Source organism: Phocoena sinus, chromosome 5, assembly GCF_008692025.1.
Source record: "Phocoena sinus isolate mPhoSin1 chromosome 5, mPhoSin1.pri, whole genome shotgun sequence".
In the NCBI taxonomy this organism is placed as follows: Eukaryota; Metazoa; Chordata; class Mammalia; order Artiodactyla; family Phocoenidae; genus Phocoena; species Phocoena sinus.
The window spans coordinates 92435323-92575583 of NC_045767.1; the positions used below are offsets into that span (position 1 = coordinate 92435323).

A 140261-nucleotide genomic window follows, 5' to 3' on the forward strand; every position below is an offset into this window, starting at 1 on the left:
AACCAAGATTACTCTACCCAGCAAGGATCTCATTCAGATTTGATGGAGAAATTAAAACCTTTACAGACAAGCAAAAGCTGAGAGAGTTCAGCACCACCAAACCAGCTTTACAACAACTGCTAAAGGAACTTTTCTAGGCAAGAAACACAAGAGAAGGAAAAGACCTACAATAACGAACCCAAAACAATTAAGAAAATGGGAATAGGAACATACATATCAATAATTACCTTAAATGTAAATGGACTAAATGATCCCACCAAAAGACACAGATTGGCTGAATGGATACAAAAACAAGACCCATATATTTGCTGTCTACAAGAGACCCACTTCAGACATAGAGACACATACAGACTGAAAGTAAGGGGATGGAAAAAGATATTTCATGCAAATGGAAACCAAAAGAAAGCTGGAGTAGCAATTCTCATATCAGACAAAATAGACTTTAAAATAAAGACTATTACAAGAGACAAAGAAGGACATTACAGAATGATCAAGGGATCGATCCAAGAAGAAGTTATAACAATTGTAAATATTTATGCACCCAACATAGGAGCACCTCAATACATAAGGCAAATACTAACAGCCATAAAAGGGGAAATCAACAGTAACACATTCATAGTAGGGGACTTTAACACCCCACTTTCACCAATGGACAGATCATCCAAAATGAAAATAAATAAGGAAACATAAGCTTTAAATGATACATTAAACAAGATGGACTTAATTGATATTTATAGGACATTCCATCAAAAAACAACAGAATACACATTTTTCTCAAGTGCTCATGGAACATTCTCCAGGATAGATCATATCTTGGGTCACAAATCAAGCCTTGGTAAATTTAAGAAAATTGAAATTGTATCAAGTATCTTTTCTGACCACAACGCCATGAGACTAGATATCAATTACAGGAAAGGATCTGTAAAAAATACAAACACATGGAGGCTAAACAATACACTACTTAATAACGAAGTGATCACTGAAGAAATCAAAGAGGAAATAAAAAATTACCTAGAAACAAATGACAAGGGAGACACGAAAACCCAAAATCTATGGGATGCAGAAAAGCAGTTCTAAGAGGGAAGTTTATAGCAATACAATCCTACCTTAAGAAACAGGAAACATCTCGTATAAACAACGTAACCTTGCACCTAAAGCCATTAGAGAAAGAACAAAAAACTCCCAAAGTTAGCAGAAGGAAAGAAATCATAAAAATCAGATCAGAAATAAATGAAAAAGAGATGAAGGAAACGATAGCAAAGATCAATAAAACTAAAAGCTGGTTCTTTGAGAAGATAAACAAAATTGATATACCATTAGCCAGACTCATCAAGAAAGAGAGGGAGAGGACTCAAATCAACAGAATTAGAAATGAAAAAGGAGAAGTAACAACTGACACTGCAGAAATACAAAAGATCATGAGAGATTACTACAAGCAACTCTATGCCAATAAAATGGACAACCTGGAAGAAATGGACAAATTCTTAGAAATGCACAACCTGCCAAGACTGAATCAGGAAGAAATAGAAAATATGAACAGACCAATCACAAGCACTGAAATTGAAACTGTGATTAAAAATCTTCCAACAAACAAAAGCCCAGGACCAGATGGCTTCACAGATGAATAGAGAAGAGCTAACACCTATCTTTCTCAAACTCTTCCAAAATATAGCAGAGGGAAGAACACTCCCAAACTCATTCTACAAGGCCACCATCACCCTGATACCAAAACCAGACAAGGATGTCACAAAGAAAGAAAACTACAGGCCAATAACACTGATGAACATAGATGCAAAAATCCTCAACAAAATACTAGCAAACAGAATCCAACAGCATATTAAAAAGATCATACACCATGATCAAGTGGGGTTTATTCCAGGAATGCAAGGATTCTTCAATATACGCAAATCTATCAATGTGATAAACCATATTAACAAACGGAAGGAGAAAAACCATATGATCATCTCAATAGATGCAGAGAAAGCTTTCAACAAAATTCAACACCCATTTATGATAAAATCCCTTCAGAATGTAGGCATAGAGGGAACTTTCCTCAACATAATAAAGGCCATATATGACAAACCCACAGCCAACATCATCCTCAATCGTGAAAAACTGAAAGCTTTCCACTAAGATCAGGAACAGGGCAAGGTTGCCTACTCTCACCACTCTTATTCAACATAGTTTTGGAAGTTTTAGCCACAGCCATCAGAGGACAAAAGGAAATAAAAGGAATCCAAATCAGAAAAGTATAAGTAAAGCTGTCACTGTTTGCAGATGACATGATACCATACATAGAGAATCCTAAAGATGGTACCAGAAAACTACTAGAGCTAATCAATGGATTTGGTAAAGTAGCAGGATACAAAATTAATGCACAGAAATCTATGGCATTCATATACACTAATGATGAAAAATCTGAAAGTGAAATCAAGAAAACACTCCCATTTACCACTGCAACAAAAAGAATAAAATATCTAGGAATAAACCTACCTAAGGAGACAAAAGACCTGTATGCAGAAAATTATAAGACACTGATGAAAAAAATTAAAGATGATACAAATAGATGGAGAGATATGCCATGTTCTTGGATTGGAAGAATCAACATTGTGAAAATGACTCTACTACCCAAAGCAATCTACAAATTCAATGCAATCCCTATCAAACTACCACTGGCATTTTTCACAGAACTATAACAAAAAATTTCACAATTTGTATGGAAACACAAAAGACCCCGAATAGCCAAAGCAATCCTGAGAACACAAAACGGAGCTGGAGGAATCAGGCTGCCTGACTTCAGACTATACTACAAAGCTACAGTAATCAAGACAGTACGGTACTGGCACAAAAACAGAAAGATCAATGGAACAGGATAGAAAGCCCAGAGATAAACCCACACACATATGGTCACCTTATCTTTGATAAAGGAGGAAGGAATGTACAGTGGAGAAAGGACAGCCTCTTCAATAAGTGGTGCTGGGAAAACTGGACAGATACATGTAAAAGTATGAGATTAGATCACTCCCTAACACCATACACAAAAATAAGCTCAAAATGGATTAAAGACCTAAATGTAAGGCCAGAAACTATCAAACTCTTAGAGGAAAACATAGGCAGGACACTCTATGACATAAATCACAGCAAGATCCTTTTTGACTCACCTCCTAGAGAAATGGAAATAAAACCAAAAATAAACAAATGGGACCTAATGAAACTTAAAAGCTTTTGCACAGCAAAGGAAACCATAAACAGGAGCAAAATACAACCCTCAGAATGGGAGAAAATATTTGCAAATGAAGCAACTGACAAAGGATTAATCTCCAAAATTTATAAGCAGCTCATGCAGCTCAGTAACAAAAAAACAAACAACCCAATACAAAAATGGGCAGAAGACCTAAATAGACATTTCTCCAAAGAAGATATGCAGACTGCCAACAAACACATGAAAGAATGCTCAACATCATTAATCATTAGAGAAATGCAAATCAAAACTACAATGAGATATCATCTCACACCAGTCAAAATGGCCATCATAAAAAAATCTAGAAATAATAAATACTGGAGAGAGTGTGGAGAAAAGGGACCCCTCTTGCACTGTTGGTGGGAATGTAAATTGATACAGCCACTATGGAGAACTGTATGGAGGTTTCTTTTTTTTTTTAATTTTTTTTTTTTTTTTTTTTTTTTTTTTTGCGGTACGCGGGCCTCTCACTGTTGTGGCCCCTCCCGTTGCGGAGCACAGGCTCCGGACGCACAGGCACAGCGGCCATGGCTCACGGGCCCGGCCGCTCCGCGGCATGTGGGATCCTCCCGGACCGGGGCACGAACCCGCGTCCCCTGCATCGGCAGGCGGACTCTCAACCACCACGCCACCAGGGAAGCCCCGGAGGTTTCTTTAAAATCTACAAATAGAACTACCATATGACCCAGCAATCCCACTACTGGGCATATACCCTGAGAAAACCATAATTCAAAAAGAGTCATGTACCAAAATGTTCATTGCAGCTCTATTTACAATAGCCCAGAGATGGAAACAACCTAAGTGTCCATCATCAGATGAATGGATAAAGAAGATGTGGCACATATATACAATGAAATATTACTCAGCCATAAAAAGAAACAACACTGAGCTATTTGTAATGAGGTGGATAGACCTAGGGCCTGTCATACAGAGTGAAGTAAGTCACAAAGAGAAAGACAAATACCATATGCTAACACATATGTATGGAATTTAAGAAAAAAAAAATGTCATCAAGAACCTAGGGGTAAGACCGGAATAAAGACACAGACCTACTAGAGAATGGACTTGAGGATATGGGGAGGGGGAAGGGTAAGCTGTGACAAAGCGAGAGAGAGGCATGGACATATATACACTACCAAACGTAAGGTAGACAGCTAGTGGGAAGCAGGCGCATAGCACAGGGAGATCAGCTCGGTGCTTTGTGACCGCCTGGAGGGGTGAGATAGGGAGGGTGGGAGGAAGGGAGACGCAAGAGGGAAGAGATATGGGAACATATGTATATGTATAACTGATTCACTTTGTTATAAAGCAGAAACTAACACACCATTGTAAAGCAGTTATACTCCAATAAAGATGTTAAAAAAAAAACTTTAAAAGTCACTAAAATAGATGCAAATTTTATATAACCCATTCCAAATGAATTTGGGGCTTTTCAGAACTGTCTCTTTTTCTTTTCATACATTTCAACATTTAGCCTTGAAAAACTAAAGACTCTTCTAACGCTGGTGAAAAGTCTTTGCAAAATAAGTAGCAAATATTTTCAATTCCCCCAGAAGCTGCCAGAAAAGCATAGAATATTCTGCATCATAAAAACTGACCTGACAACTTTAATTATAACAAAGATTTGTAAGACATCCAGACTTCAGAAACTGTTGTTGTATCCTGAGGAAATAGTTCCTCATCTCTAAGAGGCTTATAAAGCTGATTGGTTGTTTTATAATGTGTTGCCCTGGTGATAATATTTAAAATGGCATCTTAAAGATATAAATACTTGTTGACTTTCTTTGTTAAGCCAGAAAGGGATCATTGGCACTTAACATGCCTAGAGAAAAGAGAAAACAAGTAAAATGACTTTTACGTTTCCATTTTATGCAGAATTTGATTGAAAGTCTCATGTTATTTAAATAAATGACTAACACTTGGGTTAAACAGAAAATTAGAAGCTACTTAGAACTAAATGACAATGAAAGTACCATATATTAAAATTTGTGAGATGCACCTAAATAATACTTAGAGGGAAATTAATGTCTTTGAATATATTGATAGAAGGTTAAAAACAAATTAACTATTTCTCTTCTTCTTCCTCTTCCTTTCTTTTCCATTTTTTTTTCCTGCTTTCCTTTCCTGAACAATTCAGTCCTAAACGTATTAGATGAGCCCACTTCTAAGAGATGTAGACATCCACACCTCAGAATGAGGAGAGGGTAAGGCATGGCAGCCCAGAGCATGGAGTTGGTATCTTCGGAAGATAAGAAGGACAAGAAGCTTCTTAGCCAGGCAGGATAAGAGGTCACCTCCACCTTGAGGCACAGGGAGTCAGAGCCCCAGCAGGGTGAGCAGGGCATCCCCATGGAAGAGCAGCCTTGCACAGGAGATTAGAATAATGGGTACAGTGATGAGGGCATCACACAGGGGTGGGCATGATAGCAGAGATGAGAAATTGATTGCATAAGGAGGATTAGTCAAATAAGTAAATAAAGGGTGTCCCTGAGGTCTTCATGCAATTTTAAACTTTAATAACTTCAGAACCATAAATTCTACAAACTTATAAAAAATTAATTTGAATGTTTAAGTATTTTAAATTCTTCTATGCTTATCTCAGTTTGTATATTTTGAATAAATATTTAATTTAAAATTTTCTTTTCAGTCTCTCTGATTGAAGATGGCAAATAACCAAAATGGGATAAAGATAAAATATATTATTTAAAATTCACACCAAAAATATGTGTAAAAGAAAGTTAAACAATTAAAATTTCAAATGAGGATATAAAGGAAAGAATCTAGATTGTATCTGTGATGTTGGACTGCAAATGAAAATACTGGTGCAAAATCATGGTCTTCAATTTATAAAAAAAGAAATTAATAGATGGGTTAGAAAGATATCCCGTGTTCATGGACAGGAACACCTAATATTGTTAAAATGACCATACTACCCAAAGTAATCTACAGATTTAATGCAATCCCTATTAAAATACTCATGACATTTTTCAAAGATCTATAACAAATAATCCTAGAAAATTAGAATAATTTATATGGAACCACAAAAGACCCAGAATTTCCAAAGCAATCTTGGGAAAAAAGAAGCTAGAGGTATCATGCTCCATGACTTCAGACTATACTACAAAGCTACAGTAATCAAAACAGCATGGTACTGACACAAAAACAGACACATAGATCAATGGAACAGAACAGAGAGCCCAGAAGTAAACCCATGCACATATGGTCAATTAATCTACAACAAAGGAGGCAAGAATATACAATGATGAACAGACAGTCTCTTCAATAAATGGTGCTGGGAAAACTAGACAGCCACATGCAAATGAATGAAATTAGAACATTTTCTCACATCACATACAAAAATAAACTCAAAATGGATTAAAGACCTAAATGTAAGACCGAATACTATAAAATTCCTAGAGGAGAACACAGGCAGAACACTCTTTGCCATAAATTGCAGCAATATTTTTTTGGATCTGTCTCCTAGAGTGATGGAAATAAAAATAAAAATAAACAAATGGGACCTAATTAAACTTAAAAGTTTTGCACAGCAAAGGAAACCATCAACAAAAGATGGTTTTAAAATAGGTAGTTACATTAAATGTGTAAATATAGTCAAAAATGTTTAAGGGAAAAAAATACATACACAAGTACATATACACACAATACAACTTATAAATTCCCAGAATTTTATTACACTTTTTCTTCATTTACAATATTAGATAATCTTAAAATTATATTTGTATATGATACAAGGGTCAAATCTTACTTTCTTCTAAATTTCTTCTAGTTTAATATTTATTAAATAATCCTAACTTCTCCAAACATAATAAAATACCAGTTTCATGCATTTTAAATTCTCTTATACACTAAGATCTATTTCTGTATTCTCTATTTGACCCATTTATCTATTTGTCTATTCTTATGCTACTGCCATATTGTTTTGACTTGAGTGGCTTCATAGTACACTCTAACATCTGATAAGAGAGTCCCTCCTGTGCTAGTCTATGTTTTCAAACTTTTATTGATTATTATTAGGCACCTAGTCTTACTCCTAAATTTTAAGATAATTTTACCCAGTCCCAAAGAGTTTTTTTAAAATGTCATTGGTATTCTAATCTAAATTTCATCAGTTTATATTAATCTAGGGAAGATTGACATTTTTATTACATTTCCTTCTCATTTAAAAACATTGTCTTAACCATTTGTTCAAATCCTGTTTTAGGTCATACAAGAAGATTTTATAATTTTCTTCATAGTATTCCTGTGCTTTTCCTTTACAACTTATTTCGAAGTACTTTGTAGTTTTTGTAACTTATGTATAAATGCTATTTTTTGTATTTCCCTTACTCAGTGCTTATTGTTAAAATAGAGGAAATGACCAATTCTTGTATAAGAATCTTGTAGCAGGGCTTCCTTGGTGGTGCAGTGGTTGAGAGTCCGCTTGCCGATGCAGGGGACACGGGTTCGTGCCCCGGTCTGGGAGGATCCCACATGCCGTGGGGCGGCTGGGCCCGTGAGCCATGGCCGCTGAGCCTGCGCGCCCGGAGCCTGTGCTCCGCCATGGGAGAGGCCACAACAGTGAGAGGCCCACGTACCGCAAAATAAATAAAGACAACTTTAAAAAAAAAGAATCTTGTAGCAATCACCTAACCAAGTTTTCTTATTAATTCTTGTGTGGTTTTATTTACTGTTGTCTTGGGTTTTCTAAATGTAAAATCATATCATCAGCAAAAAGTGATTGTTTTCACTCTTGTTTTCTAATATTTATATCAATTACTGTATTTTATTGTCTCACTACATCACAAGTACCTCCCAATCAGTTTTAATTATAATGGTGAGAGAGGACATACCCAACTGGTTCCAAATTTTAATAGAAATAGTTGTTATAATTTGATTTTAGGATTGTCAGGTTTTGGTGTATTGTTTTTATTTTAATTAATTCTGTAGTAAAACTGGAAATAACCAGTCACAATGGTAATTAGTGTGTAAACAAAGACACAGGACTACAGGTGAGAGTCAACCATCAAGTTAGGCTGCATTCATCCCCTTGACCTTCAGTCTAGACAGTGTACAGTTTCCTACTGTTAGGCAAAACTAAGGTCTCATAGCATCTCATATCACAGTAATTAGCAGAATGTCATGAGCATTTTGTAGCATAAAAGAGTTTGGTGGTTAGCTAAAAAAGGATAACTTGTCTGGCTAACTAGTTCTCTGGAAATTTATGTGGTTACCTGGCCAGCTGTTTGCAATCAGCTGGTTAGCAAGTTCAGAATACTTGTATTTTATCATAAAGGTAAGAAAGCTTAATTTTTAAAATAATGGTTGTCAGCTAAAATGTACTGCCCCAAAGAATTCCCTTGTTTCCATTTTACTTCTAGTTTAATTGGGAATGAAAGTTAACTTTTATTGAAAACTTCCGTATCTATTAAAATGATTACATGAGTTGCTGATATAATAAAGTATGTTGTCAGATTTCTTACTATTGATTAGCCTTAAATTCCTAAAATAAAAATATTTGATCAAAATGTATTATTCTTTTGACTCATTACCAGATTATTTTTGCTAATATTTTATTTGTAATTTTTGCATCTATATTCATAAAAGAGATTTGTCTGTATTTGTCTATATTTTTTCCTACCTTTCTCAGGTTTCAGTATTATAGTTATGATGATTTCATGAAATCATTTGGAGAGATACATGTCTTTTTACGTGGCCTGGAATCACTTGAAAAACAATGGAATTATTCATTCTTTAAAGATTAGATAATTGCTATGAAACTATCTGTGCCTGGGTCTTTTCAATAGATCTTGAATCATCTTTTCATTCTCATCAATAGTTTCCATTTCTTCTTTTTTCAATTTTGATTGTTGATATTTTTCTGGGAAATAAACATTCCCTCTAGTTTTTCAAATTTGTCATAATGAAACTGCATGATCATGAGTTAAAACAGAGAAATAAAATGAGAGCCAGCCTCAGAAACCCAGCAGCTTCTCTCTTAGTTGTAAAGACTGTTCCTCGCCATCATCAATCTGAGTTCCTACACAGCCTTCAGTTGCTGCTCAGACATAAGCAAGTTTCTCTCAGCCACTTACTGGCCATGTGACCCTCTGTTATGACATCGGATCAAGCCACTCTAATCTCATCTCTGGACTGTAACAGCCTCTTAACTGGTCCCCTGAGACTTGCCCCACTACTGTCTACCCTCCAGACAACCATTAGAATATTCTTTAATAGTATAAATTAGATGAACTATCATACTTAAAACTTTCCAAAGTTTCCCACTGAACAAGAAAAACTATCTGCACTTCTTAATACAGCATTGAAATCCCTACATGAAATGGCCACCCTTCAAACTCTTCATATACATCTCACTCTACTCATACCCCAGCCACCATGGTCCAACCGCTCTGTCCTTTTTCTCTCTCCTTGAAGATGCCAAACTTGCTTCCTTCTCAGGTCCTTTGCATCTGCTGTTCCTTGTGCTTGGAATACATTTCCTCCTTTCTATTTGTCAGTTCTTACCTCAAATGTTACCACCTCAGAAAGGCCTGATCTGACCTCCCTAGCTAGAACAACCATCCCCAAACCCAGGCACTCTCTTTGACAATATTCTCTTTTATCTTCTTCATAACACATATCACTACCTATTTCTGTGTTTATTACCTGTCTTCCCCCACTGGAATATAAGCACCCTAAAGGTAGGGACCCCATTTGACTGCTATATCCTTAGTGCCTAGAACAGTGCTTGCCCATAGTGAATATTCAATAAATATGTGTGACTAATCTCCTGTTACTTTCTGGATAAAATCCAAACTTATTATGGCAATCAAGTGCTACATCATGTGACCTGGCTAATGTCTTCAGACTCATCTCTTGCTTCTCCACTATGAAGTAGTGCTGGTCTGATAAAAGAGTAATTCTAAGTAACTCTAAATGTATCAAAGCTTCACATAAAATCTTTACCACAACCCAAATACCAGGAAGGATGGAAGAAAGGAAGAAAGGAAAGCAGAAGGAAGGAAGGAAGAAAAGGAAGAAGGAAGGAAGGAAGAGAGGGAGGGAGAACAGGAAAAGGAAGGAAGGAAGGAAGAAAAGGGGGAAAGGAAACACAGTTGCCATGTGGTGGGCATGTGTCAGGGTGGGTGAAGGATACAAAAGCATCAAAGTAAAGAGCTTTGCTTCTTATAGAGGAGAATTCAAATAAAGTAGAATAAAGGACAGGGTAAGTTTCTACTGCACATGGAAAATTATGATGCCTGACACATGATGTTATACGTGTTACAAGCAAGAAAAGTGTTCATAGACACTGATGATTTGCTCTGAGAACGTTACATATACATTTTAGTTCTCCAACTAGAAATTTGGTTTTTCCCAAAGACAAGAACCACCTTTCCTCCTTTCTTCCTTCCTTCATTTTGGTGGAGACCCCAAAGCCTTGAGTGCAGCATTCCACGTGTAGTGGAAAATCAATAAGTGCTTACTGAACAGTTAAAGGAATGGATGCATGCCTACGGTTCATGGGGTTGAAAGTGAGTGAGAGGTGGGTTAGTGGATGGCAAGGAAAAGTTGATGCCTCCTTCTGCAAAGTCAAGAGTATCTCCATGGAGGTCGTCCATGGACCCAACCCAAAGCCAGAGTCAGAACCAAGAGTCACGCTTCAGCCACAGAGGAAAAGGCAATGGAAAATCCTTCCTGACAAGAACAAATATGACACCCAAAGTACTTATCCTTGTAAAGAAAAGGAAACCTGTATCTGGCCCTCTAACTGGAGCCACTGCATGCTTTCAGGGCAGAGAGAGAATTTTCAAGCACCAGAGCAGAAAACACTTAACAAAATGATGGGCTGAGTACAATTATCTCCTCTCCCCTCCTACTCCACTGCAGGCAGGAAAATGGCTACCAGGGTCAAGTGTAAGTGTAAGGTGGCCCTGAACAGAAGCTGGAGGGGACCTGCCTGTTTCAACACAGTCTATGGAGAAGCATTTCCAGAGCATCTGACAAATGATGCTAAGTGTCTGGGAACAGCAGGCTGAAGAGGAGAGGCTGCCCATCAGTTCCTGATCTGCTTTAGCATCTGAGTAGCACTTTCTTTTGGGCATGTCAACAGCACTTGTCTCCCTGTAGATGAGTAGCAAGTATGGATGTTTCAAAAGCAAAACATATTCTCAGTTTTAAAGTGAGAGGGGAGGAAAGATAAAGTTCTTTCTTTAAAAATAGGGAAGAACTCATTCTGTTTGTGATCAACTATGTGTGGTCGGTCTAAAGGGTTTCCCTTGAGAGAGATGGTCCTGTCCCCAAACCAATATATTTCATTTCACTGAGGACACCCACACTCAGGGAAGGAAGATGGAGGTGCAGGTGCTAACACCATGCCTACGCACAAGATACCAGAAATATAAAATGAAATGGATTTTGAGAAGGAAACAGCCAAGTTCCAAGATGGCAGTGATGTTGCCAAAACTGAATTCTTTGTCATAAAATCAATTTAATGGGTTGCAACCAGTATCCCTTCCTTCTTTTTAATGATAAGGTAAACATACATAACGCTTACTAAGTATCAGTGTTTGAAGCACTTTGTGAATATTAACTCATTTAATCCTTGTACCATCCCTAGGTGGGTACTTTATGCCTCTATTTTATAGATGATGAAACTGAGGCATAAAGAAGCTACATGGCTTGCCCAGAGTCACGCAGCAAAACCAGGATTTAAAATACAGAGACTGGGATAAAATATTTGCAACTGAAGCAACTGACAAGGGATTAACTTCCAAAACATGCAAACAGCTCATGCAGCTCTGTATCAAAAAAACAAACAACCCAGTCAAAAACTGGGCAGAAAATCTAAATAGACATTTCCCCAAAGAAAGCATACAGATGGGCAAAAAGCACATGAAAAGATGCTCAACATCACTAATCATTAGAGAAATGCAAATCAAAACCACAATGAGGTATCACCTCACAACGGTCAGAAAGGCCATCATCAGTCTACAAACATCAAAAAGTCTATAAACAGGCTTCCCTGGTGGTGCAGTGGTTGAGAGTCCGCCTGCCGATGAAGGGGACACGGGTTCGTGCCCCGGTCTGGGAAGATCCCACATGCTGCAGAGCAGCTGGGCCCGTGAGCCATGGCTGCTGGGCCTGCACGTCTGGAGCCTGTGCTCCGCAACGGGAGAGGCCACAACAGTGAGAGGCCCGCGTACCGCCAAAAAAAAAAAAAAAAAAAAAAAAAAGTCTACAAACAATAAATGCTTAAGAGCGTGTGAAGAAAAGGGAACCCTCCTACACTGTTGGTGGGAATGTAAATTGGTACAACCACTATGGAGAAGTATGGAGGTTCCTTAAAAACCTAAAAATAGACCTACCATAGGATCCAGCAATCACACTCCTGGGCATATATCCAGAGAAAACCATAGTTCGAAAAGATACATGCACCCCAATGTTCATGGCAGCACTATTTACAATAGCCAAGACATGGAAGCAACCTAAATGTCCATCAACAGATGAATGGGTAAAGAAAATGTGGTATATATACAATGGAATATTACTCAGCCATTAAAAAAAACAAAAAACAAAATAATGCCATTTTCAGCAACATGGATGGACCTAGAGATTATCATACTAAGTGAAGTAAGTCAGACCAAGAAAGACAAATATCATATGATATCACTTATATGTGGAATCTAAAAAAAAAAAAGATACAAACGAACTTATTTACAAAACAGAAACAGACTGACGGACTTTGAAAACAAATTTATGGTTACCAAAGGGGAAACGTGAGGGGAAGGGATAAATTAGGAGTTTGGGATTAACAAATACACACTACTATATATAAAATAGGTAATCAACAAGGACCTACTGTATTGCACAGGGAACTCTACTCAATATTCAGTAATAACCTATATGGGAAAATCTGAAAAAGAATGGATATATGTATATGGATAAATGAATCACTTTGCTGTACCCCGAAACTAACACAACATTGTAAATCAATTATACTCTAATATAAAACTTCAAAACAAAATAAATAAAATAAAATACAAAGACTGCCTCCAGAGACCTGGCTATTAACCAAGCCATTCTGACTCTCATGGTTATGACCTGCAAATAACTACCCCAGAACCAAAGGTCTTTAAATAAAAACTACATTGTTAATATTCATTATGGAAAATATCAAATATATAGAAAATCAGAGAAAACAGTATAATGAACTCCCTCATAACCCACAGCTTAGCTCCAACAATTATCAAATCATGGCCAATCTTGTTTTATCTAGAGCCTTATCCCCCAATAATGGATTATTTTGAAGGCAATCCCAGGCATCATATAATCTGGAAGCATTTTGGAGTGCAGTGTTGGCAGATCTTTTTCAATAACAGTTTTATTGAGATATAACTCACATAATCATAAAATTTACCCATTTAAATGTACATTTCAATGGTTTTTAGTAGATTCACAAAGTTGCACAATTACAATCAATTTTAGAACATTTTTATCACTCCAAAAAGAAGTTCCATAACCACTAATAGTCACTGCCCATCCCTCACTTCCCCAGCCCCTGACAATCACCAATCTACTTTCTATCTCTATGGATTTGTCTATTCTGGACATTTCATACTAATGGAATCATACTATATGTGGTCCTTTGTGATTGGCTTCTTCCACCTAGCTTAATGTTTTCAAAGTTCATCCATGTTGTAGCATGTATCAGTACTTCATTATCCTTCGTGGTTGCATAATATTCCATTATATGGATATACCACATTTTGTTTATCCATTCATCAGTTGATAGACATTTAGGCTGTTTCCACTTTTTGGCTAATATGTGTAAAGCTACTATGAACATTCATGTAAAAGTTTTTGTGTGAACATATGTTTTCAGTTCTCTTAGGTACACATCCAGGAGTAAAATTGCTGGGTAGTATGGTAGCTCTTAGTTTAACTTTTTCAGGAACTGCCAGTCTGTTTTCCAAAGCAGTGGCACCATATCACGTTCCCACCATCAATGTATGAGGATTCCAATTTCTTCACATACTCACCAACACTTGTTATGTCTTTTTGATCATAGCCATCCTAGCGGGTGTGAAGTAGTTCCTCATTGTGGTTTTGATTCTCATTTCCCTGATGGCTTATGATGTTGAGAATCTTGTTATATGGCTGGCAGATTGAAACCAGCAGATTCTCAGATTCTCACTTTAGGATTCTTTTTGGAACACCTCTTTTAATTCTAAAATGTTTGTTCTCTCTTCTACCAAGAGAATGTTCATACAGTTTGGTATCCTATTTTCTGCTTCTTTCAACCCTGTTCCCCATACTTCCAGCTATTCCAAACTTAGTCTCTAGCTAGAGACTCCATAAAGAGCTACTTTCTAAAGTAGTCCCTCCATGTTTTATTTCCTTCATAGTATTTATCACTGTCTAAAATAATTGTATTTACTTGTTTATTGTCTGTTTTCCCATACACACTCTGAAACACAGTCATCCCTTGGTATCCACAGGGGTTGGTTCCAGGACCACCACCACCCCCATTCTGGCCCCATGGATACCAAAATTCATGGGTACTCAAGTCCTTTATATAATATGGCATAGCATTTGCATATAACCTACACACATCCTCTCACATACTTCAAATTATCTCTAGATTATTTGTAATAACTAATGCAATGCAAATGCTACATAAATAGCCATAAATACGATGTAAATGCTCTGTCAACAGTTGCCAGTATGCAGCAAATTCAACTTTGCTTTTTGGGACTTTCTGGAATTTTTTTCCCAAATATTTTTGATCTGTGGTTGGTTTAATCCACAGATGCAGAACCCATGGATACAGAGGGTAGACTGTAATTAGCCCCATAAGAGGAAGAGACTGTGTCTATTTGTTTGCCACTGTATCCGAGTGCCTAGAATAGAGACATAGCAGAAATTCAATAGATATTTGGTGACTGAGTGAATAGTCAGATTGTGGAGTTCTTATTTGATTTTGTTATGCTACATTGCACATAACCTTTCATAGCTTTTTGAAATAAACTGCATTTCCTAAGGATGGTCTCTGAAATACAGAAGAGTGAAATACATCTTCGTCACACATTTACAAAAGGAAAGATATCAGCAACACTCTAAATGCTTAGTATCTGTAACTTGAAATACTGTGCAAGACTTTTAAATGTTTACAGAAAGATTGTACTACTACAAGCACGTTTGCTCTATTACATGAAAAAGAGCAGGATACAAATATGTATGACACTATGATTATAAATAGGGCTCTTTTTTAATGCTTAGAGATGAGATTGTGAGGAAATAAACCAAAATGTTTGCAGCATTTTCTCTGGGTGATATAATTCAAGGCCACTGTTTTTCTCTCTTCCTCTTTCTACTTTTGCATATTTTCTATCATGAACATGTGTTACTATAACCTGCATAGAAATCTCACCATTAAAAAAGGAGGCATTTTTACTGATTTTTATATGAATTTGAAGCAATAGTTTACAAAATGAAAAAATCAAGCCAGAGATGTTATTTACATTACCAAACGGATGAGGGGAGTTTTCTCCTTATAGTAATCTTTTATCTTTATAGTAATGTTCAGGCTAATAAACAAAAGCTGAATAATAAAATAACCTTAAATCCCTAATAAAGTACTGGATATAAGACAATGTTTGTCATTGACTGTCAGTCACTATGTGTATCCTAATGGAAAAACACAACGTACAAATAGTCTTGACAAAAATTTAATTTAAATCTGATCAAGCTTCTAGATTAAATAAAACAGACTAAATAAAGCCTATTAAAGGAAATTTTATTTTTACCTTTTTAATCAGAACTTAAAATTCATATGTAGATTGCATATTTCTATGGCAGTACTAATATTATTGATATTATTCAGATTCTGATTTAAACACAGAAGTTGATATATAGAGAGATATATAGATATAATTGTTTATTTCTTCATTGCTTTAGGTGTGATAATAATATTGTGGTTATGTTTTTTTATCTTTTAGAGGTCTATCTGAAATATGTAAGGGTAATATATTATGACCGAGATGTGCTTCAAGATAATATGAAGGGGGGAAGTGAGTAAGTAAGGGTATAAATAAAGTTGGCCATGTGTTGATCATGTTGAAACTGGGCAATGAATATGGGGTTCACTGTATTAGTTGCTACACTTTTGCATGTTTTATATTTTCAATGATAAAAAGTTAGACGGAGGGTGGAGGAGGCTACAACCAGGCCTACTGTTAAGAAGAGCAGGATAGTAAGTAGTCTGCCACGTCACAGAACCCTGACCAGTCACGCTTCATTACAGACTCCCCTATCACCTACCCCATCCTCCCTTCTCCATCCTTTTTCTATGCTCACGCTCCTTTCCGTTGTTTAGCTTTTACTCTGGAAATTCAGCCTTGACTTAACTCTCTCATACCAGACCCTCTGGCTGATAGACCTTAACTTGATATTTCAGTTACTATTGCTGGGTAACAAATCATCCCAAAACTTGGTGGGCTAAAACAACAAAAATCATTTTCTTATCTCTCATGGTTCTGGGGGTTGACTAGGTTGAGCTGTGCTGTTCTCACTCACAGCCTGTCACATAGTTACAATCAGAAGGTTTCCTCACTCTTAAATCTGGCAATCAATGCTGGCTGTTGGTTGGGATGTCAGCTGAGGCTGTCAGCCAGAACACCTACCGGTGGGATCTCCATGTGACCTGGGCTTCCACATAGCATGGTGGTGAGGTACCAAGAGCTGGCATCCCAGTAATATCCCAGGTAGCAAATCTATCACCTTTATAACCTAGTTTAGGAAACATCACTTCAACCACAGTCACTAGCCACACACATTCAATGGGAGAAAAGTAGGTCCCATGTCTTGATGAGAGGAGTGTCAATGTCACATTGCAAGATGAGCCTGTGGAATGAAGATCTTGTTGCAGCCATCTTAGAATACTCAATCTGTCATATTTTGGGTCCCCCTTGGCATGCACATTAGTTTCTCTGGTTCTGACCAGTTCCCAATGATCAGCAAGCCAAACAGCACTTTTCATCTTAGAGCTATCATCCATCTGGCCCTCTCAGCTTGCAGATTCCCCTTGGCACCAAAATGTACATTCCAGCACTGGTGCTGCCAGCTACCCAGACTTCTACCTCCACCCCTGACTGCTCACCATTCCTCCTCCCTCCTCTCTTGCCCATTCCAAAACGTATAAGGACATAGCAGCTGATTACACTGGCCATATACTCTTGAAAATACTCTACCTTTACAAACCTGGCCCAAGGAATACAAATAGGCAGATATGAAATACTGTGGTAACAGACACGCTTAATTAAATTGTACAACTGTCCAAAGACTGTGCATTCTTTATGTTGGCTTGTGTCATTATTATACAGTAGACAATAAAAGTTCTCAATGTCAGTATCCTGGGAAAGTTCTTACTTTTAAGTACCAGGTAGAAAAAAAAATCATTCTGTACAAAACATTCATGTCACCAGAAACGTTGTGGCACCCTCTGCTGTCAGGAAACAAAGTTTAAGGTACTCTGGGTTCATTTTCCCTGCAGGATTCTCCAGCATCCTCATACCATATGCTGCCAATCATCTTATCCAGATGGAAAAGCATAAATCAGAAAGCGGAGGAAAACCATGGGGCTTAATTTGGGCAAGATAGCAAAGGTAAAGAATGAAAATCCAATCAGCGTATGTAGCTGAACGGTAATAAGTAGGAAAGGGAAAAGGGAGCCAGGTAGAAAATCTCAAGAGGTAGCAGATATCAAAGACATCATAATATAGCAATCTCTGTCTAAACTCTTTATGTAAGTAAGGTTAATCTCCACAAATAACCCATGAAACACAGAAAGGTTAAACAAGTTGCTCAGGGTCACATAGCAAGTAAATGGCAGAGCCGGGATACAAATCCCAGCCTTCTGTCTCCATAGTCTGTGTCCTTAACCACTCTGCTCTACTGCCTAAGAAATAAATATGACTACTGGGGGTAGGGGGTATGGGGACTGTTACTCCTTTAAATGTAACAAGAATTATTATTAGATATTATTGCTCTTATCTAAAAGAAAACTGTCAGGAAAATTACTTGCCCCAAGCTAAGCAGAGAAATTAGGAAGTAATCCAAGTCCCCCATGCACAATAAAACCATTCTGAAGTTTAGAAGATTCTTTCCCTCCTAAATTTAGCAACAATTTTGTTCTTTTGAGAAATCAAAATGTATTACAATGACCCCAAAAGTAATGTCTCTCATCACAACCTCACTAAAATCCATCAGCTGCTTTTACAAAGAGAATGGATTCCCCCTATAACAAGTTCAAGGTCTATACAACCAGACTGATTCATCCACCAACCAACCAATCAGCTGAGCAGAGTCACTCTGAGAGTTCCAAATCAAAGACTGGTTCACTTGCCAAGGGAGAGCAGAAAAATACCTCTCCTCATAAAGGACAAGGCAACCAGCTCCTGTCCTCCTCAGTGGAAAAATGAGTCTAACGGGTCTGGGGCAGAGTCAGAGGGATGTCCAAGGGGTTAGAGAGCTCTGGGCTGCAAGCTGAATGGAAAGGACCACATTCCTGGTGCTAGAAGAACCTCATGGCTGTGAGGCCCTCCAGGCAGAGCAAGGAGCAAGGCCCAATCCACTTGAGGCCATTTGTCCCTGGGCAGACTCCCAAGCCCTCTGCAGCCAGAACTCAGGTGATAACGGTAGGGCCCAGACTCAGTTCCAGTCACTGGAGACTTGGGGATATTGCTACAGTTCACTGGGAGCACATTCTGGAGATCACCTCAATACTGCAAACAAGAAGGATATGAGCCTTGATGTCAAGGGCCCAGTACACACACGCACTATTTTTAGTGCTTTAGACTTTATCTTATTTAAACCTCACCACACAAACCCTATGAGGCTGTCACTACCACCCTTATTTCACAAAGAGTAGTATGTCTGGGAAGTTAAGAACTGACCAAGGTCACATGCCAGTATGTGTTAGATTAGATTGACAGAATTTGAACTTCTGTCTCTCTGCTTTCCAAGTCCAAGCCATTTCTATTATATCAGGCTGCTCACAACAACATACAATTCATGACATTGGGCAACTCAGAGTTGTTTCTGGCCCTTCCCCCCAAATTTTAGACTAGCCTAAGAGTCCAAATGTTTGGATATACAAATATACCTAGATTGCAATGCTCGCTATGACATTGGGAAGTACAGCTTAGACAAGATACTTCTTCTATTTACTCCTCCATGTTTCCCATCTTTCTCCCATATTCCTCATGTCTCCCTTCTCCCAACCTAGATCATCTCTCTTGGTCTGTATGTCTTGGGTTGGTGTTTATCAAAGGGGACAACACTATTTATTCCGGCCTCCAATGCATGTGCATTATACAGAGCCTCAGAGGAGATAATGGTGCAGAAAATAACACGAAACTTGCCCTTTGCAGGGCTTCACAGAAAGCTTGGGCAAGTAAATTGAAGTTTGCTGGGCTTCAGTTTGATCAAGCAAAACCAGAGTGGGCTGCACTATATGGTCTTCCAGGTCTAAAGTCTATGATTCCATTATTTTTTTAAAAATCTGTTAATCTTCACAATGAAATAGCTGCAAATACATCAACTCACAAAGAAAAAGGTCAAAAGGAGATAGATTAATTCTAATAAATACTGCTCTTTGCCTAGAATATCAACATGATTTAATTTTTTTGAAAAGTGCCCAGACTTACTCCAGTCAGCACTGCTTCACCCTCAAGATGACAGACTGGCTTTGCCTGCTGTCACAGCCCACCATCCCTGGAGGTCAGGCCAAATTTAGAGTCTATAACAGGAAGAGGTTATTTATCTCATCCTCTACAAGTTTCATTTGGCCCACAGGGTCTGACCAGATTCAGATTACCTTCCATCCAGTGGATGCCAGGACAACAGGGCTTCTCCATATTCTTTCCTCAGGTAATCAATCCTGCCCTCTTTGGAAGTATTAAGAAAGCCTCCATCCTTCTCCCCATGGCTTCCCCATTCACCCTACCCCATCAGAGGGAGTTACCTGATAGTGGTGAGATTTGGGAGTCATTGCACATGCATGGTGAGATTTGGGAAAAGCCACTGCACATGCGTGGTCTAAGCCCTTTATTGGCTCTAGCCTTGCCCCCGGCAGCTGCAGTGTTTAGGACTCACTGGTCCCCTCCTCAGGGCAGAGACCCCCCTATGGAGTAAAGCCTGCCACCAGTGACTGTGTAGGTAAATTCAACTTAGAATAAGGAAGAGAAAACTCAATTTGGCCTTGGTTCCAAGCCTCAATCTCCTTTCCAGCTTTAGCAGCAATATCTCACTCCCATATTTACTTTCCAATTGATTCAGAACTTGATTCAGAACTCTGGAGGCATGTAACTCTAATACTTCAAGGGAATACTTTAAGAGAAGGCACAGATCATATTAAGTTCAATATCAGGCAATGTACAATTTGCTCTAAAGGAAATTAGAATTCAACAAGGAGATTAAAGTATAAATAATCTAAGCAATGCAGACTGTAACAAATGCCAATCAGAGATTTCAAGTAAATGCTGTTGTGATGCCCAGGGGGAGGTGGTGAGAAGGGGGCGGGGGACAACAGTGCAGGGCAATTGTGGATGGGTGTCCAAAAGAAATCTTCTTGATATTGTGACCAGACCGGGGGAGAATGTCCAGAACTGTCTTTTCAAGGTTCTCCAGGCTCAGGCAGGCTCAGTTCCTCAGGGTCCCCAGCACGTAAGAGGATGGGGAGCAATGGCTGAAATCACAGCAGCCCGTAAAGAGGCTAAAGGAATGTTTATCCTACTTAGATCATTCTGAATTCTGACTCTAGAAAAATAGAATATGCAACATGGTAATAAGGACAGAGTGAAAACGGGACAGAATAGTTGAAAGCAGGTGGGTGATTAAGGGAAGCTTTGACTCCAATTTGAGTATCATATTGTTTGCCTCTGGGGGAGCGGGGGGAGTGAAACCAGCCTGATGCTTTGATCCTGATCAGAGGTTTACAAGAGTAGATGTTTGACATGCCTAAGCAACAAAATCTGGACAAGGACAATCCTTAATGAACTGGGGAATGGCAAGCATTACACCAGGGACCCTGTGTATCACCTATCACAGAGTGGGCCTGTTAGTTTCCATCCACAGGAATTTAAGCTTAACTGCTTATTCTAAAATAGAGAACACGTAAGTCACAGGCTTACAAACCTCCCAAAGACTATAATTTTGTGGTCCCTGTGTGGCAGAACCAAGCCAAAAAGTTGTCCTGAAGAGGCTATTTCTAAAGGGCTCACAACTTACTGAGCCACTTGAGTCTGTTAGAAACCAGCAAAAGCACTCCTGGAACATTATCAGCCACATACCCACCTCTCCTATGCCAGAAACAACTTGAGGTCATTTACTGTGTTACTCATTTTTTTAATAATCCAGCTCTAGATATTGTGCCTGGCACACACTTGGTGCAAAGTAAATGCCTGGTAAATGCGATAAATGAGTAGATGAACCTATCAATCAGATTCCAGCATGACTTGATTCCTGTCTTCTAGTTTGAGAAAGATGTGATCCCACCATACTTCAATCAATATATCCTAGTACTAACCACTTTGTCTTTTCCAAGAAGTTTTGCACATACATGTACACACACAAACTTGTATCAAATTCTTACATACAGTTACACTTGGAAACTTTTTTTTTTTTAATGTCAATAGAAATTCAACAAATTCTTATGAACTAGGTGTTGGAAGAGATGAAAAGCTCCGTCACTATCCTCAGAAAGCAATACAGGCTTTTCTCACCCCCAAAGCCCATGGGGTTAGTGTCTGCCACAGCCCACCTTGCTTACCTCCACCTCGCCTGCCCTCTGCAACGCAGCTGGGCTTTCAGTAGCTTTAGCTGTACCCCTACCCCAGCTTTGTCCTTGAGAAGCTTCATATACATATTTTCTCATATACAATGCTGAAATGAGAAGGGGAAAGACAAAAATTGAATGATAATAAAGGAAATGCTAAATCCTTTTAAGGCTCATACAGTGTGCTATAGTTTAGAAAAAGGAGAGGTTAAAAAAGAGTTTTGGATGCTAATCAGCAGTCATGCAGAAGGCAAACTCTGAGCTGGACTAGCAAGAGGCAGGCCTCTGACAACTACATTTTTCGGAGAATGATCATTCCTGAAGGAACCACGTGTGCAAAGGCAAAGAGCAAAAATGCAAAGAGCAAAAATCCAAAGGTGTGTTTAAGAAATATATGTAAATGAAAAATGAACAATAAAACTGAAAAGATAAAACTAGAACAATAGAGAGGGCAGACAGCAGAAGCAAGAACTACAATCCAGCAGCCTGTGGAACAAAAACCACACAGAAAGATAGACAAGATGAAAAGGCAGACGGCTATGTACCAAATGAAGGAACAAGATAAAACCCCAAAAAAACAACTAAATGAAGAGGAGATAGGCAACATTCCAGAAAAAGGATTCAGAATGATAGTGAAAAACAGAATAAAGAAAAAAGAATGAAAAGAAATGAAGACAGCCTAAGAGACCTCTGGGACAACATTAAACGCAACAACGTTCACATTATAGGGGTCCCAGAAGGAGAAGAGACAAAGAAGGACCAGAGAAAATATTTGAAGAGATTATAGACGAAAACTTCCCTAAAATGGGAAAGGAAACAGCCACCCAAGTCCACGAAGCACATCAAGTCCCATACAGGATAAACACAAGGAGAAACATGCCAAGCCACATAGTAATCAAATTGGCAAAAATTAAAGACAAAGAAAAATTATTGAAAGCAGCAAGGGAAAAACGACAAATAACATACAAGGGAACTCCAATAAGGTTAACAGCTGATTTCTCAGCAGAAACTCTACAAACCAGAAGGGAGTGGCATGATATACTTTAAGTGATGAAAAGGAAGAACCTACAACCAAGATTACTCTACCTGGCAAGGATCTCATTCAAATTCGATGGAGAAATCAAAAGATTTACAGACAAGCAAAAGCTAAGAGAATTCAGCACCACCAAACCAGCTCTACAACAACTGCTAAAGGAACTTCTCTAAGTGGGAAACACAAGAGAAGAAAAGGACCTACAAAAACAAACACAAAACAATTAAGAAAATAGTCATAGGAACATACATATCGATAATCACCTTAAATGTGAATGGACCAAGTGCTCCAAACAAAAGGCACACGCTTGCTGAATGGATACAAAAACAAGACCCATATATATACTGTCTACAAGAGAGCCACTTCAGACCTAGGGACACATACAGACTGAAAGTGAGGGGTTGGAAAAAGATATTCCATGCAAATGGAAATCACAAGAAACCTGGAGTAGCAATACTCATATCAGATAAAATAGACTTTAAAATAAAGAATGTTACAAGAGACAAGGAAGGACACTACATAATGATCAAGGGATCAATCCAAGAAGAAGATATAACAATTATAAATATAAATGCACCCAACATAGAAGCACCTCAATACATAAGGCATTTGCTAACAGCTCTAAAAGTGGAAATCGACAGTAACACAATAATAGTGGGGGACTTTAACACCTCACTTACACCAATGGACAGATCATCCAAACAGAAAGTTAATAAGGAAACATAAGCTTTAAATGACACAATAGACCAGACAGATTTAATTGATATTTATAGGACATTCCATCCAAAAAAACAGATTACACTTTCTTCTCAAGTGTGCACAGAACATTCACCAGGATAGTTCACATCTTGACTCACAAATCAAGCCTCAGTAAATTTAAGAAAATTGAAATCGTATCAAGCATCTTTTCTGACCACAATGCTATGAGATTAGAAATGAATTACACAGAAAAAAACATAAAGAACACAAACACATGGAGGCTAAACAATGTTACTAAATAACCAAGAGATCACTGAAGAAATCAAAGAGGAAATCAAAAAATACCTAGAGACAAATGACAATGCAAACACGACGATCCAAAATCTACTGAACCAGGAAGCAATAGAATACATGAACAGACCAATCACAAGTAATGAAACTGAAACTGTGACTAAAATCTTCCAACAGGGCTTCTCTGGTGGCGCGGTGGTTGAGAGTCTGCCTGCCGATGCAGGGGACACAGGTTCGTGCCCTGGTCCAGGAAGATTCCACATGCCTCGGAGCAGCTGGGCCCATGAGCCATGGCCGCTGAGCCTGCGCATCTGGAGCCTGTGCTCCGCAACGGGAGAGGCCACAACAGTGAGAGGCCCGTGAACTGCAAAAAAAAAAAAAAAAAATCTTCCAACAAACAAAAGTCCAGGACCGGATGGCTTCACAGGTGAATTCTATCAAACATTTACAAGAGAGCAAACACCCATCCTTCTCAAACTCTTCCAAAAAATTGCGGAGGAAGGAACACTCCCAAACTCATTGTATAAGGCCACCATCACCCTGATAACAAACCAGACAGAGATATTATAAAAAAAGAAAATTACAGACCAATATCACTGATGAATACAGATGCAAAAATCCTCAACAAAATACTAGCAGACAGAATCCAACAACACATTAAAAGGATCATACACCATGATCGAGTGGGATTTATCCCAGGGATACAAGAATTCTTCAATATACGCAAATCAATCAATGTTGATACACCATATTAACAAACTGAAGAATAAAAACCATATGATCATCTCCATAGATGCAGAAAAAGCTTTTGACAAAACTCAAAACCCATTTATGATAAAAACTCTCCAGAAAGTGGGCACAGAGGGAACCTACCTCAACATCATAAAGGGCATATACGGCAAACTCACAGCAAACATCATTCTCAATGGTGAAAAACTGAAAGCATTTCCTCTAAGATCAGGAACAAGACAAGGATGTCCACTCTCACCACTATTATTCAACACAGTTCTGGAAGTCCTAGCCATGGCAATCAGAGAGGAAAAAGAAATAAAAGGAATACAAATTGGAAAAGAAGATGTAAAACTGTCACTGTTGCAGATGACACGATACTATACATAGAGAATCCTAAAGATGCCCCCAGAAAACTACTAGAGCTAATCAATGAATTTCGTAAAGTTGCAGGATACAAAATTAATGCACAGAAATCTCTTGCATTCCTATACACTGATGATGAAAAATCTGAAAGAGAAATTAAGGAAACACTCCCATTTACCACTGCAACAAAAAGAATAAAATACCTAGGAATAGGGCTTCCCTGGTGGCGCAGTGGTTGAGAGTCCGCCTGCCGATGCAGGGGACGCGGGTTCGTGCCCCGGTCTGGGAGGATCCCGCGTGCCGCGGAGCGGCTGGGCCCGTGAGCCGTGGCCGCTGAGCCTGCGCGTCCGGAGCCTGTCCTCCGCAACGGGAGAGGCCACAACAGTGAGAGGCCCGCGTAACGCATAAAAAAAAAAAAAAAAAAAAAAAAAAAAAAAAAAAAAAATACCTAGGAATAAACCTACCTAGGGAGACAAAAGACCTTTATGCAGAAAAGTATAAGACACTGATGAAAGAAATTAAAGATGATATCAACAGATGGAGAGATATACCATATTCCTGGATTGGAAGAATCAACATTGTGAAAATGACTATACTACCCAAAGCAATCTACAGATTCAATGCAATCCCTATCAAACTACCCATGACGTTTTTTACGGACTAGCACAAAAACCTTAAAATTTGTATGGAGACACAAAAGACCCCGAATAGCCAAAGCAGACTTGAGGGAAAAAAACGGAGCTGGAGGAATCAGACTCCCTGACTTCAGACTATACTACAAAGCTACAGTAATCAAGACAATATGGTACTGGCACAAAAACAGAAACATAGATCAATGGAACAAGATAGAAAGCCCCAAGATAAACCCACGCACCTATGGTCAACTAATCTATGACAAAGGAGGCAAGGATATACAATGGAGAAAAGACAGTCTCTTCAATAAGGGGTGCTGGGAAAACTGGACAGCTACATGTAAAAGAATGAAATTAGAACACTCCCTAACACCATACACAAAAATAAACTCAAAATGGATTAAAGACCTAAATGTAAGACCAGACACTATAAAACTCTTAGAGGAAAACACAGGAAGAACACTCTTTGACATAAATCACAGCAAGATCTTTTTTGTTCCACCTCCTAGAGTAATGGAAATAAAAACAAAAATAAACAAATGGGACCTAATGAAACTTCAAAGCTTTTGCACAGCAAAGGAAACCATAAACAAGGCAAAAAGACAGCCCTCAGAATGGGAGAAAATATTTGCTAACGAATCAACGGACAAAGGATTAATCTCCAAAATATATAAACAGCTCATGCAGGTCAATATTAAAGAAACAAACAACCCAATTCAAAAATGGGCTGAAGACCTAAATAGACATTTCTCCAAAGAAGACATACAGATGGCCCAGAAGCACACGAAAAGCTGCTCAACATCACTAATTATTAGAGAAATGCAAATCAAAACTACAATGAGGTATACAAGAATGGCATACCATTCAGAATGGGCATCATCAGAAAATCTACAAACAACAAATGCTGGAGAGGGTGTGGAGAAAAGGGAACCCTCTTGCACTGCTGGTGGGAATGTAAATTGATACAGCCACTATGGAGAACAGTATGGAGGTCCCTTAAAACACTAAAAATGGAACTACCATATGATCCAGCAATCCCACTACTGGGCAAATACCCAGAAAAAACCATAATTCAAGAAGACACATGCACCCCAATGTTCATTGCAATACTATTTACAATGGCCAGGTCATGGAAGCAACCTAAATGCCCATCGACAGACGAATGGATAAAGAAGATGTGGTACATATATGCAATGGAATATTACTCAGCAATAAAAGCGAACGAAACTGGGTCATTTGTTGAGACGTGGTTGGATCTAGAGACTGTCAGAGTGAAGTAAGTCAGAAAGAGGAAAACAAATACCATATATTAACGCATATATGTGGAAACTAGAAAATGGTAGAGATGAACCAGTTTGCAGGGCAGAAATTGAGACACAGACATAGAGAACAAACGTATGGACACCGAGGGGGGAAAGCCACGGAGCGTGGGGATGGTGGTGTGAGGAATTGGGCGATTGGGATTGACATGTGTACACTGATGTGTATAAAATTGATCACTAATAAGAACCTGCTGTATAAAAAAATAAAATGCTAACTGAATTAATAAAGATTATCAAAAAAAAAAACTGGAACAATACTGTAAGGACGTCAATGTGTGGAATCTGGGCTTAATCAAATATACGGTAGGGAACCTGTACATTATTTTGACTAAAATTATAACAAGTAAGTTTAGGAAAAGTAATCTGGCAAGATGGACGTGAGGGAGACAGAAAGTGAAATCAGATGGAAGACAACCAAGTAGGTATGAAACTATTATGGGAATGAAAACGGATGTGTAAGGACAAATTACAAAAGCAGACCTGCCTAAAGGTGGCATGTAATACAAAGGATTAACTGGACAAGCACAAGGGGAGAAAATCGACATGAAAATGACAATAAGAAATAAGTCCACTTAGTAAGAAATAAATTCAGTGAAATAATACAAATGGCAAAAACTGTCAGAGAACTTAGAGATGATTAAAGAAATGGCACAGACTTTTGAACATCCATTTCAAGTTAATTAATTCACTTCAAATTAATGTATTCACTACTGAACACCTACAGGTGTCAAGCACGTATAAGATAGGATGTTGGCTCCTTACTACTCACATTTGTTGTGATTCATGACCAAAATTGTTTTAATTAAAAGAAAATTAAATATGTGTACAATAAGAAAATAGGTTTTAGTGGAAAAAAACCAAGAATGAGTTTAAAAATCTATGACACCATAAACATACTACTACTTCAAACATGAGATAAAGTCAATATCATACACAACTCCACAATCTGGTTAAGAAGACTCTAGAAACTACAAGAGGTAAAAAGTGAACAACTTGATATACACACTTCATTAATGATAAAAGGGGCCAACAGGCTTCCATGCATCAAGAAATTCATAAACACATTGTATTACTGGTTTTCACACTGTAGGTACACTGTACATACAAATTCTGTGGCAAGGCAATCTGACTTATTTTAGGGACAGACAATTCTGCTCTACCTTATTTCAGGGACAGACAATTCTACCATACCACCATACCAAAGATCAGACTAAGCATTTAACATTCCTAAGCTTTTTTAAAAGTCTCTATGAACAAGAAAAGAACGAAGTTATCCATTAAAAAATATTAACAGTAGTCATCTCTGAAAGATGAGGTTTTTTTAACTTTCTTTTCCTATCTCTTTCCTACAATAAAGATATTTTTGAATTAGGACAAGCCAAAACAATTTTTAAGGTTTTCCATTTTAAGTATTATGTATTGAATGCTAAGGAACTTCTCACTGTGAATGACAACTGTTGAAGGATTTTAAGCATAGAATTGACATGTCATGGACAAACCCTTGAAGAAACCCTTGGTACATAAACTTCAAGGGCATTTGAAAACTGCTTCAAGCACATGACTGATATCATAAACACAAGCACATGATATGATAAACAAGCTTTTACATTACCAATTCTGCATTATTTTGGACAGATTTGCATCCTGAATTGAAGATGTAACTAATCAGATTTAGAGATAAAAGAAGGCAACTAAAAATGGAAGGTCTATCAAATCACAAGCTCCTCCGTGACAGATGACTTAGCTATCAAGGGTAGTTTAGCAAAATGGAAGTTTGAGTTAAAGGCAGCATGGTATAGTGGGTTTGGGGTCATAGACCTGGATCTGATTCCCAGCTCCAATACTGAGTGCCTGTCACTAACTCAAGCTCATTTAACCTCTGAACTTCAGCCTTCTCATCTATGAAATGACAGCACCTACCCTACAGAATTATGGTAGTGATTAATGCTAATCACTAAACCTGGCAAACAGTAGATGCTCAAATCAGAACTTTGTTACTATTACAATACTCACTCCTACTCAAAGAGCCAATGATTCTGATTAAAAGCAACAGTATGATTTAAATCAGTTTAGCAGGATTAGATAACAGAAATAAAAAGTAATACAACTGGAAAACTAGTCTTTCCTTATCTGTATACTGACTGGTAATACCTAGCAAAATATCCCATTCCTTCCCCAAATCAAGATCAGCACAAGTGCTCTGCCCAGGCGGAGGAAACAGACAAAGGGAGAGAACACAAGAGCAGAACATGGAAGACAGGAAGACAGGATACAATAAAGAAGATCTGGGCCCAAAACTGGAAATCAATACTGCTGCCTTGACTTCCCTGCCAGCCCAGTGGTCAAGATTCTGTGCTTCCACTGCAGGGCGTGCAGGTTCGATCCCTGGTCGGGGAACTAAGATTCCCGCAGGCCACAAAGAGTTGCCAAAACAGACAAACAAATATTGCTATCTTTGTCCAGGTAGAGATTTCAACAAAGAAATAAATGTACCAGAAATGTGAGGATTTTTAGTTAAAAGCCTATCTTCCTTATTCACAGGAGATTCAACTAACTCAAAGCTGGAAACATAATTGGTCTTTAATAAATACCTGTCGACTGATATGTACACATTTTACGTCCTAACCTAAAGCTTTTTATAAACAGACTAAGTTGGATACTGGGATACTGCTGTAAAAAAGTTCAGGTCATCAAACATTTTTGTGTACCATGTTCCTGAATTAAGAGGTATATTTAATTCCATCACGAGTCCCTGAAAAAGTTACATTTCATGTCCCTTCTACTCATCCATACCTACTTTCAAGCATTTAGAGAAGAAAGAACCCACCCGATTCACAACAAAGACAACCACTGCATACATAAAGAAAAACAAGGAAAAAGCTAGTCAAGTGTGAAGAACACTAAAATGTAACACCATGAAGGCAGGGACTTTGGTCTGTATTGTTCACTGTTATCTCTATAGCATCTAGAACCATAGCCAGCACATAACAGTTGCTCACTAAATAACTGCTGACTGAATGAATAAATTATTCTTTGAAAAAATAATTCCGGACAACCAAAACGATTATTTTCAATGTTGATGGCTTTCTTAAGGCTTAGAAGAGTTCTATTATTTTACCTTTTTCCCAATTACTCTTATAGAAGAATACTTCAAAATAAAGAAAAGAGGATTGCTCTGAGCCAAAAATAGATAGCCTTGGAAAAAAACTTTCTATAAAATACTGTTTCAATATAGTTTTATTAGCAGTTATTACATCATAATTCACATTTACAGGATCCAAAGGACCGTCTTAGAAAATTCTAAAGTATATGTAATTAGATTTTAACAGTAAGATAGAACACATTCTCATAGCACACCCCTTAAAAAGTCAAGAATAATACTGAGAATTAAGTACAGTTCTATCAAGAACTAGAAATGAATTCTGTGTGCATAGTGTCACTTAAAACAAAGTTCCGTGTAAGTATAATACATCTATGGATGTGAATTTCAGTGGCAAACATTAACTTCCAAACAACTGACAACAAAGGAATTTCCAATCAAAACACAAGCATGGTGGCTGTCATTCAACGTAGAGCTGTGATAATTCTACAAAGAGACCCTGAATTCTTAAGTCCTGTAATATGATTTTACCCTGTGACACTAAAACAAAACACATCAACTCTAATGCACAGATTCTGACGCACCATGATAAAAAGATAGCCTTTTTCTATATCAGAAAATGCTCAGTTGTCCAGTGCAGTATAGGCTGGTCATTGCTGATCTACTGAAATTCTACATCCTCCAGACTGAGCAGTATTGTAGGACTCACAAAAATTACATTTCATGCCTAATATATGGAACTGGACTGTAGATTTTCCATTGCAATCATGGCAGAGAATCTGAAAAGAGATGAATTAAAATTAAGTATACTGAACCTTATAGATAGAAAGTGGCACTGTCTGCTCAAAACAATTCCTCGAAAATCATACTAAAGATATGAAAACATACATATGTTAAGTCTAAACGTTTCCGTAAATAGAAATACCTTTTATTTGTTCACTAAAATCTCTAATAAGAGATTAGCTGTGAATTTAGAAAATGAAAATGTGGATTTGAGCTAAGAAGTCTTATTTTAAAATAGTTCCCAAATAGTATAAATAGTAGTAGCACAAAAATTAACATAGGCATCATAATCAGATCAACACCTATACTAATTCAAAAACAACACACAATTTCATTATTTTTCATTGACACTTAGAATATTATCTTAGTTAACAAAACAAATTTTTACATACTTATAATATTTTTGCTTATTCTTTAATATGCTAAGTTCCTAGCCTTCCATGCCTCAAAAATGAATTAAAGTCCAAAAGAATACTTTCTAAAGTTGAACAAAGAAAAGCTTTTGGCTCGTCCCTAAAATGACAATAAGATGCCACTTAGGAATTAATCTCTTCTAGTACTGAGATCCTGAAAAATAAAAAAGGTGTTAACCTGAAAAAAGATCAATAAATTACTATGTGAGAAAAGCATTAGCTTTAGAAGAGCCACACCATAATAAGTAGAAAACATCCAAATTTTCTCTAAATTATAATTTGGAAAGTAATTCTTTTAAGAATATGATCTAAATGTAGAAAGTAGATTACTCGTTGCCTAGAGCTAGAGGATTAAGGAATGACTGCTAATGGCTACGGGGTTTCCTTTTGGGGTGATGAAAATATTCTAAATTTGATGGTGGTTATGTTTGCACAACTCCAAGAATACACTAAAAAGCACTGAACTGGATATTTTAAATGGATGAGTTGTATGATATGTGAATTATATCTCAATAAGGCTGTTACTTTAAAAAATTATCTAAATAGGACATAGCACATTATTATAGCCTCTAATAAAACATGACACAACTATCAGTATTACAAAAGTGATCTTTCATTGATCTTACTAACAATTCAATTATCCACATGAATTATGAAATGCTCCAGTGTGAATAAAACAGAAAATAATTTTTATCTGTCTTTGTTAAGTGGTTTTTATCTTTTTGTGTATAAGTATTTGAAATGAAGATGTTTTGAAAATTCATATGTCAAAAAATTATTAAAGCACCAGAAAGCTATGTACTTTCCAATTCTAACCTGTAACTGAATGTACTATACTGAGACTAGATAGCAGCACATCTCAATTAATGGAGAAAAGATGATCATTCTCCACAAGGCAAAAGGCACAGAAATACCTCTTATATTTTAGAATACAGGCTAAGACCAAATAAAGTCTTAGACTAAAAAGGGTAATAAACATTAAAAACCAAGAAGTAATCTTAAAAAAAAAATCAGTAAACATGTTTGCCTGAAATAAAATTTAAAATAATTAAAATTAAAACATAATTAAAATAAAACATCAAACCAGTAATCCACCTCTACTCAGTTACATTACCAACTGACTCTGTTAAGTAATATGTAAATTATTCAGAATAAAGTTTTTGCCTGCCATCTAGTGTTGGAAAGAATTTCACAAAGATATTCTTGGATTTTTTTTCCTGGCCTTTTGAGTTCAGAGTAACTAAAATTTAAAGATTATTCTGTTCTTCCCATTAATCATCACATTGGCATGTATGCCCAAATAGTATTTTTTAGACAGATCTGAGCAAAAGGGCAAAAATAAACATGAACATCAACAAGGAACCTGAAAAGTTTTTTTAAGCATTGATTCTACTCACATCCACAGTCATGTTCTGATATTCTGATGGCATAGGAGTCTGTGCTACCTCATCATCCAGGTGTCTCCAGTAACTACTCATATCTAAAGCAGAGCGCATACATAATGGACACCTGTAGCCTCTAGGAGAGATAAAAGAGTTATTTCCCAAACATTAAATGGGGAGTATATCAACTCAGGTGTACAAGAAGATGCATGCTAACTGGTACATAAACCATCTAAGATAGATATTATTTTATATTTCAAGATCATCTTACAAATCTGGAAACTTTCATAATGTTAAAGTTTTCAATTAAATCCTGTGCCATAGGGTGTTTTTTAAACCTAATTCTTTTTCCTCAGTTCTCTAAAATGAAGAGGAATTACTCAATATTCTCTGTAGAATATACTCAATATATTTTAAAAACCAATTAAACTGCTTTTTAGCTAAACAGCCTCAATTTCTTAACCTATTCAAGCAAAGGAGAGATTGTATTCCTTAAAAGTTATTCAGATCGTATTATTTCCTTTCTAAAAATTCTGAAAAAGTTCCCTTCTATCTGGCTCTTAAAGTTTCTACTCATTAATTTGCAAGACCAAAATACATTTACACAGTCTCCTCTTTCCTAACTATTTGCATCTCACTTTAGCATCCTTTCCCCACAACAAAATCAGCATTAGATAAATCTAGTTAGCAGCTTTTTTTGGCAGGTCATTATACTGGGCCGATAAAACAACTAAGAATTTTGAGCAACATGCCTCAGTATTTTTATTTTTTACAACGCTATGACTGCCTCTGGTAGAGAACTGAGCTCCCCAACAAGTACAGCCAGAAAATGAGAGTTATCTGTCTCAAGTTGCGGGATGAGATAAGGCATAACAGAAACAAAAGGACAAAGGTATAGTCCTATGCCCCCACCATGCTTTTTGCTCAATTTAACACTACACATCTACCCAACCCATCTCGAGAGAAATATCTACCATGTCCAATATGGTGCAAGTAACTGCAAGGTTTGCCCATTTCCCCCTCCCCTCAAAAAAACAAAAAAAAAGGAAAGAAAAGAAAACAGAGGTCTTACAATTACAGTTTTTTTAAATCCCATGAAACACTCACTCTTTCAACATTTCTTCATAACACGTTCTGAAAAATATAACATTATTTTAATAAAGCAAAAAGTACCTCCACTATTTCCAAACATTTTTTAGGAAAAAAACCAAAGTTACTTTACCTGTGTAAAAGATGTCCACATGGCAAGACACGAGCAACAATACGGGATGTGTGAATGTCCTGTAAAAGGAAATAAATGTTAGTGCTTAACTACATGAAGACAATATAAATACCCAGTATTTTAAATTCAAGAGGGGATATTTCCAAAACAAAAAGTATTTTAAGCTTACCTCCAAACATATTGGACAATTCTGCCGGGAAACATTTTCAATACACTGTTCAAAAGCAAAACTAAAATTACCAAAGCTTAACTAGATGGAAATGATATAACCATAGTATTAATAATAAAAACAAAGGAAACCATACCAACTTATTAAAGATAATAATGAACATTAATACACGTTTCTTATATGTCAGACAAAAATTGAACAGTTAACTCTCAGAACTATGAATATGTCTTAATTATTCAAATTATCTTCATTTTATAAATAATAACATTTCATATTACAGAGATTGTACTACATGCCATATGCCAAGTTCATTACCTGTATTACCTCAATTAATTCCCACAACACTAAATCAAACAGGTACAATTATTACCCCATTTTACAGATGATGTATTTGAGGCCTAGAGAAGCTAAAGAACTCCCAAAATTATATGGTAGCAAGAGGTGGAAATATATTTGAGCTCCAACACGGTGCCCACAGGGCCAGAGTTCTTAACTGGACAAGACAGTGTCTGATTAGGTGTGAGGAGGTAAGAGAAATAGCACCAAGCCATGGATGATGCCCAGGTTTTTTAACTAAGCACCTGATAGATGATACGCCATTTACTAATATAAACAATAAAAAATAACTGAGAAACAAAATAAAAATACCACAAGAGAAAATGAGTATACAGTTTTCTAAAGACAACACAGCAAGCATATCTTGCTATCACCCTAAACTCAAGTCGGTAAAACCAAACCCAATCTTTTATCTCCTACAAATTCACAGTCTATTAATCAACTACTTTAAGCCAGCACTAAAAACCTTGGATGTCATCTTTATTCAGCCCCATTGTTTCTTCCTTATACTCGTCACAATATCCCCTATGTTCATTATTCATCTCACCACCTCAGTATTTTAGGCCAGTTATTATCTAGTATCTATTTTTAAAACACCCTCGTTAGTCTCTCCATTCTCTAAATTCTTGGATAGAATCTGTACTATAAACGATAGTTTATTAGATTTTCTCCTAAGTAATGAAAAATAATTTTTAACAGGCCTAGGATCATGACACAAAATTTCTACATCCAAATGAAAAATATGTGTCTAATTATGAAAGGAATACTGAATTTTCTTGGAATGCTGTGTTAACAAAAGGTTACACTGCTCTGTATTTCTCCTGTACCACATTTTTTTTTTTTTTTTTTTTTGCGGTACGCGGGCCTCTCACCACTGTGGCCTCTCCCATTGCGGAGCACAGGCTCCGGACGTGCAGGCTCAGCGCCCATGGCTCACAGGCCCAGCCGCTCTGCGGCATGTGGGATCTTCCCGGACCGGGACACGAACCCACGTCCCCTGCATCAGCAGGCGGACTCTCAACCACTGCACCACCAGGGAAGCCCTCCTGTACCACGCTTTTTAAAAGCTATTCTTAATACCAGTATCGATAAGAATCCATAAGTCAATTTAGAAGTTGTCTACATTTTACTAATAACTGATGGAGGAAGTATTCTTACACACCATAGAGAAGAAATGGAATTGTAGATCAGATATTCTAAGGTGTATACTTTAGAATATCTACTTAATACTGCTGAAAAATAAAAAGCGACATGATTGTACTCGGTAATACCTGAAAATGAGCATGCTTTTAAACAAATTAGGATTTGAGCTGTTTTCAAAAACACTGTAATACTCTTTAAATCATGCAAACTGAATTATATACCTTGTGCTTTCCTTGGAGATTTACTGTGAGGCATAAGTTACATTTCAGACAGTGGAAAAAATCTTCCTTTGGACCAATCCTAAAAACAGCATGAAAAACAAACACATCTTTTACTACAGTGATAATCTGTTCATCATATATAAGTTTAGTTTCACTGTAAAGAAAGTTCAAACCACACTGAAGAAACGAGGTAAACCCCTACCTCCCCAACAGCATTCCCCAAATGTAAAAGCAGTATAAGCAGAATGGTACCTACTCTTCCATGTCTTTTTCTCCTATAAAATTGCCCATATATATATACAGACACACACACTTTGGGTTTTGTTTTTTTACATAGATGGATTCTTTCTATATATCCTGTTCTGCAACTTTCTGAAGAAAACAATTATTTCCTGAAGAGTATTCTATGTATGAATACATAGAACCACTTTATTCCTCTCTACAGTTTCATAATATTACATGGTATGGATATATAATTTTTAAATATTCTTTTATTGATATAATTTACCATCTTTAGTTAATACAATGATACAATAAATATCTGTATACAGACATCACTCAACCTACATGTTGATGACTTTTTATAAGATTCCTAAAAGTGAAACTATGGGGTCAGAGGGCATCGCATCATCAGTTCTGATGCTGCCAAACTGACCTCCAAAGACAGTACAGTTTATACTCCCACCAACAATGTGTGACAGCACCCATGTTCCCCACACCCTAGCCAACACTGGTTACCTATATGACAGACAAATTTGAAAAGTCTTTTTAATTTGCATTTCTCAAATGATGAGACAGGGAGCGTATTTTAATGTTTATGAACCATTTGGATTTCTCCCGTGGATTGCCTGTTCATGTGCTTGGTTCATTTTTCTACTAGGGTATTTGTCTTTCATCAATTTTAAAGAGGTCTTTTTGGGACTCCCATGGTGGTCCAGTGGTTAAGGCTCCATGCTCCCAGTGCAGGGGGCCCAGGTTCAATCCCTGGTCAGGGAACTAGACCCCACATGCCACAACAAAGATCCCACACACAGCAACAAAGATCCTGTGTGCCGCAACTAGGGCCCAGCACAGCAAATACATAAATATTTTTTAAAAAGCTCTTTTTTTTTAACTGAAGTATATACTTGATTTACAATATTATATTAGTTTCAAATATACAGCATAGTGATTCAATATTTTCATAGAAAAAAAAAAATATTTTCATAGAAGACTTCCCTGGTGGCACAGTGGTTGAGGATCTGCCGGCCAATGCAGGGGACACGGGTTCGATCCCTGGTCCGGGAAGATCCCACATACCGTGGAGCAACTAAGCCTGTGCGCCACAACTACTGAGCCTGAGCTCTAGAGCTTGCGAGCCACAACTACTGAGCTCGCATGCTGCAAGTACTGAAGCCTGCTCACCTAGAGCCCGTGCTCCGCAACAAGAGAAGCCACAATGAGAAGCCCACGCACCGCAGAGAAGAGTAGCCCCCACTCACCGCAACTAGAGAAAGCCCGTGTATAGCAATGAAGACCCAAAGCAGCCAAAAATAAATAAAAATTTTTCATAGATTATACTCCATTTAAAGTTATTACAAAATAATGGCTATTATTTCCCTGTGCTATACAATATATCCTTGTTCCTTATCTATTTTATACATAGTAGTTTGCATCTCTTAATCCCTTACCCCTGTATCTTGCCCCTCCCCCCTTCTCTCTTCCCACTGGTATCCACTAGTTTGTTTTCTGTGAGTCTGTTTCTGTTTTGTTATATACATTCATTGCTTTATTTTTTAGATTCTACATATAAGTGATAACATACAGCATTTGTCTTTGTCCGGCTTTTCACTAAGCATAATACTCTAGGTCCACCCATGGCATTGCAAATGGCAGAATTTCATTCTTTTTCTGTGGCTGAGTAGTATTCCTCTGTGTGTGTGTGTGTGTGTGTGTGTGTGTGTGTGTGTGTGAGAGAGAGAGAGAGAGAGAGAGAGAGAGAGAGAGAGAGAGAGAGAGAGAGAGATACTGTTATGAACAGTACCACTTGGGGTGCATGTACCTTTTTAAATTAGTGTTTTCATTTTTATCGAATATGTACCCAAGAGTGGAATAGCATATAGTATCATATGGTAGTTCTACTTTTACTTTTTTTGAGGAACCTTATTTAAAGGAGCTCTTCACATATCTTGGGTATTAATCTTTTTCACTTGCATATGTTACAATTATTTTTCTGGTATGTCATCTTTTTTTTACATCTTTTATTATACAGTCATTTTAATTCTTACGACGTATTTCCCTTTATGCTTTATGCTTCTGCCTCTGCTTGAAAAGACTTTTGAAACCTATAGGTCATGAACATATTCCTCTATATACTTCTAATACTATGGCTTATAATTTTTATATTTTTCTTTCATCCATTTGAAATGTACTAGGTATGGTAAAGGTGAGATTGCTAGTTGTCCCCAAATTTCTCTTATACCTCTTCTTGCACAGCAACAGAACATTTAGCTAGGCACAGGGCTGCCAGAATAAAAACTATTTTCTAACTTCTCTGAAGGTATGAACAGAAAAGACAAATGAAAATTCTGTCTCATGCCCTTAGGAGAAAAGGGTATACCTTCCATTCACCTATTTCCCCCTTTCCACTGATATATCAGAATATGGACTCTTCTAAACTATGTAGGCAAGAAAATATCTTATGATGGCAAAAAAATAAGAGGAACCTGGACTTCTGTTTAATTAACTACATGGTTCAGACTTTTCCATAAGAAACATAAACGTCTACCTTTTTTGAAGCACTTGTTATTTAGAGTTTCTGTCACAACATGCTAAAACCATATTCTAATGAATGCACAGTTTTAGTAATCAATTTTTTGTCCGCAAATGGATAAACAATTTTCCTAATTCCCTTTCCCCTGATCTGAAATGCCACTTGTTATAAATTCATATGTATAAATATGTGAATGTACACACACACACACACACACACACACACTCACAAACACACTGTTCTTCCCTTTATCTATTTGTCTATTCCTGTACAAAGAACACACCATTTGAATTACTCTAACTTTATCATGTTTTGATTATGTGGAAAGGCAACCCCCTCCTTGTTATTCTTCCTTTTCAAAATCTGCTTAGCTACGTGAATTTTCTCTTCCAGGTGAAATTTAGAATCAGCCTGTCAAATTCCACAGGTAAAACCCTGCAGGGAGGCTTCCACTACTGCCCGAGACAGAATAAGAGAGACTGGATCTACCCTCCTGCCTAAAACCACCACCACAAAACCCAAACAAAATATATGAAACAAGTTTCACTGAACATCAGGCAATGAAGGACAGTGATCTGTGAGATACAGGAAGCAAATTAAGTGAGCCCTACAATTGCCCCAGTTTACTGCTTAGAGCACTTCCAGGCCAAACAAGTTGAAGGAAGTAAGGCAGAGTCAAAAAGACTTCCTGACTGAGAAGATGGCTGGAGTTCACAGGACAGAGTACCAGAGAGGACAGAGCTGCACAGGGGAGCCCCCTCAGGTATTTAGCAGGATACACATCAGTGCATCCATGTGAGGAATCTACCCAAGGCCAGAGAGAGAACCATCCAAGAAAACTAGAAGGAACAGTGCTCAGCACTCAGACATGGCCAGGATCAGTGTTTACTCCCATCAGCCAGACTGGAAAACCTTAGAACTCATGGGATACTGGGTAGAGTACTCAGGAAGGTACTGAGTAATACCTCAGTAGTGAGGAATAATTATTCCTAGGATAAGCACATCTCCAGATCCATCTAACAAATTAAAAAAGCAAGTCCCAGAAGTACCAAACTGTTTCCAAGTAACTTAACTGCATCTCAAAATAAAGCTCACGAAGATTTGTAGGAATATGAAAATATCCCAACAAGGTAAAAATCACAATGTCTGGTATCCAACAATGACCAGTAACACAAAGCAGCAGGAAAACCCAACCAAAAAATAATAATCCATCAATCAGAATCAATCCAGACCTGACAAAGATGTTAGAATTAGCAGAGAACATTAAACCAATTATTATTACTATATTCCACACGTTCAAAGAGTATAGACATGAAAGATATAAAAAAGACCCAAATCAAACTTCTAGAGTTAAAAACTAGAAAAGGTTGTTTGCTTATGATTGGCACATCTTCTGGTATGTTTGTTATCCTTCCTTAAAAACAACTACATAAAAAAAAAGAAAGCGATTTAAAATTCTCCAGTGGGATCAAGGAGAAAGGATTAACATAGAATACTTATGAGCTCCAGCAGTATTGGTAACATTCTATTTCTTAAAATGAGTGGCTTGCTGTATTAGTATACTTTAAAACATACACATGTTACATATATGCTTATGTATACATCTAACACTTCAGGATTTTTAGAAAGAAAAAAATTCCTATATACCAACATGTCACTAGTACCTTGTCAGTGGGTGATTGGACTTCAGGCTGTTTTATCAATACTTTCATTCTTTCTACTTTTCTGTATTTTCCAATTTTTAAGTCTGTAGTGATTTTATCAAAACTTTTGACAATTTTTTTTAAACTAATCTTCAAAAAGGAAAAAAAATCTACCCTTATTTTTACCTTCCTTGCCTACAAAACACTTCATATAAAAGCATATTTTCTACCCCAAAGTTAAAATTTAAATAGGCACACAATTGTTGATGGCCTAGTTAAATGATGAAGGCATGAAGAAACTTTAGAATGGAAATATTTTTTATCTTGATTTGTGTTGGTAGTAACACAGTATATGTATTTGTCAAAAGTTACTGAACTAGACACTTAAAATGAATGCATTTTATAAGATGTATCAATAATTATATTCCAACTAAGTTGATTTTAAAAACTACTATTACTCAGATATATCAGAAGCAATTAGAAAAGAATACTTTACATACAGTACCTACAAATTCCACAGTTTTCACAATGATACTGTTTCTTGTCTTTGTCAAACAGATGGCACATACTGCAATAATATTCTCCAAACAATGTGCTACATTCTTCACAAGTCTGTTGTGCCTAAAAAAAAACACATGTAACTAAAAAATTAGAGTTTACCAAAACATTTTGAATTACTAAATATCCAGAATTTTTATTAATGTACACGCAGTTTTATCTTTACAAGTTTTTATACACTGAAATCCAAGATAAGGCTTTAAGAGCTAAAGAAGTCATACTGGCAATACTCTTGATTAAATTTTTAAAACCACCTTAGGATAATTTTTTTTAAAAGAAAGAAAATAGAAATTTGTGATAAAATCTTACACGTTGGATTTTTTCACAGTTTATGCACTGCACTTCCTTTACTCTAAAGCGATCTAGCAGATGATCTTCGTTGTTATCATGACACAACCGGCAAGAATAAAGCTTGTCACAGCATGGTGCCTAATCCCCAAGGGAGAAAAACAGTTATAAGAAGCAAGAAAAGACAAGTTTGCAATGCAAAAAGAAATTTCCTTCCTCCTCCTCCTTGGAACAAGGTCAAAAGATTACAACCAATAGATCATTTGGTAAACTGACACTAAACATGACATTTCACTGTTTTTCCTTCAACATCTACACTTCTGTGTCAAGCTGAACACAACCTTGTAGTTAAAGACAGAAGAACTGTGAAGGATGGAAGTCCCTAGATTGCAAAACTAATCCCACAATACCCTAAACTCATTCTCAGCCTAAATGACACGCAGGCAATTTCTACTTAAGACATTCCAGATAAATTCATTTACCAACTTCAAACCCGAAGCACTAAATACTATAAAGATTATATTTTAGTCCTCTTAAGTTAACTAACCATCAGCTATGTATCTGATACTTTAGAAGATGCAATAAACGTAAAAGACAGTCCTTGTTTTCAAGAGAAGCAAACACTGCCAGTTGTCCAACAAAATCTACTGTCTCCTTCTTCCCGGGCACATGACTGCCCAGCTATACTACAGTTTCCTTGCTGTTACCTGTGACCAAATGACTAAGTTCTTACAAACAGAATACACACGGAAGAAATCAGTGCCACTCCTGGGCCTGCGTATTAAGAAACTGGGCATGCCTCCTCCTCCATAGCAAAATAATACAATGGAAAAAACCTGTCCCTAGGATAATCATGTGAAACAGAGCCTCATTACCAAACTGGATCATTCACCTTGAATTGTTAGGTGAGAAGAAATAGACTCTTTATTCTTTAACTCACATTACTACTGGGTCTTTTTGTAGACCTTACCCTAACTAGTACATGGAGAAGTCTGCAGGCCAGTAAGCTAACCTGATACTTTCCAGTACACTGTGACCTTTCATATCCTCTCATTTCTGAAGACTTCCTGTGCCATGACTTCCCATAACATAGCTCATTCTTTTCTTATTTTAACACTCAACTGGCTCCTTTTCTTTCCAATATTACTCTTGTCCTAAATCTTAGTTATCTGCACATCCAACAGTGATAATCCCTCCAATACCCTGAACTCTCAGTTCCCTTTCTCACTTCCAATGGCCTTGTCCTCCAACCCTCCTCAGCCTCCATATTCTCAGTCATGCCACAAAACAGCGGTTCTCAAACATTGTGGTCTCAACCCCTTACATATAGTCTTAAAAATTATGTTGGATCCCAAAGAGCTTTTGTTTCTGTGAAATTATATCTATTGACACCTACCATATTATAAATTAAAACTTACAGGTTTTAAAAACATTACTTATTTTTTAAATGATAGCAACAAACCAATTACATGTTAACATAAATAACACATTTTAATGAAAAACAGCTATATTTCCCCCCAAAATAGGTAGCTTCTCATATGTGCTTCTGCATTCACACAGTTTTGGCTGAAGTATATGAAGAAATTTTGGGCTCACACAAATATGTAGTTGGAAAAGGGAGGGGTATTTTAATACCCTTCTTAGAAAATTATGGATATTCTTCTGATACGACACCAAAACTCAACAAATCTTAAGAACAGGTAGTCACAACATGAAATCTGAAACTAATCAGTGAACTTTTCTCCCTTCCATTGATCTATCTTGCATTGTGAATGGACCTTTTATCCACCCACTGGTCATTTGGAAAATATCAGTTCACTGAATTATGTAGCTCTTCCCCATGTTCCCACATTTCACATGCAATATCAAAAAATCACATTTGTTAACATCACTAACCATCTTAACAGAAAAATAAGTATTGTGAAGCTTTCAAGCTCACAGTGGCTAACACAGGTTTTCCAAAACTCTAATTTTTACATGAAAGCTTGAATTTTATCACTGCTGATTGTTTTCCTTGCAATGACAGTCTCACTTCCCTCCTAGTGGAGAAAATGTCCAGCAAATACTCAAGTCTGAATAATCATAGTTCAAGTAAAAAAATGTCCCATTAAAAAAGAAACTCGTTCAGTTCATAATCCAATTGCACAGAGCTTTTCCTCATAACAAGCACCTAATGTAAGTCTGCAAAAGTGCCTGATGAAAACATCCCATTTCAAACATACAAAAAGACATGTATTCAATGGTTGGTATTTTATACAATTAATAATTTTACTGCTTTAATTCTATCAATGACATTCTTAAGTGAAACTGGATTTTTTTTTGTTTAACTATAGGTTTAGTACAGTTCGGTGCCATTGCCTTGATTCACGTTAAGGTGCTAGCAGTTTTAGTCATTAGTTTCACACATGCTAAAAAAGACAATAATGTCTTAGCAGTATAAAGTAGTCTTCTAATGGGCCTCAGGAATTCCCAGGGGTCCAATCACCCACACTTTAAGAACCATTGCTTAGAACAAGAACTGAATCCTGTTTGTATCTTAATTTCAAGCATTAAATTCTCTAACCACTACCTCCTCCTTTTCCAACTAATTCCACTTCTTCCCTTGCACACACCCTAGTTCGTTCCTTCTCTATTTACATACTCACCTACCCAGAGCCCCAACTCTGGTTAAATCCAATTCTCTCCTACTCAACCTGCATAGGAATACCTAAATATGGCTCAAGCAAAAGCACCACCACACTGGCTGTTCTCACGTTTAAGTCATAACCCCTAATAGAAAGTGGGGTCTTACTACCATGTTTCCCTAGTCAATTCCTTCTTCATTCTTCCACGGTCTAGGACCGAACACCTAGATGATTATTTCATATCTTCTCCTCTCTTCAAACCTCAAAAACCTCTTCTTCCTGCTACACTCTTGCTTATTTCACTATGAAAACAGAAATAATCAAATGAGAACATTCTCCCACAAACTCTGTCAACCTACTTGCAAATGTACCTCACACCGTCTGTCCTTCTGTTACAGTCTACAGTCCACATTTTTATCTAAGGCCAACTCCTCTCTTTGTACACTGGATCCCATCTTCAGTTTGGTTACTCAAAGACAGGGCTCCTACAGTTTTCCCTCTTCCTCCTGCATGATAAACGTTCTCATTTTGGGGGGTCACCTCTAAGAATATACATACATGCTGCAACACCTCCCATCTTTCCCTCCCATGGGGGAAAAAAAATCCCATGATCCCACATCTCCCAACAACCACAGCCTCAATTTTTTTTTTTTTTTTGCTCTCTTTTACAGCAAAACTCCAACAATTGTCTATAAAGGCTATGTCCATTTCCACTAATCCCATTCTCTCTCGAATCCACTCCAATCACACTCTGTCCCAACCTCTCCACAGAAACTTTTCTCCTCAAGATCACCAGTGACCTCCTCCTTGCCAAATTTAAAGGCAAACAGCAGCTTTTAATTTAGTTGATTACTTCCTCCTTAAAACTTTTCACTTGGTCTCTGGTATTTAAGGGAAGGGAGGGGGGCAAAAAAGCATTTGATACTCAGGGTCAACTACCTGAGTGCTATGAAACATGGAGGTATTTGTGTGACTTCTTGGGGGGTGAGGAGGAGGAGGATGTTGAATTCAGTTTTAGACCTGAAGTTTGAAACTCTAACACATCTCAATGGAAATGGAATCATACGGATAGCACTCACTCTCCTTAAACAACACCTGGTGAATGACCACCTTTGAAAGAGCTTTATCCAGTGCAGTGGAGGAATGGTCACCAAACCACCGACTACAAAAAAGGCTTTAGGTTATCCTTACAGGCCTCATGCTTTTTTATGAAACAGGAACTTCTATCACCCATATTTTATATGTGGGGCATTAACCAGTAGTTTTCTCAAAAGTACTGAGTTATCGGGCTTCCCTGGTGGCGCAGTGGTTGAGAGTCCGCCTGCCAATGCAGTGGACACGGGTTCGTGCCCCGGTCCGGGAAGATCCCACATCCCGCGGAGCGACTGGGCCCGTGAGCCATGGCCGCTGAGCCTGCACGTCCGGAGCCTGTGCTCCGCAACGGGAGACGCCACAACAGTGCGAGGCCCGCGTACCGCAAAAAAAAAAAAAAAAGTACTGAGTTATCAAAGAGCAGAGCTAAAATTTGGGGGGTAGGGCTGTGGGACTCCAAAGCTCAAGCTTTCTAAGCAAAATCTTTAAACCGCTTCTTGCAAGAAAAATTAATGAACTTTAATTGGACGGGTGCGAATTTTTAAAACTCTAGATTGACTAGGAATTTTTCTCAAACAGCTAAAGTAACAGTATATGCATACTAGACACTCTCCTACACATAATTCCCTATTTTGTGGCAATTACATAACTGTCTTCCTATTACACACATACGTTTCCTCCTTGGCAGGCTTAGGCATACTCACTGACTCTAAAACGAAACTGGCAAGCTGTAAAACTTACTTACGACAGGAGATGAAATCGTATTCGGATTCTAAACCTGCTTACCCCTCTTCTCTTATTTCATCACACACCTGAAAGTTATCCTGGAGAAAAGCCGGCACAGGCCTGAGGCTGCCTCAGTCTACTTCCAGCAGCGAAAGACTAAATAAATGAACCCACCGATAAACTAACCAATGTGCAAGGCCAGGCTCTTCCCAAGCAAGACGAACTTTGCTCGCAAACCACAACACAAGAGAGTAAGTGGGGCCTGTGGTCGCCTTGCCATAAACGTTCTCTACAGCAGGAACCCAGTAAGAGGGGAAAGTATCCTGACAATAGCTTAACCTCAAACTTCAGCCCAAAAGCCTAAAACCGCCCTGCCTGCCCACCCCGCCCCCAGCCCAGCCCGGCGGAAGCTCGTAGGGGAAGAGCCCACAGAAGTCCTCACCTTCAGGAGACATCCTCTGTCATAGTGCTCGCAGCCCCGCCGCCCTTGCGCTTGCCCGCGGGCGCCGTCTTCCAGCGCCAAGGCCGCCATCTCCTCCACCTCCCCTCAAATTCCACGGACCCTTCCCCCAGGACGAAAGCTACGTCCTGAGAAGCATCTCAGCTCTACCCAACTCCCTGCCGGGTACAGCTCCCACCGGAACCAAGATGGCGGCTGGGCACGTGACCCGGGGCAGCCGGATTTCCGGTTCCCGAGCTGACGGGACGGAAGCGAGGGGAAGCGCAATCTCTGTGGTCTGCGTTAGTCGCTGCCTTCGCTGCAAATGGTAATGACTCTTAGGTTGCCTCCCCTTTTCCCCCTTTCGCTACCCGCCCACACCCTGGGCGTGGTTCGGGACGAGCAGGAAAGCCCCTGAGGAAGGGCCGCTCTCCGGCCGCATCCGCACTTGTGACAGGGCGGCCCCTCCCTCTCCCGGCGGCGGCCGAAGCCTCGAGAAAGGGGCCGAGCTCGGCCCGGCCTCCTGGCTCTGAGCGGGTCCGGCGCGTGCTCCGCCGGCAGGTAGGCGCCCAGGCGCTTCTCAGCGCCCAGAGCTCCTCTTCTCCTTTACTTCCTCTTCATTCCTTCAGTATATATCCTAACATTTACTTTGTGCCAGTCAGCAGCCACGCCGTGGGGACAAAAGTGAGAAAAAACACACGCCCCACCGTGCCCTCAGGGAGCTCACAGACTGGTGCCGAGAAAGACGTGCATCGGGGACTCTGAAATAAATGGAGGATTACAGCTTTGAGAAGTGCTAGGAAGGAGATGTGTGTGTTCCCCGAGAGCTAATCCTAGAGAGGATCTGACTTAATCTGGCTGTCAGGGAAGGTTTCCCTGGGGAAGCAACGCTTGAGCTGGGAACTCAGCCTAGGTTAGGGTGCCAGAGGAGTCAGTGTGCCAAGGCGTGGTGGCGAGGGAACATGGTGCCTGTACGAAGCGGTGGAAGGGACATGTACCGGCCTCCTAAATGGAAATCGGGCGCCTCTGTGCATCGCTAAATATGACTTGCCTTATTAAAGAAGCCAAACCCCTAGAAAATTGTATGAGCAGAGCTGCAGGTTTTGCAAGAAAATATTTCCCTTTGGCTTTCTAGCATGATTTCATGTTACCTAGAACATACTGGAAGGTACCGGGAAAGGTAACTGTGTTACCCTTAGCTTTGGAGTTAACTAACCCTTTTAATTTTCTTTCAGTTCTGGTATGAGTTGCTAAAACCATGGTGAAATGTTGCTCGGCCATTGGATGTGCTTCTCGCTGTTTACCAAATTCCAAGCTAAAAGGACTGACATTTCACGTGTAAGATTCTGCTGTAGTTAAGCCAAGTACTTCTGACGAAAAAGCAAAAGATAGTTCTACTTAAATCATCAGTTTTGCAGCCAAATGCTGTACCCCTGAGCTGTACACCCTAGAAGTTCAATTTTGAACTTTAGTTCTCAGGTTCTTTTTAAATAGCCTTTTGAGTTGAATTTGAAATGACAGTGATACTTTTACACTTTTATCATTTCCTTTAGAAGCTTAAGATACCTGCAAAGGTATCACAGGCTGATTATCAAAACTATCATCAACCTCATTTTTGCTAATATTATTACCTTGTATTTTAACATACCTCCTAAGAAGTTCAGTGTTGTTTACGTATAGTTTACAATCCGAAGGATCTTTGCCTAAATATATTCTGTCCTTTAGAAATAGATCAAGCCTGTGTTGTAGAGAAAAAATATAAATTACAAGTTCAGGATGGTTCTGAACCAAATTACAACCAAGATCGTCCTAATTTAAAATTTTAGTCGTTCTTCTGACAGAATAGGAAAGAAGGAGCGATAAGATTTAATAATTATGCATTTGCTAAAGGTTTATTTTGCTGCTTTTGGGCCAGACACTGTGCTGTGTGCCAGAGAAAGACCTGCTAACTACTTTGCTAGGTATAAGGAAATCAAAAATGAGTATGTGTACCCTACCGTATTCCAAAAAGGATTTGAACCAGCTGGAAAAATTGGAAAAGACATGGTTATTGGCCTCCAGATCTCAAAGTAATTCTGATCTCCAGAATTCCAAACTCTGCAGGTGTTCTCTGCATTCATTCACTAAGCATTTATACCCCTGTTTTGTATCTGTACTAAGCAATTTTTTTGATGCTGACAGAAGAATGAAAGTACAAGTGTCTCTGTTCATCTGGGATAAATTCCTCAGATAGGAAGAGGCCCAAGTGATATTCTTTATCATCTACAGATGAAGAAAAACCTTCAGGTGTGGATCTTACTAAAAGGTGTTAAATGTCTTTTGAAACTTTTCTTCTTTATAATGTGAGAAAGATGTCAATGAGGGCCATATGCCTGCAGCATGTTGGGTAGAAAAATCTGACTATGAAAACTGAAAGTTAAGAAAGCATGAGTCATGATGGTTTCCTCAATATTCCAGTTCCCAAGAGTAATAGCAAGAATCAGTTTAGGCACAGCCTTAATTCAAGTATATATCTATAGTGCTGAATTTTAAAATACTTCTTGTATGTTTTTCTAGATTCCCCACAGATGAAAACGTCAAAAGAAAATGGGTATTAGCAATGAAAAGACTTGATGTGAATGCTGTAGACATTTGGGAGCCTAAAAAAGGAGATGTGTTGTGTTCAAGGCACTTTAAGAAGACAGATTTTGACAGAAGTACTCCAAATATTAAACTGAAACCTGGAGTCATACCTTCTATCTTTGATTCCCCATCTCACTCACAGGTTTGTTCATGACATACTGCTTACCATCATTACCCACTTTTTTTTTTTTTTTTTTTGTGGTACGCGGGCCTCTCACTGTTGCGGCCTCTCCCTTTGCGGAGCGCAGGCTCCAGACGCGCAGGCCCAGCGGCCATGGCTCACGGGCCCAGCCGCTCCGCGGCACGTGGGATCCTCCCGGACCGGGGCACGAACCCGTGTCCCCTGCATCGGCAGGCGGACTCTCAACCACTGCGCCACCAGGGAAGCCCCATTACCCACTTTTTATGGTACTATTTAAGAAACTTCACCACACTTGCTACCATTTTTGTTGTTTGCTTATTAATTTGAAGCCCATTCTTTAAGTTTTTAGGTTTGTAAACTGCTTAAGCTTTTGTAATGAGTAGTAGAAGAATTTTACCAGAATCCACTCAGAAATATCTGTATATTATTAAGGTTTGGTGAAGCAGGCTACCTTAGGAGTTGGTATAGCTCAAGATTCGTGTTTGAAAACTGGAGGAACATGAGAGGGTTGAACTGGAGTTCCAAGGTGGCAGTGCTCCTCACACTGCAGCAGAAGTCAAGAGCAGAGCCTCTGACAGCCCCAAAGTATACTTTTAGAGCCACACACACACATTCAAGCTTAAAGCCTAGGTAGGACTAGAAGGTAGAAAACCAAAACAGGAGAAGGAAAGAAGAGAGGTCAGAAAAAGACAATTAAACAATTGTTGAAGTAAACTCTGGTTGAATTCTGTGTTTTTTCCTCAATGATGTTAGTGCCGTGGGTGGGCTGCTTCACCCTCACTATCTCACTTGACTTCGTATGCCTGAAAGTGTATTCGTGTCCAGAAACTATAGAGACTGACTGATTCCAATGTGGAGAATTCAGGGAGAGCCTGTGGGTTCCCACAACAATAATTGTGAACCTCCATTGAAAGGTGTCTCCTTCCTGACAGCTGGAAACGAGGAAAGTAGTCTAGAAGAGTGCCTGCTACCAGGTGGTCTGGGTCACGTTTGCGGGTGTTCATATTGCAGTACCTGAGCTATCCGGTGGAGACTGCCTCACTTTCTTCCATATTAATAAGTGTACAGTATCTTGTGCAATTTGCTCTCAAGGGTTTGTTTCCTATAGCAGGGAGTCATCTGTACTGTTAGGAGGACCTTAAGAAATATGGACATACTAAATCAAATAAACCATAAATTACTAACTTTGAAAAACTATTTCCTAATAACAAGTAAATTTTTTATTATAGGAAATTAGATGATACAATCAAAAAGAAAATTAAAATTAACAATAATCATGTAATCCAGAAATAATACTGTTAACACTCTGATGTGTATCTTTCCAGTCATTTGTATGTGTATGTTTGTATATAAATTCATCTATATATATTCTTACAAAATAGAATTATACTGTATATCCTTTTTATTTTTTGCTTCACTCTTTCGTTCTTTCAACATTCTTATAGTGCTGGCTGTGTGCCAGGCACTATTCTAAGCACTTTACATATAAACTCTTATAGTCCTCAAAACAACCATAAGAGTTAAATACTATTATTATTCGCATTTAACCACTTGAGAAAACTTAGGCTCAGAAAGCTGGAATACATTCCCCAAGTCGCACTGCTGTTAAATGGTAGAGGCTGGATTTGAACCCAGGCATTTTGGCTCCAAAGTTCACTCTTAACTACTGTTTTCCATGATGTTAAATATTTTTCCACAAGGAGACTTCCCTCTCCTTGTGGTCCACTGGTGGTCCACTGGTTAAGACTCCACGCTTCCACTGCAGGGGCACAGGTTCGATCTCTGATCAGATCCCGCAAGCCATGTGGCATGGCGAAAAGAAAAAAAAAAAAAAAGACACAAGGACAGTGTGACAAATGTCCTCCTAAAAATATATGTTTTTTCCACAACAATGGCTTTCAAACTTTAGTCTACATAAGTATTATCCAGGGAGCTTGCTTAAAATGCAGAATCCTGTGCCCCTCTCCCAAAGAATTTGATTCAGCAAGTTTGGTTTGGAGTCTAGGAATCTGCACTTTTTAACAAGCACCCCCCATGATTGTGCTGCAGCTCAAGGGATCACGTTTTTAAGAGGAACCTATACGGAACATCAATTTTTTAACTAAACTTTATAGTGAAGTCAACATATATAAAGGCCCACCATAAAGCTTATACCAATCTGCTTACCTACTAGTTATGCATAAAAGTGTCTGTTCCCCCTAATCCTCAATGTAAGTTGTGATTTTAATCTTTGGTAAAATTGATAGGCAAAAATGGCATCTTATTGTTTTAATTTATCTCTGAATATTAGAAAATGATTATTTCTAATATGAATATTAGAAAATGTGTTTCTGCATTTTTTCATATGTTTATTAGACGTTTTTATTTCTTATGTGAATCACTTATTCAGGTCCTCTTCTATTTTCGTCTTTTTCTAAGCTGTTTTGGAACAACACTAGGTATTGAGGCTATGAATCATTTAACTGCCATCTATGTTGCAGTTACTTTTTGTTATTTGTCTTTAGCTCACATTATGGGGTTGTTTTGTTTTGTTTTGTTTGAAATTCAGACTCTTTTTGAGTAGTCCTATATTTTCTCTTGTGCTATCTGACTTTAGCCTTTAAGATTATGTAAATATTTCCCATGTATTTTTCTACTTCCTCATTATTTTCATTCTTACGTAAATTTTCAGTATATAGAATTTCATTTTGACTTATACATAAAGGATATAACTGTTTTTCATGCCTTTCTCCACTTATTTAGAATGACACTTTTTATCCTAAAGGCGTTTATCTACATGATATATTCAGATTTTTCTAAGAGTAGTACACTTTTTAAACTATTGTTACTGAGTAGGGTATTTTTAATACTTTGTAGGGTATATCTTCCCTCATTGTCACTCTTTTTCCTTTTTTTTCCCAGAAAAATTCATGTTTCCAGATCAACTTTAGAGTTACTTTGGGGAAGTTCCTTTAAAATACTCTCAGTAAATTTAAATTGTACTGACTTTTTTTTTTTTTTTGCAGTACACAGGCCTCTCACTGTTGTGGGCTCTCCCGTTGCGGAGCACAGGCTCCGAATGCGCAGGCTCAGCGGCCATGGCTCACGGGCCCAGCCGTTCCGCAGCATGTGGGATCCTCCTGGACTGGGGCACAAACCCGTGTCCCCTGCATCGACAGGTGGACTCCCAACCACTGCGCCACCAGGGAAGCCCCTAACTTTTACTGACTTTTAAAAGCAATTTCCAGAAAAAGAAATATATTAACTTTACTACATACAGTTAAGAAGGTTAAAATTTTTCAAAAGGACAGAAAATCTACAATGATTGTTATTAACTATTCTTAACAGGGGAAAAGAGAAAATCTTCATTGTAGGAAAAACTTCACCCTCAAAGCCCTTCCAGTCACAAACCACAATCACCAGCTTGTTGGTGCTTCCTCGTGTATCGAAGAATTCCAGTCCCAGTTCATTTTTGTAAGTAAAATTACTTACTGGGCTAATGTTAATATTATTAAGATGACCATGTCCTCTCTCTTAGGATTAAGTTTTCAAAATCTTATTGAAAAACTAGGAGTTTAGGTGTTTGAGATTTTTTTAAATATGTAATATCCAGAAATATTGCTTCCCAGGGGCATTATAATTTATATATTTGCAATAACGATCTACAGGTAGTTAATCTTTTGTTACATAGTTCAAAGAGTGCTTTCACAAGGATATTTCAACCAATAAAATGCAATAATTAATTCCTCCCTATAGGTACTATAGTTTCTATATGGAAATATCTAATTTAAAAAATAGTATGTCTTTAGGTTTTCTTAAAGGACAGTCGTACACACACATTATTGAAGCTTTATTCATCTCATTGCCTGTTGATGTTAGAACCAGGCCTGGAATCCAGCTCTGTTTTACTGTCTTGATTACTATAGCTTTATAATAATTCTTGAAATAAGACAGTGTTAATCTTCCAACTTTGTTCTTTTTCAAAGTTGTTTTGGATATTCTGAGTCCTTTGCATGTTCATATGAATTTTAGAATTACTTTATAAATTTCTACAAAAATCCTGCTGGAGTTTTGACTGGGATTATGTTGAACCTACAGATCTACTTGGGAAGAACTGACATCTTAATAAGACTATTTTATGTCTTCCAGCCCATGAATTCATTGTATCACATCATTTATTTTGACCTTTAAATTCTCTCAGCAGTGTTTTGTAGTTTTCAGTATACAGGTCTTTCACTCCTTTTATCAGATTTATCCCTAAATATTTTATATATTTGGGTGCTGTTATAGACAGTGTTGTTTTATTTACTGTTGAAGTGGGGAAATAAATTTTTTTTTTACTTTTTTATTTTATTTTTTTATACAGTAGGTTCTTAATAGTCATCAATTTTATACACATCAGTGTATACATGTCAATCCCAATCTCCCAATTCATCACACCACCACCACCCCTACACTTTCCCCGCTTGGTGTCCATATGTTTGTTCTCTACATCTGTGTCTCAATTTCTGCCCTGCAAACCGGTTCATCTGTACCATTTTTCTAGGTTCCACATATTTGCGTTAATATAGGATATTTGTTTTTCTCTTTCTGACTTCCTTCACTCTGTATGACAGTCTCTAGAACCATCCACATCTCAACAAATGACCAAATTCCATTCCTTTTTATGGCTGAGTAATATTCCATTGTATATATATACCACATCTTCTTTATCCATTCGTCTGTCGATGGGCATTTAGGTTGCTTCCATGACCTGGCCATTGTAAATAGTGTTGCAGTGAACATTGGGGTGCATGTGTCTTCTTGAATTATGGTTTTTTCTGGGTATATGTCCAGTAGTGGGATTGCTGGATCATATGTTAATTCTATTTTTAGTTTTTTGAGGACCGCCATAACTGTTCTCCATAGTGGCTGCATCAATTTACCTTCCCACCAACAGTGCGAGAGGGTTCCCTTTTCTCCACACCCTCTCCAGCATTTGTTGTTTGTAGATTTTCTGATGATGCCCATTCTAACTGGTGTGAGGTGATACCTCATTGTAGTTTTGATTTGCATTTCTCTAATAATTAGTGATGTTGAGCAGCTTTTCATGTGCTTCTTGGCCATCTGTATATCTTCTTTGGAGAAATGTCTATTTAGGTCTTCTGCCCATTTTTGGATTGGGTTGTTTGTTCTTTTAATATTGAGCTGCATGAGCTGTTTATATATTTTGGAGATTAATCCTTTGTCCGTTGATTCGTTAGCAAATATTTTCTCCCATTCTGAAGGTTGTCTTTTCATCTTGTTTATGGTTTTCTTAGCTGTGCAAAAGCTTTGAAGTTTCATTAGGTCCCATTTGTTTATTTTTGCTTTTATTTCCACTATACTAGGAGGTGGATCCAAAAAGATATTGCTGTGATTTATGTCAAAGAGTGTTCTTCCTATGTTTTCCTCTAAGAGTTTTATAGTGTCTGGTCTTACATTTCGGTCTCAAATCCATTTTGAGTTTATTTTTGTGTATGGTGTTAAGGAGTGTTTTAATTTCAGTCTTTTACATGTAGCTGTCCAGTTTTCCCAGAACCACTTATTGAAGAGACTGTCTTTTCTCCGTTGTATATCCTTGCCTCCTTTGTCATAGATTAGTTGACCCTAGGTGCGTGGGTTTATCTCTGGGCTTTCTATATTGTTCCATTGATCTATGTTTCTGTTTTGTACCAGTACCATATTGTCTTGATTACTGTAGTTTTGTAGTATAGTCTGAAGTCAGGGAGTCTGATTCCTCCAGCTCCGTTTTTTTCCCTCAAGACTGCTTTGGCTATTTGGGGTCTTTTGTGTCTCCATACAAATTTTAAGATTTTTTGTTCTAGTTCCGGAAAAATGCCATTGGTAGTTTGATAGGGATTGCATTGAATCTGTACATGGCTTTTGGTAGTATAGTCATTTTCACCATATTGATTCTTGCAATCCAAGAATCTCCATCTGTTGATGGAGATGTTATATCTCTCCATCTGTTGGTATCATCTTTAATTTCTTTCATCAGTGTCTTATAGTTTTCTGCATACATGTCTTTTGTCTCTTTAGGTAGGTTTACTACTAGGTATTTTATTCTTTTTCGTGCAGTGGTAAATGGGAGTGTTTCCTTAATTTCTCTTTCAGATTTTTCATCATTAGTGTATAGGAATGCAAGAGATTTCTGTGCATTAATTTTGTATCCTGCAACTTTACCAAATTCATTGATTAGCTCTAGTAGTTTTCTGGTGGCATCTTTAGGATTCTCTGTGTATAGTATCATTTCATCTGCAAACAGTGACAGTTTTACTTCTTCTTATCTGATTTGTATTCCTTTTATTTCTTTTTCCTCTCTGATTGCCATGGCTAGGACTTCCAAAACTGTGTTGAATAATAGTGGTGAGAGTGGACATCCTTTTCTTGTTCCTGATCTTAGAGGAAATGCTTCACTTTTTCACCATTGAGAAGGATGTTTGCCGTGGGTTTGTTGTATATGGCCTTTATTATGTTGAGGTAGGTTCCCTCTGTGCCCACTTTCTGGAGAGTTTTTATCATAAATGGGTGTTGAATTTTGTCAAAAGCTTTTTCTGCATCTATTGAGATGATCATATGGTTTTTATTCTTCAATTTGTTAATATGGTGTATCACGTTAATTGATTTGCGTATATTAAAGAATCCTTGCATTCCTGGGATAAATTCCACTTGATCATGGTGTATGATCCTTTTAATGTGCTGTTGGTTTCTGATTGCTAGTATTTTGTTGAGGATTTTTGCATCTATATTCATCAGTGATATTGGTTTGTAATTTTCTTTTTTTGTAGTATCTTTGTCTGGTTTTGGTATCAGGGTGATGGTGGCCTCATAGAATGAGTTTGGGAGTGTTCCTTCCTCAGCAATTTTTTGGAAGAGTTTGAGAGAGGATGCGTGTTAGCTCTTCTCTAAATGTTTGATAGAATTCACCTCTGAAGCCATCTGGTTCTGGACTTTTGTTTGTTGGAAGATTTTTTATCACAGTTTCAATTTCATTACTTGTGAGTGGTCTGTTCATATTATCTATTTCCTCCTGGTTCTGTCTTGGATGGTTATACCTTTCTAAGAATTTGTTCATTTCTTCCAGGTTGTCCATTTTATTGGCATAGAGTTGCTTGTGGTAATCTCTTTGGATGCTTTGTATTTCTGCAGTGTCGTAACTTCTCCTTTTTCATTTCTAATTTTATTGATTTGAGTCCTCTCCCTCTTTTTCTTGAGGAGTCTGGCTAAGGGTTTATCAATTTTGTTTATCTTCTCAAAGAACCAGCTTTTAGTGTTATTGATCTCTGCTATTGTTTTCTTTGTTTCTATTTCATTTTTTTCTGCTCTATCTTGATGATTTCTTTCCTTCTGCTAACTTTGGGTTTTGTTTGTTCTTCTTTCTCTAGTTCCTTTAGGTGTAAGGTTAGATGGTTTATTTGAGATTTTTCGTGTTTCTTGAGGTAGGCTTGTATAGCTATAAACTTCCCTCTTAGAACTGCTTTTGCTGCATCCCATAGGTTTTGGATCGTCCTGTTTGCATTGTCATTTGTCTCTAGGTATTTTTTGATTTCCTCTTTGATTTCTTCAATGATCTCTTGGTTATTTAGTAACGTATTATTTAGCCTCCATGTGTTTGTGTTTTTTATGTTTTTTTCTGTGTAATTCATTCTAATCTCATAGCATTGTGGTCAGAAAAGATGCTTGATATGATTTCAGTTTTCTTAAATTTACTGAGGCTTGATTTGTGACCCAAGATGTGATCTATCCTGGAGAATGTTCTGTGCACACTTGAGAAGAAAGTGTAATCTGCTGTTTTTGGATGGAATGTCCTATAAATATCAATTAAATCTATCTGGTCTATTGTGTCATTTAAAGCTTCTGTTTCCTTATTTATTTTCATTTTGGATGATCTGTCCATTGGTGTAAGTGAGGTGTTAAAGTCCCTCACGATTATTGTGTTACTGTCGATTTCCTCTTTTAGAGCTGTTAGCAGTTGCCTTATGTACTGAGGCGCTCCTATGTTGGGTGCATATTTATAATTGTTATATCTTCTTCTTGGTTTGATCCCTTGATCATTATGTAGTGTCCTTCCTTGTCTCTTGTAACATTCTTTATTTTAGAGTCTATTTTATCTGATATGAGTATTGCTACTCCAGGTTTCTTTTCATTTCCATTTGCATGGAATATCTTTTTCCATCCCCTCACTTTCAGTCTGTATGTGTCCCTAGGTCTGAAGTGGGTCTCTTTTAGACAGCATATAGATGGGGTTTGTTTCTGTATCCATTCAGCAAGCCTGTGTCTTTTGGTTTGGGCACTTACTCCATTCACGTTTAAGGTAATTACCTATATGTATGTTCCTGTGACCACTTTGTGAATTGTTTTGGGTTTGTTTTTGTAGGTCCTTTTCTTCTCTTGTGTTTCCCACTTAGAGAAGTTCCTTTAGCATTTGTTGTAGAGCTGGTTTGGTGGTGCTTAATTCTCTCAGCTTTTGCTTGTCTGTAAAGCTTTTGATTTCTCCGTAGAATCTGAATTAGGTCCTTGCCTGGTAGAGTAATCTTGGCTGTAGGTTCTTCCCTTTCATCACTTTAAGTATATCATGCCACTCCCTTCTGGCTTGTAGAGTTTCTGCTGAGAAATCAGCTGTTAACCTTATGGGAGTTCCTTTGTACATTATTTGTCCTTTTTCCCTTGCTGCTTTCAATAATTTTTCTTTGTCTTTAATTTTTGCCATTTTATTACTATGTGTCTCGGCGTGTTTCTCCTTTGGTTTATCCTGTATGGGACTCTCTGTGCTTCCTGGACTTGGGTAGCTATTTCCTTTCCCATGTTAGGGAAGTTTTCTACTATAATCTATTCAAATATTTTCTCGGGTCCTTTCTCTGTCTCTTCTCCTTCTGGGACCCCTATAATGCGAGTGTTGTTGCATTTAATGTCCCAGAGGTCTCTTAGGCTGTCTTCATTTCTTTTCATTCTTTTCTCTTTATTCTGTTCCGTGGCAGTGAATTCCACCATTTTGTTTTCCAAGTCACTTATCTGTTCTTCTGCCTCAGTTATTCTGCTATTGATTCCTTCTAGTGTATTTTTGATTTCAGTTGTTGTATTGTCCATCTCTGTTTGTTTGTTTTTTAATTCTTCTAGGTGTTTGTCCTTTAATTCTTCTAGGTCTTTGTTAAACATTTCTTGCATCTTCTCGATCTTTGCCTCCATTCTTTTTCCACAGTCCTGGATCATCTTCACTTTCATTATTCTGAATTCTTTTTCTGGAAGGTTGCCTATCTCCACTTCATTTAGTTGTTTCTCTGGGGTTTTCTCTTGTTCCTTCATCTGGTATGTATCCCTCTGCCTTTTCATCTTGTCTATCTTTCTGTGAATGTGGTTTTTGTTCCACGGGCTGCAGGATTGTAGTTCTTCTTTGCTTCTGCTGTCCTCTCTCTATTAAATAAATTGACTTGTATATCAATCTTGTATCTGTCAAACTTGCTAAACTCACATATTAATTATCAAAGCTTTTTTTTAGAGGTTATCTGATTTTCTACATAGACAATCATGGTGTCTGTCATTAAAAACAGTTTTATGGTATCCCTTGTGGTCCAGTGGTTAGGACTCCATGCTTGCACTTCTGAGGGCCCAGGTTCAGTTCCTGCTTGGGGAACTAAGATCCCACAAGCCACGTAGCGTGGCCAAAAAAAAAAAAAAACAGTGTTAATTCTTCCTTTCCAACGTGAGTGCCTTTCATTTCTTTTACTTGCTTTATTGCAGTACCTTGAACCTCCAAGGTTATGCTGAAGAGAAGTACTGAGAAATGATCTTTGTGCTTTGCTCCTGATTTTAGGAGGAAGTTGTTCAGTCTTTCACTATTAAAGATATTCATATGATATTAAATATGTTATTTCATAACTGCCCTTTATCAGATTGAGGAAGTACCTTTCAATTTTTTTCTTTCAGTTTTACTGAGATATAATTGACATATAGCCCTGTATAAGTTTAGAGTGTACAGTAATGGTTTGATTTACACATATCAGGAAGTGATTATCACAGTGAGTTTAATGAACATCCATTATCTCATATAAACAAAGTTAAAGAAATAGAAAAAAATTTTTTTCCTGTGATGAGAAGTCTTAGGATATACTCTCTTAACAACTTTCATATATAACACAGCAATGTTAATTATATTTGTCATGTTGTACATTATATCCCTAGTACTTATTTCTCTTATAACTGGAAGTTCTTACCTTTTGACTGCCTTCATCCAATTCTCCCTCCTCCTATCCCCTGCCTCTGGTAACCACAAATATGAACTCTTTTTCTGAGTTTGTTTGTCTGTTTTTGAAGTATAATTGACCTACAACATTATGTTATTTACTGTTATACAACACAGTGATTCCATATTTCTATACATTTCAAACTGATCACAATAAGTATAGTTACAGTATGTCACCAAAGATATTACGTAGTTATTGACTGTATTCCCAACACTTGTACATTTCATACCTTTGACTCATTTACTTTGTAACTGGAAGTTTGTTCCTCCTACTTCCTCACCTGTTTCTTTCCTCCCCACCCCCTCTAGCAATCACCTGTTTATTCTCTGTATCTACAACTTTGTTTCTGCTTCTTGTTTGTTCATTTGTTTTGTTTTTTAGATTCCACGTATAAGTGAAATCATACAGTATTTGTCCTTCTCTGTCTGACTTAAATTCACTTAGCATAGTACCCTCTAGGTCCATCCATACTGTTACATAGGAAGTGCCTTTCTACTCCTACTTTGCTGAGAATTTGGATCAGAAAGGAATGTTAGTTTTGTCAAATGCTTTTTCTGTGTCTGCTGAGAGATCATTTGGGTTTTATTTTTTAGTTTGTTAGTATGATTAGTTACATTGATTGATTTGTTTTTATTTTTGGCCACACCACATGGCTTGTGGGATCTTAGTTACCCCACCAGGGATTTGAACCTGGGCCCTCGGCAGTAAAAGCAGAGTCCTAACCACTGGACCACCAGGGAATTCCCCAGTTAATTTCTTAATGTTAAACCAGCCTTGCATTCTGGAATACACCCTACTTCATGATGTTATCCCTTTTATATATTGTTGGATTAGATTTAAAATTTTGTTTAGAATCTTTCCTTGTATGTTCACAAAGAATATTGGCCTATAGTTTTCTTTCCTTTGAATATCTTTGTCTGGTTTCAGTATCAGAATAATGCTAACCTCAAAGAAAGAGTTAGAAAATGTTGCCTTATTTTTCAGTTTTCTAGAAAAGTTTGTATAGATTTGCAGTTATTTCTTCTGTAAATATTTGGTAGAATTCCCCAGTAAAACAATCTGGGACTGTAATTTTCTTTGTGGGAAAATTTTTTAAGGAGCTTGTTACCTTCCAAGGGATTTGTCCATTTTATTTCAGTTGTCAAGTTTATTAGCTTAAAATTATTCAAAACATTTCCTTATTATCTTTTCAATATCTATAGAATCTGTAGTGATACCGTCTGTCTCATTTCTGAGGTCAGTGATTTGTTTCTGTTTTCTTTTATTGCTGATTAGTCTGCCTAGAGATTTATCAGTTTTATTGATCTTGTCAAGAACTAGCTTTCACTGATTTTTCTCTTTTTTTTGTTGTTTTTATTTTCTACTTCACTGATTTCCACTCATCTTTATTATTTCCTTTTACTTATTTCAGTAAAATGTGCTCATCTTTCTAGTTTCTTTTTTTTTTCTTTTGGCGGTACGTGGGCCTCTCACTGCCGTGGCCTCTCCCGTTGCGGAGCACAGGCTCTGGACGTGCAGACTCAGCAGCCATGGCTCACAGGCCCAGCCGCTCTGCGGCATGTGGGATCTTCCCGGACTGGGGCACGAGCCCGTGTCCGCTGTATCGGCAGGCGGACTCTCAACCACTGCGCTACCAGGGAAGCCCTCATCTTTCTAGTTTCTTAAGATGGAAGCCGAGGTCATAGATTTGAGGCTTCTTCCTTTCTAACGTTAGCATTTAGTGATATTAATTTCTCCTTAAGTATTGCTTTAGCAGCATTCCACAAATTAAATGTGTTTTCATTTTCATTTAGTTCAAAATACTTCCAAATTCCATTTTGATTTGTTCTTTGATCCACGGGTTGTTTGGAAGTGTGCTATATAGTTTGCAAATATTGGGGAATTTCCCCAATATCTTTCTATTATTAATTTCTAACTTAATTCTGTTGTGGTCAGAGAATATACATTGTGTGACTTGAATGCTTTTAATTTTTTTGAGACTTACAGCCTACAATATGGTCTGTCTTGGTAAACGTTCTGCATGCATTTGCAAAGAATGTGTAGTTTGCTGATGTTAACCAGAATGTTCTATAAATGTCAATTAGGTCAAATTGATAATGTTCAAATCTGCATTCTTAATTAATTTCTGTCTACTTGTTCTATCTTTTATTAAGAGAGAGCTGTTAATCTTCTAGTATACCTGTGGATTTGTCTAATTCTCCTTAAATTGTCAGTTTTTGCTTGTTACATTTTGCAGCTGTTATTAGGTACTAAATATTTAGTATTCTTATGTCTTGATAAATTAACCCCTTTATTTTTAAGAAATGGCCTTCTTTATCTCTGGTCATATTCATTGCTCTGAAGTCTACTTTGTCTGATAGTAACATATCCACTCTAGTTCTCTGTTTATTAGTGTTATTGTAGTGTATCTTTTTCAACTCCTTTACTTTCAACCTGTTTGTGTCTTTTTATCTTTAAAGTGCTTTTTTTCTGGGCAGCATGTACTCTTGGGTCTTGATTTTTTTTAATATAACCTGATAATTTCTGCCTTTTAATTGGATTATTTAAACTCTATACTTAATGTGATTATTATTACATTACTTTAAATTTTTTTATATCACATTACTTAATGTGATATGGTTTGGTTTAAATCTGTCATCTTACTTATTTCCTGTTCCATTTGTTCTTTGTTCTCATTTTCTTCTTTTTTTGCCTTCTTTTGGATTAACTGAATTTTTTTACAATTCCATTTTATCTCCTTTTTTTCACTCATCAGCCATAACGCTTTGATAGTTGCTTTTGGGTTTATAGCATCCATATTTAATTTACCACAGGCTACATGATAAGTGATATTATTCCACTTAGCATATAGTATATGAATCTTATCATAATATACTTTATTTCTCCTCTCCAACCTTTTTTGCTACTGCTATCATACATTTCACTTTACATATGCTATGAACCCCACACTACATTTTATTATTTTTGTTTAAACAATAAATTATCTTTTAAAGAGATTTAAATAATAGTAAATCTGTTATATATTATTTATTATGATAACAAATCTATTAAATTTATTATAAATAAATTTAAATTGTAAGTTTTATGTACAGGTATCCTATTTGATTCTTTTTTAATATCTTTCACGTCTCTGCTTAACTTTTAAACATATATAATACAGTTTTAATAACTTTGTTAATTCCCTTGTCTGCTGATTCTAACATTTGTCAGTTCTGGGTTGGTTTCTATTGATTGGTTTATCTCTTATTATGGCACGTATTTTCCTGCTGCTTTGTGTGCCTGGTAAATTTTGAGTGCCGGATTTTACTTTGCTGGATGTTGGATAGTTTTTTGTCCTGTTTTCTTGAGCTTGGTTATGGAGTTTGGTTATTTGGAAACAATTTGATCCTTTCAGGTTTTGCTTTGTTAGGTAGGACTAGAACAGTGCTCAGTCTCAGGCTATTTATTCTCCACCACTGAGGCAAGACTTTTGTATACTCTGCCCGGTGCCCCATGAATCTGGTCTGCCTGGTGGGAGTAGTGTCTATGCCCTGTGAGCTCAGGGCACTCCTGACCTGTTCTGGTCGCTCTTTCCTCAACCTCGAGCAGTTTCCTACAAGGAAATACTTGAGGGGGAGCCTCTGAAGATCTCCAGTGTTCTCTCTCTGTGTAGCTCTTTCCTGTCTAATACTTTGCCCTATGAACTGTAGCCACCTTGGTCTCCCTGGATACTTTGCACTGTCTCCTCAACTCTATCTACCAAGCTCTACCTGGGTTTCCTCCCCTTGCACTGAGGCCTAGAACTCTCTCAAGGCAGTAAGCTGGGCAATCTTAGGACTCACCTCTTTGTTTCCCATCTCTCTGCAGTATCTGCCTTCGTTGCCTGATGTCTGTTTATCTTCAAACATTTTTACATCTTTTGGCCATGTGTTGGGGTTTTTTTAGATAGGAGTCAATCCAGTCTATGTTACCGCATCTTGGCTGAAGGCAAAGTCCTCTTCACTAATTTTAAGTAACAGCTTTTCAAAATTATTTTATGTTACATTTATAAGATATGTCAGTGTTGTTTTTGGATGAAGAAAAGTCTACCCAGCAGACATAAACATGACCACAGTAAATACTGAGAACTTAAATTATCTCTTTAAAACCCCAAGACCAGAGTCATCTCTAAATCCATAACACCCAGCCTGAGGACCTGCTTCAGTGCTCCTTTTCTGTCATACCTTATAAAGTGAAATATTCATCAAAATAAAGCAATTCAGTTAAAAGTTTAAAAATGTAAGTTTTTGTGATAGGTTAAACTTAGCAGCTCCACACTTAGGGACCAAAAGCTGTATAGTCATTGTGAATGTCTCGCTGTTCATAAGCAGATACCTACCTCCAGGTGAGAAGTACTTCCCATCCACAGGATTCTGTACTCCTCGTGTATGCCTGGCCTTAGACAAAGAGGGAGGCCCTAGGCGCCAAAAATACTGTTCTACCCCCATCCTCTTCCTGTGTTCTTTAAACCTCTTAGCATCACCAACTTAAAGATCTTCTCTAAATGTAGTAAGTGGAGAAATAGCTGAGGCCTAGTTATAATTTTTTATCTCACTGCTTGTCTGTCTGGTTTAATAACTTGGTGTTTATATTTTTAGGAACATAGCTACAGTGTGATGGACAGTCCAAAGAAACTTAAGCATAAATTAGATCAAGTGATCAGCGAGCTAGAGGATACCAAGAAAAGTCTGCGGAATGTTTTAGGCCGAGAAAGACGTTTACAAAAATCATTGAGGAAGACAATCAGGGAATTAAAGGATGAATGTCTCATCAGCAAAGAAACAGCAAATAGACTGGAAGCTTTCTCTTGGGAGTGGTGTCAGGAGAGCATAGAACAAGACTATATTTCATGAAATAATTTCATGTTATGTTCTACCTAAAATTGTTATTGGTACAGCTTTTCAGAAAATGATTACCATCATTAAATAATATCTGTCATTTAGAGTGCTTCTTTGGATCCTCCGCAGCATTACGCATTAGTGTTATTATCCAAAGGCTTTTTTTTTTTAAGATGTGCAGAAATTTGTGCTGGTTGTCATGTTATTGGGTGACTTGTGACAATTATGTTTTTATAGACCTAAACTAGTGCCAGGTCAGTATTGTAAGATGTTAAAAATCAAGAAGATTCTGTAGGACTAAGGAAATGATTTCAAATCAGCCACATTAAGCTGTAATAGTAGAAACTGGACACTTTAGCAGCATCAGATTTTTGGCTTCAAAGGAGTACCTTTGCTTATGTAGGCTTTACGGTAAGTACGTTGAATTGTACTTTAACTGTATTTTACCACAAAGCAGAATTCACTTATAACACATGTCCATCTTGGATCCAATCCAAGGTGCTTTTGTTGTCAGTAATACCAAAAGATCTTTTTACAGGGCATCCCATGGTACTGACCTTGAGAACAACATATGGTGCAGATCTTTTGGCTTTTAAAGTTGTTCAGAGCCAAGTTAAGAAGACCCCTGATGAGGTCTTGTTTTTTTGGTACAGTACATCATTTCTCCTCACTAGGAGTACTTTGATGTAAACCAGCATAGCTTTAACAAATTTTTAAAGAGGGTCATAAATCTGATTTTCAAATGGTTACTCTGACAGTCCTGAACAGTTTGTTTCATGACTGTTATTTCATCATAAAGGTGTATCTTCAAAATCTGAATGCCAGTAGTAACTGGATACTTTCAATGCTGTTTTGTATTTTACAGAAAGTAGTGTTACTAACGTTTTTTAAAATACGAAATGCAGAAGAAACCATTAAAAACAATGATGTGGCTCTTCTAGTTAAAATAGGAATTGGAGAGAGAGTTATAATATTTTCCTTTAATTAGGAGAGTAGATTACTATCCGAGAGCTTTTATTTAGAGAATTGGATAAGTAAACAGCAATTTTAGAATAGCTTCTTACTGAATTTACAAAAGAATAACTCTTAGTTATTTTCTAATTAATCCAAGGGTCAGAAATTTAGGTTTATCTCCTAATTTCTTAGTAAAAACAACTGAAATGAAGAGTCTTAAACACTGTAGATCAGAATAACATTACTAGCCCAAAGCCAAATTCTACTTTGAAGCGTGTGTACATTCATGAACTTCATTCACACGTCCATGCTATAATAGTTACAGTTTGAATATCAGTTATTTCAATGTGTTAACTAGAAATGAGCTACATTTTTTGCTAATGTTCATTGTAATTTTATTTGTGTTACATTAATATCAGTAAGGCTATGGTCACTTGAATTTTTTATATTTAAGAATTTTCTGTTTTAACGCAGGTTACATTTTTATGTAGGATTCCAAACCTTACCTCTAAATAGGATTTTACCCACATTTGAAAGATTAGCATTATGCTAAGAAGAAATCATGGAGGTCCTATCGTTTTACTGCCTTAAAAAAAAACTCATTACCTACCCATTATTTATTTGAGTTATTTAATTTTGAATTCATAGTGGACACTCTAATGGGAAGTTTGGGTATGATCTTAAGTTTTATGGAGATTCTGTGATAGAGATGGAGACTCTTTCCCTCAACCTGTTTTTGAGCAAAAAAAAAAAATTAAAGTCAGTGGACAGTGGAGAAAACTAAGAGGATAGATCCAAGCACAGTATGTCCAAATCCTAGATCTCTGCTGGCTGCTTAGAATAAATCACGCCCAGAAGACCTATCCAAAAATCAGTCCCCAGTTTCTGCCACTATCGTCACAGTTGCCGCAGTCACTTCTACTACTAGTGTTCACAGTGAACTCAGCTTTTGTCTTCTTTTTCGTTGGTCTTAGTATCATCAAGAGAGAGAGAACTGTGGGCAAAGTATTGGTATCATCAAGAACCCAGAGCTTTCCACTTGCCACTTATTTTTATGGAGAAATGATTACCAATAGATAGAAATCTGACATAAGAGATAGGGTCCTCTCCACCTGCCACCCAAACAAATGCCTGAACACGGTGCATACCTCAGTCCACTGTTCCCAGAGATTCCAGCCTAGCCTGAGAAGGAACTGTCCTGTGCAGAGCAGAGCCAGTCATCCCGCATCCAGAGGTTCCTTAAGCAGCCAAGGCCAACCTAAGGATATCACTTTGCTTTCAAGCTTGGAATAGCCTCTGGATCCTGGAACAAACCAATACACCAGTTCAACCTCAGCACCAAATCAGGTACAAAGGACTTGATATGGCATTTTTCTCCATATCAAGTTTAAATTTCTGGAAATAGATTTTGGTTGCTAAAGATAATCACAATCATACCACAGTCATTCATTTGAGAAAAGATGAAGTGTATTAAAAATATATATTTACGGGGCTTCCCTGGTGGCGCAGTGGTTGAGAGTCCGCCTGCCGATGCAGGGGACACGGGTTCGTGCCCCGGTCCTGGAGGATCCCACATGCTGTAGAGCGGCTGGGCCCGTGAACCATGGCTGCTGAGCCTGCGCGTCCGGAGCCTGTGCTCTGCAACAGGAGAGGCCACAACAGTGAGAGGCCCGCGTACCGAAAAAATAAAATATATATATATATTAATAAAAAGATAAAATTATTATAGAAATAATTTGAGTGGTGAAGAATCCATTATATATTTGAAGAATAAAAATTTTGTTCCAGTAATGTTCTCTATGTGGTTTTTATACATTCAGTTATTCAATAAAATGAGCAGAGAAAAATCAAGAGTATGTATACAGTGGTTTTGCTTTAACTTCTGCTACATTTTTTCCTCCACCAATAACTGTAATATCTTTCTTAGGGTCTGCTAGGTTAGGTGACCCAAGTAGCAGGCCTGCTTCCACCACAATATGAATCTGCCATAGACGTCTTTCCTTTCAGCCTCGCTCGAAACTGGCAGCCTCATGTCACCAGTATATAACTGAGAGCGGTATTCTCAGATTTGTAATACACTGCCATCAGAACCCAGAGAGGCTTATTAGGCATTGTGCTTCCTTATTCACAGTGGGAGATGCAAGTTGTACTAATTTGCCTTTTACTTCAGAGGGCATGTCCTAGCGTGCCCCTGGTCACTGGACACTCCTCCCCCAAAATCTTACTCATGTGGTAGGCCCCTGAATTTCATGGGTTTTATCTCACCCTCTAGAGCATATGTACTTCATCAAGGCGTCAGATTTACTAGTCACATCTTGCTCATCCCATTTGATTAACATAATCCATCAATATAGTGAACTAAGTGATTTTCTGTGGAATATCTACCTGGATTGGGTCTCTTTCAATTATAACAGAAGCAGGAGAGTTACAGCGTAGGCTGTTAACATCGCTTTTTATTAATCCCACGTGAAAGTGAATAGTTTCTGATCTTGTTTTTTAATAGGGATGGGAAAGCATGCACCCAACCGATCACTGATCGCATACCATGTACCCAGAGCCATGTTAATTGACTCTAGCAAGATGTCACATCTGGCACACAGCCGTAGTCAGGGCTACCACTTGGCTGAATTTGCTTTAGTCTGCTGTCATCCTGCAGCATCTATCTAAATTTGCAGGAGCCAGAGTGGTGAATTAAATGGAGATATGATGGGGGCCACTGCTCCTACATCCCGTAAGATCTGTAAAGGTGGCACACCCCACACACAAATCTGAAGCTGAGGGGTCTGAAAAAAAGGAATTAGCATAGCAGGCCTGAGACTGCTGTCCGTAGAAAGACCTGATTGCAAGGTTGGCTGGCATCTGGGAATTTGGATTTCAGAAGGGTTTCCACCATTCCCTAACTGATAAGAGGGGCTCTCTGTGCCTCAACAGTTTGTAGAAACAGTGTGGTTTATGCCGAGCACATTTGATAGTGTGCCGATATTGGGGAATATCTTAGGCAAAGAGTACCTACATGAGCAGCCCCCAGGAAAACTTGGACACTGAATCTTTCATGAGCTTCCCTGGTAGGCGGCATTTCCCATGTGTTGTCACAATTCCATGCTACGGGCATTAAGTACTGCACTAAGAGAGGACTCCTGGAAGCTTACACCTGATAGACTTTGATTCCTCAAACTGCATTTCACCATACTTCTAAGAACTCTCACATCTCCCTTTTGGAGATTTGCTCAGGAGAAACCGGTTTGCCCATGCTCCCACGTCCCTCACCTTCCTCCCAGCTGTACTTCTGCTCATAGAATTATGCCTGATGCAAAGCAGGAGCTGGAAGAGATGGCGTTGGGAGAAGAAAATGTCGGGCCAGTACAAGGAAACCTCAGAAGCAGAAGCCAGATACAATCTGTCATTTAAGAGCCACGTGGGGGTCCATAGTAAGCACCAGTAACAGCAGTTTAAGAGGAAATGCTGAGAACTTAGGACATTCAACAATTTCACAAGTATTTTTCAAGTTTCAGGAACTGTATGCCAGAAAATGTAGGCACTAGGGAACCGATAAAGAAAAGACCAGTTCCTACCCTCAAGGAAGTTAGAGACTAGTAAGACGTTCCAAAAGTCATAATCCAGGGACACCATGGAGTGCATTTCAGGAGGATGGGCTGCCTGATGCCTTTCTCCTCGCTGTGCCCTGCTTTATTAGTACACACACCTGTGCAATAGAACTCATACCGCAACATCTTAAAGTCTAAGTGCTTCAGTCTCAGTCTCATTCATTTAATCTTTATCTTAGGCACATAAAGAAGTTTATAGACTAGCATATTTAACATCGTAACCCATCGAGTGTGCCGCTTTCAAAGCCCCATACACTGTTGCGAGGGATACAAAGATGATTAGATGAAGGAATTCACAGCCTACAGGGACGCACAGGTACGTAACACAAGCACAGAGAAGTGGGCAACATGGCAGGACCATGGCAATTAAAGTAGGTGACTGAAATGAATGGAACCTCCAAGTTCCAAAATGGAACTTAAGCGTGTCAGTGTGGGCACCTTAAAAGGTTCTGTCCCAGAGCCTGGATTCTGTTAGCACCCTCCTTAGATGTGAGAGTAGGAGACCCAACCCCCTGGGAAGAACCAAACAAACCTGGGTTCGATTCTCAAGCCTGTCAGTTTATTACATTATGGGACCTGGGCCAAGTTACTGAGCTTCTCTATTTACAAAGTGGACAGTAATACCTTCCTCACTCTGTTGTAGTGAGAATTATATTTAACTGGTTGTAAAACATAGACCGTACAATGAGCTTTCCATACATTATTTTTCTCTCTTTAAATGCCATGGCAGGAGCATGGGAAAAGGAGATAAGAACAGGAAGAAGGGCAAAACACAAGAAGGGGAAAATGAACCTGGTAGGGAGATAGGGAATAATAGTAGTACGGGCAACAGTGGCCAGTTGAGCTATTTGTGCCTTAAATAAACTTTCCCTCTCTGTGGCATTTCAAAAGCAGGCAAGGAACATTGTCCCACTGAAAGGGAAAATTGTATTTAATCATATCCTCCCACGTCAACCCTGAAAGGTCATTTATCTTAGATATGTCTCATTCATTCATTTATTCATTCGATTTCACTTTAAACAGTGCTACTCACATGTGGTTCGGAAACCAGTGTCCAAGTGAAGGAGCTGGCACCAGAAAGTAAATCAACTACATCACCAAGCCCACTATCTAGTCAACATTTTTTCACAGCAAGATTTTCTCCCTGAATGAAACAATGTGTTGATTTACATTGTAGAAGGAGGAGCACCTTATCTCATTCTGGACTAGCTACTTTGAGTAGCACTGTCTCAGAGTACCCAGTCACTTACTAAATAGACAGTCTTTGAACTAACCTTAGCCGAGGAGTCCCCGACAGATTTGTGTCAGATAATAAATTTCCCAAATCCTTGTGGTAGAGCTTGTGCAGTTAAAAAAAATAACATCACATATGACTCAGCAAATCTGGCCTCATGCTTTTTAAAAGAGAAGTGTTTTATCAAACAAAGATAATGAAGCATACGGGCTGTGCAGAATGCTAACCACAAATTCTAGAGGTGAGCACCTTGTGGAGATGGGCGTCAGTTGCAGACTTGCCAGCAAAGTGTACTCAACATAGAATTTAATTAGAAACGACGGGTACTCGTGCTTATAAAAGAGGTAGACTTTATAATGGTACAACGTGCTACCAGGCTTTACAGCTGAAGGGAATGACCTCTGAAATCCTGACGATTTAAAAAAATGTTTTGGCTGCCACTCTATGAGTGACTATGACTTGTGGGTGGGTCTTAAAAGGACAGAATGCCTTATTGAGATGTGCATTTCACCTTTCTGTGGCTGTCACCATTATCTGGACATATTTTGTTGAAAAGATAGGAGATGGTTTGAGCCAGCAATGAAATGTGGCTATCCAAAAGATCAAACTCACCAAGGCCCACAGGGACTGGAAAATTTTAGAGTGAAATGAAAACGTATTCTATAATTTAAATCTAAAAAGAGTTTCAGCAAGTTATTTTTAAATGTACCTTATAGCAAAGGCACTCTGCATGTGCCCAGAGAGGGCTATGGGAGGATTGTTTGTAAGAGCAGAAAATGGAAAGCAACCCAAATTCCACCAAGTGGTGAATCAATAAATAAAACTATGGTGCACCCATAAAGGCAATAACAAGCAACAATTCAAAAGAAAGAGATCAATCTATATGGATTGGCATGGAAAGAAAAGACATATTTTAAGTGAAAAAGAAATAATTTAGAAGGCGACACAAAATATCCCATTTATATAACAATTTTTTAAAGCCACCTACAGAACAGTTTCTGAGTGTGCATGTATGTAAATACATAGCAAAAGGTATGGAAGGATATATGGCAAACTGTTAAAAGTGCCTAGTTCTAGAGAAGGGAGCATATACTTCCGGCGGGGGGGCAGGGGGCGGTGTGAGAGAGAGAAAGGAAGGAGAGGAAGGAAAAAGGCAGGCAGGGAGGGCGGGAGAGAAAATAAAATGTTAACAGCATTCTACAAATTTAAATCAAAACTATGCCATTTCTGAAAAACTAGTAGTTGCTTGTTACCATTACCCTCATCATCTCCTGGAGACATTGGCTAAAGTTGAATCCAAGTCTTAAATTACTACCATTTCCTGTAACTCCTGGATATTTCCAAGAACTCTCTCAATCCCCCGCCAGCTTTACTATTGCAAGTTACAGAAACCACTGTCTGGGAAGGTATGATGACAAGATTTTAGTTAGCTTGCTTGTGACTGATCACCTAGCAGAACCCCAAAGAAAAACCCCTTCATTTCCTGTTGAGAAATTTCCCACTCAGCTTTCCAGCTGACTCAATACCTCAAAAAACTAAAAAACAGGACTTCCGAGTACTGCTACCTGAGAAGTATTGCACACTCTCATAGAACTTTTCACAATCTTCATAAATCCTCACATTCTGCCTTTGTTTTGTTTCAGATATCCAGGTTCTAGAGGAGATGTTTGTCCAAGACAGAAAGTTATATTATTTTTCAGGAGTCATGATAGCTAACATTTACATGGCACCAATCTCCACTGAAAGTGCTTGAATGGTATTAACTCATTTAACCTCCCAACAAACCTATGAGGTAGGTACTCTTATTATTCTCATTTTATAGATGAGGAAATTAGAAAAGTCAGGTAACTTGCTCATGGTCTCACAGCTGGTATAATGACACATTTTCTTGCTGTTATACAGAGACATGTTGTCGACCCTGATCTACAACGCCAGACCCAGAGATTTCGATTCACTGAATTCTGAATTACTATTGAACATTCAAAACACCTGAAGGCCAGACTTCAATCATTCCATTCAGGGGCTCCTACGGGGGCAGTTAGCGGCTGAAGGATAAAATGTGAACTCACCCTATGTCTGAGGCTGGGGAAAGCCCATAGTGACTCATCGCCACAATCCGGATCTGTCTGATGCTACTGCAAGCATAAACAGGGCGGCTGAGCACACAGGGTGAAGCCACCTTACCGCATATATAGCCAAGACATTCAGGTATCCACGGCTTCCACCTGCTCGGGAGTCTGTCTAGTCACCGGGTTTCTCTCAGCTCTCAGGAAGAATGCATGGAATGAGAAAAAGATCGGTCTTAATCTCTGCAAATGCCTTACCCAGCCACTGGAACTGACATAATTTTCTACTCCTTGTCTACTTCTATAGTTTGTAATCAAATACAAGAATATAAAAGTTAATAGCTCTTCTTTCCATTTGGCAAGCAGCACTAGACTTAGAATCTTTATTCTCTATGTGATCTGTTTCTATAAGTCTATGTCGGGAATACTTTAAAATCCATTTTACCATACCACATGCCGTGCACTGTGTACGGCTTCAGGTGTAGCTGGATTCAGAGGTTCAAATGATGTTGTCAGAATCTGATATCTCTCCACTCTGTTTTATTGAGCAGACTCTCTCTTCATGTCTCTTCCCAACTTCAAGTCCAAAGGCAAAATGTGTGCCTTTTTCCCAATCACTTATACAAAAGACCCAGGACTAGTTTTTTTTTTTTCTTTCTTTCTTTTCTTTTTTTTTTTTTTTTTGCGGTACGCGGGCCTCTCACTGCTGTGGCCTCTCCCGTTGCAGAGCACAGGCTCCGGACCCGCAGGCTCAGCGGCCATGGCTCACGGGCCCAGCCGCTCCGCGGCATGTGGGATCTTCCCGGACCGGGGCACGAACCCGTGTCCCCTGCATTGGCAGGCGGACTCGCAACCACTGCGCCACCAGGGAAGCCCGTGTCTTTCTCTTTCTGACCTACTTCACTTAGTATGATCATCTCTAACTCCAATGTCCGTGCTTTTAAGCACTCGTGACCGCCCACTCCCATTCCTCCAGCAGCTGACAGGAAACAAACCAGGCATCTTACGGGCAGTTTGATGAATCAGAGGGGGCCTTGGAAGGACAAATCACTAAGTTAATCTCCCAGAATGTTCATGTTTGTTTAGACAGTGACCATGATGGCTACTAGAGAAGATCGTTTTCTGACTCTGCTGCTCTTGGCTCCTTGACAAAAGCAGAGAAGAAGTCGTAATCCCTGATCCGAGATCTGTGAACAGCCTCTTCAAACTTCCGGGGTCACAAAGCCTTAGAGAATGTCCTCCCTGTCCTGTTTGGTTTGGTTGTTAAGTAAGTAAGCTACACAGAGGGAAGCGGTGCTGAACATTTCCTGGACAGATTCTTTCTCTTGCTGAGGGAGACCTATATACACAAGTAATGAGAAGGCACTAACGGGGAAAGTTTGAAGGAATTAAAAGGATAGTGCGGGTGTGGTTGTCCACAATCCAACTCCAACCAAGGACAGATGAATGACGTTTGGCTGTCATTACAAGAAGCTCTGGTTGACAAATACTGTCTGGTATTTCCTTGCTGATTTCTTACCCTCACACCACAGGCCCTAATCCCCGTGGTCCACTATGCAAATGAAAACTCCCTGAATCAGTCTGCGGGTGACTCACCAACCCCTTTTAAGCCACGTTGGGTTCAAGGCAGTGACTGCTTGGGGTAGAAGCCATGGCTCACAGACTCTGCTTCTCCTACTGGCTACTGGTCTGCTGGTTGGTGGTAACTGTGGCAGAAGGTAAGGGTTTCGTTTTTATTCTACTGTGGGTCCAGTAATTAATAAGTTGTGTGAAAAGACAAAGTTTGGCTCCATGATTATGCATATCGTGAACTGGAACTATTTACGTCAGCTTTCATCAGCCTGTGTGGTTAAAGAGGCTGCATTTTATCATCGGAAGGTCCTAGTCTCAGCCCTAGCTATGTGACTTTAGACACACTTAACTGTTCTGATATCCGTTTCCTCAAGTGTGAAGTGACAGCATTAATGATGTCCATTATTATGGGGGTCGTGAGGACCAAATGAGCTATCATGCAAGAAAAGCTCTTCATCCTTCAAGCACTATATGAATACTAGTTATTATTGATATAGAGCTAACAATTTCCACCCCGAATTACAGCAATGTCCACCTCTTTATATGCCCAACAGCATGGTATTTTGCCCATGGTGGGTGTTCAGTCTCTGTTTATTAACTGCTTTAATTAATCACATCTAGTCAGTCGTGTCTTGGTGCTGCGGAGGTTAGCCTAGACTTCTTTCTTTAAGATTCTATTAGATTCAATTTCTCCCCTACTCCTTTCTCTTTCCTTTTCCCCCACTACAAAATTTCCAGGTGGCCTGAGCCAGAGCATTGGTTTACAAACCCTGGGGACAGAAAAGAAAAGGGGGAGAGCCCCAGGAGTCAAACTGAGTCCTCCACCACTTTCACGTGGCCTGGGGCTTTGCAGGAGTTCAGTCAGACCCTAGTCATCCCCTAGCAAGTTCCCTGCACCCATCCACCAAAGCTCACAACAGAACAGAAAGGGGCAGGGACATCAGAGGTGGTGGTGAGGCCACCAGAGATCACCTTGTCCAATCTCTGCATGAACTCAGGCAATCAGAGGGCAAGGAGACAGATTACAAAGAACACCTGCCCGATTCCCAAGACAAGACCTGCAAACATCACCCGCTAAAAGTGACATCTGAAAGTGGCACCATAAAACAAAACCTGACACCGGACACCTTTCCAGAAAGTCAACCACTCTTCAGGAAACCTTGTAAATACGTAGCTAAATAAGTTATAATGAGATTAGAGGTTTATTCACATTTTTTTTTTAAACACCATTAAAATGTGATTTCTGATTTAGGCTCACTCTGCCCCACCATCCCTCAGACTAGCCTCAAAGACCTTCAAATGCAGCTTCACTGTCTCCAGGCAGCCCTGGCTCCAGGCCATCACCCACTTACACATGCCCTGGCTCTGCCAGACGGGGTCATGTGCGGGTCTCCAAACCCACCCTGTTCTCTCTGTCCTCCACAGCAGCAGCTATGGTTGCCCCCGCTCCTGACTTCACCTCTGTTTATTGCAATTCTGCTTCACATGGTGACGTTTAATGTCACTATAGTATTACCTTCACATAAGGCTTTCTTAAGACACATAGCTTTAAAATTGCAATCTCTCTCTCTCTGACACCTTTGAATTCTTAGAGCAATTTGTATATCACCCATGGTCCACACTGCATTCTGCTCTGCATTATAGATCCATGTATTTGTAGCGTCTCCCCACCTCTCGAGGGCAGGCCCCATGTCTTTCTCATCTCTGCATTTGTCACAGCACTGTTGAAACTACTAGACTTATAGCATAGGATTGAAAGAGGCCTGTGCGAACTTGTATGAACTGGGCTCCAATGTCTTTACCTGTAAAATTAGAGATTTGGCTAAAATAGCCAATTATTCTGTGAGTCTACAAAATGAATTAAGTTGCAGTTACTGTGAGCAAATTAATCACAGGACTTATATTTCTTTTTGGTTCGACTCTAAAGGCACCTGAGAATTTTTGTGATACTCCAAGTGTAAAAGAAGAACTGCATACTTATACATCAAGTATAAAACTTACTTCTCTTAGAAATCAGGGTAGTTCACTACAAACCAGCTATTGTCTGCCCAAATAACCACACAGTACAGATAATTATATATTTTTAAAAAAGGTCATCTCACCCTTACTTTTTTTTTTTAAAGTACTAGTTGTTAGCATACGATGAATTTCATGTCTAGACTATAGTAAACCCACTTAAAATTGATGTCCAAACTCCAAGCAATATTTTGGGTCTTGATTATTTTATTATCTTTTAAATTTATTTTATTTTATTTTTGGCTGCGTTGGGTCTTCGTTGCTGAGTGAGGGCTTTCTTTAGTTGCAGCAAGCGGGGGCTACTCTTCGTTGCGGTGCGCAGGCTTCTCTTTGCAGTGGATTCTCTTGTTGTGGAGCACAGGTTCTAGGTGCACGGGCTTCAGTAATTGTGGCTTGTTGGCTCTAGAGCACAGGCTCAGGAGTTGTGGCACATGGGCTTAGTTGCTCCACGGCACGTGGGATCTTCCCAGACCAGGGCTGGAACCCATGTCCCCTGCATTGGCAGGTGGATTCTTAACCACTGCGCCACCCGGGAAGCCCTATCCTCTAATTTTGAATGTAAGTTATTATTGCAATTTTCCTGGGACTGGAGGGACTTCCCCGGCGGTCCAGTGGGTAAGACTCTACACTCCCACGTCAGGGGGCACAGGTTCAACCCCTGGTGGGGGAACTAAGATCCTGCATGCCGGGCAGCGAGGCCAAAAAAAAATTTTTTTTGAATTTTTTTCTGGGACTGGAATGAAATACTGAGCTTCACAAAAATCTACAGAGAGGAACTCAGCATCTACACTCAACATCTGCCTCATTCAATTAATCAGCTATGTACTGGGTATGAGGCCAAGCCAGGGACTGTTCTGGGTACTAGGGACATAGCAATCAATGACCAACAGAGTCAACAGGCCTCGCCTTGATGGAGGCCCAATAACAACAGCTAAGACCTACCAAATGCATATGTCAGGCATGTTCTCAGCACTTTACATATCTTAGTTTAGACACTACAACAAGCCAGTGAGATAGGTAGTATTATTTTCTCCATTTTACAAATAAGGAAAAGAAGACTGGGAGAAGTCAAGGAAGCTGTCGATGGTCACACGATTATTAAACGGCAGAGCTCAGGGATCCTGTGCCGTTCTGCCTCTCAAAATGTTTCCAATCTGCGCTTAAATATTTGACCTACTTTGGTCTAATTATAGTTGCAAAAGAGCTCTTTGTGTTTGATATTCAGTATCTCTGGTGTCATGTCAGTATGTTACATAATGAGAAATGTTTGCTTATTAATGATCACATTATCCCTGAGGGGTAGGAATGTGGTAACGTTTGAAATTACGGAAACTGAGATTTCTCTCAGTCTGTTCAAGTCCACTGTAGGCACTGGGCTAGCGAGGAGACCAGGTGTACAGAATGATCAGACAGATACTTCAGTGCAGGAGGAATACAGCCGCTGAATAGTAATCCCATGACTGATGAACATAATACAAAGGGACTCACAGGGTGCTAGGGAAGCGTGTTGCCAGGGGCCTTAAGCCAGCCTCAAGGGAGGGAAGGCCTCCCTGAGGAAATGAGACATGATCCACCAGAAACTTCTTTGGTTCTACTTCTCTCACTTCAAAGAGAACTCTACACGCTTCTGAGTCTCTTTTTTTCCCACCTATTTAAGCCACTGGAATCTGACTCGGTTTCCTCCATTCCACAAAAACTACTTCAAAAAATTATCCGTGGCTCTGGGCTTTTAAAAATCTGGTTCCAGATGCCTAGAGCACCATTGTCAGGAGGATTTGGAGAATAGCCTCAGTTTTAAGAAGTAGAAAAAAGCACAAGGGGTGGGTGATTTTAAAAACTGGAGCCCAGCTTACTGAGTGGCAGAGCCCAAGACCTAGCTAAGCCTGAAATGATAGCAAAATGTCAAGATGGAGCTTAAGAATAAGGCTAGCTTCAGACTTCCCTGGTGGCACAGTGGTTAAGAATCCTCCTGCCAATGTATGGGACACAGGTTCGAGCCCTGGCCCGGGAAGATCCCACATTCCGCGGAGCAACTAAGCCCGTGCGCCACAACTACTGAGCCTGCGCTCTAGAGCCCGCGAGCCACAACTACTGAAGCCCGCATGCCTAGAGCCCGTGCTCTGCAACAAAAGAAGCCACCGCGATGAGAATCCCGCGCACCACAACGAAGAGTAGCCCCTGCTCGCCGCAACTAGAGAAAGCCCGTGCATAGCAACGAAGACCCAACGCAGCTAATAATGTATAAATTTTTTTTTAAATTTAAGAATAAGGCTAGCTTCTCCCCTAGTGACTGGGTTCTCAGCAGAAAGTTTTCATGTTACAAAGGTTCAGAATTGATCTGATTGTGTAGAGGAAAGAATGAGCAATATGGGATTTAATCATCTTCTGTAGTTTGAAATGTCTTAATCTAGTTTCAGCCATAAGATTTTAATACTCAGTAGCCTGGGTGGGTATGGGAGAAAGGGTCAGTATTTAATTCAAGAAACAGACACCCATTCAAGCTTGCTTAAAAGAAAATGAATAGAGCTGGAGGTGGGGTGATTATTATAAAGATATTTCCAAGGACCTTAAGTACAGCCAGCCCTCAAAAAGACCAGCCCTGAGAAAGTCAAGAGTCAAGGTTACTCTCATCATCACTCCGTTACCACAGAGGCACTTGTCTCTTTTTCTCTTTGAGAGGCTTTCTCCATTTTACAGCTATGGAAATATTGGTTTCTCTGTTTATTCAACATTCAACTGGCCAATACCTGACACTCCAGCCCCCGCCCTACCACTGCCAGTAACATCTTCCACTAGCTGTGTCTCTGTTGAAATTTTTGAGTGAGAATCTGATTGGTCACTGGCCAGCCAATGAATGAGTTGAGTGTCTAACAACAGTCCAATCAGCCATAGCCAAAGGAGTGTAGTACTGACCTTTCCAGGTATTATGGGTGAAACAGAATCTCTAGAAGGGGCTATGAATAAGCATACCCAGTACAACCAAGAAACCTGAATTCAGCTGTTTTAAAGGTGAGGGGAATCTAGCTCTCAACTTACTGTGAGGAATTCATTTTTCCATCATTCACACTCAGCAACTCTTTCCAGGTCTGTTTTGGTAAGTCTCTAAGGGAGTGAAGAAATAATTTCCTAAAGGAAAGCTTGCTTTTTCGCAGCCAGTTTGATTGTATGACACAGCTAGAGGGAAGACCTTGACACTGGAGGTTGATCCAAATTTCTTCTCAGAAGTTAATGTCATCCTGGTCCTCAGTGCTCATTCCCCTGGAGCAAATAGATGTTCCCTCCCTTCCTCTTCAGGGAATGATTTCACTGCTGGGGAAGTGAAGCAGGCCTTTTCTTTACATTACTTTTTTTCCATCAAATTTTCTTTCTTTCTTTATGCACAATAAAATGCACAAATCTTAAGGGTATATATTGATCACATTTTAGATATGTGTGTGTGTATACCTATGTGTGTACATTTGTATTTTTGTGTATATAGGTATGTATGTGTAAATAGAAATGTGTGTGTGTGTATATATCTATCTCCATATTCATGTAACAACCACCCAGATCGAGATCTAAAGAATTCACTGGTCACTTTTTCCGCTAAATAACACCTACGCTAACCCTAAGCTAACTATTTTTGACTTTTTTTTTTTTTTTACCATAGATTAGTTTTGCTTGTTCTTGAACTTCATAAAAATGGAATCTTACAGTATGTATTCTTTTGTGTCTAACTTCTTTGCCCAACATAACATCATAGGACATATCCATGTTGTCGTATTAGTAATTCTTCCTTTTCATTGCTGAGTATTCTTTCATTGTATGAATACACAGTTTTTTAATCCATTCTCCTATTGATGGACACTGGCATTGTTAGCAGATTTGGGTTAATGTTAATAAGACTGTTGGGAACGTTCTTGAACTAGTCTTTTGTAGATATAAGCACTCATTTCTCTTGGGTAAATTCCGAGTGGAATTTCTGGGTCATAAGGAGTGTCCGTGTCTCATTTTACTGGCCTGGGCAGTTCTCTCAAACATGCTTTGAGACTCTAGAATTCTCTCTTCTGCTCTTTCTCCCCTGCTTCCACCTGAAGACTCTCCCCTCTGCTCCTGTCATCAGGCCTGTTTCCTGACTTGCGCTTTTCTCCCCACAGGACAGGAAGAGGTATTCACCCCTCCTGGAGACTCACAAAATAATGCAGAGCCTACAGACTGCCAGATCTTTACACTTACCCCTCCTCCCACCACAAGGAACCCAGTGACGAGGATCCAGCCCATCACCAGGACACCCAGGTGTCCCTTCCATTTTTTCCCACCACAAAGGCCCAGAATCCACATTAGGTTCCCATACAGACCTTTCCTCCCTCCGATATGCTACCACCATTTTCAGTTCCATCCATTTTTTCGGCCGCACAGTCGCCTTCCTCCTTATTATTATTTCCCCAGAAGAAGACCCTGGAGAGGAAGCTCCTCTGAGGAAAGCAGAGAAAAGAGAGAAGCCCCAAACGTGCTGAAGTAAAAGAAGCCAAGGCCTCAGGAAAGACTAGAAAAAGATTTCTGTTTTCAGTGACTGAACTAAAACTATTGGACTGGAAAATTAAGCATCTTAAACTCCACCGACTAGAAATTGTTCTCCTTGTCAGCAGTTAACATTGGTTTATAGGTTATTCATGTTTGCAAAATACAATCAATAACTACATTATTCTTACCTCTTAGTTTTTATGATCACAGGATACTTACGCAAGAAAAGTTCTAAAATAGGTTGTTCCAATAATACCTATCATACTGCAATACCAGAAGAATCAGCTCCATCTTCTAAATTACAGTGAAGAGCATTTAAATAAGTTGAGATTGTTATAAACCAAATGGAGACATTAATGACCCCTTTTATACTCACTGGAAAACTTACAAAGCAAGGCGCATTTACAAAGTGAACTTTAAAAGAAATTATAAAAAACTGAGGGGTTTCCCTGGTGGCGCAGTGGTTGAGAGTCCGCCTGCCGATGCAGGGGACGCGGGTTCGTGCCCCGGTCCGGGAAGATCCCACATGCCGCGGAGCAGCTGGGCCCGTGAGCCATGGCCGCTGAGCCTGCGCGTCCGGAGCCTGTGCTCCGCGGCAGGAGAGGCCACACAGTGAGAGGCCCGCGTACCACAAAAAAAAAAAAACAAAAAAAAAAAACTGAAAGCTTTATTTTATTCTCTGGCAGTGGTTATTTATTCATTTTTAATGGAGATATAATTGACATTATATTAGTTTCAGGTTATATAACATAATGACTCGATATTTGTATATATTGCAAAATGATCACCACAGTAAGTTCAGTTAACATCCATCACCTCACATAGTTACAAAACTTTTTTCTTTTGATGAGAACTTTCACGATCCACTCAGCTTTCTAACAACAACAACAACAACAAAAGAAATTATAAAGATTAAAACAAAACAAAGTTATGGGGAGTCTGACTATAGGTAATACTTTAAAGGTATTATAAGCTAAATTACCTAACCAAAAAACTCTTTTTTAACTGTAATATGTACTTCAGCAACCGATGAAAATTAGTTTGATAAGTATCTCACTGTTTCTCCCGTTATCATCATATAGATACTAGTTTAAATGATGTGCTTCCCCTAAAACTTTCAACATGATTCCAGGCTCAAAATTCCAATTAAAAGTTTACAGGATGTTCCTATAACTCTAGAACTCCACAGACACAAGTTCACTCAGCTATAGGAACCTCGTGTTCTGAGGATGCAATATAAGTAACAAATCCCACAGGCTGCATTCACTGGTTATTTCTTTAGCCATTCTGTACAATACTGCCTCCTGTTTGTGCTACTCACCTTGCCTGTAACATAGGAACTTCGGTTTCTCATATGCAATCAGTGGCTTACACCTGTTGTTCCCAAAAATCTGTGTGCAAAGTTGCTGCTGCTGCTTCTACAAAGGAGAAAAAAGGGAGGGAGGGGACATAAAGACATGAAGACGCTGGGAACGTTGCCTGGGAAATGGAGAGAGAGAAAACGTCATGCTCTGTTTCTTCACTATATTAAAAGATAAAAAGTAAAACAATATTTCCTTTACTCACTTCATAGCAAATTTTCATTCTAAGAACAGCCAGGCTTAATAAAACCTGTATTTTGAAATCCTCACTAAGTATAAAATGCTATATTTTGTAATAAACTTGCTTTCGTTTTGGTTCATGGGGCGTAATCAGAAAAGGGCCAACCTTGGGCAAACTTGAAGACAGCTCAGGGCTGTGTTTGAACCTCACCTCCCTCCCTGGACCCGCTCCTTCATTATGACAGGCTCGCCCCTCACAGCTGTTCAGTGAGTTCACGGCTCTCCACTGCCAAAAACCAGCCCAGCTCTGGCTGGGCTTTCTCTCCCCAGACATTTGAACTTTTGCAACCCAAAATTTAACTGCTCTGCAGTTCAGTCCCTAAAGATCTTGCTAGGTGATATATAAACCTCAGGAAAACCAAGACAAACTAAAGAGGGAGTAACAGCTTCGGTGCATCTATTATAGAAAGTGGGCTACTCCTGGCATGTTTCCTAGTGAGGGCCTTTTTCAAAATAACTCCAGGTAAAATTACATAATTCCCGCCCTTGAACATGCAGAGAGTTGCCAACATGAAAAGCAGCCCAAACTGCAATGAAAAGTGTATGCCTTTGTGACTTTGGGTTAGTAATTTTCTTTTAAAATAAGTGGTACCTAGAAGGTTTATTGACTTGGGGGGAAAGTTTTCAAGCACTAATATGTCAAAGTGAACTAGTTTATCACATGTGTTCCTCTTAGCATATAGGTGGGATTGTCTGCTTTTGAAGGAATGGCAGCCTGTTGGGAGTGTGTGATTTTTTTATGCATCTTTTATGATCTTTTATACACGCTTAAATGCATCTTTTGCTTTGTGGCAGAATGTAAGTCTGAAGTTTTAATTATGCTAAAAAGGCATAACCTGAATAGAATCATCCGGCAAACCCAAATTGAAAACATTTATAAAACAACTACCCTGTAATCTCCAAAAAATGTAGATTTCATGGTAGACAAAGTTTAAAGGCGATTAAAGAGACGTGACAACTAAATGTAACATGGTCCTGGAGGTAAGGAGGAAAGGGATCGCCATAAAGGATATTATTGGGACAACTAGCAAATTTTTTATGTGAACCATGTTTTAGGTAATAGTCTTATATCAGTGTTAAATTTTTTGATAATTATGTCAGAGAAGATCCTTATATAAAAATCTGTAGTATTTTGGAGGTAAAGGAATATGATTTCTGCAACTGTCTTAAATTATTCAGTAAAAAAACACCTGTGTGTGTGTGTGTGTGTGTGTGTGTGAGAGAGAGAGAGAGAGAGAGAGAGAGAAAGAGAGAGAGAGAGAGAGAGAGAGAGGGAGAGAGAGAGAGAGGGAGGGAGGGAGGGAAAGTACAAAAAGTGGCAAGATGTTTTTACAATTGATGTATTGGGTGAAAGGCATATGGCCTTTCTTTGTACCATTCTTGCAACTCTTCTGTAGTTTGAAATTATTTCAAAATGAAAATAAAAGACATTATTAAAAACAATACAGGATTCAGCAACAGGGGCTTAGTTGTGGAGAAGGAAGTGGCCAGTTCAGGACCTCAGGGGACAGACGGGGAGGTGACAGAGTTAGAGAGACTGGGGGGTGGAGGACAAAGAGAAGGAAGGTTAAAAGAAGACTAGATCTTGGGGAAATATCCTGGGAAAAGCTGAGTTGAAAGTGCTTCTTTCAACGTAATTACTAATCATTTTTTCCCTTTGACAGCATAAATAAACATTTGAGTTCTAAACCACCCCAGAATAAAACACAAAAAATTAATCTTGAATTTATCCATGCCTTAAAGATAAGTTAAAAATAAATTCTACAGGACTTCCCTGGTGGTCCAGTGGTTAAGAATCCATCTTGCAATGCAGGGGACGCTGGTTCAGTCCTGGTCGGGGCACTAAGATCCCACATGCCTCAGGGCAACTCAGCCCGTGCGCCGCAACTACTGAGCCCGCACGCCACAGCTGGAGAGAAGCCCACACATCCGCAAGGAAGAGCCCCGTGCACCGCAATGAAAGATCCCGCGTGCTGCAACTAAGACCCCATGCAGCCAAAAAACAAATAAATAAATAAAATTTAAAAAATATAATCCTATTCCTACAGCCCACAATACCACCAACCTTGTAATGATTCACACATTGGTTATAAGAGTTACAGGGCGTGTAGACTGGTTGAGCTGGGACTCATGTTCCCTGATATTTGTGGAGGGTAGATTTTAATTGGGGAAGGAGGGGGAGTTTGTTTGGAACTTTGGGTCTCAATGGGAGAAATAAAAGGTGTAAGATGGCACATACTTCCACAACTACCACTTGGATTGAACTAGAGCCGAGTAGTCAGAGTCAGCAGCAGAAGCTGAACAAAATGTGTTTAAAAGAAACTTTAGGAGCCTCTGAACATAGCAGAGCTGCTTTGGGGCCAACGTGACAAAGTGTCACACAGATTTGAGAAGGGGGCCCTTCTCCCCACCTCTGCATAGAACTCACTCCTTCTCTGGAAGATAGCTGCTACTTTTGAAAAGTCAGGAGACAGTAGCATTCTCGTACTAGGTGGTGGTTTCATCACGGTTGGGGGGCAGGGTGGTGTGCTGTCCACCTCAGCAGTGATGAAGTGCCTTTTGGGGCTTTGCGGGCAGCAGGTGTCGACAAAGGACAGCCAAATCAGAAAGGAAGGCTATGCAGGCTGCATGGATCTGCTACTGAATGATTGGTTTGTGGCACATTCACATACTGGGGTTTGCTAAGTTCCTGATTAAAAATGAAAAATTAAGAAAGAGCCATCTTATTTTGTAAATGTTACTCTATGGTGTTTGGAAAATTATTTGAAGAGGTGTGTTAGTTTGCTTGGACTGCTTTTACAAAATACCACAGACTGGGTGGCTTAAACAATAGAAATGTATCTCCTCACAGTTTTGAAGGCTGAAAGTCTAAGATCCAGACATCAGCAGGATGAGTTTCCCCTGTGGACTCTCTCCTTGGCTTGCAGATGGCCACCCTCTTGCTGCCTCTTCACATGGCCTTTTCTCTGTGCCTGTGTGCCCCTGGCGTCTCTCTTGTGTGTCCAAATATTCTCGTCTTAATAAGGACATCAGTCAGATTGGATTAGGGCCCACCATAATGGGCCTGAATCACCTTTTCAAAGTGATTGAAATATATCTCCAAATATATCACATCCTGAAGTACTGGCAGTTAGGATTTCTTTTTTTTTTTTTTTTTTTTTTTGCGGTACGCGGGCCTCTCACTGTTGTGGCCTCTCCCGTTGCGGAGCACAGGCTCCGGATGCGCAGGCTCAGCGGCCATGGCTCACGGGCCCAGCCACTCCGCGGCATGTGGGATCTTCCCGGACCGGGGCACGAACCCGTGTCCCCTGCAACGGCAGGCGGACTCTCAACCACTGCGCCACCAGGGAAGCCCTGGTTAGGATTTCAGCATGTGAATTTGAAGGGGATAAATTCAGCCCATAACAGCAGGTATCCAATTTTGATAACAGTAATTACAAACTCTCGGAAGAGCTGCATAATCTAGAGAGAGCTGCCTCTGATTCTAAAGAAAACAGGGGTTACAATGCTCAGGTACTTTTTTTTATTGAACTATAGTTGCTGTACAATATTATATAAATTACAGGCGTACAATACAGTGATTCACACTTTTTAAAGGTTATACTCCATTTATAGTTATTATAAAACATTGGCTATATTCCCCGTGTTGTACAATATATCCTTGTAGGTTACTTTATACCTAATAGTTTGTACCTCTCATTCCCCTCCCCCTATATTGCCCCTCCCCCGCTCCCTCTCCCCACTGGTAACCACTAGTTCATTCTCTATATCTGTGTGTCAGCTTCATTTTTGTTACAGTCACTAGTTTGTTGTATTTTTTAGATTCCACATATAAGTAATATCATACAGTATTTGTCTTTCCTGTCTGACTTATTTCACTTAGCATAATGCTCTCCAAGTCCATCCATGTTGCTGCAAATGGCAAAATTTCATTCTTTTTTATGGCTGAATAGTATTCCATTGTATATATGTATACCACATCTTTTTTATTTATTTATTAATTTTTGGCTGTGTTGGGTCTTCATCGCTGTGTGCGGGCTTTTCTCTAGTTGCGGCGAAGGGGTACTATTCTTCATTGTGGTAAGTGGGCCTCTCATTGCAGTGGCTTCTCTTGTTGCGGAGCACAGGCTCTAGGGCACATGGGCTTCAGTAGTTGTGGCATGCGGGCTCAGTAGTTGTGGTTTGCGGGGTCTAGAGCACAGGCTCAGTACTTGTGGTGCACGGGCTTAGTTGCTGTGCGGCGTGTGAGATCTTCCTGGACCAGGGCTCGAACCCGTGTCCCCTGTATTGGCAGGCAGATTCTTAACCACTGGGCCACCAGAGAAGTCCCACCACATCTTTCTCCATTTATCTGTTGATGGACACTTTAGGCTGCTTCCATATCTTGGCAATTGTAAATAATGCTGCTATGAACATTGGGGTACATGTATCTTTTCAAATTAGTGTTTTTGTTTTTTTCAGATATATACCCAGGAGTTGGATTGATGGAACATCTGGTAGCTTTATTTTCAGTTTTTTAAGGAACCTCCATACTGTTTTCCATAGTAGCTGTACCAATTTACATTCCCACCAACAGTGTAGGAGGGTTCCCTTTTCTCCACACCCTCATCAACACTTGTTACTTGTGTTCTTTTTGATGATAGCCATTCTGACAGGTGTGAGGTGACATCTCATTGTGGTTTTGATCTGCATTTCCCTGATGATTAGTGATGTTGAGCCTTTTCATGTGCCTGTTGGCCATCTGCATGTCTTCTTTGGAAAAATGTCTATTCAGTCCTGCCCATTTTTTAATCAAGTTGTTTGTTTTTTTGATGTTGAATTGTATGAATGCTCAGGTACTTTTTTTTTTTTTTTTTTTTTTTTTCGGTATGCGGGCCTCTCACTGTTGTGGCCTCTCCCGTTGCGGAGCACAGGCTCCGGACGCGCAGGCCCAGCGGCCATGGCTCACGGGCCCAGCCGCTCCGCGGCATGTGGGATCCTCCCAGACCGGGGCACGAACCCGCGTCCCCTGCATCGGCAGGCGGACTCCCAACCACTGCGCCACCAGGGAAGCCCCTCAGGTACTTTTATACATAAGAAAAAAATAAAGAAAACCACTTCTTTCCTTTTTCAAGCACAGAGCATATTTGACTAATTTTTATAATAAAATGTAAGTAAATATCAGGTTCCAATAGGAACTTCCTTGTTCTAAACGGCAGAAGGACCAAAGCATTGAGGAGTGGGAGGTACAAACGAGCAGACACAACTGAAGCAGTGTATTTGGGGCAATAAATTCTATATACCTGAGCAACTCCTAGAGTTATCACCAAGTAAAAGGGCTGAGTCATCATAAAACAGCTCTAAACTGGAAACAGCATGAATGTCCACCAACAGCAGAAAGGGTAAATAATGATCATCTCATATCCTAGAATACAACACAGCCATGAAAAACAGCAGATTGCTGCTTCACACAACAACGTAAGTGAATCTCACAATTTTGTGTTGCGTGAAAGAAGCCAAACACAAAAGAATACATACAGTAAGATTCCATTTATATGAAATTCAGGAACAAGCAAAACCAACCCATGGTGATGTGATAGAGGTCAGAATAGTGATGACTTCTGAGGGGATATTGGCTGAGTAAGGGCAAGAGGGAGCCTGCTGGGAGCTGAAAATATTCCATTTCTTAATCTGGGTGATGGTTACACAAGGTGTACACATTTCTAAAAATTCATCAAGCTGTATGTTTAAGATTTATGTATTTTACAATATGCAAATTATCTATCAATTGAAAATGTTTTAAATGCTGCAGTGCAGAGGAAATCAGTAAAGGTATGCTAATTATAACTGTAGATTTAATTTGTTAAACAAGCTTTCAAATATTTCATTGACTGGTAGTTAGCAAGGTTATATTAAGTAATATTTCACTGATAAGTCAGACATAGAAAGACAAATACTGTATAATATCACTTATATGTGGAATCTAAAAAAGCCAAATTCACAGAGAGTAGAGTGACTGGGAGAGGTGGAGAAATGGGGAGATATTGGTCAAAAGGCACAAACTTCCACTTCTAAGATTAACAAGTCCTAGGGATCTAATGTACAGTGTGGTGATTATAGCTAATAATACTCTATTATATATTTAAAAGTTGCTAAAAGAGTAGATCCTAAATGTTCTCATCACAAAAAAGAAATGGTAATTGTGTAACGGGATGGAGGTGGTAGCTAATGCTTTGGTGGTGACCGTTTTGCAACAGGTAAGTGTTACAAAATCAACATGTTGTACACCTTAAACTTACACAATGTGATATGTCAATTATATCTTAATAAAGCGGGGAGGGGGAGGCACTATTTCACTGAAATATCACCTCATAACAATAAGCAGAAGGGACTTCCCTGGTGGCACAGTGGATAAGACTCCATGCTTCCAATGCAGGGGACTCAGGTTCTGATCCATGGTCAGGGAATTAGATCCCACATGCTGCGACTAAGAGTTCACATGCCACAACTAAGGAACCTGCGCGCCGCAACTAAGGAACCTGCGCGCCGCAACTAAGGAACCTGCGCGCCGCAACTAAGACCCAGCACCACCAAATAAATAAATACTAAAAAAAAAAAAAAAAAAACAGTAAGCAGAAGACTTTGCATATTTTTTAGCATGAAGCAATATGTATTTGTCTTTCCCAACTAAGGCAAATTTAAACCAGAAAATTTTTAATAGCCTCAAATATAACCCTATAGTTGGCTATCAAAAGAACCAGAAAAAGAGAGAAACACACATTCTGAACAGAAGATATCTCCCACAATGTTGACATTGGAAATTTATGATAAGCATGAATTGGACAGTAGCAGTTCAATGATTTGTGTAGAAGGGGCCATCTATACTAATACATCTGAAACCTCTTGACACAGATGTCCAGGTCCTTAACAGTGGCCGCATGACTTGGCCTCCCTACGCCTCATCCCCAGCCTCTTCCTCTCTGACCTCATCTCACACTACTCTTTTCCCTTCTCACTTCACTCCAGACACACTGCCCTCCTTGCTGGTCCTCACACCAAACACACTCCCTTCTGAGGACCTGTGCCCTGGCGGTCCCTCTGGCTACAGTTCCTTTGACCCAGATAATCCAGGTTATCCATAGGGTTCCTCCCCTCACTCCTTTCAGGACCTTCATAAAATGCCACCTCTCAGTTCCTGGCCACCCGAATTAAATGTGCATGCAGAGACCTACTTCCTCTTCCCATTCCTGGCTTTATTTTTATCCCTAGCATGAATCACATTCAATCATTCTATATGTATTCATAGTTACCTCTTTTATTATTTGTCTTTCACATCAGAAAGTAAGCTCTTTAAAAGCAGTGATTTGTATCTATTGTGTTCATTCCTTTATCTCCAGGACTTAAAACAATCCTTGCATACAGTAGGGATTCAATAAATATTTGTTAAATAAATGAACTTTTAAGGCTCCTGGTATTTTAACCCTATTTGCTTCCAAATCAATTCCCACATGTCAGAGGATGTCTCAGGATTTTAAAATCTTCTCCAGCAAAAAAAGAACTTCTATTGAGGAGAGAAAGATAAGGTATAAACATCTCTCTCAAATAAAACAGTCACTGGCCACTGGTGCATGCTTTCAAACTTCTTTGAAGAATTTTAACATGAGTCTTTCTCTTTTCAGTGCTGATAAATTTTTTTCCCTTTCAGTAGTTCGTTAGAAAATAGGTCAGAATGGTAACCAGAGACAGAGAATGCTCCAATTTAATTGCTCACTTAATTTTGTAATTTTTTCAGGCTTTTATTAGTAGAATCTATCACTTTTTTCAAAATCTGAGTCCAATCCTCTTTGTAAAATCTCTCCAGGCTGGGTCAAGACATACAGATTTCCTGGGAAAGCTATTATCTGAGATGCCTCTTCAAACTGTTATTCTTTAAATATCTGTTCAACAAGCAAGGAGAAACTGATTTTCTGACAACAAAATTTATAGATATCTTGGCTTATGTTCTAAATAGGTGATTTATTACATGTTCTGCACATAGTAAACACTTTACCTTTTTTTGGAAAAATCTTTCACCATGTTCCTTCACTTGGGGAATTAGATGCCCACCATCACTCAGAATAGAGGTAGATTTCATATAGTCATAGAATTGTGTGTAAAATGTGTCTTAAGTTTCTGTTTCCATGCTGGCAAAGTATTTCTCTTTTTCTATAGCCTCTTTTCAGTTTTCATTGGTGATTTATTTTTTCAAATCAACATGTTGAGAGGTATATTGAGGACTTTATTTTTAGACACAAAATAGATAAGTTGTTTCCCCTAAACAACATGCCCTACACTTTTGTAAATTCAGAACTCCAGTGGACTGACTGCTGACTTAACATACATCTTAGCTGACTGATACCGAGGTTGGAAATGTGCCTCAGGCTGTACCATGCGGACTCCCTATGCTGCATAACAATATAATCAAGAAAAGTGGCCAGAGCCACAGTGTGGACTAATTTTCCAATTTCCATTCATTGTGAGCATCAACTTACATTTTGCTGCTTGTAAATCACGCTTGAAAACCGTATTTTCAACTCATTCCAAAGATGTTCAGCGCCCTTTTGTTGGATTAGCTCTCTTGGAAGTAGCCTGAGCAGCCTTCCTGGCACTCTGCATTTGCCCATCCGCTCCCATTTCATCGTTGTGAGGCAAATTTACTTTCATAACTCTTCAGGGTTTTTTTCTTTTGCTCTGGATTCTCAGTGAAGTCCACAGCTCCTCCTCATTGCCCCCACGCTCCCACCAGCCTAGCTCTCCTCCAGCCACTGGTTCTGCCTTGCTGACCTCTGAGTCACCAGCCACCTGCTGACAGTAGGGGAGCCCTGATCCAATCAGAGAGACAAACGCCACGTGCGTTGGGTCTCCTCTGCTCCCACTATGCTTCCTAAACCTTTAACAGAGAGTTTAACTATCAATGTCCACCAGGGCGCGCCCCTCCACGGCCGGCACCATCTGATGGCCCGTCGATTACAGCTCTTCCTTGCCACCCCTGCGGTTCAAATAGATTACGCAATCCTTAACACTGGGCCCTTAAAAACGGGGAAAGAAGACGGCTTATTGCATGGACAAAAGAGCAGATAATACCCCTCAGGTGAAATTTAATACCCCTCAGGTGAAATTTATCAGGTGAAATTTCTCTCCTTGGGAAGGAAATCGCTCTCTACTGCCCCCTCTTGGATCGCGCTTGACAGCCCTGGGCAGTCCTGGGCGGAGCCAAAGGAGTAAGGTGTCGTCGTAGTGAAATGGATGTAAGGCCAGCTGCAGCAACCCTCGAGCTCAGACCTTTCACAACCCTCCTTAAATAATTCCTGTCCATCCGAACAGAGCTGACGTCTTCATTCCTCTGCCCTAGAAGGGAAAAAGTGCTTCTCTCGCATTAACTTATTTCCTCCCAAGACTCAGCAGAAGAAAGGGCATCTGAACACCTTACTTAGGATGACAAGTATAATTTAAAATACATTCTTCTGGCTGGGCTGCATTTCCCAGTTTAAAATAATTTTTGATCTACAATATACTTTGAGGCAAGCTATATTATCTGAATCTGGTGTTTACCTTTGTTTTCAGGAAGTATGAAACACATCTACAAAGGAAAATCTCCAACACTCAAGCTAAAATCTGCCTCACTTCTTAAGACCTTTAGTATCCTTTCTTCAAAGAAGGAACCCAAGTGACCAATAAATATCTAAAAAGAAAAAATATATGAAAACATGTGTAACCTCAGTAGTAATCAAGAAAATGTAAACTAAAGCAAGACAATCTTCACTCAGCAGATTGGTCCACACGGAAATTATTAGTAGTATTATCTACCACAGTCCAGGCGTGGCGAGTACTTTCCCAGACACTGTTGGTGAGAATGGAAATTGGTACGGCATTTTTGGAGGACAATATGGCAGAATGGGTGAAAATCTAAAAGGAAGCATACAGGGCTTCCTCGGTGGCGCAGTGGTTGAGAGTCCGCCTGCCGATGCAGGGGACACGGGTTCGTACCCTGGTCCAGGAGGATCCCACGTGCCGTGGAGCGGCTGGGCCCGTGAGCCATGGCCGCTGGGCCTGCGCGTCCGGAGCCTGTGTTCCGCAGCGGGAGAGGCCACAGCAGTGAGAGGCCTGCGTACCGCAAAAAAATAAATAAAAATAAAAAGCAACCAAAATAAAAAAAATAATAAAAATAAAAAAAATAAAAGGAAGCATACATTTGCAGCTTCACAACATCCTTATCTGGTGAGCACTGTGACTGTCTTCTCCAGCATCCATGTCCTGTATGCCTCCCCAGCTATGCGGAAGCCTGGTGGTTCCATGGGTAGGCTGTCATTAGCCTAACCCAATCAGTATAATCCTGTTTCCTTTTGCTCTTGTTATTAATTCAGGCAAAGGAATTTAACAGAGCCCCAAGCCAATCAGTGCACACCATTCCCCTGGCTACAATGCTTGATTCAAGGTGAGCAGTGTCCAAATCTGGCTTAATAAGAGTAAAGTGAAGTTTTGTTTATGGCTGGAGAAACATGCTTCCTCCTCTGTAAGTGGATGAGGATGCGTGTAGCTCCAGGAGCCTAAGCTCCCAAAGTTTTTATTATCTAAACAAAAAAAATTTTAATTGATTCCAGATCTAAGTAATCATGACCATATACCTATTTCAACAAACACCCATGGGTCTATCATTTATTGAGTGACACTGAGTAACCTTCTTAACTTTCAAAGCCTATGCAGTAAGTCCCCTACATACGAATGAGTTCCGTTCCAAGAGCGCGTTCGTTAAGTCCTGTTTGTTCATAAAGCCAACAGGGTTAGCCGAGGTGCCCAACTCACACAGTCGGCTATATAGTACTGTACTGGAATAGGTTTATAATATTTTTCACACAAATAATACATAAAAAACAAACCCCAAAAAATAAAGAAAACATTTTTAATCTTACAGTACAGTACCTTGAAAAGTACAGTAGTACCAGCTACATCACTGCTGCTTTTACGCTTGCTTCCGGGCATCCTGGGCTTGAAATAAAGATACTGTACTACTGGACTCTATACAGTACTGTACAGTAAAGTACACAAAAGCACAACCACTGGTAGAGGATGCACGCACGTGACAATGTACGCCAGACACGTGAACTAACTCACGTGACTGGACACACGAACGCACGTTCACAACTTTGAAAGTTCAAAAACTGAAGGTAGAGGACTTACTGCACTTTGCCTCTAAACCATGACTAACATTCCTACCTTCACAGGGTTACTATTATTATCGTCACGTAGAAATCACAGAGCTAGATGGTGTGGAACAGAAATAGACAAATAAGATGTAGTTCCCCATCTTTAGAGACACAGAAATTTTGGTGGGGGCGGAGACACTGGGTACTGTACTTGCCCGTGTGCCTTCAGAATCTGGCCCTGACTCTTCTGGAGGGTCTAGGAGCAATTTAATAAACAGCTTTTCTACTTAAAAAATATACAGTGGAGGAGACAGACAGGTAGGTATACATGTAAGCAAAAGGAGTGATGATCTAAGGAAGAAGACTAAACGCAGGTTCAGGAGGGAAGTAACCAATGGGAACATTGCTGTGGGATGGAAGGATTGTTTTAAATTCTAGTGGCAATGTTAATGGAGATTGCTTTCCAGAACTAGAGGCATGGAGATAGCTAAATGGAGGTAAACTGACATTAAAAACCTGTTCTCTTGACTGATAAGAGAGCCTACCCTAGTGTAGGGACAGGAAGACATGCTGAACTGAAATATTTTGGTTTCATTTCCCTGACTCCTTCTTTTTCTTTCTGATTTAATTTTGTTTTTTAAATTTACCTTTGGCTACGCTGGGTCTTTGTTGCTGCGCACGGGCTTTCTCCAGTTGCAGCAAGCAGGGGCTATTCTTCGGTGCACGGGCTTCTTATTGAGTGCAGTGGCTTCTCTTGTTGCGGAGCACGGGCTCTAGGTGCGTGGGCTTCAGTAGTTGCGGCACACAGGCTCAGTAGTTGTGGCTCACGGGCTTCGTTGCTCCATGGCATGTGGGATCTTCCCGGACCAGGGCTCGAACCCATGTTCCCTGCATTGGCAGGCAGATTCTTAACCACTGCACCACCAGGGAAGCCCGACTCTTATTTAATTCACATTAACCAACAATACAGTTTTCAAAGTTTTGCTAGAACCTTCCTCACTTCTACAGGAAGTGATCTGGCATGCCAAAGTACAACAAGTAGGGATTAAATAAGGCTATGCCATGGGGGGAAATAAAATTTCACTGAAAGCAAAGGAAAATGACATTTGGTGGATGGGTTTTTGTTTTGTTTTCTGTTTCTCAGCATATAATAGAGTCGATATCAGATATCCACAAACATCTACAAACACAAACCTCTAAATCACAAGTTACTTACAAGTGATGATGAGTGATTTGTGGGAAGGCACTTCTCAGAAAGACGTGTTAAGAAATAGATAAGCTTTATGGTAATTACATTTTCAAGTTACTTCATGTCTGAAGCTATAAAGAGAGAAAATAAGACACTTTAAAAAGCAATGTGAGAACATAATTTTTCATTCACATAGAGGAGTGTTAAGGACCCATTTCCAATTCTAAAACACAACACAAAACAATAGAGAAAAATCCATTTAGCCTAATTCTCTAGGACTAGCCTTAAAACCTTAAAAGCAGTGATGCTGGTGTTTCTAATTCCTGCCAATGGTTCGGTTACATAGAGGAGCATTTAGAAAACAAGTGAAGTACATTTTTCCGTCTAGTCTGACTCATAATTTAGTACAGATCCAGCCTTATATTGTAGCACAACTAAAATAAAGGAACCAATAATGAGAGAGTCACATAAGAAAACACATCTTCTGTGTCCCTATTTCTATAGGAAGTCAGCTATTCTAACCAAGCAAGGATTCTCAATCAGGAGAACCAGGTTCTAAGCGTAAGTCTGTCACAACTTTTACCAAGTCATCTTTACAAGACATGCTACTTTAGGACCAGGTTGCTTGTATCACTGGCTGTACAAGAAAATTAACTTGCCACCCCTATATACAAAATTTCAAAAAGAGAATTAACAGATTATTTCAAACTTATTTGTTAAAACTGTATGGTGTTGTATACATTATTCATGGTCTCTTAAATAAATTCAAGTAAAAACCATTTATGGAGCTCAGTAAGATATAATATTTATTAATTTTAAAACATACATACACACAGCAAGCCCACTTCCCCCCACCAGTACATATACATATTTTCTATTAGTAAGTGGCTTAATCACATCCTTGTAGGTGAGACAAAGTAAAGTAATCTTAAACTGAAAAAAGGGATTATTTTGGTTCAGTGTCTATGGCCCCAATTTGCAAAATCTTCTTTTTCAAGTTCTGCCACGGTTCTAACCAGATATGATCCTCAAGTCTCAAGTTGGACTTATAGTGAATAACTTTTAGTTCTTTAATTCTAAAGTTCACAAAATGTTTTAATAAACAAAAAATACCAAAAGCAAATGAGAAGGTAATTGATCTTGGACCCTCAGACACTGGGGTGATATTTTCACACTGATCTTTACATAAAAATAACACTGAAAGAAGCTAGAGAAACACTTGGCTTTTAAGTATTATCTGCTTTCCATGCTAGAGTCTGTTGACAATATTTTTCAGAGTAAAAATAAAATAATAATATTTTAATGTGAAGCCTACAAATACTTACACGCTAATTTTGTTCAGCATGTTAGCCACACCAATCTAGTCAAACACCTGGTCAGAGTTTAAAGATAGAGCTTCAAAACCAAGACCAAATTTCAGTTGAACCACCTATAGACTCTACATTGGAGTCCCTTATTTTGCCTCTGGAATGTCCTACTCTTTTGAAAGCCCAAGTGTCTAAGGTCAGAATTTCAATATTAAGCTCTTTAGAGTAATAGAGAAAAGTGCTAGTTAAATGTTTGGGCTAAGTTCTAGTCAGTGCCTTTTAGAAAAAACAACATATTGCTCATTGCTTAAGGCAAAAAAAAAGCCCACACAAGTTCTGGCCCCCTTAACAACCATCCTCTAAGATAATGAACGCAGAGCACAACTTACAACCCAGAAACCAAAACCTGCAGTCCAATTGGTTTCACTCTCCCACCTAAAAGTTGTGAATCAGCGCATTAGAAAAGATGCGTGGGCTGTGGGTAAATGATTTTGCACCTTGTGAAAAGCTTTGGGGGAGGCCTTGGAGGACCCAAGGAGACAGAAACGTCTCTAGGTTCTGTCTGATATCACCTTCAAACTATCAGTGGGACAAGAGTGAAGTCCTAACAGTGGATATTCCCTCCCCAGAACTTCTCCAGCTGGGGAGTTCCATAGCAACTGGCCCAGAAAAGAGTAATCAGCCCTAGTCAGTTGGTAACCCAGCTTCCATCCCCAAATTTTGTATGTCTACCTCTTTTTTTTAATGAGAAGCACAGTGCACAGCTCCAAGGTAAACGTACAAAATTCTCCTTCATCACTCTTGTTCCAATCACGTTCCTACACACAAGAACATTAGCACCAGAATCTCATAAAACAGAGGACTACCCAATGCCAGAGTCATACTAGGTCATTAGAAATAAAAGGCTTCTTTGCGACATTTGCTTTAGTGTGGTTCTTAGAAGATCAGCAGAGAGGCCAGATTCCCACAATAACACTGATCAAACATCAACAATAATCACAGAAACCAAAGATGTACATCCATCCACAGAGAGCAGTTACATTTCTCCTTAAAGCCTAGAAAAAAGCAAGATTTTTAAATGTGTTTTATAGTTAAGTTAGGGTAAAGGAAACATTTTCTCCTACTGATCCTAGGTTTTATTTCATTTTCTTCAACTGATCCTAGTTTTTATCACCTACCACCACCAAACCCACTCCCAAATAAATGTACACATTTATACAAATAACACACAAGATTCAATGCATAAACAACACGACCTTTTAAATGCTTCTCTCTTTCTCCCTTTTTTTTTTTTACTCACTTTAAATACACGATCTACTAATATTAAATACACGTTCATGTAACAAGAACTCTATCGCTATTCTTTCACTGGATACATCTTGGAATAGCATCAGTGGACTTGAAAAGTGATGGGATAACATTTGGGAAGGGACAGTTGTTCAATGTTCCTTTGAAACACATGGATGTCTTAGTCTTTTCTTCTGCTGCAAGGCCTTTCTCAGAAAATGTAGTCAGTTCAGAAGTCAAGGCTCAAAACCACAAATCTCTGCTTCTAGGATATCAGCACTTTCGTTGCACAAGGATGTCATCTCAAGTGCTAGGGCAGCATCTAAAAGCAAAGGGGGATATATGCCACCAAATAGTTTACATATATTCTTCCTAGAAATTGATTTCTACCTCACTTGCTTTCTCATATTGTATATATTGACAGTATTGGTAGGTATTACATGGTCTAAGAAAACCTTAGATCATATGTATAAAAAACAAGATTTTAAAGACAGTCTTCAGGATAATTATCCACCAAAACTACCATGTATAGCACAACATCTCCTTTTGTGTAAATAATGACTAATTTTGACAAAATAGATACAAGTTTTATAGAGCTTGCAGTTTATGCAGTATGTATAGCAAATGCGTTGCAATGACTTCTACTAGGCCCTTGGAAGGGACCTGTAAAAATGAGAAATTAAAACTTAAGATTTATGCACATCACAGTAAATTCACATTTGATGTCACAGACATTCAAAATGCTTTGTTGAGGTTAACAGGTTAATTCCAAAAACACACTTATAAGAATGCAGGATTTTATTTTTGAATGACTTGTGTGAACTCACATAGCAAACTATCACCCAAAAATGTCTGATTTTTTTCTCTTTTTTTTTTTTTGGTTTTGGTTTTTCAGTACTAAAAAGTTATATTTAAAATGAAGGCAATTACTTGGTATGATCCCTCTTTATTAGGAAAAAGATTACCAAGCAATCATTTACTCTTTCTTGCTTTACAAATCCAAAGGGCGAATGACTGATACGGGAGATAAGTATTTATCCTTCTGGAGCACTTGTCACCCTAAGTTCACATTACTGTATCAATAAAATACAGGACATTAGTTTAAAAGCAAGAGGTGCAAGCGCTATGAAAAGGGATTTCATCACAGAGACAAAGCTACTCCTGTTTTTTTAAGTAGTACAATTCTTTGTCTATCAAGAGTTCTCATAGAGTCAATCATTGGAGTATGTTTCAGCTGTAGAATTTGTTGCTTCAGCAAGCTACGAAATATCTCCCACAAAAGGTTACACAGCTTCAAGGGTGAGAAATCAGACCTACCCAGCTCAGAACCAAAATGACAGTCAGTGCTGGTGTTCCACTGGAGGCAAATCGGCCTCTGAATCATCTGACAGGGGAGATCCTGATACCTACAAGTTAATAATTGAGCATATAGAGTCTCAGTAATTGTAAAAGTCTTACTTCCTCAAAATCCCAGTTCTTGTTCAAATATCAGATGATTAGAACTTGGGAACTAGTCATAGCTCAAGTTGCTTACACAGAAGAAGATGAAGTAAAGGCTTCATCTTATTCTTTGACCTCTTTGTTGATACATATGTTAAAAGATACTTCTGATGTGCCAGGGCAATGTAAACCCACTATTACCCATGTCTACCTATCACCAAAATAAATGAACAAACAAAACAAAACAAAACCTTTTAGAAAAACAGCTGAGGATTAAGGAAAAGAGTCAAAACTTGGAGATGTATCCCTTCACAAGGGGGTAGGTTTCCAATTTTGTTTGTTTTTCACTTCTATGACTTTGCCCAAAGGGCAAGCCCTAGTCTCAGAGTCGTAAAGAAGTGCAAGAAGCTAAAAGTCTGAAAGGAACCCCATCTTTATAGTCAGAGAAACCAGAAAAAGGGGTCCCTGCAGGGCAAAAAGTATGGGGGGGGACTCCAGAGGGAAGAGAACTAGAGAAGGGGACCTTCTAATTCTATGTATAAACCCACAGAAGTCTCCATCCAGTTCCTGAGGTATGCATGCATGGGATAGCTCCCAACAGCATAGCAATTGTCTAAATTCAATTTAGAGAAGTGAATGAGATTTTAATCACTTGTACAAGCCTCCAGCTAAGCCCTGAACTACACAAGTGCAGGACAGATGCAAACTAGGATGACAAAGACTTAGAGAACTGAGATTTAAACCACCTCTCACAGAAGGTAAGGCAGAATTTACAGTGTAAACAAAACTTGGGTGACTGCTTACTAAAATAAAAATTTCAACATTCTCCTGAAGATTATAACAAGACCCAGAGACTATACAATACAACGTTTACAATATCCGAGATACAATTCAAAATTACTGGACATAAAAAGATCCAGGAAAGTGTGATTCATTCTCAAGGGAAAAGGCAGTCAAAAGATAAAGGCAATCCTGAGGTGGCCCAGATGCTGGAAATTTATATATACTTGAAATGAATGAAGGGACAGGAATTCTTAGTAGAGAAATAGAATTTCTAAAAAAGAACTAAGTGGATATTTTAGAACTAAAAAATACATTATCTGAAATTTTAAAATTACTAGCAGAATGGAAGTGACAAAGTAGTCAAAGAACTTGAGGAAGGATCCATAGAAATTACTCAATCTGAAAAACAGAATGAAAAAAGATTGAAGAAAGTGAACAGTCTCAGGAACCTGTGAGAAAATACCTACCAAAAGGTCTAACATATATGTCATTCATTAGAACTTCAGAAGGAGAAGAGAAAGAAATTAGGCAGGAAAAAAATGTTTGAAGAAATAGTGACCAAAAACTTCCCAAATTTGGTAATAGAGATAAATTTACAGATTCAAGAAGCTTAGCAAACTCCAAAAGGATCCATTCAGAGAAAACTATGCCTAGACATATTATATTCAAACTAATAAACACAAAAGGTAAAGATTAGATCTTGAAAGCAGCTAGAGAAAAATGAAACATTACTTAAGGGTAACAATTCAAATACCTGAGAATTTCCCACCAGAAATCGTAGAGATCAGAAGACGAAGAAATAATACCTTTATAGTCCTGAGAGAAAAAGAAATTTTTTCAACCTACCAACTCAAATTCTATATCCAGTGAAAATATATTTCAGGAAAGAAGGCAAAATAATGTCATTCCCAAATGAAAGAAAACTAAAAGAGTTTGTCACCATCAGACCTGCTCTGCAAGAAACACTAAAGGAGGTCTTTCAGATTGAAGGAAAATAATACCAGAAAATAAAACTGTAATCTTTAAGAATGAAGAACAACAGAAACAGTAAGTAGCTAGGTAAACATAGAAAACTACTTTCTTCCCATAAAATACTTATGACTATTGAAAGCAAAAGGTATAACATAGTATAGTGAGGTTTTCAATGTATGTGAACAAAATACAAATGCAAACAGTAACATAAAGTTCAGGTGGGAGGAACGGAAATACATTTGCAAGGTTTCTACATTTTATAAGTGGTACAATATTTACTCTAAGTAGACTATGAAAGATTAGTTATGTATACTGTAATCCCTAGAGAAGTCACTAAAAAATAATGCAAAGAGGTATCTCCAAAAAGCCAATACTAACAATATTCAAATACAAAAGAAGGCCGGAAAGGGAAAATAGAGGAACAAAAAACAACTAATGAAAAGACAGAGCTATATCCAAACATATCAATAATCACATTAATGTTAATGGCCTAAATATTTAGTGGTAGGCAGGATTCTAAAGATATTCCACTAAGATTCCTGTCCCTGGCTAGTCAATCAAACTAATTTAGCTATTGCTGTGAAAGGACTTTGCACATGGAATTAATGCTATTAATCAGCTGACCCTAAGATAGGGAGATTATCCTGGTGGGCCCAAGAAATCACATGTGCCCTTAAAATGGGAAGAACGTCAGAAAGATGAGGCAGAAGGGGACGTAAGAGAGAGTCAAGGAGTAAGAAAGGTTCAACCACTGTTGCTGGCTTTGAGGATCATGGAATTAGGCCATGAGCCAAGGAATGTGAGTGGCCTCAAGAAGCTGAGAACGAGAACAACTCCCAGGAGCCAGCCAGCAGGGAAACAGGGACCTCAGTCCCACAACCACATGGAACTAGATGCTGCCAACAACGTGAATGACCCTGGAAACGGATACCCGCGCGAGCCTCCAGAAAGAAATGCAGCCCTGCTGACATCTTGGTTTCAGCCCATGAGACTCTTAAGGAGAGCAGCAGCTGTGCCTGGACTTCTGACCTATGGAAGCTATAATAAATGGAGATTGTTTTAAGTTGGTAGTAATTTGTTAGCAGAAATAGAAAACAAACAGACATTCCAATTAAAAGAATCAGAATTGAGAGAATAGCTACAAAGGGAAGACCCTAATTTATATGCTGTTGGCAAAAGAAACACTTTAAATACAAAACCAGATAGGTTGAAAGTAAATGAAAGTAGAAAGATGTACTATGGAAACAAATAAGTGGAAGTAGGCTGGAGTGGCTACTTTAATCTCAGATAAAATAGACTTCAAGGCACAGAGCACCATGAGAGAAAGAGACATTTCATAATGATAAAAGGGAGAATGTATCAGGAAGACAAAGCAAGTATAAATGTGTATGTACCTAATAAGACAGATTTAAAATACATGAAGCAAAAATAGATGTAAGAGAAAAACAGACAATTCCACAATCATAGTAAAAGATTTTGACAGCACCCTTTCAGGAACTGATGGAACTAAACAAAAAAATCATCAAGGATATAGAATATCTAAACACTATCAACCTTAATTGGATTTCACATTTATAGAATACTGTATCCAACAACTAAAGAATATACATTATTTTCAAGAGAACAAGGTTCATTCACCAAGACAGACCATGTGCTGGGCCATAAAACACATCTCAGTGAATCTAAAAAAATCAAAATCATACAGAGTATATTCTCTGACCATATGGAATTAAATTACAAATTAATAATAAAATATCTAAGGAACGCCCAAATATCTAACTATTAAACAGCACATTTCTAAATAATTACTGGGTTAAAGAAGAAATTACAAGGAAAAATGTTTTCGTGTTTGAATGGAATGATAATGAAAATACAACATATCGAAATTTGTGGGATGAAGAAAACAGTGCTTAGAGGAAAAAATCTGAAGCTACGTCTATAAGTACATAAGACATGTAAGCATGTAGGGGGTGAGGGAGTGGAGACAGATTCCATGGATTAAGTAATATTGTACTTACAAAATCTATCTTACAGATTGTTCCCGAGGTACATAATAGAGTTTCATAAATGTGAAAATGTTTGTGTTATGTACAGAAACAAAATGTAGTTCAGTGCATAGATGAATACCATAAAGTAAGACTGCAAAGCAGGTCACAGCTTCTGCCAGCAGGGCTTTTGCTTTCAGTCTCCTGTTCTCTTTCCACTCAGATTTTCCAGACATAAGCTCGTGTTACTTTGGTGTTAATTTGTGTTTTTCACTACAGCTACTTTCTTCTTTATTTTAAATGCAAATGGAAATTTAACAAATAAACTGAGAGTAAAAATGCAGAACCAGTGTATAAATATAAAAGGATTAGTTCCGAACGAGAAATAAAAATATTGAAGAAGTGGGAAGGCAGCCAAAGCCTTTCTTCCATTGCATGAAACTAGATTGAGCTATGTCAACCCTGAAACGTGATTTGAACAATAGTGTGCTCACAAAGAGCAAGTGGAAAATCCTGCAGCTTTAAAATCCATATTTAAGTTTAGAAGTATACGGGAATTTCCTGAGACTCTGTAGTCCCTCAATGTAAAATCTGTGGCAGTGATTCATCTTCACACAACAGGAATTTGTTTAGCTTTGACGACGTTGCTCCCGAAATTGCTGGCAAGAGATAAGGCAAAAGCAGCAGCAGTCTGTAAATGTTTTTTTCAGAATCACTGGGTAACTGCCTCTGCAACTTGTTATCCTCAACAATATCATTCCCCTTGTTTGCAGAGCTCTACAAAATAATTTAAAGAGTAACAGTAGGAAAAAGCATCGGCATAGAGAAGGAGGCTACCTACAGGGGCTGTCTATGAAATGGAAATCCTTAAACAATGAGGATGGAGAATTCCAAAACAAAAGGTGCCTAGCATCAAGCAAAGGTGAAAATCTGTTTGAAGAAGTAAAGGGAAAGTTCAATGATTCATATCCCAAGTTTGTAGTTAGTTAGGGATGGCTCAAGAGATTAAAAAGTTGGCCAGTTTTCTTAGTGATATGACTGTTGTTGATATAAAAGTAGCAGAAACATAAATATTCTGAAGAGATAAGAGGAATTATAGCAAAAGACTATATGGAATAGAAAATCTTTAGCATGGATGGAATGGATTGCCCCGGGGGAAAGTGTCAAATGGAGAATACATTTTAAGATAATAAAAACTATTCCAGGGCTTCCCTGGTGTCGCAGTGGTTGAGAGTCCGCCGATGCAAGGGACGCGGGTTCATGCCCCGGTCCGGGAGGATCCCACATGCCGCGGAGCGGCTGGGCTCATGAGCCATGGCCGCTGAGCCTGCGCGTCCGGAGCCTGTGCTCCGCAACGGGAGAGGCCACAGCAGTGAGAGGCCCACGTACCGCAAAAAAAAAAAAAAAAAAAAAAACTATTCCAAAAAGAGTTTCACTCTTTTTTTTTTTTTTAATTTTTTTTTTTCACTTTTTTTTTTTTCACTCTTTGAAAGGTAACAACTTTGGTATTAATGCAGTGAAATATCATAAACTACCATAAAGCCTATAGTTATATTAAAGCCATAGCTAGGCTACATACACGCATGCACACACACACACAATTTTTTAATCTATGAAAAATTGATCACTGTAAACTGGGAAATGTTCATGTAAATATATATGTAATACGGGTACTTAATGCAATGAACCATAAAACAAAATTTAACAAGCAAAATTTTATAGATCCCACTAATAAACCTGCCCAATTCTTAAGAGCAAACTCTCCATAGGACACTTTAAAAGGAAATATGAGAGAGACCCGAGTTCCATGCATCCTACAGAGAGTATTTCTATACCTGATGTAATGCAGTATTGAAGGTGTGCAAGTCAATAGCGACCAGAGAAGGAATTCGAGATTCTGAAAGATTTTTGTTCTCCTTCTTTATTAGCCTGGAATTTCGAGCTAGATAAAAATAACCATAAACACAGTGAGAAAATCAGACGTTTTTGTTAGTTCTTCACATTCAGTATCTGTCCCTTGGTATATACTTATTGTACATAAGTCTGTACATTTTCACATACTTAAATATGTAAAGTTACTATAAATTTTTAATATTGTATTAGTTTACTTAACATACATTTTAAATAATGTAAACAAAAGGGCTGAAAAAGTAAAAGCGTTACAAACATACCGATGCCTTCCAAGGCTTTTAGTTCAGGGAGATGATTATAGTTTAGTTCAGGCAAACGGACATCTCTCTTTGAGTATTCCCTTCTTTTCTTATTTGCCTGAAGTAGACTCTTTTCACTAGCAACCTAATATCATCAGAATGGTTAACACAAATGAATTAGCCTCCAGGTAAGCTTGCCCCCTTTCGTAACTACTATGTTCGTATCCTAAAATTTATAGAATTGAAAAGCTAGAATAATACAAAATTTGAAGAACACTAATAACATACAAAACAATTTCATCCAGTATTTCAAACCTCTTACTCTTTAAATCTATTAAAATTACTAACAAGCAGATTGGTTGGTTGCTATGAGTTTCTCCTTCTCCCTCCACCAAACTTCAGTGTAAGTCCTGGCAAGTAGTACAAGGTTAAAAGATGGGCATCAGTGTCCTGGTCTTTCAGGCCAGCAAGGTCAGGTCTTATGACACTTGCTGGGCTTTTTAGCATAGTTGCTGTTGCCACATGAATTTTTGAATAGTACATCTTGTCATGTATATCACATCTCCTAGCACATTTTTCACTTTCCCAATGATAATCTTGTGACTCATTTTTTTACATCTGTCCTTGTCTTACTCCTCACTGTTAGCAAATATCATTTTCCTAGAAATACAGTTTATTAAGTATAAAATTATAACTTTAATCATATTCCTAATCTTTCTAAGCACTATTACTTCATATTTGATAAAGTCTGGAAAAATAATAAAGAGAAGAACAGCACAGCAGCACTTCAATTCTGCACCTTTATGAATTTGACAAGTTCCCAATCTGTTTCATTTGAGAATCACAGAAACTCTACATTCTTTTCCACATTTTCAAAACAGATGATACATAGAGAGATTATATGATTTACTAAAAGGAAAGAAACCAATATAGATAATGAAATCCTATGTATGTCCATGTATATCCACGTATATGTATGTATAATGAAATATACACACAAAGAGTATAATGACAGTGTTAAGCCACTGAGATTCCAGATACCTCGAGCTTAATATTCTGTGAATTATGCTACTCTGCCTCTCAGAAAGTCTTCAAAAGTCCTGTAGTGAGCTTTTGAGTGTCTTTCTTTTGGCTGTTTCTATTTGCTCTCTCTTTTTTTAAAAAATAAATTTATTTATTTATTTATGGCTGCGTTGGGTCTTCGTTGCTGCACATGGGCTTGCTCTAGTTGCAGAGAGCGGACGCTACTCTTTGTTGCAGTGTGTGGGCTTCTCATTGCAGTGGCTTCTCTTGATGCAGAGCACGGGCTCTAGGCAAGCGGGCTTCAGCAGTTGTGGCACACGGGCTCAGTAGTTGTGGCTCAAGGGCTTAGTTACTCCGTGGCATGTGGGATCTTCCTGGACCAGGGCTCGAACCCGTTACCCCTGCATTGGCAGGCGGATTCTCAACCACCGTGCCACCAGAGAAGCCCCTTCTATTTGCTCTTTAATAGAAGGATGGCTAAGGCTCAAGGTTCAATATCAGCGGTAAATAAAATAATTAGTTTAAAAAAAAACTATCTGCAAGTATAAAACAATAAAATAATGAGTCCAAACTACTAGATTTATATACTCAAAAAATAACACATGGACTTCCCTGGTGGTGCAGTTGCTAAGAATCTGGCTGCCAATGCAGGGAACACGGGTTCGAGCCCTGGTCCGGGAAGATCCCACATGCTGCGGAGTGACTAAGCCTGTGTGCCACAGCTACTGATCCTGAGTTCTAGAGCCCGCAGGCCACAACTACTGAAGCCCGTGCGCCTAGAGCCCGTGCTCCGCAACAAGAGAAGCCACCGCGATGAGAAGCCCACACATAGCAATGAAGACCCAACGCAGCCAAAAATAAATAAATAAATTTACAAAAAAAAAAAAAAAAGTGACACATAATATACATAAGAGATGTTTATAATAATATATGTATTCACATCCTCAGATCAGGGCATAAAGCATGGGAGAAGGCTATTGATGTTCAACCTAGAAGCTGAAGAAAGTTTAGCCTTAGTTCTGCCTCGGTTAATTTTCATTAAGAAAAGACTCCAGTGGGTCTTCTCCCTACTAATCTTTACCTCCTTTCTTGATTGCCTATTCCAAAGAAGGATAAACAGAAATGAGATCTAAGATTATCAGCCAGCACTGATAATGCAATGCCTGAAAGAAGGCTAATAACAATTCCAGCAAAATGGTATTGAGCCGGCTACTCTGAAAAGACTTGCTGATCAAAATAATCTTCCAGAGCAGACCAGGAAGGTAAAACACAAAAATATCCACAAATAAATGAGTAGGATATATCAAAAAGGAGAGTATTATGGGTAGCGAAATTATAGGCTAAGAATAGTTAAAAGAAAAACAATTGCAATCACCAGAGATATGAAAAGAAGGTTATATTTTTCAGTTCTGAGGATAATGGGAGAGGTAGAGAAGGGAAATGTGTGAGAAAAATACTCTGGGGAATACATCCATACCTCTCCTTCCCTGGCAGAAAAATCTATTCACCACATTTCTTAAGCAGCTTCAATGCGTTATACACTGTTCTAGGTGTGGGGCAGAGAAGTGAGGAAAACAAACAAAGCACAAATCCTTCCTTGGAAGTTTACATTCGGGGCGGTGGGCAGGCGGAGGGAGAGACAGACCATGTATAAATAAGAGAATAGAGGATGTCAGGTAAGGCAATGGAAAAAAAAACAATTAAGCAAGGGGAGGGGAGAGAATAATAGACAAAATGAGTTAAAATATTTGGGAAGACCTCACAATGAGGTTTCATGTAAGCCAAGGAGGAGAAAAAGCAAATTCTTTGGATTATCTGGGGAAAGAATGTTCTAAAACAGAGGAAATAGCAAGTGCAAAAACCCATATGTGGGAGTATATCTTGCCATGTTCCAGGAATAACAAGGCAATCAATGTGGTCGGAATGGAGTGATCAAAAATGAGAGTAGCCAGGGGTGGGATAGAGGGATGAGGGAGTGAGTCACTCAGGGACTAACAGGCCCTAAAAGCACTTTGGTCTTTACTCAGAGATGAGAAGCCAATGGAGGGTTTTGAGTGGAAGAACAATGATGATTCAACTTAACTTTAAAAAGAAGCATTCTGGCAGCTGTGTTCCGCATAATAACGCTCCTCTGAACCTTCAGAAGACCTCTGAATCTTGACATGCTTCTACTACTGCAATCTGACACTGTTTTAATGTGTTGATTCTCTACTAAACCACGAGATTCCTGAAGAGAAAGACTGACATTCTTCTTCAGTGACTTAAACATAATAGATAATCAATATTTATTCAATGAATAAATAGACTATTTCCACCAGAAACCTGGTGTGGGTGAGATAAGACAACTTATCTTCTCATCTACTCTAAAAAAGAACTGATCACCAAGCATTAGGTTAAGAAACTTTACCATTACTGAAAAAATTAAAACAGATATCATTTTAATAATAACATCTTTTTTTATTGAAGTATAGTTGATTTACAATATTGGGTTAATTTCTGCTGTACAGCAAGGTGATTCAGTTATACGTATATATATCTTTTTCATATTCTTTTCCATTATCTCAGGATATTGAATATACTTCCCTGTGCTACACAGTAGGATCTTGTTGTTTATCCATTCTATATAATAACAACATCTTATATTTAAATTTCCAGACTTATGAAACTTAAACTTGTCTCTCACATTTATGATTTTGACACGCTGGGATGATATATACATAATTAAGTTTCCACTTTATGATACGTCTCTCAATAAAACTCTCAGTTCTTCACTATCATATTTACTATTAATAGAAGTCTAGAAATGACTAATGTTTGCTCTTCTGCCTCTGAAACAGATCACTTACCGATGTGGTCACATTAATATTATAAACTCCTGCTGGAGAATGTTTATTTGGTTTAGCAAATGGAATACAATACTTCTTGGTTTTCTCATCCACTCTGTACAAAAGCCACAAAAAAATTTGCATTAGACCCAGCAGTAATTTTTTTTTTCAAGCACAAAATCAAAAGACCCAACACCAAGTGACATGCAGTTCAATCAGAATTTAATGCCTATTCTTAAACATACAATGCTCACAGATCTGGTGAAACATCCTGTCCTTTACCACTACCCTCATGCCTCCCACCCAGCCTTCAATGCCAATAAATTACCTTCCTTTCTGCGAAATTCCCAACAGGAGCTCCTTTGTACTATTACATGCCCACAGCCATGCCATGAAGCAGCAGATGCTCAAAACCCAATTATCTCTTTTATAATGACAAACTCCTTTGTGTTATTAGACTAATAGCTATAGATTCCTTCACCTGAAATAATACCACCTTATTTTCTTAGGACTCAGGTTAAATTTTTTGATCAAATGCTAATCATTTTCAATCACATTAGCCAAGAAGTCTTTTTGAAACAGTAACCTGACAAAAATGAATAGGATTCAGAAACCTGAGAGTAATAATACATGTGGCTGAATCGATAAATATTTGCAATTTGTAAAGATGTCCTTCCTTAAACAACATTTTGTTCTTATATTTTCCTAATTCATACCTGTAACTCTGAACTCCTGAGATAGTTCCCATTCCAGAATTAATAGTGGGAGCCACCGCAGAAAGGGTGTACGTAAGTGGAGGAATTGCCATGCCTGGATTTCTTGTGTGGCCCACGCTGCCATTGCTGCAATCTCGGAGGCTTGTTGAAGGCACTGTTTTGATGTGGCTCATCCCATTGTCATTGAGACAGCTGGCATTTGAAGCTTGACTGACTTTTTCAACTTTTTCTCCAGCCATTTTTGATCCTTTTATTTTAACTGCTTTAGAATCCTTAATTTTGGGATCAGCATTTGTATCCTGTTACAAAAATGTTAGTAACATTAATGATCTGAGGAGAATGAAAAATCACATTTTCCTATAAAGTACTTTATAACGAAAGCAGAATTCCAGAGATATCCCCTTTTTTAAAAACATTTTTTGGCTGCACTGTGCAGCATGTGAGATCTTAGTTCCCTGACCAGAGATCAAACCAGGGCCCCCTGCATTGGAAGTCTTAACCACTGGACCACCAGGGAAGCCCGAGATATCACCTTCTTGTGCTCCAGTTTTTCTTATTCTACCTATGGAATCATAATTAAACCCGGGATTCTCAGTCAGACATCTATTTCAAGTGAAAATGAAACCCACACTAGCTCTGATTATATATATATATATCAGATTTAATGATATACACACATATCACATTTATATTTCAGTGGAAAACAATGGAAGAGGACTCAAACATGCTCGCTTTTGTTCTCATATGTTTAGAGTCAGGGAACACAGAATTGAGGACTCATTCTTCTTTGGGTTCACTTGAGAAATGGGAGTGGGTTGGTGGTAGATTTGAATTATCTTACCAAGAACAGATTCTGGATAAATTACCAAGAAAAGTAAACTTTAAATAAATTGATAAATTTAAATTTAAATTTAAATAAATAAATTTATATAAATAAATTAATTTAATTTAATTTAAGATAATTAAATTAAATTAAATTAAATTTAAATAAAATAAAGATAATAAATAAATTTATATAAATAAATAAATTAAAGTTAATTTAAATAATTAAATTAAAATAAATTAAATTAAATTAAATTAATTTAAATAAATAAATTTAATTTAAATAAATAAATAAATAATAAATAAATTTATATAAATAAATAAATATTTATATAAATAAATAAATTTAAATAAATAAATAAATTTAAATTTAAATAATCCAATTTTAAATGCTCTACTTTATATAAAATTCTAAAAATTACATTTTTCTTTCCTATCATTTAAGGCAAAAAAATGGTGTGTGCATGTGTTTGTGTCCATGTGTTTGCATGTGGGTGTGCACACATGTGTCTAAATGCTCTTGGATGAGAGTGATTTCCTGACAAGCCCTATTGCACAGAATGGCACACAGTAGGCCATTCAGTACATGATATGCTAAGATTTTTTTTAAACAGGTAATGGTCTACAGAAAAGATACATTTGACAAGTAAGCTAAAAGTTAACTTGTTAGCCACTCCAGGAAACTTTTAAGACTCTTCATTATTCCCTCGCCCCCCCACCCCCCCCCAAATTAAGGATATATTAAATTTAAAATTTATATACACATTAAAACATGGAAATTTACCTGTACCACACGTGTTTTTCTCTCTTCACCCAAGGAATCATGCTTTTTCCTTTTCCTTCTTTCTGTTTTGGGGTTTTTAGATAAAGAAATGTTTCTTGGCATCTTTCTGTACTTTAAACTGCAGGTTCCTGAGAAAACCTACAATAAAATTACATGTGTCAATAAAATAAGATTGTATGAGACAGATAAAATTCTAGAAAACAAAATGGTTTTCAAGATATTTATTTTTAAAAATTGAGTATTAAAACTCAACTGTGTTATGTCAAAACAAGAGAATGAGAGGTAGGTCTGCAGAACTGGGAATCCCTGAGAACATTTCAGGAGGTTCACGAGGTCAAGCTCTTATCTTATTACGAAGGCGACTTCTTTTTCACCCATGTTGACATTTGCACTGATGGTATAAAAAAGCAGTGGGGGTAAATTGCAGGTGGCTTACCAAGAATTGAAGCAGTGGCACCCAAACTTTACTAGCAGTTATTGTATCCTTCTAGCCACCCACATTCTCAGGTTAAAGGGGTGGGGGGTAGTTTTGTTTAACGAAATGTCCCTGATGGGCAGTAAAACATATATATATTTATTTAATTAAATCTAAACCCTGAACATATCTTTTTCCACATTCTGTGTGACAAAATAGGAATTAGCATAAAGTACATCTGCTACAAATCAAAGTGTAGTGGTTGTCTGAAGAAAAGCACTTTAACTGGTTGAGATACAAGCTAAACTAGCCACTTTTTTCATGGGACATTATTACTTGAAAGACTGACAGAAAAAAATATTATTATTATTATTCAGACTTGTGGTATTCAGCAGATATTTTCTTTTAAAAAAATGAACAAAAGAGATTGTTACTTCAAGGAAAACAACTGATAATATTTGCATCAATGATAAAATTCAAATTTTTATGCAAAATTAGAATTCTGTTCAACTTGTCTCCACTACCATGAACTTAGCAGATTCCTAATACTACAGACTTTTCTGATGAGAGAGAATATAACTTTTTGATATTGTATAATGAAATATCAACATTCTAAAGCTCTGCATAACTTAGCAAAACAATATTTTCCAAATGACTAATGCATCATGCTACAAAAGCACGCGTGGGTAAAAGGTCAATTCAAAGTGCAAGGGGCTTCCCTGGTGGCGCAGTGGTTGAGAGTCTGCCTGCCGATGCAAGGGACACGGGTTCGCGTCCTGGTCCGGGAAGATCCCACGTGCCGCGGAGCGGCTGGGCCCGTGAGCCATGGCCGCTGAGCCTGCGCGTCCGGAGCCTGTGCTCCGAAACGGGAGAGGCCACAACAGTGACAGGCCCGCGTACCGCAAAAAAACAAACAAAAAAAAAAACAAACAAAGTGCAAGTTAGACAAGTGGATTTTAATGTAACGGGATAAGAAGTTCATTGGTATGGTTTCAGATTCCACAATGTAGGCAACGTTAAAGAAACTACCACTGTCAGTTTTGGTATAGAATCAAAGAAGAATACCCTTTTAGTAATCTAAAAGGGCTATTAAAATACTCTTCCATTTTCCAATTACATATTTGTATGAGGCCAGAGTTTCTCCACTTATTTCAACCAAAACAACATATCACAACTAATCGAATGCAGAAGCAAATAAATATGAGAACCCAGCTATCTTTTATTCAGCTAGAGTGTAAATAGATTTGCAAAAATATAAAGCAATGTCATTGCCACTCATCTCACTACTTTCTGTTTTGTCAGCTGCACTGATGCCAGCAGCTGGAACAGCACAGGAGACCATGCCAGCCGCTCTGGCACCTACAGGTTTGGCACATCAAGGTCTCCAGCACATCAGCAGTGTCAGCAGTGTCATAGGACTGGGTGTGGTATGAGTTCAGCAGCAACACGAGATGGCACCATTGCAAATGCATCAGCACCCAAGATGATGGCATCACACAGCTGGTAGCAACACAGAAATCAGTGACCTGAGCGGTAGATGTCACCAGGGGGAGACAGAAAGAAAGCATGAAGGAACTGCTTCGTGAAAACCAAGAGCCCTAATTTACTGAATGCAGGGGACCACTCTTAGGAATACATTATTGCTAAGGGTGAATGGAGGTAGGGTGGTAAATATTTGAGCTCCTGTAATAGTAGGTGGGTAGAGTAATAAGAGAAATACTGTTTGTTACAGTTATGTACTGTTATGGGGGCCTTACTTTAACTCTAGGTTGGTATGACCTAGAAAACACAGTACAATACCTCTCAGCAAATCCATCCATATGAAAGAAATCATGGTGCAGGAGCTCAGCACAGAAGGGCCTTTTGTCTGGGTCAATATGTAAGCATTTCTGGGAAACCAAGGAATACATACAGTTCATATCAAAGAAAAACTGCCTACGTTTACATTTCTAAATATAGAAAATTCCTTTTCACAGTCAATGAATTTTAAACATCTATAATAAATGATAAATAATAAAGCACAAATCTAGACAATGACTACCAATGATTGCTAATATCACAAAAAGAAAGAACACCAGACATTCAGTGTCTCTGGACAGAAATATACAAACCTCTTATGAAGTAGTCTTGCCAAAAGATCAACCTGATTCTGACTGAGCTCTAGCTCTGCTGTGAGTTTATACAAAATACAGGACACAAAGGAACATATTAAATTACATTATGTGGAAAATTCTAAGGGACAAACAACCTATTTTCTTTAACAGATAAATGGCAAGGTTTAAACAAAAAACAAAGAGATGAAGAAGAGCTTGTAAATTAGGAATCTTAAAAGACATATCAACCAATTGAGAACTCTAGTCTTCATGTGGATCCTAATTCAAAGTATAAAAAGAAATTATGAGAAAATTAATGAAATTTTGAGCACTGATTAGATATTTTACAATACTAAAGAATTTTTGTGAATTTTTAAAATTTAAAGTACTTACAGAATGGAAGGGAAAGAACCTACTCTGTGCTTATTACTGTGCTAGATACTTGACATAGATGATTTTATTTTATCTATGTTCTTTCATTTTATTATAGATTTTATTATATCTTGTTCTGATTCACTGGAACCACTCACTGCCAGTAAGAACAGAAGGGACTTATCAATAAGTAGCTTTAAATGAACAAGAAAATTCTGCAAATAATTAAGGCATTTATAAGTGAAATAATATAATATCTGGAATTTGCTTCAAAATACTCCAAAAAAAAAAAGTCGCTGAGTGTGTGGACAGGATAGATGAAATATTTTCCAAATATTGTTAATTGTTGTAGCTAATGACTAGCTCGTGAGGGTTCATTACACCACTGCTTTTTCTACTTTCTTTTCTATGTTTGAGATTTCTTATAATAAAATGTTTAAAAAGTTATATGATTCTACCATAAGGGATATAAGTTGCACAATATTGTTTTACCTTTATTCCCTTTAGATCTCTTCACAGACAGATCATAAAGCTTGTCTCAATGAAAAATATTTGTATCTGCTAGACTATGTAGCAAAATAACAATGTATTATTCTAAGAACTTGTTATAATTAGTTATAAGCTTACTAAGCTTTTTTTAAATGAGTTATTTAAAGAAGTAAAAAAGCAAAAAATATCTTGGGTAAATGTTGTGACCCTGCTCTTTTAGAGATACTTAGTTTATCAACACTTTTGGACAATCCTAACTAATAAGAAATTTTTGAGCGAATAATTCCAAAAGGTCCACTTTTAGAGACCATTTGATCCAGTGAGAATCTCCCTAAAGTCTTCCTCAATCAAATACAAGGCAAAGGTGATGATCATTTAAAAATTAGCTTCAGTGTATCTAGCGGTTAAGCAAAAGCCCCTTTTTAACAATACACTACAGGCCATGGTCCTATGCCTTAGACTTTAATATTTTCCTGCTTCTCTACCCTTCTTTTTATTTTCTTACCCTATTTTTCTTCTCTTTTCCACTTACACAAGGCTTGCATTTTAAATGTTAAACATTAAAAACATGTCATTATGAGAATGTTTTCACACTTAAGACTTGCCACATAATATGAAATGGGTTTCTTAAAACAAGCAAAATTTTCAGGTCTTTATCTCTAAAGTCCCTCCATCCCCACGCTCACCAAATAAAACTCTTAAAATGTACAAAAATTTAAATCATCAGAGGAAACTGTTGTCCTAAAAGATCAACTGGACAAGAAAAAACGAAGAGAAAATCAAATCTCCATAATGTAAATTCCCTGTCAGAAAGTGCAAAGAAAAAGTACGATTACCTTTGCTAAATCTATCACAACTTCAGGGAGCCTGGGATAGCGTCTTTCAAGAGGAACCGTTTCTTTGATTTCAGGCAACCTTACTCCAGCAAACACAGGATTTTTATAAAACAGCTCCTGATGTCTTGGAATGAGATTACCTGGCAGTGAGAATGGCACACATCTCTGTCATTACGCATCATGGGACAGGTGGTGTGGAGTAGAGATGAGTGTAACACAGCTTGTAGAGCGGGGACTCTCTCCGCATGCAAAAACAACTGAACACACAGTGTTCTTATTGTGGTGGCGCCTGGCAGTCTTTAGGTGGCTTTGACATAAGTCAACGCAAAAGAAATTAACATTCTTATCTCAACATACTCATTCACAAAAGTTCACATGCTACTGTACATAGAACTGAAGATGCAAGGGAGTATAGGAAAAGCACAGGTAAAGAACATTGTATAATTTCTTAAATATAAGTACCAGCACTGCATTTCTAACTACAAAGCATAAAGTGCTGACCAAAGATGAAAATATTAATAGTCATATGGTCAGAATCTAATCTAGATAAATAAGTTCCACCCTTTAAGAATTTAATTTTTGCCCAGTGTATCTGTATCTAAGGGCTGATTTGATCACTTTCATCTTTTCTCTCAACTTTAGTACCTAACCTAATATAAAATATATATGAAAATTCTGCTATAAGAAACCATTGTATTGTTTATTGAACTTCTAACCTGGAAACTAAAATCTAAGAGTTAACTAACCCTCAAGTAATTACCCATTATTTCTATTTTACAAACTTCATCACCCAACAGAAAGTTGATATTTCAACAAATGTAAGATGACTTTGATAGTCTAGCTTTGAAATTCTGTCCAAAGCACTAGCAACAAAAGTCAGAACTGCAGCAAGATTAAATTACTTTGGAAGGGGCTTCCCTGGTGGCACAGTGGTTGAGAGTCCGCCTGCCGATGCAGGGGACACGGGTTCGTGCCCCGGTCCGGCAAGATCCCACATGCCGCGGAGCGGCTGGGCCTGTGAGCCATGGCCGCTGAGCCTGTGCGTCCGGAGCCTGTGCTCCGCAACGGGAGAAGCCACAACGGTGAGAGACCCGCGTACCGCAAAAAAAAAAAAAAAAAAAATTACTTTGGAAGTCCCTGTGTCTCTCAGTTTGAAGAGGAGAAAGAGGGTAATAGATATATAACACAAATGCTTGCTGACCCAAAGATGATATGATCATTTGTATTCTCTTTACATGTGATTTATTGAACGCAAAAGTGCAGAGAGAATGTACAATGTTTGCTTTTTTCTTTAGCGGGGGAGTTGGCAGGAGGGCAGGTGAGAGCATGATTAGGACAATATGTCAGATAGACAAAAGCCAGACTGAGAATGACTGAATATATATATAAAGAGAGAGATAGATGAGTTTTTTCTACTTGCTCCCTACACCCATTCAAAACATGTATCATCTTTAATGTACCAACAGCTTGTAAAATAAATATAAACAAACAAAAACATAGGGGAAAAATCACTAAAATTCAAAATGCAGACGTATAATCTTACCCAAACACACCATAATATGATATAGCTGATCGATATCAGAATCTCCAGGAAAAAGGGGTTCCCCCATGAGCATTTCAGTTACCAGACAGCCAATGGCCCACACATCAACAGCCCTGAAAGAAAAGCAATGTGGTATAAAACCTGGCATCTTACCATGCTTACTATGACTGAATCTGTTCTGCATATTACTATTTGGTATTCTTGGTACTGAAAAACATAGTAGTAAGCCTTAGATTACTCTACAAAATACATTTCCCTATAAACTTAAAGTGTTAATTTCCAATTTTACATAAATCAAATTTCCAGAAACTTCAATCATGTGACATGAGGGAAAAGACTTCCGAAGGCTCAAAACAGTTGTTAAGTATACTTTATTCTGAAAATAAGCCTTTTGGGTTTCCATTCAGTGGCTATTCATTTTTTGTTCACACATAATTTTGACAAGGAAGTTGCGAACACAAACAACAAGGAGAACTGAAAGCTAACAGGGGGAAATAGAAAAACTGTCTTAAAAATCGGTGACGAAAACTTAAAGAATATTCCGGCATCATTACCATAGGGACAACTACCTTGAAATTGCTTAAGGTCATAGTGGAATTATAACATGGTACAAAAGTGACAGTATGGCGGTAAAACGAGAGCTCAGAGTAATTAAGAAAATATGAAATGAATTGTACTCTGAAAGCAGAGAAATTGCAAAAAATATTTTAGAACAATTTCTATCAAAATCAGTAAAACTTCCAATCCCTTCTTCTTTGAAGAATTCATTTATGAAGACGATTTATGTTTTTGAAACTACTCACTCAGTTCCATTTCTACCCTCACCCTTGCCCACGTTACTTTGCCTCATTGCAAGTGTCAGACTTACCCGGTCAATGTTACCTCTCTTTACAAGTGAGAAACATACCTATTTATAACTTACTATTAAAAACAGACCACTTACCTTGATTTCCCTACCTTTAAAATAATTATACTCACACCAACTTGTTTCACAAGAATGTTCAAAGGGGAAGCACCAAAAATGTTTACAAATAACTTTATAAAGTTCTCTGAACTGAAAACTTCCTTTCCGTGTTAGAGGGATCTTTCATCATATTAAAAACATGTTCCATTTTATCAAGAAAAGAGAGTTAAATCTGCCCTCCCCACCGCCCACCTTGCTCATGTCTTACTTGCCATACTTGACATCACCAACCAATAGTTCTGGAGCTCTGTACCATCGGGTTGCCACATAATCAGTATAAACCTCCCCAGGAGCTGCCAGTGTCCGCGCAAATCCAAAATCACATAACTTGACAACACCAGACTGGGAGACTAATATATTCTCTGGCTTTATATCTCTGTGTATGATCTAAGACAAAAAGCAGAGTATGAAATATACTGGCACATCAAGTTAAGCAAACTAATTATTTTTGAGCACCTGTCATATGCAGGGCACTGTTTTTGTCCCTATAATAAGTACAAATAAAAGCCTATAAAACTGTTCGTGGCTTTAAAGAACCTGGGACCTAGTTGGGAAAAAAAGAACATTTATGCTTAAAATTTTATTTAAACGATCAAAGATATTGGATGAAATATATATTATTAATTACCAAATCAATTGCTCTGATAAGGACTGCTCTCAAGACTAAGAGAGTAAAGCTGTCATTGAAGACTGGGCTGGTCAGGGAAAATTTTTGTGGAAAAGGGTGGGCTCTAAGACAGGTCTTTAACACTAGTATGACCCGGATAAATGTAGAAATGAAAGGGCAATCCAAGTGAGGGTAACAAAAAGAGCAAAAGAGTGAAGATGGGAATAGATCAGGAAATGCTGGGGAAATGCTTTTTCTGGAGTAGAGGCTATGTACTAGGTTTTGCCTCAACTGCCACTCTGGGAAGTCTGAGCTTGTGTCAGGGCCATGGGAACCCATGGAAGTGACATGACCAACAAGGTGTTTAAAGAAGATGTTGGCCATGAACAAGGTAAAGCAGAGAGGGGGACTAGAAGTGGGGAGAAGAGCAGTGGGACAACTAGGAGGTGATAAGGGCCTAAACTAGTCTGGTGCTCAAAGGAATGGAAAGGACGAGGTGCAGTGTAGAAATATTTTAAATCAAGAATCAACAGAATTTAGGAAGTAATCTCAGATATTTTACTTAAACCTGGGAATCTAAAAGAACAGTGGGTCCATTACCAAAAACAGAAAAGTCTGGAAAAAGTTAGGTTTGATTAAGAATAATTAGTTTAGGGCTTCCCTGGTGGCGCAGTGGTTGAGAAATCTGCCTGCTAATGCTGGGGACATGGGTTCGAGCCCTGGTCTGGGAAGATCCCACATGCCGCAGAGCAACTGGGCCCGTGAGCCACAACTGCTGAGCCTGCGCGTCTGGAGCCTGTGCTCCTCAACAAGAGAGGCCACGATAGAGGCCCGCGCACCGCGATGAAGACTGGCCCCCGCTTGCCACAACTAGAGAAAGCCCTCGCACAGAAACGAAGACCCAACACAGCCAAAAATAAATAAATAAATAAATTTTTTAAAAAAAGAATAATTAGTTTAGTTTTATCATATAGGCTTTCAAGTGGATTTCTGAGTACCCGATTGGAGGCACTCATCAAGCAATTATAAATGTAAAGAGGCTAAAACAAGGTCAGTTGGTTATGATTTCTAAAAGAGAGACTATGGAAGGAGAAAACAGGACACTGGCAGACAATGTTAAAAATTCTAGAGCTGGGCAAAACAAATTATTAGGCCTAGTTCTCTAATATAAGTAAACTGTATTTTGAAATTTTAAAAAATATATTTATTGTAAACTCAGAGGACCAGCATCCTAATTGGCATTGCTGAGTATTTTGCATAAGCTACCAATTTCTATTACTTCCTAGACACCCATGGTAAAGGTCACAGGGCCAGCCCCGCTTCTATCATTAGCATTTGTTACTTTTATAATCACACAAAAAAATGTCATTTAAAATATTTTGTAAAACTGGCAGAATCACTGTGTTAGTTATTTTATACTTTGTGTCATTTTACCTAGAACTGCTTTTCTTTTTTAAAAATTAATTAATTAATTAAGTTAGTTAGTTTTGACTGCATTGGGTCTTCGTTGCTGCACACGGGCTTTCTCTAGTTGCGGCGAGCAGGGGCTACTCTTCGTTGTGGTGCGCAGGCTTCTCATTGTGGTGGCTTCTTTTGTTGCGGAGCATGGGCTCTAGAGCGCAGGCTTCAGTAGTTGTGGCACGTGGGCTTAGTTGCTTCGCGGCATGTGGGATCTTCCTGGACCAGGGCTCGAACCTGTGTCCCCTGCATTAGCAGGTGGATTCTTTTTTTTTTTTTTTTTTTTTTTTTTTTTTTTGCGGTACGCAGGCCTCTCACTGTTGTGGCCTCTCGCATTGCGGAGCACAGGCTCCGGACGCGCAGGCTCAGTGGCCATGGCTCACGGGCCCAGCCGCTCTGCGGCATGTGGGATCTTCCCAGACCGGGGCATGAACCCGCGTACCCCGCGTCGGCAGGTGGACTCTCAACCACTGCGCCACCAGGGAAGCCCAGCAGGTGGATTCTTAACCACTGCGTCACCAGGGAAGTCCCCTAGAGTTGCTTTTATATGATTCTCAAAGGATATAAAATTGTTGTGATAGACAACAGAGTAATAGCAGGGATTTTCATATTTCACAACTAGGCAAGAGAATCTGAACTAACAAATAAATGGATTCTTACCTGTATGTATCTGCCAAAACTCATTACTTAAAGTTTGTGCATTTCACTCAGTAAATGTTACCTCAAAAAAAAAAAAAAACTCTGCAAACTCTAGTTAATGACATGCAGAGCTGAAGTATTTAGAGTTGAAGTCTGCAACTTACTTTAAAAAATGCATAAATAAGACAAATTAATAAGTAGATAAATGGATGAACAGATAAATAAATATGTCATAAAACAAATATAGCAAAGTGTTAACAAGTATAGAATTCAGCGGTGGGTATATGGGTGTCCATTGTACACTCTTCTAAATTTTCAACTTTTTAAATAATTGTTTAATCTAAACACTTACATTGTGACTGTGACAAAATCCAATTCCATTGATAATCTGAAACAAATACTTTTGAGCTAGTTGGTAGTCTAGTCCATTTGGAAAGAGCTCCAAGTCATCAAGAACTGTATGGTCAACAAATTCAAAGACTAGGTACCATCGCTTTTTTTTCTTACACACTTCCAACAGATTCACGAGATTTTCATGCCTCAGTTGCTATTATAAAAAGAAAAATACAAAATAGTTTTTACAAGATCAAACTACTAGTAATTAGTCACAGTCTAAAAGAGATCTTAGCATAAGAGAAACATAAATAAAATGCATAAACGGTATAAATTGTGAAACTATATTTTGGTTTTTTGTGTGTGTGTGTGGTATGCGGGCCTCTCACCACTGTGGCCTCTCCCACTGCGGAGCACAGGCTCCGGAGGTGCAGGCCCAGCGGCCACAGCTCACGGGCCCAGCCGCTTCACGGCACGTGGGATCCTCCCGGACCGGGACACGAACCCATGTCCCCTGCATCGGCAGGCGGACTCTCAACCACTGCGCCACCAGGGAAGCCCTGGTTTTTAAATTAGAGTCAAAAAGACCATACTGCTCTATTCTCCTCTCAGAGAACACAACAAAGCCAATGAGAAAAAGAAATGTAGCTCCATCTTTGATGAAACTAAGAAGGATTTATGACCCCTACCCACAGCAAACGAGGTGGCACTGTGAAGGTCAAACAGGAGTCTAGGAAGATACCAAGAGATCATCTGTGGCTACAAAGCTGGCAGAGCAGAGTTTTCCAAAGTTGGTGACATACCCTGAAAAGAAAAACAACAAAAACAAAAAACCTTCTTTGGTATAATGAGAACAGGGTTCATAGACTGTCAGTGAAACCATCCCTAGAACTGAATGGCACCAGGGAACAGGAGGAGAGGGCGTCTGAATAATCACATAGGAACTCATTTGCTGGAAACAATCTGTCAGTGAAGCCAAGTGGAAGGCAAAACAATTCATTATGAACAAATCTGCAACTACAAGTTTCAGAGAAAGTAAGGATAACATAAGTCAATCCCACACTCAGGCTTGCGTTGTAAGGAAAATCGTTGTGAACCACGGTGGATTCCTGCTAGCCTGGAACAAGACCACAGGTTTTCCTGAAAATGAACCTCCTACAAATAGCGGTCCAGGAGGGGCTCACTTTGTTACAAGATAAGAAACAATCAAAAAGGAACCGATCCAGTCTCTATTCAAAGATACTATAAGAAAAGAGAAGGAAACACAAATGGCAGATGAACACTCACCAGGAAATGTTGCCTCTTTTTTTTTTTTTTTGGCCACACCACGCAGCTTGCGGGATCTTAGTTACCCGAGCAGGGATCGAACCTGAGCCCTCGGCAGTGAAACCACAGAGTCCTAACCACCGGATCGCCAGGAAATTCGCCATTGCCTCTTTTTTAAAGAGGAGGAAACTACTAGAATACAGTCCTCAAAATCCTCAAGGAAAGAATATTTATACCCCAAAAAATTGTCATTCAAGGAAAAGACAGCAGAGAAAATATTCTGAACGTGAGCAGTAAATCCATTAGTGCAGGACTAAGTGTTATACAAATGTGGGTATCATAGTTACAAAATAGAAAGTGAATATTTAAAACCTAACAATGTACAAATGATACTAGCAACAAACTTAGGAGAAAGAAGAGAAGATGCAAACAAAATAAGAGTATGAAAAAAAAAAGAGTATGTATGTGGATTTCCTTGTCAATGGGACAGAATTATACTTTTAACCTGAAATGTTTAATTATAAGGTCTAATTATATTTACAGGTTTAATGGTAAGCACTAAGATAAAGAAGATAGCTTCTTCAGATGGTGGATGAATGGGAGAGAGGAGGAAACAGAAATATAATAATTACTTTACAAAGGATTAACTATATTATATAACTCTATAGTTATAAAGGTAACAAAAAGTACAAAATAAAACCTTTCCAACAAAGTATAATTTATAATTGCTATTTAATATTTTATGTAAAAGTTAATCTTCTGAAGACTCAGGGAAATCATTGTAGATTAAAATAAGAAATAAAGATTTTCATTTATAAGAAAAAAAAAACCTTTCCAAATTACCAAAGGAAACACATCCAATGTTTAAAAAGTAATTAGGGACTTCTTCCCTGGTGTCAGAGTGGTTAAGAATCCACCTGCCAATGCAGGGGACACAGGTTCGAGCCCTGGTCCGGGAAGATCCTACATGCCACAGAGCAACTAAGTCCGTGTGCCACAGCTACTGAGCCTGTGCTCTAGAGCCCACGAGGCACAACTACTGACCCCTTGTGCCACAACTACCGAAGCCCACGTGCCTAGAGCCCGTGCACCACAACAAGAGAAGCCACCGCAATGAGAAGTCTGCACACGGCAACGAAGAGTAGCCTCCGCTCACCACAACTAGAAAAAGCCTGTGCTCAGCAGCAACAAAGACCCAACACAGCCAAAAATAAATTTTTTTAAAAAAGTAGACTATATAGAAAAATATTTTTAAAGTAGTAATAAAATACATAATATTATAAATAATAATAACTAACCCTTACATAGTGCTTACTATGTTCCATTACCTTAAGCACAAAAATCCTATAAAATAGTTGCAATTCTTATCCTGTTTTACAGATGAGGAAACTAAAGCACATAGAGGTTAAGTAACTTGGTCAAGGTCACACAGCAATAACTGGTAGAGGAGGATTAGAACCCAGGAATTGTAGCCTCTGTCTTTTCCTGAAAAGATTTCAGTTTTGTTTAGTTCTTCCTTCATGTCCAGAACATCTGCCTTATAAACACACCCAGACCTGCAGCTGGCTTGCATACAAAATATTTAGATTTCTTATTCTCAACCACTAAGCCATTCTGACTCTAGAGGGGGAAAAAAAGGAAAACTAAGACCAAACTTATGTTACATCATAACTATAAATGGGCTAAACTTAGCTATTAAAACAAAAGATTCCAGGTTGGATCACAAAGCACTTTCCAAATATATTAAGTGAATTAACGCATATCCATACAATGAAATAAAATGCAGCAGTTAAAAAGAACAAGGCAGGGCTTCCCTGGTGGCGCAGTGGTTGAGAGTCCGCCTGCCGATGCAGGGGACGCGGGTTCGTGCCCCGGTCCAGGAAGATACCACATGCTTGCGTACCGCAAAAAAAAAAAAAAAAAAGAACAAGGCAGTTTTATGTCCACAGGTATGCAATAATCACTAAGCTACATTAAGTGGAAACAAGGCAAGATGCAGGTCAGTGTGTAGAATATGCTGACGCTTGATATATGTACACACACCAGAATTCCTTTGATGGATACAGTTGCTTATGGAAGGTATAACTAAATAGCTGGTACACAAAGGTGGCAGGGAAATGTATTTTAATTTTATAGCATATTCATATGTTACCTTTTCAAAAATTAAAATAAGTAGATAAATAAAATTTGTATCAGTGTGTTAAAAGATAAACATGCTAAAATTGACAAGAGTTTATTTGAGCAAACATTGATTTGAACTGGGCAGCACGATACTGAAAGAGGTTAGGAACATTCTACTGGTAGAAGCTAAGGGAAAGGGTTTCCCTGGTGGTACAGTGGTTAAGAATCCACCTGTCGGGCTTCCCTGGTGGCGCAGTGGTTGAGAGTCCGCCTGCCGATGCAGGGGACACGGGTTCGTGCCCCGGTCCGGGAGGATCCCACATGCCGCGGAGCGGCTGGGCCCGTGAGCCACACCTACTGAGCCTGCGCGTCTGGAGCCTGTGCTCCGCAGCAAGAAAGGCCGCGATAGTGAGAGGCCTGCGCACCGTGATGAAGAGTGGCCCCCCGCTTGCCACGACTAAAGAAAGCCCTCGCACAGAAACGAAGACCCAACCCAGCAAAAATAAATTAATTAATAAACTCCTACCCCCAACATCTTAAAAAAAAAAAAAAAAAAAAAAAAAGAATCCACCTGTCAATGCAGGGAACACGGTTTTGAGCCCTGGTCCAGGAAGATCCCACATGCCGCAGAGCAACTAAGTCCCTGTGTCACCATTACTGAGCCTGCACTCTAGAGCCTGTAAGCCACAACTACTGAGCCCTCGCGCTGCAACAACTGAAGCCCGCGTACCTAGAGCTTGTGCTCCGCAACAAGAGAAGCCACCGCAATGAGAAGCCTGCCTGCCACAATGAAGAGTAGCCCCCGCTCGCCACAACTAGAGAAAGCCCGTGCGCAGCAAGGAAGACCCAACGCAGCCAAAAATAAATAAATTTATTTTAAAAAGAAAAAAAAGAAGCTAAGGGAAAGGCTTTTATAGAGCACACATGGAAGCAAAACAAGTAAATTATTTGATTGGTTGGTTCCAGCTTAAGTGGTTGCTTTACTTGGGAAAGTCTAGTTGACTGTGACTGGTTGTGCTTAACTTACAATGTCTTAACCTTGAGCATTTACAGGAATTGAGTCTGACTTAGGTTTCCTTTGATTTATTTACACAGGGTGCCAAGATATTAGAGCCACCTTAGTCTAATGGCCTATTGTTTCACTTGGTTTTTTATTATAAGTACACACACACACACACACACACACACACACACACACAAACTTCTAGTAAACTTAAATTTTAATAGGTATGTAGAGAATTCCCTGGCAGTCCAGTGGTTAGGACTCCACACTTTCACTGCTGAGGGCCCAGGTTCAATCCCTGGTCGAGGAACTAAGATTCTGCAAGCCTCGCGGCCAAGAAATTAAAACATAATAAAATAATAAAAGGTATGTAGACTTCCAGTTTCCTTTTCCACAGGTAAGGAGCTTGGAAGTCTCCACTCCATCCTAACAAGTAAAAAACTGAGTAGACTAAAAAATCAACAACTCTTTTTGGATTCATAAGAGATGAGAGGACATCTCATCTCTTATGAGGACATCTCAAACCACCGGGTCCAAGATTGGAGAGACAAACCAGCAAACACAGGGAGTCTCTGCTTCCTGGAACAGAGACTCACGAGGGCAAAGCTCTGTGGGAACCAATGCCAAGGTAGGAAAACCTGAACTGCAATGGATAAGTTACCGGAAGCTCAATGTGGCCAAGCCTTAGAGTTAAAAACTTCAGGGAAACCCTGTCACAGGGGCATCCACATAACACTGTAAGATGTTATTTCTAGGCGCTCAGCCAAGTTCCGATAGTAAATTTCAGAGAAGAATCTCCTTCAGCTTTCACAGGGAGAGGAATAAAGGAACCATTTGGAAAAATGCCACAGCACTCTGTCCTTAACAAGGCCTGCCCTTGGGGGGAACCAGTTAAGCAGAGCCTAACCAGCTGAGGAAGGGAGATAGCCAACTCCAGCCTACTGTAGCCATCCTAGCCCACCTAAGGAGGGGACAAAAACCCTGAAGAACACTTGTAAAGTTCACAGGCTAGCAGCATAGGCTCACTGAAAGACTGAGACCTAATCATGGCACTACAGAACACTTCCCTTCCTCCAACCTCACCACCACATTACTAAAAGCCTATTTACAGCACTTCCTTTTACCTGGTACATCATGCCCAGCTCTGAAGAAAAAAATTACAAGGCATACCAAAAGACAAAAACCACTATTTGAAGACACAGAAAAATCATCAGAAGCAGACATGGCAGGGGTGTAGGAATTATCAGACCAAGAATTTAAAACAACTATGATTAATATGCTTAGGGCTCTAATGGGTAAAGCACACAGCATGCAAGAACAGATGGGCAATGTAAGCAGAGAGATGGAAATCCTAATAAAGAATCAAAACAGGGCTTCCCTGGTGGCACAGTTGTTGAGAGTCCGCTTGCCGATGAAGGGGACACGGGTTCGTGCCCCGGTGCGGGAGGATCCCACATGCCACGGAGCAGCTGGGCCCGTGAGCCATGGCCGCTGAGCCTGCACGTCCGGAGCCTGTGCTCCGCAACAGGAGAGGCCACAACAGTGGGAGGCCCGCGTACCGCAAAAAAAAAAAAAAAAAAAGAATCAAAACAAATGCTGGAGATTAAAAAGACAAAAACCAGGGACTTCCCTGGTGGTCCAGTGGTTAAGAATCTGCGCTCCCAATGCAGGCGGCCCAGGTTTGATCTCTGGTCAGGGAACTAGATCCTGCATGCCACAACTAAGGAGCCCGCATGTGGCAACTAAGAGCTCTCGTGCCTCAACTAAGACCCAGTGCAGTCAAATAAATAAATAAAAATTTAAAAAATTTAAAAAACAAAAGCACTGTAACAAGATAAGAATGCCTTTGATTGGCTTATTGGTAGACTGGACACAGCTGATGAAAGAATCTCTGAGCTAGAGGATATCTGAGTAGAACGCTCAAAAACCAAAAAGGGAAGAGAACAAGGACTGAAAATCTTCTTAAGCATATAGAAATAGACCAAAGATGATAGCAAGGAATTACTGGGTCAAAATCAATAACAGGAGAACTCAGAGAATTAATCTCAGGACTCAAAGCTGATTTTGCTATGAAGTAATCTAGTAACTGAGGTTAGATTTTTGTGTCCTCTTGGGACTAAGACGGAAGGAAGAGTCAAGTGTAAATGCCTTGCAAAGGTGGGGTCTTTCAGAAAACACCTCCAGTTTAAGCTGGGACCCTAAGGACTAAACCTTCCCCAGTGAAAATGAATGGAAATGAACCAGTCCAGGCTTCACATCACCTGTACCTTGAATTTGGATTAACATACTAGACTGGGAGCATCCCCATGCACCTGGCAGAAGCAACTGAATATCCTCTCTGGAAGAAAGTAACTTTTATCTATCTTAGCCTCAAAACATCTCTACAAATAAATTTCCAGACACAATATCCAATATAAATAATAATGAAGAACACAGAAAACAAGACACTCTAAGCAAGTACTTTGAACTTACTGAGGAGGCCCTGGCCTGGTAATGTGCCTGTGCCAGGACAGGGAAAATTTAATGTAGATCAGTGTTAACTAGTAAAGGTAGTTAATCCCTAAGAGGGGTAAGAGGAATCCAACGGATATGTAAAAATATGGCAGGGGCTTCCCTGGTGGCACAGTGGTTAAGAATCCGCCTACCAATGCAGTGGACACGGGTTCAAGCCCTGGTCCGGGAAGATCCCACATGCCATGGAGCAACTAAGACCGTGCGCCACAACTACTGAGCCTGCGCACTAGAGCCCATGAGCCACAACTACTGAACCCACGTCACAAGTAATGAGCCCGCGCTCTAGAGCCCGCAAGCCACAACTACTGAAGCCCGTGCGCCTAGAGCCCAGGCTCTGCAACAAGAGAAGCCACCGCGATGAGAGGCCTGCGCACTGCAAAAAAGAGTAGCCCCCACTCGCCGCAACTAGAGAAAAGCCCACGTGCAGCAACAAAGACCCAACGCAGCCAAAAATAAATAAATAATTTTTTTTTAAAAAAGAAAGAAACTCAGGAATAATTGATAAATAGTGGAAAAGATAAATATTAGGTATTTATTTGAAGGAATAAAATCTTACATAGCGTATACTCAGATCACAGGGTAATTGGGTCAAAAGTAAATAACCAAGGAGAAAAACCTAGACATTTTCCACATGTTTGGCAATTAAGGAAAATGAGAAAATATTTTGAACTGCTAATCAAAATTTCTAGGATACATATCAAGCTGTTCTTAGAAGGAAAGTTATAACCTTAAATGCATATATGAGGAAAAAAAAAACTAGAAATTAAAGAAGTAAGTATATAACTCAGAAGTTTAGGAAAAAGAACTATAAAATAAACCCCAAATAAGTAGAAGGTATGAAATACTAAAAACAAAAATTAATGAAATAGAAAAGAAATACACAACAGGGAAGATCAACAAAGCCAAACATTGGTTCTTTCTAAAGATAAATAAAATTGATAAACTTCAGGTTAGACTGATGGGGGGTTGGTGGTGGGAAGTAGTTAACATAGCAGGTCTGAGACTTTTATCCCTAGAAAGTTGGCTTGCAAAGTGAGCCCTTGTTCGCTACCTGGGTACTTGGATTTCAGAAGTGTTCCTTCATTTCCAGAACTGATAAAGTGGCTCACTGGGCAAACAATATGGTTTATGCTGAATACCCGCATTTCTTCTGAGAGTCTGGGATTTTGTTACGAGCCAGGCAGGGGGTACCTCCGTGATAAGGCCCCAGGAGAATTCTGGGCACTGAGTCTCTAATGAATTTCCTTGGTAGACAATATTTCACACGTGTTGTCATAACTGATTGCTGGAGGAAGTAAGGGCATCCTGTGTTAATCCACTGGAAGAAAAGTGACAGGTTTCCTCTGGAATTCACCCCATGGGCCTTTTCCCTTTGCTGATTTTCCTTTATATCTTTTCTCTGTAATAAACCATAGCCAAGAGTACAACTGTTTGCTGCGTGCTGTGAGTCCTCCTAGTGAATCATCAAACCTTGGGGTGGCCCGCCAGCCTGTACCGCCAGCTCAGACCTCCCGGCTCGACTGGCTGCGCAGGCGGCGTGGAAGCGCAGAGTCTTAACCACTGGACCGCCAGGGAAGTCCCAGGGCCAGGCTCTTGATGTCGAAAGTGCTCCTGTAACCCGACCCCACCCTCCTGGCCAACCACTGCTCACGCCCCCACAGGACACAAGGGACATGGGTTCGAGCCCTGGTCCAGGAAGATCCCACATGCCAGTTGCAGAGCAACTAAGCCCGTGCACCACAACTACTGAGGCTGTGTTCTAGAGCCCGTGAGCCACAACGACTGAGCCTGCGTGCCACAACTACTGAAGCCCGCGCGCCTAGAGCCTGTGCTCCACAGCAAGAGAAGCCACCGCCATGAGAAGAGCACGCACTGCGATGAAGAGTAGCCCCCGCTCGCCACAACAAGAGAAAGCCTGTGCACAGCAACGAAGACCCAATACCGCCAAAAAAATAAATAAATAAAACAAATTTATTAAAAAAACAAAACAAAACAAATAAACAAACAAAACCTTGGTGTGGTCTTAGAGACCCCCAACACAGTTGTTGGTAAATAGATAGATAGATAGGCAGATAAGAGAGAAGCAACAAATAATTTTAAAATCATGTTTATATTCATGAGATAAATGAATATGTATATGTAATCTTGTTGTTTACTGCCAAAAAGGAAGAAATTTATACTTTAAACCAAGTTATGTAAATAAAACAAATATAAAAACAGCATTAAAAAAAATTACTGTCACTCAAGAAAAAACTCATTTTTTTTTCAATTCAATATATGTGATAACTTACCTTTAGTAACTTGATTTCTCGCATAGCAATTTTTTTAACCATTTTGTCATCATCACTTTCTAAGAACTTCTTGATGGCTACAATTCTTCCACTATCTTTATTCCTACACTTCATCACCATTCCATAGCTCCCTTCTCCAACCAATCCTAGGTTCTCATATTTTTCCATTTTAATTAAAAACCAGTAGGAATTCTTCTTGCTGTGGAAACCAAAACATAGAGTTAATTATGTTGAGTATATTAATTTCCTTCACCCTCCCAAATTAATTCTTCCACACCTGTTTTCCATATTAGAGCAGACACTGCATCTATGGCTGTCCTGTGTAATGTTTCTGCATCTAAGTTATGTTTTCAAAATATTCACATACATTTCATAATAGACAAGGCAAATGGAATTGAAGCCATTAACTTCAAATTTAAATTACTAAATGTCATGTTAATGAAATTTCAATATATTTTTAATTAAGATAAAGCAATACTTGAACTATTATACAAAACAATAACAGTTTACTTTAGAAAAACACAATTTCTTTTCACTTTAAGGTAAAAAAGGCACAAGTGAATTTGGTTACAGTGAAGATAAAATTTATTTTTTTACATCAGGTCTAAAAGATCAAAGTTGAGGATCTTTATGCGCTTTCTAGTCTATTGGGAAAAATATTACCAAGTAACACTAACAACTTCTGATCAACTATTTTTGTTTACTTTTATTACCATAGTAATTAAATTCCTATATTGAACATATAAAATAACAGCAATGACATCACAGTATGTAAGCAGATTTTTAATAATTAAATGTTAGTATACCAAATACAGTATTTCAAAAATCTTTTTAATCACTATAAGTATGATTATTTGAATTTTGTGTTTAGAATTCTTTTACAGCCCATTATATGACATTTTCTGGATGAAGGCAATCCTAACAAAATCTTTCTTGGGCTTCCCTGGTGGCGCAGTGATTGAGAGTCTGCCTGCCGATGCAGGGGACACGGGTTCGTGCCCCGGTCCAAGAAGATCCCACATGCTTGCGTACCGCAAAAAAAAAAAAAAAAAAAAATCTTTCTTACGTTACTAATAATTGGTGAAGGACCAGCAATCATTCCACTACATATTTTGGTATAGCAAGAAACTTTTCAGCCCAGATACGGTTAGATTTTACTTCATAAGTTTTGATCGCCATGAAATATAAAAGCTAATAAACTACAACTTCAAAGTTAAATTTATTTTTACAATCTGATTTTGAAATTAAATTCCAGAAGCAAAGAATAAACAATATTTCTGTTAATCCCAACATGGTTCTAAAAGTTTTTTGGGGAAAAAAGTAGTCTATTGGTAACTATACATTCAAATGATGATTCATAATTGAATTTTTTTTTAACCTGACAATATAAAAACACTCATTCATAAAACTTGGTAAGAAAAAAAATTCTTACCTATAACATTAGTAGTGTACCTACAGCAATCTAAAATTAATTTACGCAGATTGTGAATTGTGATGTTTTCCTTGCTTCCCTATTGGTACACTGATGACAAAGACAAAACAAATATCCTCTTTGTTCTAGCAAATTGTGATAATCCGATGTATACAATACATTTTCAACAGTTTACATTTGACAATTTAGGGGATATATATATATAATTATTATATAGATAATATATATATAGTTATATATATATATAGTATATATACATGGAAAGTCAGAAGACTGATCTTCGGGAGGGAGAAAATAAATAAATCCCAGTCAACACCAACCCAATTACTTCATTATTTTACTACCAGCTTTGATAGTAGGTTCTACTATAAACTGTTTACAGAACAGTGTCTCTGACACTAACTTTCTATACATTTGACATTTTAACTTCCATTTAACCTCTATTAACTATTTTTAAATAAAATGTCAGTGCTTGAAAAAAAATTCTCAATGTAATTCTCTCTTTCCTTTAATTTCTTTTTCCTTCCACTAAAACAGCATATTTTATTAAGGACTAGACTTTAGGCTTATTATACCAAGGACAAAAATAGCTGGAATCTATAACCTGGATCATTTTAAAGCATTTGCAATTAGTGTCCTCAATATTTGGAAATGCAAAGTGAACACAGTTAAAATTACCTTAAGCATGTCTAAGAGGTTCTGAAGCATGTCACAAGCTAACATTCTGTACGTTGACTACAATTGTATTCTCCCACCAACTGCACATTTGGTCACAGCACACTGAACACACGTGTTTTTTCAAGTGGCACTTCCCACAAATACTTTAGAAGTATCAAGGCTTAAAAAGCCTCTTGTTTCCTGAAACAGTTACTCATAAACCATAACTTCTCATGCCTTCTACTTGGGAATGTTAAGGGTTATACAAACTAAAAGGAAACCTGGCCAATTGGCAATGCGGTAGATCTGGACATGTGCCATGGAAGCATATGGTTCTCATACTAATAATTTAGATAATAAAAAATTGCTAGTTTTTATTTTGTTAAAGACAGGTTGAAATCTTTTATAGATAAAAGAACGAGATAATAGAAGCTTTCAAAAGTATTATACTTACTGTTCCTTTTAAATCCTTTGGCGTGGAAATACCCAAAGGTTTTCAACTTGGAAATAAAATTGAGGTAAAATGCATCTCGTTCTCAGGTCTAAAAGATGCTGACTAGCAAACTAGCAATTCTACTGCTGTCGCGATTTCTTCCGCAGACACAGTCTTCCCAGGTGAAGCAGACAGGGAGGCAGACTGGCCTCAACCCACCGCAAGTTCACACTCAGGAGGACCGCGGCCCGCATGCTGTCGTCGTCAAGGCAACGACCTCACTCTGTCCCCAACCATAGGCACAAAGTCTCCAGAGAGAAAAGACCGGAGTCTAAATGCGTCCACGGCAGGCACCAATACCTGTTAAGGCCAAGGCCTGTAGGGAAGTTAGCTGGGGTGCTAGGGCACCGCCTCCCAGCTCCTAAAGCGCCGGGTCCCTGGAGTCCGTGAACCTGCTCGGCTCTAGCTAGCCCTGGGCCAAGGCGTTGGCCACCAAGCTGCAAGGGGCGGATCCTCACCCGTCCGGGCCCGCCCCCGAGTGCGCCGACCCTCCCGTGTTCTGATTGGCTGGGTTCTGTCATCGAGATCTCTGATTGGCTTAGCGCCAACCACCCATCCAGTTCGCCTGGGGCTTGGCTCAGGTTCTGATCACTGACGCGCAGACGCCAGCATCAGCACACACCTGCCTTCTCAAGTAAGGAAGCACCTTTCTGCCTTCACCTGGAGACCGCTCTTCACGACTGAGGACAACAGGCGATTCTGGTGCTCACGGGGAGGCTAAAAGTGGTGGTGGTTTTGTAGGATTGGGTGAAAATGTTAGGGGGTGACCGTGCAAAGAGCGCGATGAAGGGTTCTTCAAGCTCCTCGGCTGGGCCGGGGAGTGGGCTCTGAAGCCCCTCAACCGGGAAGGTTCGGGCTTGACGGCGATTCGACGCTTCCTTTCCGGTCTGGGCAGTGGGGTCAGTCTGCCAGGTAGGAGATGAGGGTGACAGTCTAGGAGGTGATAAGTAGGCGAGGCAAAGGTGAAAGTAGGTAAATGATGACAGAACTGGCGTTAGAAGGGACCCTGGGGAGGACAGCCTGGGCGATGAAAGTGAGGGAAATACTTGGAGATAACGGAAGGGGAAGAGAGGACATGAATGAAATAAGAGGAAAAGGGCTAAGACGGTTGGGGAACTAAAAGACATGAGCAATACTGGCATATGACAGGCAGCCAAATAGGGTGCAGCTGGGGATGCGATGTTTAAGGAACAGACCAACTCAATCCATCATTAGGCAAGACTGGTAGGTCAGAATCATGCACATGCTGAAGTCACACAAGAAACAGGGCTTTCCTCATATTCAAGGAATTTGGGGTTTAAGCCATACCTCTGCAGTAAGGAAGCCTTAAGCACTCAGTTATTTTCATGTTAAATCATAAAAACTAACCATTTTGTAATTCTATTTGGTATCCATAATACCATGATCCAGTTAGGAGAGTGTCCTGGATAGCAGGTATTTATACCCATAGTCAATATTAAGGTATTAATTCCTTCTTGTATACAAAGAAATAAACATTCTGGTTTATAAATAAGCTTTTGTGAGTTTGCTTAGAATGAATTAATCTTCCAGTGCCAGATCACCTTGATCGAACTGCTTAAAATCCAGTTCCTGAAGCTGTAATAATGAGGACCAGACCTGGGACCTGAATATGGAAAGAATATAATTCTTTAGTTAATGCAAGATGTAATTAGCTCTACCCTTAGGTGTGACCGCGTTGGAGGGAGCCATGCCCCTTTTAGTTATCTCTATAGGCTATAATAGAATGTGATGAACTTCTTTTATATGAGAAGCAGATTCCTTTTTATAAAGTGGCAAATCTGGGTTTGTTAGGCCTGAAGCTTGAGAAGAATTTTAAAGGTACCTCTAAGCAAAAGGCCCTGAAGTTTAAAATAACCTGTTTATATCCCACAGGCAACCAAAAGGATAAAAACTAAAAAACTGGATTTGGTGACTAGATAATGCTTGAGAAAACAATTTCAAAAAGAATTGAGTTTGAAAGCCAACTGTAAAGGAGGCATAGCATATTCAAGAATTACACATCCCTGGTGGCCCAGTCCTGCCCCTCAGCCCAGGCCTCCCACGGGAACCAGGTTGTACCATGTAGGGAAGGGGGGATCTTGTGCGGATGGGGGAAGGGACTGCGCAGATCAAAGGCTGGGGGGGGCGTGTCATGGGGATCTCGGAAGGCTTGAGGATGGGGCTACTTGGGGGGATGGTGAGGAGGCAACCTAGCAGGGGACAAGTGGGGGACCCAGCCGGGTTTAGCCCCTGGGCGCCAGGTCTGTACAATACGGTTTGCTATAAAACTCCAATCTTCTGGGGGGCGGGGGCGGGGAGGCAGAGAATTACACATCCTGGGTAAAGTCATCTATTGATACATGTTTGGTGAAGAGGAGGTAGTATTATGTAGAAGCGAGATTGGGTTGTTTATTTTAAAAAGAAATTTTAAACAAGAAAATCTTTGTAGGGAAAAGGAACAGAGAGAGAGGGGCTTTAAAGAGACAAGAAAAGGAACAATTAATGAAAAACCAAGGACAGGTAGTGAAGAGAAGGTGATAAAGTATGAAAAGGACTTAGCCTTGAAGAAGTTTCTAGAAAAGAGGAAAAACAGAAAAGTGTAGGACAGACACATTAGCTGGCTTAGATCTTCTCTAAAAAAAATTTCTGCAGGAAAAAAGATAATGGTGAGATTGAGGCTCAAGGATATGTGAGCAGAAATTCCTTGAAATAGGTAGTTATGAAAGAAGACATTTTGATATGAAAGGAATACAAAATAGTAAAATGTGCCGACTTGAGCATGGAAACCATGAATTTACAGTGAAACCAACTGACTGTTTCGTAGGACTTAGGATCCTCAGGTTCAAGAATGGAGAAAATAGGGGCTTCCCTGATGGCGCAGTGGTTGAGAGTCCGCCTGCCAATGCAGGGGACACAGGTTCGTGCTCCGGTCCGGGAAGATCCCACATGCTGTAGAGCAGCTGGGCCCGTGAACCATGGCCAATGAGCCTGCGCATCCGGAGCCTGTGCTCCGCAACGGGAGAGGCCACAACAGTGAGAAGCCCGTGTACCCCAAAAAAAAAAAAAAAAAAAAAAAAAAAAAGAATGGAGAAAATAGACAGTATGTAAGCTACTTAGAGAAGTGGTACTGCAAGGAGATTAAACAAAAAAGTTAAGAAGTCAAGGGTGATGGAGGAAGCACAATTGAAATGGTTTGCCATGGTTCAAGCTAGATCAGAAGACAAATTATGACAAGTTAACTAATAAGCTGAAAATACAGGGGCACTGAGAAAATGGAGCTCATCATAGGCACGAAGAGTAAGTTTAATGGGAGTGAAAAAGGAGAAAAAGTTACTGTCAAAGAAAGCAAGTTGTGAATTTAAGATTTTGGAAATGGCACAAGATGATGATGATGAGCTCTAAAGAGTGGAATGTTTGGCCATCCCTCTGGGTAGCTGAAGTTTATTGAAAAATGTCATTGGAACTGAATTCAAAGAAACTTGAGGTCGCAGTATGAAAGTCATAAACGTTCCCTAAAAAATCGTAACATGAACAAGTGGGACAATACAGAAAGAGGTTGAAATGCACATTTTAATCACTAAAGAAAGTGAAATGTTCTAAAAATCTAAAGAAAACACTGTGGGAGTGTTGAGACTGGCAACAAGAAGAAAGCCTGGAGAGATGGCAAAGAAACAAAGGTTAGAAAGAGACTAAGGAGGGCTTCCCTGGTGGCACAGTGGTTGAGAGTCTGCCTGCCGACGCAGGGGACACGGGTTTGTGCCCCGGTCCGAGAAGATCCCACATGCCGCGGAGCGGCTGGGCCCGTGAGCCATGGCCGCTGAGCCTGCGCGTCCGGAGCCTGTGCTCCGCAACGGGAGAGGCCACAACAGTGAGAGGCCCGCGTACCCAAAAAAAAAAAAAAAAAAAAAAGAGACTAAGGACCATATGACCCAGCAATTCCATTCCTAGGTATAGACCCAAGAAAAATGAAAACATATGTTCATACAGAAACTTGTACATGAATGTTCACAGCAGTACTGATATTCATATGAATTGATTTCATAGTAGCCAAAAAGTGAAACTCAAATATCCATCAATTGATGAATGGATAAACTGTGCTATATCCATACAATGGAATATTATTCCCCCTTAAAAAGGAATAAAATACTCATAGGTGCTACAACATGGATGAATTTCAAAAACAGTATGCTGGGACTTCCCTGGTGGTCCAGTGGTTAAGACTCTGCGCTCCCAGTGCAGGGAGCCCAGGTTTGATCCCTGGTCAGGGTACTAGATCCTGCATGCTGCAACTAAGAGCCCACATGTCGCAACTAAAGGAGCCCACATGCTGCAACTAAAGATACTACATGCCACAACTAAGACCTGGCACAGTCAAATAAATAAATAAATATTTAAAGAAGTATGCTAAATGAAAGATGCCAGACACAGAAGATCACATATTATGTAATTCCACCTATATGAAGTGTCCGGCATAGACAAATCCATACAAACAGAAAGTAGATTAGTAGTTACCAGGGACTGAGGGGGATATGGGAATGAGGAGTGAGTACTAATGGGTATGGGGTTTCTTTTTTTGGTCACACTGCATGGCTTGCAGGACCTTAGTTCCGTGATCAGGGATTGAACCCGACCCCAGCAGTGAAAGCGCCGAGTTGTAACCACTGGACCACCAGGGAATTCCCTGGGGTTTCTCTTTAGGCTAATGAAAATGTTCTGGAATTAGACAGTGATGAGTTATACAACCTTGTGAATATACTAAAAACCACTGAATTGTACACTATAAAAGGGTGAATTTTATGTATGTGAATGACATTGCAATATAAAACAATAGACTTACAAGGAGATAAGAAGTACATAGCCTTCCTAGAAATCTTTTTTCAGTAAATTTATACATTTTAGCTTAGAGTAGCCCAATTCTCTTTCTCACCTTAGCAATCATCTCTGTTAAGTAACTCTTGGCAACAATCACTCTCTACATATCTGGACATCCCCGCAAAACGTGCTTTTCTTGCCAAAAAAACAAAAAAAACCCCACCACTTAGGTCTCATGAAATACTGATTGATCATGGGTTTTGGCACACTTCAGCTGAGTTACCAAGTGAAAGGAACGGCCATAAAATCTTCAGACTACAAAAAGGTTCTTTATTTTCAGTATATTATTGAGCATACAGCTATGAATACATTCTGACATTCTGTTAAAAAATTGGACTGGGGACTTCCCTGGTGGTGCAGTGGTTGGGGATCCGCCTGCCAATGCAGGAGACACGGGTTCGATCCCTGGTCCGGGAAGATCTCACGTGCTGCAGAGCAACTAGGCCCATGCACCACAACTGCTGAGCCTGCACTCTGGAGCCAGTGAGCCACAACTACTGAGCCCACACATCACAACTACTGAAGCCCAAGCACCTAGAGTCTGTGCTCTTCAACAAGAGAAGCCACCGCGATGAGAGGCTAGCGCACTGCAACGAAGAGTGGCCCCCACCCACCGCAACTAGAGAAAGCCCATGTGCAGTGACGAAGACCCAACACAGCCAAATAAATTAAATTAAATTATCAAAAAAAAAATGGACTGACTTATTTTGAAGTTCTTGTTCTTTGACGGAAGGACATTTGCCTTAGAAGAGAGAATTCTGTTCTCAATCTAGTAATTGATTCAATGACCTCATTACTACATTTAAAAGTGATTAAGACAATCAGATTTGGGGGGTGAAGAAAAATGAACCCTCCTACACTGTTGGTGGGAATGTAAATTGGTACAGTCACCATGGAGAACAGTACGGAGGTTCCTTAAAAAACTAAAAATAGGGACTTCCCTGGTGGCGCAGTGGTGAAGAATCTGCCTGCAAATGCAGGGGACACAGGTTCGATCCCTGATCCAGGAAGACCCCCACATGCCGCAGAGCAAGTAAGCCCATGCGCCACAACTACTGAGCCTGCACTCTAGAGCCCACGTGCCACAACTACTGAGCCTGTGTGCTACAACTACTGAAGCCCGTGTGCCTAGAGCCTGTGCTCCACAAGAGAGGCCCCTGCTTGCCGCAACTAGAGAAAGCCTGCATGCAGCAACAAAGACCCAACGCAGCCAAAATAAAAAAAAAGCTAAAAATAGACCTACCATATGACCCTGCAATCCCACTCCTGGGCATATATCCAGAGAAAACCATAATTTGAAACAATACATGCACCCCAGTGTTCATTGCAGCACAATTTACAATAGCCTGGACAAGGAAGCAACCTAAATGTCCATTGACAGAGGAATGGATAAAAAAGTTGTGGTACATATATACAATGGAATGTTACTCAGCCATAAAAAAGAATGAAATAGGGCTTCCCTGGTGGCACAGTGGTTAAGAATCTGCCTGCCAATGCAGGGGACACGGGTTCGAGCCCTGATCCAGGATGATCCCACATGCCGCGGATCAACTAAGCCTGTGCACCACAACTGAGCCTGTGCTCTAGAGCCCGGGAGCCACAACTATTGAGCCTGCGTGCTGCAGTTACTGAGCCCGTGCACCTTAGAGCCTGTGCTCTGCAACAAGAGAAGCCACCGCAGTGAGAAGCCAGCGCACTACAAGAAAGAGTAGCCCCCGCTCACCACAACTAGAGAAAGCCTGTGCATAGCAACGAAGACCCAACACAGCTAAAAATAAAATTTAAAAAAAAGAATGAAATAATGCCATTTGCAGCAACATGGATGCACCTAGATTGTCACACTGAGTGAAGTAAGTCAGACAAAGACAAATATCATATGCTATTGCTTATATGTAGAAGCTTAAAAAATGGTACAAATGAACTTATTTACAAACAGAAATAGTCACAGATGTAGAAAACAAACTCATGGTTACCAGGGGGAAAGCGGGCAGGGGGGAGGGATAAGCTGGGAGACTAGGATTGACAAATACACACTACTATATGTGAAATAGATAACTAATAAGGACCTACTGTATAGCACAGGGAACTCTTCTCAATACTCTGTAATGGCCTGTATGGGAAAAGAATCTAAAAAAGAGTGGATATATGTATATGTATAACTGATACACTTTGCTGTACAGCAGAAGCTAACACATTATAAATCAACTATACTGTAATAAAAATTTTTTTAAAAACACGGAATACTATGCAGCTGTGAAAAAATGAGTAGGCACTTTGTTTACTGATATGGAATGACCTCCATGATATATGGTGAAATAATAAAAGTAATGTGCGTTTTACAGGGGGCCACTACTTATGCCTAAAAAGAAAAAAAATGTATATTTGTATTCTCTTGGATATACAAAGATCTCTGGAAGGGTGTACAAAAAAATTAGATAAAAAATGGTTGCCTCTAGGTAGAATTTTGTGGTGGGGGATGGAGGAAGAAGGCTTTTCACTTACAAAACTACCTTTTGAAGTGTATTCCATGTGAAAGTTTTCCTCATTAAAAAAAAAGTAAAATTTTAATTAAAAAAAAGACAATTAGATTTGGAAACCTAAAGTACGATACACCACTTATTTGGTCAAGTTCAGCATACACCATATTTGATCTGTCAAGTCACCAACACAGCTATATCATACCAGTATAAACCTGGGAATCCATTCCTCAAATGTTAAAAATAGTATACATTCTGTCTGCACTGATAACAAGCCTCTTATAAACTCTCCCTTGATGTTCCCTCTTCCTCTAGCCTCTGCTGCATTCCTGTTCATATTCATAGCAAAACTACAGAAAAACGTCTGTTCATTTCCTACAACCTGTTCTCCCTTGGGCTTTCATCCTTATCACTTCACTGGAATAGCTCTTCCCATAAGTCAGTAAGACCTACACAAAGCCATCTGTGGCAGAGATTACTAGCTACTCACAGTTAAGCTGGTTCCTTTTTTCTCTATGCATAGCTTGCTTATTTTCTGAAATCTCCACTGTAGTTAGGGGTGTCATGAGACTGAATTCAAGCCGATGGAATATGAGATGTGTACCATTCCCAGACCTGGCCCATGAAAATCTCCGTTCAAGATCCTCCATGTTGGGGCTTCCCTGGTGGCCCAGTGGTTGAGTCTGCCTGCCAATGCAGGGGACACGGAGCTCTGGTCCGGGAGGATCCCTCATGCTGCAGAGCAGCTAGGCCCGTGTGCCACAACTGCTGAAACCCGCGTGCCTGGAGCCCGTGCTCTGCAGTGGAAGAGGCCGCCGAGGTGAGAGGCCCGCGCACTGTAGTGAGGAGCGGCCCCCACTCGCCACAGCTAGAGAGGGCCCGCGTGCAGCAACGAAGACCCAACGCAGCCAAAAATACATAAATAAAATTAAAAAAAAGAAAAGATCCTCCATGATCCTTTTCCCTTCCAGCTAGCTGTAATGGAGATGACTATAATGTGATCTTGAAGCCACAATGAAGTTAGTAGAGCCTTCATTCATCTGGGTCCCTAAATGATTAAGTGAGGGGGAGTCAGACTACTGACCTCTTCATGACCACTCCCCCCTTTGTTATATGGTGGGGGGGGGAAACTACTGTGTTTGAGCCATTAGACATTTTGGGGTCTATTTATTTTAGCAGTTAGTCCACCCTAATTTATTCGCCACCTTCTTTGACCTCTCAGCAGCATGACACAACTTTCTATACTTTCCAAGACAAATTCTTGAAACTTAGCTTTCCACGACACCAATATTTGCAATATTTTGTCTCCGTTTTCTTTGCATGGTTCTCCTGTTCTAGAACCCTACATGTTGCGAGTGTCAGAAGGCTCAGTCCTCAGCCTCTTCTCTTCTGTACACTCTCTTCCTAGATGATCTCCTCTAACCCAATAGCTGCAAAGACCTCTGCTGACCAATCACAGCACAGAGCTCTCCTCAGAATTCCAAAATCATACC

The 140261-nt window shown here is 39.0% G+C and overlaps 4 protein-coding genes across 16 annotated transcripts; 2 read left to right on the forward strand and 2 right to left on the reverse strand.

Moving 5' to 3' along the window:
- Positions 1–13242: 13242 nt before the first annotated feature.
- RCHY1 (ring finger and CHY zinc finger domain containing 1) lies at positions 13243–46262 on the reverse strand. Of its 5 annotated transcripts, XR_004349968.1 has the most exons (10): positions 46040–46244; positions 41177–41296; positions 40815–40930; positions 35915–35993; positions 34215–34259; positions 34046–34104; positions 33931–33957; positions 32839–32959; positions 30830–31024; positions 13243–22180 (listed from the first exon to the last, which is right to left on the reverse strand). XR_004349968.1 is itself a non-coding variant. In XM_032632439.1 (9 exons), the coding sequence occupies exons 1-9, from the start codon at positions 46127–46129 to the stop codon at positions 30896–30898; spliced, it is 786 nt and encodes a 261-aa protein (XP_032488330.1). In that variant the 5' UTR covers positions 46130–46262; the 3' UTR covers positions 30365–30895. The 5 variants fall into 5 exon arrangements, 4 of the variants coding, with proteins under 4 accessions (XP_032488330.1, XP_032488333.1, XP_032488332.1 ...); XM_032632439.1 differs by lacking the exon at positions 13243–22180 and having other exon boundaries at positions 30365–31024; positions 46040–46262; XM_032632442.1 differs by lacking the exons at positions 13243–22180; positions 41177–41296 and having other exon boundaries at positions 30365–31024; positions 46040–46260.
- Positions 46263–46288: 26 nt separating this feature from the next.
- Positions 46289–65665, forward strand: THAP6 (THAP domain containing 6). Of its 3 annotated transcripts, none has more exons than XM_032632445.1 (5): positions 46289–46364; positions 47272–47374; positions 48593–48800; positions 52128–52253; positions 63658–65665. In XM_032632445.1, the coding sequence occupies exons 2-5, from the start codon at positions 47295–47297 to the stop codon at positions 63910–63912; spliced, it is 669 nt and encodes a 222-aa protein (XP_032488336.1). In that variant the 5' UTR covers positions 46289–46364; positions 47272–47294; the 3' UTR covers positions 63913–65665. The 3 variants fall into 3 exon arrangements, with proteins under 3 accessions (XP_032488336.1, XP_032488335.1, XP_032488337.1); XM_032632444.1 differs by lacking the exon at positions 46289–46364 and adding an exon at positions 46430–46597; XM_032632446.1 differs by lacking the exon at positions 46289–46364 and adding an exon at positions 48197–48322 and having other exon boundaries at positions 47287–47374.
- A 7394-nt stretch (positions 65666–73059) lies between these two features.
- Positions 73060–81619, forward strand: ODAPH (odontogenesis associated phosphoprotein). The gene is made up of 2 exons (XM_032632774.1): positions 73060–73474; positions 79481–81619. Exons 1-2 carry the CDS (start codon positions 73408–73410, stop codon positions 79843–79845), a joined length of 432 nt encoding a protein of 143 aa, XP_032488665.1. The 5' UTR covers positions 73060–73407; the 3' UTR covers positions 79846–81619.
- Positions 81620–94584: 12965 nt separating this feature from the next.
- Positions 94585–131875, reverse strand: CDKL2 (cyclin dependent kinase like 2). Of its 7 annotated transcripts, XM_032633403.1 has the most exons (14): positions 131381–131805; positions 128838–129036; positions 119662–119856; positions 116814–116992; positions 115642–115754; positions 114099–114238; positions 109894–110031; positions 108288–108586; positions 107593–107686; positions 106830–106973; positions 103745–103868; positions 103409–103515; positions 97711–97799; positions 94585–96715 (listed from the first exon to the last, which is right to left on the reverse strand). In XM_032633403.1, exons 2-13 carry the CDS (start codon positions 129003–129005, stop codon positions 97734–97736), a joined length of 1767 nt encoding a protein of 588 aa, XP_032489294.1. In that variant the 5' UTR covers positions 129006–129036; positions 131381–131805; the 3' UTR covers positions 94585–96715; positions 97711–97733. The 7 variants fall into 7 exon arrangements, 6 of the variants coding, with proteins under 6 accessions (XP_032489294.1, XP_032489297.1, XP_032489296.1 ...); XM_032633406.1 differs by lacking the exon at positions 119662–119856; XM_032633405.1 differs by lacking the exon at positions 106830–106973.
- Positions 131876–140261: the final 8386 nt, after the last annotated feature.

Coding starts and splice junctions, on each gene's coding strand:
- RCHY1 (XM_032632439.1), bottom strand. CDS start 46,129: ATGGCGGCCTTGGCGCTGGAAGACGGCGCCCGCGGGCAAGCGCAAGGG. Junction 41,297..46,039: donor ACAGAGGATGTCTCCTGAAG/GTGAGGACTTCT, acceptor CTTGGGGATTAG/GCACCATGCTGTGACAAGCT. Junction 40,931..41,176: donor ACTGTGAAAAAATCCAACGT/GTAAGATTTTAT, acceptor GTTTTTTTTTAG/GCACAACAGACTTGTGAAGA.
- THAP6 (XM_032632445.1), top strand. CDS start 47,295: ATGGTGAAATGTTGCTCGGCCATTGGATGTGCTTCTCGCTGTTTACCA. Junction 47,375..48,592: donor AAAGGACTGACATTTCACGT/GTAAGATTCTGC, acceptor ATGTTTTTCTAG/ATTCCCCACAGATGAAAACG. Junction 48,801..52,127: donor ATTCCCCATCTCACTCACAG/GTTTGTTCATGA, acceptor TATTCTTAACAG/GGGAAAAGAGAAAATCTTCA.
- ODAPH (XM_032632774.1), top strand. CDS start 73,408: ATGGCTCACAGACTCTGCTTCTCCTACTGGCTACTGGTCTGCTGGTTG. Junction 73,475..79,480: donor GGTGGTAACTGTGGCAGAAG/GTAAGGGTTTCG, acceptor TTCTCCCCACAG/GACAGGAAGAGGTATTCACC.
- CDKL2 (XM_032633403.1), bottom strand. CDS start 129,005: ATGGAAAAATATGAGAACCTAGGATTGGTTGGAGAAGGGAGCTATGGA. Junction 114,239..115,641: donor TCATATTATGGTGTGTTTGG/GTAAGATTATAC, acceptor TCTCACTGCCAG/GTAATCTCATTCCAAGACAT. Junction 103,516..103,744: donor AAAAGCCTTGGAAGGCATCG/GTATGTTTGTAA, acceptor ATTTTTATCTAG/CTCGAAATTCCAGGCTAATA.